This window comes from Ranitomeya imitator, chromosome 1 (assembly GCF_032444005.1).
Source record: "Ranitomeya imitator isolate aRanImi1 chromosome 1, aRanImi1.pri, whole genome shotgun sequence".
Classification (NCBI taxonomy): Eukaryota; Metazoa; Chordata; class Amphibia; order Anura; family Dendrobatidae; genus Ranitomeya; species Ranitomeya imitator.
The window spans coordinates 1,186,473,769-1,186,617,947 of NC_091282.1; the positions used below are offsets into that span (position 1 = coordinate 1,186,473,769).

At 44.9% G+C, this 144,179-nt stretch overlaps 2 protein-coding genes across 10 annotated transcripts; both read left to right on the top strand.

Moving 5' to 3' along the window:
- The first annotated feature begins 28,702 nt into the window (after nt 1–28,702).
- On the top strand, nt 28,703–107,399 carry LOC138657175 (nuclear body protein SP140-like protein). 9 transcript variants are annotated; one of them, XM_069744778.1, is made up of 21 exons: nt 28,703–28,940; nt 35,413–35,485; nt 36,707–36,882; nt 45,257–45,410; nt 47,395–47,564; nt 54,583–54,736; nt 55,362–55,543; nt 55,953–56,103; nt 62,119–62,163; nt 63,056–63,067; nt 63,588–63,623; nt 65,048–65,122; nt 68,899–68,958; nt 70,539–70,598; nt 71,091–71,141; nt 72,107–72,220; nt 81,847–81,960; nt 83,045–83,158; nt 87,010–87,152; nt 100,457–100,494; nt 106,412–107,399. In XM_069744778.1, exons 2-21 carry the CDS (start codon nt 35,464–35,466, stop codon nt 106,440–106,442), a joined length of 1,902 nt encoding a protein of 633 aa, XP_069600879.1. In that variant the 5' UTR covers nt 28,703–28,940; nt 35,413–35,463; the 3' UTR covers nt 106,443–107,399. The 9 variants fall into 9 exon arrangements, with proteins under 9 accessions (XP_069600879.1, XP_069600878.1, XP_069600885.1 ...); XM_069744777.1 differs by having other exon boundaries at nt 87,010–87,120; XM_069744784.1 differs by lacking the exon at nt 83,045–83,158.
- A 17,261-nt stretch (nt 107,400–124,660) lies between these two features.
- Nucleotides 124,661–131,037, top strand: GRPEL1 (GrpE like 1, mitochondrial). Its single transcript, XM_069744787.1, has 4 exons — nt 124,661–124,811; nt 129,340–129,487; nt 130,101–130,182; nt 130,312–131,037. The coding sequence occupies exons 1-4, from the start codon at nt 124,738–124,740 to the stop codon at nt 130,656–130,658; spliced, it is 651 nt and encodes a 216-aa protein (XP_069600888.1). The 5' UTR covers nt 124,661–124,737; the 3' UTR covers nt 130,659–131,037.
- The last annotated feature ends 13,142 nt before the right edge of the window (nt 131,038–144,179 follow it).

Here is a 144,179-nt window from a genome sequence, read left to right on the forward strand (position 1 = left end):
AGGGTGGGTGCCACACTTGACTTTCCCAGACCTCCAGGTAATTACTTCACTGGCCTTCCCACATGTTAGCTGGTTAGGGCGTTGCATGTTTAATTTTACAATGCTGTGCCATTCTATCCTAGCTCGTGACTTCTGCACAGTCATGTCATTTTTCACTTGGTGAGATGGCAGCATGATATGCTACCTCAGCTGAATCTGCTCTTGCTTGTGACATGTTATGACACTTCAATTGATTTTGCTCCTATTTACTTTTTCCCTTGCTGTCTCACATGCAACCATTGTTGGTATAATCGTGCTAGACTGTTCTACACTCACCCACTCCAACCCTGGCCTCTTCCTACTATATATGTACTTGTACATCCATTTTGGATGTACTCCATCTCAAAAGCCGCGTTCCCTTGGTCGAGTGGAGGGAGACGACCAGGGTGTGTATATTTCCTGCATCTTTTGATCTCAATGTGCCATTTCGGCTGAAGTGGTGGTTGGTGGGGTAACAGACTATTCCGATGCTTGTGGATAGTGGAGCTGGGGTCAATCTGGTGGATTCTCGCTTTGTTCGGACCCATTGTCTGATCGGTAGGTTGCTGGCGAGACCCATTACCAATCGGGCAATTGACTCTGTTCCTCTCAGCCAGGGGAGTGTGACCCAAGTTGTAGACAATATTAACTTGCCTGTAGGGACTCTTCATGAGGAGACCCTGTCGTGCTACGTCTTGGAGGGTATGCCAACTGCCATCGTCCTAAACCTTCTCTGGCTGAAGAGACATAACCCTGTCATAAATTGGCCGTCCAGAGAAGTAGTCAGTTGGGACAAGTCTTGTAAGGACAGCTGCCTGGCAGCTATGATCTCAACCGTCCTTCTCAAACCTACCCCTTCTTTTCCGGAGTAGGCAGTGGAGGTGCTGCCAGGGAGTAGGGGCAGGATTCAACCCTCACCATAAGTAAACCCTGAGTCTAGGAGTCCTCTTAAGAGGAGGGATCATGGGAGGGTGGTGGTTCCCTCTGTATATAGCGAGGGTAGGAGTCTGGTGACACAGTGGGACGCCTCTGTTATCGGTTCCTCAAAGAGTTCACCAGCTTTTGGCAAATGTATGCGTGGAAATAAACGTTCAGGTCCAGAACCGTGTGTGAATGAGTACATGTGGGAGTCCACTAAAAACATCAGGTGGAAGCATGCATCTGGGACCTCGAGTTCTAGGGTGATCGGGCCGTATCGGATGTCGGCCATTCTCAGACAGGGGAATTTCCATCTGGAGTTACCCTCAGTAATGCTCGTACACAACCTATTCCATAGGTGGGCACTCTGGAGCTTTGTTGTGCCTCCGGAGCCTACGTTATTGCCATCTCCATTGTGCTGCGTTTTCCGTAAACCTGAGGATCAGGTGACTGCAGAGGCGAATCCTAGTGGATCGAGGCATCCTCACCGTACGTCGTTTCTGGTGAGGTACGGTGTTAAGGTTCCAGAGGCCCCTTGTTGAAAGGGGGATACCGTCACTATCCATTTTTGGATGCGTGGAAGCTCTGGTGTCACTTAAATGTAGCTTTTTTTCATTTCAGGCCAGCAGGGGTTAATGTCAGTTTCCCTAGCAGGCAGCTTGCTGCAACTGCAGAGTTGCTAGGTCAGCTGATGTGGGGTTTTCACCACTCTCACCATCCTTTAAATGGTCACCTGATGCATTACCTGACTGTTGGTGATAGAGTTATTCTATTGGGCCCAACCTTGCCGTTGCAGCTCTCTGGTGTCAGCACTGTATCAGCTACTTCTGGAGCTTTCTGGAGCTCGGAGTCCTGTTTCCATGTCCTCTGCGGTGTGGAGCTCGGCAGCGGAGTCTGGAAGCTAAGTGTTGTGTTTTTTCCCTGACTGTCTCGTGCTTATCACCACCCCCCTTCCTCTGTTGTACCATCTGCAGTGGTGAGGCTAGCGCCCTTTCCGGCCAGTGCACTAGCCTGGGCAGTGCGAGATGACAGCAAGGGACCAAGTTCATGATGACAGCAGGGGGGAAGGATCCGCTTAGGACGTTAGGGGAATGAAGGGACAAGCTCAGGTTGGAGCTCAGAAGGTGTCCCAACCCTCATTCCCAACGGTGGGGCCTTCCTCTCGCCATTTCCATTTGCTGTCCACAGACCGACCCCCTGTCGGGGTATTTTGTGTCTTGATGAACATCTGCTTTATACCATCTGTGTGTTCTCATGGTCTTTATTTGTGCTTTATTTCCTTTTTTATATCCTGTATATAAACATGTACTGTACATGAACAATTGTCTTTTTATTGTTGTGTAGGCACCAATCTTCTACAGTGCCACCATTTAACCATATTTGTCAATAAAGATTTTATACTTTTGAGTTCTTTGTTCTGACCTTTTCTATGACCATCGATTTGATTTTCTTCTTTGGGCGTGTATATTTATTTCCGAGTGGTCTACCATTTATCCGCTATCTGATATACAGGTGCTTCTCACAAAATTAGAATGTCATCAAAAAGTGAATTTATTTCAGTTCTTCAATACAAAAAGTGAAACTCATATATTCTATAGAGTCATTACAAAGAGTGATCTATTTCATGTGTTTATTTCTGTTAATGTTGATGATTATGGCTTACAGCCAATGAGAACACAAGTGTCATTATCCCAGTAAATTAGAATACTTTATAACACCATCTTGAAAAATGATTTTAAAATACAAAATGTTGGCCTACTGAAATGTACGTTTAGTAAATGCACTCAATACTTGGTTGGGGCTCCTTTGGCATCAAGTAGTGCGTCAATGCGGTGTAGCATGGAGGCGATCAGCCTGTGGCACTGCTGAGGTGTTATGGAAGCCCAGGTTGCTCGTCTGCATTGTTGGGTTTGGTGTCTCTCATCTTCCTTTTCACAATACCCCATAGATTCTCTATGGGGTTAAGGTCAGGCGAGTTTGCTGCCAATCAAGCACAGTGATAATGTTGTTTTTAAACCAGGTATTGGTACTTTTGGCAGTGTGAACAGGGGCCAAGTCCTGCTGGAGAATGAAATTTTCATCTCCACAAAGCTTGTTGGCAGAGAGCTGCATGAAGTGTTCTAATATTTTCTGATAGACTTTGGTCTTGATAAAACACAGTGGACCTACACCAGCAGATGACATGGCTCCGCAAATCATCACTAATTGTGAAAACTTCACACTAGACCTCAAGCAGCTTGGATTGTGGTCTCTCCACTCTTCCTCCAGACTCTGGGACCTTTATTTCCAAATGAAATGCAAAATTTACTTTCATCTGAAAACACCTTGGACCACTGAGCAACAGTCCAGTTCTTTTTCTACTTGGCCCAGGTAAGATGCTTCTAGCGTTGTCTAATGGTCATGAGTGGCTTGACATAAGGAATGTGACACTTGTAGCCCATGTCCTGGATACGTCTGTGTGTGGTGGCTCTTGAAGCAATGACTCCAGCAGCACTCCACTCCTTGTGAATCTCCCCCAAATTTGAGTGGCCTTTTCTCAACAATCATTCAAGGCTGCGGTTATACCGGTTGCTTGTGCACCTTTTTCTATCACACTTTTTCTTTCCACTCAACTTTCCATTAATATGCTTCGATACAGCACTCTGAACAGCCAGCTTCTTTAGCAATGACCTTTTGTGGCTTACCCTCCTTGTGGAGTGTGTCAATGACTGCCTTCTGAACATCTCTCAAGTCAGCAGTCTTTCCCATGATTGTGGATCCTACTGAAACAGACTAATGGACATTTTGAAATGCTTAGGAAGCCTTTGCAGGTGTTTTTTGTTAATTATTCTAATTTACTGACATAATGACTTTTGGGTTTTCATGGGTTGTAAGCCATAATCATTATTAACAGAACTAAACACTTGAAATACATCACTCTGTTTGTAATGACTCTATGTAATATACAGCTCTGGCAAAAAATAAGAGATCACAGCACAGTTTTATAAAAATCAGCTCCTCTACACAGGGTCGGACTGGCCCACCGGAGAACCGGAGGATTCTCCGGTGGGCCCGGGCACTGACACCTGCTGGCATATTGGCCAGCAGCTGCCTAGGGCCCTCACTGCTCCAGGGGGGCCCCCAGCCAGTGGAGTGTCGCTAATAGCGGCACACCCAGCTGCTATGGGGCCCCTGAGTCAAGGGGGGCCTTCTGGTGCCAGAGAGCAGCAGATGGACAGGAGCCTGTCCCCGCTGCTAAAGAGAAATTAATATTCACGCTTCCCCACGCCCCCATGGGCGTGGAGAGGCGTGAATACCATTTCACTTTAATGGCGGACAGCGTTAGCTGCAGGCTGAGGCTAACACTGCCCGCCGCTGCTGCTGAATGGGGGGCTCCAGAGGTGGGCACCTTAATGGTGGCGAACCTTGATTGCAATCCCTGCAGCTTGGCACCACAGCGGAGTTGCAGGGATCCACGTCGTCCTCCTACCTGCCCGGCACTTCCTGTCTGAATCAGCGCAGCTGGATGACGTCATCATTCAGCGCGGCTGTTTCAGACAGAAAGTTGCTGGGATGTGCTGCGGCTGCTGGGAACGTGCGGAGAGGTGAATGGGTGCTGTGTGCGTGTGCGAGTGTGCGAGTGTGTGTGTGTCTGTGTGTGTACCTCCATGTGTGCAGCTGTGTGTGTGTAGGGGGAGGCAATGATGATGGTGGTGGGGGCAATGATGATGGTGCTGGAGGCAATGATGATGATGATAATGGTGCTGGAGGCAATGGTGATGGTTGTGGGGGCAATGATGATGGTGCTGGAGGCAATGATGATGATGATGGTGCTGGAGGCAATGATGACGGTACTGGAGGCAATGATGACGGTGCTGGAGGCAATGATGACGGTGCTGGAGGCAATGATGACGGTGCTGGAGGCAATGATGATGGTGCTGGAGGCAATGATGATGATGATGGTGGTGGGGGCAATGATGATGGTGCTGGAAGAAATGATGATGATGATGATGCTGGAGGCAATGATGATGGTGCTGGAGACAATGATGATGATGATGGTGGTGGGGGCAATGATGATGGTGCTGGAAGAAATGATGATGATGGTGCTGGAGGCAATGATGACGGTGCTGGAGGCAATGATGACGGTGCTGGAGGCAATGATGACGGTGCTGGAGGCAATGATGATGGTGGTGGAGGCAATGATGATGGTGCTGGAGACAATGATGATGGTGCTGGAGACAATGATGATGGTGCTGGAGGCAATGATGACGGTGCTGGAGGCAATGATGACGGTGGTGGAGGCAATGATGACGGTGGTGGAGGCAATGATGATGATGATGGTGGTGGGGGCAATGATGATGGTGCTGGAAGAAATGATGATGATGATGGTGCTGGAGGCAATGATGACGGTGCTGGAGGCAATGATAATGATGGTGCTGGAGGCAATGATGATGGTGCTGGAAGAAATGATGATGATGATGGTGCTGGAGGCAATGATGACGGTGCTGGAGGCAATGATGACGGTGCTGGAGGCAATGATGACAGTGCTGGAGGCAATGATGACGGTGCTGGAGGCAATGATGACGGTGCTGGAGACAATGATGATGGTTCTGGAGGCAATGATGACAGTGCTGGAGGCAATGATGACAGTGCTGGAGACAATGATGATGGTTCTGGAGGCAATGATGATGGTGCTGGAGGCAATGATGATGATGATGGTGGTGGGGGCAATGATGATGGTGCTGGAAGAAATGATGATGATGGTGCTGGAGGCAATGATGATGGTGCTGGAGGCAATGATGACGGTGCTGGAGGCAATGATGACGGTGCTGGAGGCAATGATGACGGTGCTGGAGGCAATGATGACGGTGCTGGAGGCAATGATGATGGTGCTGGAGGCAATGATGATGGTGGTGGAGGCAATGATGACGGTGCTGGAGGCAATGATAACGGTGCTGGAGGCAATGATAACGGTGCTGGAGGCAATGATAACGGTGCTGGAGGCAATGATGACCGTGCTGGAGGCAATGATGACGGTGCTGGAGGCAATGATGATGGTGCTGGAGACAATGATGATGGTGCTGGAGGCAATGATGACGGTGCTGGAGGCAATGATAATGATGATGGTGCTGGAGGCAATGATGATGGTGCTGGAAGAAATGATGATGATGGTGCTGGAGGCAATGATGACGGTGCTGGAGGCAATGATGACGGTGCTGGAGGCAATGATGACAGTGCTGGAGGCAATGATGATGGTGCTGGAGGCAATGATGACGGTGCTGGAGACAATGATGATGGTTCTGGAGGCAATGATGATGGTGCTGGAGGCAATGATGATGATGATGGTGGTGGGGGCAATGATGATGGTGCTGGAAGAAATGATGATGATGATGCTGGAGGCAATGATGATGGTGCTGGAGACAATGATGATGATGATGGTGGTGGGGGCAATGATGATGGTGCTGGAAGAAATGATGATGATGGTGCTGGAGGCAATGATGATGGTGCTGGAGGCAATGATGACGGTGCTGGAGGCAATGATGACGGTGGTGGAGGCAATGATGATGGTGCTGGAGACAATGTTGATGGTGCTGGAGGCAATGATGATGGTGCTGGAGGCAATGATGATGGTGCTGGAGGCAATGATGACGGTGCTGGAGGCAATGATGACGGTGGTGGAGGCAATGATGACGGTGGTGGAGGCAATGATGATGATGATGGTGGTGGGGGCAATGATGATGGTGCTGGAAGAAATGATGATGATGATGGTGCTGGAGGCAATGATGACGGTGCTGGAGGCAATGATAATGATGGTGCTGGAGGCAATGATGATGCTGCTGGAAGAAATGATGATGATGATGGTGCTGGAGGCAATGATGACGGTGCTGGAGGCAATGATGACGGTGCTGGAGGCAATGATGACAGTGCTGGAGGCAATGATGATGGTGCTGGAGGCAATGATGACGGTGCTGGAGACAATGATGATGGTTCTGGAGGCAATGATGACAGTGCTGGAGGCAATGATGACAGTGCTGGAGGCAATGATGATGGTGCTGGAGGCAATGATGATGATGATGGTGGTGGGGGCAATGATGATGGTGCTGGAAGAAATGATGATTATGATGCTGGAGGCAATGATGATGGTGCTGGAGACAATGATGATGATGATGGTGGTGGGGGCAATGATGATGGTGCTGGAAGAAATGATGATGATGGTGCTGGAGGCAATGATGACGGTGCTGGAGGCAATGATGACGGTGCTGGAGGCAATGATGATGGTGGTGGAGGCAATGATGATGGTGCTGGAGGCAATGATGATGATGATGGTGGTGAGGGCAATGATGACGGTGCTGGAGGCAATGATGACGGTGCTGGAGGCAATGATGGTGGTGCTGGAGGCAATGATGACGGTGCTGGAGGCAATGATGACGGTGCTGGAGGCAGTGATGATGGTGCTGGAGACAATGATGATGGTGCTGGAGGCAATGATGACGGTGCTGGAGGCAATGATGATGGTGCTGGAGGCAATGATGATGGTGGTGGGGGCAATGTTGATGGTGCTGGAGGCAATGATGATGATGATGATGGTGCTGGAGGCAATGATGATGGTGCTGGAAGAAATGATGATGATGATGGTGCTGGAGGCAATGATGATGGTGCTGGAGGCAATGATGATGGTGCTGGAGGCAGTGATGATGGTGCTCGAGGCAATGATGATGGTGCTGGAGGCAATGATGATGGTGGTGGGGGCAATGATGATGATGCTGGAGGCAATGATGATGATGATGGTGGTGGGGGCAATGATGATGGTGCTGGAAGAAATGATGATGATGGTGCTGGAGGCAATGATGATGGTGCTGGAAGAAATGATGATGATGGTGCTGGAGGCAATGATGACGGTGCTGGAGGCAATGATGACGGTGCTGGAGGCAATGATGATGGTGCTGGAGGCAATGATGACGATGATGGTGGGAGGGGCAATTATGATGGTACTGGAAGAAATGATGATGATGATGGTGCTGGAGGCAATGATGATGGTGCTGGAGGCAATGATGATGGTGCTGGAGGCAATGATGATGATGGTGGTGGGGCAATTATGATGGTGCTGGAAGAAATGATGATAATGATGGTGCTGGAGGCAATGATGAGGGTGCTGGAGGCAATGATGATGGTGCTGGAGGCAATGATGATGGTGGTGGGGGCAATGATGCTGATGCTGGAGGCAATGATGATGATGATGGTGCTGGAGGCAATGATGAGGGTGCCGGAGGCAATGATGACGGTGCTCGAGGCAATGATGATGATGATGGAGGCAATGATGACGGTGGTGGGGGCAATGATGATGATGATGATGGTGGTGGGGCAATGATGATGATGATGGTGGTGGGAGTAATGATGATGGTGGTGGTGGGGGCAATGATGATGGTGCTGGAGGCAATGATGATGATGATGGTGCTGGAGGCAATGATGATGGTGCTGGAGGCAATGATGGTGGTGGGGGCAATGATGATGGTGCTGGAGGCAATTATGATGGTGCTGGAGGCAATTATGATGGTGCTGGGGGCAATGATGGTGGTGCTGGAGGCAATTATGATGGTGGTGGGGCAATAATGATGGTGGTGGTGGCAATGATGATGGTGCTGGAGGCAATGATGATGGTGTTGGAGGCAATGATGATGATGATGGTGGTGGGGGCAATTATGATGGTGCTGGAAGAAATAATGATGATGATGGTGCTGGAGGCAATGATGATGGTGCTGAAGGCAATGATGATGGTGGTGGGGGCAATGATGATGGTGCTGGAGGCAATGATGATGATGATGATGGTGGTGGCGGCAATTATGATGGTGCTGGAAGAAATGATGATGATGATGGTGCTGGAGGCAATGATGATGGTGCTGGAGGCAATGATGACGGTGCTGGAGGCAATTATGATGGTGCTGGAGGCAATTATGATGGTGGTGGGGCAATGATGATGGTGCTGGAAGCAATTATGATGGTGGTGGGGCAATAATGATGGTGGTGGGGGCAATGATGATGGTGCTAGAGGCAATGATGATGGTGTTGGAGGCAATGCTGATGATGGTGGTGGGGGCAATTATGATGTGCTGGAAAAAATAATGATGATGATGGTGCTGGAGGCAATGATGATGGTGCTGGAGGCAATGATGATGGTGGTGGGGGCAATGATGATGGTGCTGGAGGCAATGATGATGATGATGATGGTGGTGGGGGCAATTATGATGGTGCTGGAAGAAATGATGATGATGATGGTGCTGGAGGCAATGATGATGATGATGGTGCTGGAGGCAATGATGATGGTGCTGGAGGCAATGATGATGGTGGGGCAATGATGATGGTGGTGGGGGCAATGATGATGGTGCTGGAGGCAATTATGATGGTGCTGGAGGCAATTATGATGGTGGTGAGGGCAATGATGATAGTGGTGGGGGCAATGATGATGGTGCTGGAGGCAATTATGATGGTGGTGGGGCAATAATGATGGTGGTGGGGGCAATGATGATGGTGCTGGAGGCAATGATGATGGTGTTGGAGGCAATGATGATGGTGCTGGAGGCAATGATGGTGGTGGGGCAATGATGATGATGATGATGGTGGTGGGGCAATGATAATGGTGGGGAAGAAAGCAATGATTGTTGTGGTGTAAAGGACAAAGATGGTAGTGGAGGAATGGACAATGGTGGGGGGAAGGAGGCAATGATGGAGGTGGTAATGAGTACAATGGTGGAGGGGGAGAAAAATGATGATGGTGGAGGGTGCTGCATTATACCCTTTCAGGGGGGCTGCATTATGCCCTATGAGGGGGCTACATTATAATTCTGTGGGGGCTGCATTATTCTCTGAGGGGGCTACATCATACTATATGATGGGAGCTGCATTATGCCCTATGAGGAGCTACAGTATATTCTATGGGGGGCTGCCTTATGAGGGGTTGGCATTATACTCTGAGGGGGCTACATTATATTCTGTGGAGGGGCTGCATTATTCTCTCAAGTGGCTACATCATACTATATGAGGGGTGCTGCATTATGCCCTATGAGGGGGCTACAGTATATTCTATGGGGGGTTGCATTATACTCTGAGGGGCTACATTATATTCTGTGGAGGAGCTGCATTATGCCATATGAGGGAGCTACATTATATTCTATGGGGGGCTGCATTATACCTTAAGAGGGGGTTGCATTATATTTTGTGGGGTGCTGTATTATATCCTATGAGGGGGGCTGCATTATATTCTGTGGGAGGCTACATTATATTCTATGAGGGGGGCTACTTTATATTCTATGAGGGGGCTACCCCAACTTCTGCTACATAATTAAGACATGCACTACATTATATTATGCCCTGATATTAGCGTGTTTTACCGCACAAGTGATGGTCTTGAATGTATTTCTATGTAGCTACATAGTGGGCCCCAAGAATGATTTTCTCTGGTGGGCCCAAGGTGCTCCAGTCTGACGCTGTCTCTACATGTCTGACAGCCATTCCATTCCAGTGTCAGTTGAATTCCCACCAGAGTACACCTCATTCTACTTAAAGGGAACCTGTCACCTCAATTTGGCAGGACAGGTTTGCGGTCATTTGGGCGGGGTTCTCTGGTGTTTGATTCACCCTTTCCTTACCCGCTGGCTGCATGCTGGCCGCAATATTGGGTTGAAGTTCATGCTGTGTCCTCCAAAGTACACGCCTGCGCAAGGCAAGGTGGGTACAGAAAGTATTCAGACCCCTTTAAATTTTTGTTTCATTCCAGCCATTTGGTAAATTCAAAAAAGTAAAAAATTTTTCTCATTAATGTACACTCTGCACCCCATCACGTATGTATATTTACCTTCAAGCCAGTGGAGCCTGAACAAAGTGTAGAGCCCGGCCTTAGAGGAGAGCAGGAACAGGAAATCAGAAGGAATAAGTAGTTTCTTTACTTTGCAGTACAGCCTTGGACACCATCTCTGAGAGATTCTTGAGTAATGAGTCCCATCCCAAAGTCTCCTTTGGGTGAGTTCGGTCTTCCACTGCTCAGTGTTCGCAGTTGCCAGCACTGCATAAAGACAAGTAAGTGGTTTGGACATCCTTAAACCCTCCGGGAGCTTCGGGCCCGTGCAGCCACCAAACCACTTATCTCATTCAGGCCCACAAACGGAAGGACCAGCCCAGAGGGCAAATATTCCCCAGTCTAAGCCTCCCCTGCTGGCCAGCGTCAGACATAGTGGCAGAACGGTATGCAGCGCTGAGCATTCGCACACGCACAAAGTGTGAGTGTGTAGAAGAGTTAAAGAGCAGGAGGCCCATTTTGTAGTTTAATGCAGCAGCCCAGCAAACGGATTGCCAATCTGATGTATTTAGCACCTAATGAGTTAACCTTTTTAAGTCTAAGTGGGTGTTATCAGGCAGTTTTCACTGGGGGCGGGCACTTCTTCTCCCTGTATGAAGCAGGAAGCTACACTCAAAGGAAAGAAGGACACACCCCACTATAGTTTAGAGCAGATTTGTGCTTAGAATTGGTCAGCATCATACAGGGAGAATTACACATCACTAGTGAAAACGGTCTGGTAACACCCACTTGGACTTAAAAATAGGAGTAGAAAATATTTTGTGAAAGTACCTCTTCACATGAATGTTAATGCGTAGAGAGCAGAGAGATGACTCCCCCCCAACTCCATAATTCCTGAGAAGGAGGAATCATGGAGCAATGAACACATGCAATGAAGTGAGTGAAAGTCGGGACATTGCCCTGACCTCCTAGGACAGCTCCTCCAAATTAGGACTGTCCTGCTAGATCTGGGACATTTGGCAGCTACACATTGATTTGCCTTCAGAAGGGCAGAGTGATGTGCGCTGTCATGGATGTAACGATAAAATCTATAAAGCCATCTCTAGAGATGGGAAGTGTTACTATCATATTGAATGTTGAAACATGGCTTAATTATAACTTGGGGAAGGAAAAAGCGCTAACACTTCATCTGACCCCAGTTGCTTTACAACCTCCTGCCATGAACAGGTAATTGAAGTGGGTTATCTGCAGCAGACTTTTTGGAGCCGGATTCCAGTATGAATAATGTTTTTTTTTGTGACAGTTTTAGGTGCTACAGTTTTGGGAGATACATTTTGGTGTTGTGGTGAACATAACACATGTACTCACATCACTGTCATGTCCGCGCATCAGCTCCAAATTAATATCCGACAGATGATTATTGATTTATACACCATGTTTCTTATCTATGGAAAGCTAAATTCATGATAGGAAATGTGGCATTAATATTTCCCACCTGGGACATCCACTTGGGCAGATATCCTGAAAATTTGGGAGCTCATAATTTGGCACTCTAGCCATATCCCATGGACCAGTCCCAATGTGAGGTCATCCAAGGAAGGCATGTGGTTGTGACTTTTATCTGAAAAATACAGATTTTGAAATAGAATAACTGTCAGTCCTGAAAGACACAGTTTGCTGCAGTTCTGTACCATTTTCAGGAGAGCTTTCCTCCACTAAAGGTACCGTCACACTGAAACGACGCTGCAGCGATACGACAACGATGTCGATCGCTGCAGCGTCGCTGTTTGGTCGCTGGAGAGCTGTCACACAGACAGCTCTCCAGCGACCAACGATCCCGAAGTCCCCGGTAACCAGGGTAAACATCGGGTTACTAAGCGCAGGGCCGCGCTTAGTAACCCGATGTTTACCCTGGTTACCAGCGTAAACGTAAAAAAACAAACACTACATACTTACATTCCGGTGTCTGTCCTCCGGCGCTGTGCTTTCCTCTGCACTGTCAGCGCCGGTCAGCCGTAAAGCACAGCGGTGACGTCACCGCTCTGCTTTCCGGCTGGCCGGCGCTCACAGCCAGTGCAGAGAAGCACAGCGCCGGAGGACAGACACCGGAATGTAAGTATGTAGTGTTTGTTTCTTTACGTTTACGCTGGTAACCAGGGTAAACATCTGGTTACTAAGCGCGGCCCTGCGCTTAGTAACCCGATGTTTACCCTGGTTACCAGTGAAGACATCGCTGAATCGGCGTCACACACGCCGATTCAGCGATGTCAGCGGGAGATCCAGCGACGAAATAAAGTTTCAAACGATCTGCTACGACGTACGATTCTCAGCGGGGTCCCTGATCGCAGTAGCGTGTCAGACACAGCGAGATCGTAACGATATCGCTGGAACATCACGGATCATGCCGTCCTAGCGATCAAAGTGCCACTGTGTGACGGTACCCTAAGATCTGCAAGATTCCCTGGCAGTTTTCCTGACACGCGCCTGCACAGTTTATTGATTCAACTAAATCCCCCCACAACACAGTATAATGGTCCCACAGTATGATGTCCCCATAGCCACCCACACAGCATAGACTTAAATAATTTCCCCACTCAATATAATGGCCGCATTGTCCCCCTCACACAGAGCATGTTTGCCCCCATAAAACCCCATTTATAGTTTGATTGCCCCCACAGCCCTACACACACATTACGATTGCCCCCCACACACAGCCCCAACACATGTATGATGGCCCTCATAACTCTTACACACAATGATGCCCCCACAGCTCTACATACATAGTATGATGGCCCCACAGCCCTACATACATAGTATGATGGCCCCACAGCCCTACATACATAGTATGATGGCCCCACAGCCCTACATACATAGTATGATGGCCCCACAGCCCTACATACATAGTATGATGGCCCCACAGCCCTACATACATAGTATGATGGCCCCACAGCCCTACATACATAGTATGATGGCCCCACAGCCCTACATACATAGTATGATGGCCCCACAGCCCTACATACATAGTATGATGGCCCCACAGCCCTACATACATAGTATGATGGCCTCACAGCCCTACATACATAGTATGATGGTCCCACGGCCCTACATACATAGTATGATGGTCCCACGGCCCTACATACATAGTATGATGGTCCCACGGCCATACATACATACTATGATGGCCCCACGGCCCTACATACATAGTATGATGGCCCCACAGCCCTACATACATAGTATGATGGCCCCACAGCCCTACATACATAGTATGATGGCCCCACAGCCCTACATACATAGTATGATGGCCCCACAGCCCTACATACATACTATGATGGCCCCACAGCCCTACATACATAGTATGATGGCCCCACAGCCCTACATACATAGTATGATGGCCCCACAGCCCTACATACATAGTATGATGCCCCCACAGCCCTACATACATAGTATGATGCCCCCACAGCCCTACATACATAGTATGATGCCCCCACAGCCCTACATACATACTATGATGGACCCACAGCCCTACATACATAGTATGATGCCCCCACAGCCCTACATACATAGTATGATGGCCCCACAGCCCTACATACATAGTATGATGGCCTCACAGCCCTACATACATAGTATGATGGTCCCACGGCCCTACATACATAGTATGATGGTCCCACGGCCCTACATACATAGTATGATGGTCCCACGGCCCTACATACATACTATGATGGCCCCACGGCCCTACATACATAGTATGATGGCCCCACAGCCCTACATACATAGTATGATGGCCCCACAGCCCTACATACATAGTATGATGGACCCACAGCCCTACATACATAGTATGATGGCCCCACAGCCCTACATACATAGTATGATGGCCCCACAGCCCTACATACATAGTATGATGGCCTCACAGCCCTACATACATAGTATGATGGTCCCACAGCCCTACATACATAGTATGATGCCCCCACAGCCCTACATACATACTATGATGGACCCACAGCCCTACATACATAGTATGATGGCCCCACAGCCCTACATACATAGTATGATGGCCTCACAGCCCTACATACATAGTATGATGGTCCCACGGCCCTACATACATAGTATGATGGCACTACAGCCCCCACACACAGCATTTTGACCCTTTAGTCCCCACGCACAGTATGATGGCCCCCACACACATTATGGTGATCCCATGGCCTTCACACACAGTATAATGGCTACACAGTAGCCCCCACCATACAGCATAAAGTCCTGGCCACCTCCGCCAAAATGGGCAGAGCTGGGTGGGGACGGGGATGTGGAAATTAACTACCAGACATGGCATACCTAAGATTTATGGCGAATCACACCAAGACACACATCAATTGTAAGATGTGTCCATGGACACTGCATAAAAATATATGATTTAATTTCACATCGCTATTGTTTTTAATTAAAAAAAATTTTGATTGATTGAAACTAAAATTAGAAGCGAGCGAGGGTCTAATAAATAAAGTATTAAACATATGTATCTTGTTCAGAGCCGCAGATCAAGGCTGCAGCTCTGTACAATTAGTGTGATCTATATGCCATGTATTCTGCTCACGGTGACCGGAGAGAGCGCCGACGACTCCCGAAATACTAAATGCGGCACCAGCATGGCAGCCATCATCTCTGACCCTTGTGTTGGCAACTCGGATGATTCATTTTTATTCATGAAATTCCTAGCATGGAGGGTGCAAGATAAACAGAACACGGCTCTGAATATTTTAACCGTAAGACTTTATCATATTGGAGTCGTTATCAGAAAAGCTACAAAGGGATTTCCGAAATTTACTGTGGCTGACATCAAACTCTTGGCATTCATTTACATGGAATCTTTACCTGTCCTCCATTACTGCACCGGATCAATGTCACTACATGTGCATGCTGGCATATGTCTTTAGGGACAAATTACACTGTGGTATTAGATTCAGTTTATAAAAAGAGAGAAAAAAATAGATTCTGTACGAATCAAGTAACACATTTTTTTTAAATTTGTCGAAATTTTTTAATTATGCACAATATATACCCAATGGGAGTAAACAAGCTAGAAGTAGGAGAAAACCACCAGGGCTAAATAGAGCTGTAAGGGCCACAATAAATGGCAAAAAGAAAGATTTTAGGCAACTAAAGAAAGAGGGTAGTGACCAGGCATTAAATTAAAAACTCTAAAGTAAAGAAATCACCGGAATTGGATGGCATACAACCCCGAGTATTGAAGAAATTATGTATCCTGATAGACAGACCATTATTTCTAATATTCAATGATCCCGTAATAACGGGGTCTCTACTACAGGACTGAAGTATGGCAAATGTGGTGACAATGTTAAAAAAAGGTATAGGTTGGTAAATTTAACCTATAGTGGGGTTAAAATCCTTGAGGATTTTCTAAGAGATGCTATCGTGGAGTATCACAATATGAATAACGCCATGACCCAGCATCAGCAAGGGTTTATGAGAGATTGGTCCTGTCAAACTAATCTGATCAACTTCTAACTTCTATCAGTAAGTAAGTTTGAGACTGAACCAGAGGAAAGCTGTGGATGTTGTCTCCCTGGACTTTTCAAGGGTGTTTGATATGGTGTCACACAAAAGGTTGGTACATAAAATGAGAGCTTCCCATTGTTTACCTAAGGGAAAACATGTGTAATTGGGATAACAGAGGGTGATTATTACTAGAATACACTCTGACTGGGTCACAGTTAATAGTGGGTACCACAGGGGTCAGTATTGGACCCTCTTCTTTTTAATATATTTGTTAATGACCTTGCAAAAGACATAAAGAGTAGAATTTCAATATAGGGAAAACGTGTAATTGGGATAACAGAGGGTGATTATTACTAGAATACACTGACTGGGTCACAGTTAATAGTGGGTACCACTGGGGTCAGTATTGGACCCTCTTCTTTTTAATATATTTGTTAATGACTTTGCAAAAGACATAAAGAGTAGAATTTCAATATTTGCAGATGATACTAAACTGTTCAAGGTAATCAACATTGTGAGAAAAATGTGATTTTTTTTTTTTTTTAAATTATTTTCACAACTCAACTTTATAAACGTCTATGAAGCACCTGGGGGTTCAAGGTACTCACCACACATCTAGATAAGTTCTTTGAGGGGGTCTAGTTTCCAAAATGGGGTACATGTGAAGCGTTTCCACAGTTTAGGCATATCAGGGGCACTCCAAAGGTGACATGACGTCAGCTAATGATTCCAGCAAATTTTGCATTCAAAAAGTCAAATGGTGCTCCTTCACTTCTCAGCCCTTCCTTGCGTCCAAACAGTCGTTTTCCCCTATGAGGTGAAATCACACAACAAAAATTTGGGGTTCATTTTCTCCTGTTACCCTTGTTAGGAGATTCCTGTATGTGTTGTGGCTGTCGACCAGTCTCGAGACATGCAGCCGCGGGGACCCGAACATATTTTTCGAGCACGCCGGAGACACTAGGTAAGCACCCAAGCATGCTCGGAAAAGACCTTATCTGGGCACATATGCTAATCACTAATGATTATATTTTAATAAATGTTGATATCTTGTTAAATAATAAATTTGGTTTGTTGTTCATGGAAAAATATAAGACATCCCCTGAAAATTGCTACTAGCTCATTTTTCAGACCAAAAAATAATATAAGACCCTATCTTATTTTCGGGGAAACATGTTAGTATAAGCAATCAAATGATAGTGGGTTCAATTCCCCTAAAAGGGATAATAAATAATGCAAAAAACAAAACAATCCAACAATTCGAATCACCCTCTTCTCCCCCCACCCCCCATTAAAAATAAAGAAAAATTAATTGGTGCCAAATTCATCAAAATGGCTCACTAGGTCAACTTGGCACAAAGTAAAAAATAGGCTCCCTGTCTTGAATTGTTTTTGAGACTTTGGTTGCTTTTTTAAAAAAAAAGTGATAATTAATAAATCAGGCCAAAACTACTGGAATTGCTAGACTCAGGTCACGAAAACAATTGGGAGCACTTATAAAATAGACTTAAAAGCACAGCAAAAAAAGGTGCAAAACTAGACAAAATAAAACAGGAGTAGAGGCAGCGATGAATCCGGCCCTATGTTTTGTGCCTGCTATCTCATACGTTACACCAGTTTCATCAGTAAAGTTTTATTTTTATGAAATGTGCTGCTTCCTTCCTTGTGACCGTAATACACCAGGGGGCTCCTGCACCATCTGAGGGTCTGTGGCCTGAACACAGAACATCTGAATGTACTAACTACACTCACAGGAAGCTGTTATACTGGCGCCTGGGGTCTCAGCGCTACACCTTGACTAGTGTGACCCACTTTGCACTGTGATCATATTTCCCTTGAGGATGCCGGCACATAGAAGTGGCTTATATCTGCACAGAGTGACGTATTTATGTTCTGCCATTTACACCTGATGTCTGCCTGTTTCTGGACTATTCGGTGCACTACACCAGAGGTCCCCAACTCCAGTCCTCAAGGCCCACCAACATGTCATGTTTTCAGGATTTCCTTAGTCTAGCCCAGGTAATAATTGCATCACCTGTGCAATGCAAAGGAAATTCTGAAAACATGACCTGTTGGTGGGCCTTGAGGACTGGAGTTGGGGACCTCTGCACTACACGACCATGTAACCAGGAACAGAAGTGTAGTGTGCCGTGGCATCACCGGCGTTTTTATGTCTGCCAAATAATTAGGTTCATGTACCCCCGGTCACCATTTCACTGTGTCGCAGGCTGTGCCGCCCTTTTGTTTCCGTCTGTGACAAGGATGTTAAAAAATAAGAGACACATGCTTCCTGTTGTGCCCTACTTTATTACAGCACCCATGTAATATTCTGTGCCCACACTGAACCTCTATGGGTCTCAGATTTTATATAAAAAGTAGAAAAACACTTCTAAAAAGGTGGGCACTACAGGTAAGAAACAATAATAACCAATGGCATAAGGAGAGTCCGATGGGCTCCAATGCAGAATTTGGACATGGGCCCCCACCTGTGTGTTGGTCAGAAGTATGAGAACTTGTAGAATTCTAGATCCTATGTGCTTGCCCCCTATGTACCTATGTCCACCATCCTGGCCCCTTTCTGTAAAAATGTCCCCAATCCTGGGCCCCTTCCTGGTATAATGTCTCACATTCCGGGCCTCCTGCTATAACAATGTCCCGCAACCTGGGGCATATCCTGGTATAATGCGCCCATCTTGGGCAACTCCCTGGTATAATGTTCCCAATCGTGTAATAATGCCCACCATCTGGGACCCTTCATTTGATAATGTCCCCCATCCTGGACCCATTCTTATAGTAATGTCCTCCATCCTGGGAAACTTCCAGTAATAATTTCCCATCTTAGCTCCTTCCAGTAATAATGTTCGCCGTCCTGTGCTCTTCCAGAAATAACGCCCCCATTCCTGGGTCCCATCCTTTAACAATGATCCCCTTCATGGTACAATGTCCCCCATCCTGGACTCCTCCATGATGTGTGACGTCCTCCTCTACAGCCGGCACAGAAGCCATCAGTTGACTTCAGTGTGCCGGCAAGGACGTCTGCTGCTGGTCACTGATTGGTCGGCAGCGTGTATTACAGTGCAGGGAGCCAATGGGTCTCTGCGCCACAATACATTTCACCAGGATGAGCATCCAAGAACGCACATCCAGGTGAAATTGGCATCAGCGGGCACCCCACCCACGGTACCGGTTGTGGTCGCATCTTCTGCTGCTATGATCATTACACCCCAGGTTATATCTTTCCAAAGGAGCAATTCTTTTTAAATGATACCAATTGAAAAAAAAATGATGTTTTGTATAATTAGAGAAATGGGATTTTCATTCTGTGATGACATTTTTCCTGTATATGTCTTATTTTTCTTTCCCTGTTCTACATTTGTTTCCCCCGGGCGTGGGTGTCACTAGGAATAAATCTAGTCTTAATTTCCTTTTTTACATGGTCGTTATTTGTCATTTTTAATTTATTTTTTTGTTTATCTTGTAATTGTTTACATATTGAACTTATTGTTCTCATTATACATGTAAATGATGTATGATCCGATATTATGCTGCTTCGGGGGTGTTATAGTATTTAACCAGTATTTGCTTGTAGCATTATATGTTTAATAATAATAATGGGGATAAAACCAAGAACTAAAGCATTCCTAACTTGTACACATTGAATAAGGATGCAAAGCAGTAAAGTCAAGACAACCTTTATTAGGAGTAGCCATATTCAAAGAATTGATACTAGTAGGTGGGCTTACATAGAAATTCAGGGGGTCTTATATCAAAGGTCCAAATTGGGGACCTCCCACCCATCGGCCCCTAGCTGAGATCTCAAGCTCACGGGCCCAGTAGTCGCCTGGCCTCCCGCCACTGCAGGTACACCACTGCTAGCAATGTTGTAGTAATTGCACCCAAAGGCCAAATCTTCTTTGTGAATTATTCCCGTGCGTTGATAAAATACGACTATTATTCTTGAGCTTTTACTTCACTTTGGTCGTTATTAGTGATGGTCGAACGTGCTCGAAAAAGGTGTTATATGAGCATGCTTGGCGTGCTCGAATAATATGTTCGAATCCTCGCGGATGCATGTGTCGTGGCTGTTAGGCAATCCTTGCATGTGTTGCAGCTGTCTAACAAACATGTATTTTTTTAGAACGCCAAAAACACTCGGATAACACCTTATCAGATATTACATAAAACTTCAACATCGAAAACTCACCAAATACTCATCGTAGGAATTCAGTCTAGGACCACGCGCAAACATTCAGTATTTGATCAGTATTTTATGTCAGTATTTGTAAGCCAAAACCAGGAGGAAAAGTATAAGGGTTCTTTCACATTGCAGTCTGGCACCGGTTCGCTGGTCCTGTCGGGGCATACGTCTGAACCCCCCACAAAATGAGATTTGGGCGTATGCACCGACAAGGCCATACACTATACTGGTGACGATAGAGTGAATTGCGCTCTGCCGTGCATCTTTTTCGAGCGTATATGTCTACTGGAGGAGGACACTCAGAAGCCGTCTACTATGGGGGGTTCAGATGCGAGACCCAACGGGACCAACAAACGTGGAGAAAAGCTCAATGTGAAAGTACTCTAATAAAAACACGTCACCACTTCTGCATTTATCACCCACTCCTGGTTTTGGCTACAAATACTGGGGTAAAAAACTGACCAAAAACCTTCATGTCTCTGATCTATGGAGGAGATAAAATAGAGAGGGCTTTTAATTAAAGGGCTTTTCTAGGCTTATTATATTGATAATCTATCCTAACGATAGATCATTGATATCATATCAGTTGGAGTCTGTCACCAGGTAGTTCAGTTTTGTATTCTCTTCAATAAGAGCTGATCTGCAGAACCCGAGAATGGCCATGGCACTGTGAACAGAGCTGAAAAGAAAATTTGCGCTCCCAGGAAGAAGCACAAGTGAAACGTGCGTCGGGGTTAGGAGGGACGGCGTGCCTTTTGGCATTTTACTCCCGGAGCAGTACAGACCCAGGTAATATGTATTACCCAAAATAAAAAAAATAAATCACAGAGCAGAGTACAATAAATAAAGTCACTTTAATGATGACTAATTTAAGAAAAAATAATCATTAAAATACATACAAAAAATAACAGGGATAGTGACATCTAGGTGCCATGTATGGCAGGGATGAAATACAAATGCAAAGACAAAAATGTCAGAAATTGTCCCAACAGTATTGTAGTGGGAATCCTCTAAATGCTAATACAGAGGTGGCTGAACAGTAGCTAGTTAAATGGCAAGGTTTGAAGCTAAATGATGGCTAGCACACATATGCAAGTGCAATGAAGAGTAATACAAGTAAATAAGTGAAAGTACAACCAATACAATAGAATACAGGGAGCCACAGCCAATTTAACCAATTCTTATGCAAAATCCATTGCTCCAAATTGCCACCTCTGGCACAAAGACATATGCATACCAAATAGGTAGAGAGGAAGAGACAGTAACTAAACAATAACAGCAGTACCAACCTATAAGCCGGATGTGGAAGGCAAGCCCCAATGTGCGTTTCGCTATAATGCTTCTTCAGGGGGCGTCTAATGTACATGTAATATGTACGTGGTGCGGTCTACCACAACTTTACTGTAAACATTGTAAATGTAACTATACTTACGGCAGTTGCCACTACTGTGCTCTATTCGGAGTTACCGTTCCACCAAGTGGAACTCACTTATCTCTGCACCTGCACTTTAATGGTTTATGCCACCACACCATCTATCTATCTGGCTATAGGGATATTTTTTCTTCATTTATGAGCACCCTTGTCTATTCACATTGCAGTGTGGGATCTGCTTGGCAATCGTGAGGATATGAGGGCATTATCTCTACATAATATACCTTGCGGATTATCCTCCTGGTGTATACCGTTCTCAGTAGATTTATGACTGCACACTAACCTAATTAGGAAACCTGTCCAATATGTGGACAAGGGTACATGTAGCCATGCCTGTGTATTGATGTATACTGCTTCAGCTGTCCTCCCTTATGTGGTATGAGGCACCTTTTTAATCTCTTTGTCTATACTAATGTGTATTTTAAACATTTGGTGAAAATGAAGTGTTTTTTTATTAAAATTTTCTTGCAATTGTAAACACTTCTTGATCCTTATGTGTTATATTTACCGCAGGATCAGTATGCTTATCTATCATGTGGAGTGTTGCCCATTCCTCGTGTGAGGAAGATGGGCTTGGGTAGTATGTTTATCGATAAGTCCTGGAGGCAGATTCTTGGGGAGATCTATGTCCCGCCCATAGATCCTAACAGCTCATTTACATATTAAGAAAAACATGGATTTCTCTGGAATAAGACATCAGATCACAGATATCAAGGTGTCATCAGCTTCCTATGAGCTATATGCCTGTATAGAGGCTCAGGAGGGACGATCCTACTTACAGATGCCCTTTAATGGTGTAGATCTTCCTTTCAACAAACTGGGTGTGTACCACTGAACTTACTTGTGGGTGTGGCTAAATTTGGATTGGCCAGTATCAAAGGTAGAATACTCTTAGTTGATATACGCCCATGTACTCAGGACATAGAGTTACTATGTCACACAGTGAGGTTATGTGCACACAATGAGTATTTGCAGCAGATTTTTCTACACAAAAAAAAAACAAAAACAAAGTGTTGCCTGAAAAAAACGCTGCATAAAATTCTTATGTTTTTTTAAATGCATTTTTGCCCCATTCATCAGGCATCAATTTAAAAAAAAAAAAAAACCAAACCAACATATTATGCAGTACATGTTTTTTATACGATACCTCTGCATAGAAAAACGTTGATGACTACACTTAAGGGATATTGATGACCTGTTCTTTGATACTCCCATTAATCAGCTGTTACAACTCCATTCAATATGTAGCAGCAACTGCAGAGTGCTGCCATACTCCTGAATAGGCGCTGTTCTGCAGTACCTGGCAGCGGCTGCTACATATTTACTGGATCTCAAACTGCAGTGAAGTGCAAGTGCTCGGCTAGTTTAGGACTCCTCATAAGGCTACTTTCACACTAACGTCGTTCGACGCACGTCACAATGCGTCGTTTTGAAAGAAAAAACGCATCCTGCAAAGTTGCCTGCAGGATGCGTTTTTTCTCCATAGACTTTCATTAGTGACGCATTGCAACGGACTGCCACACATTGCGTCCGTCGTGCGACGGAACGGATGCGACGTGTTTTTGCAGTCTGTCGGGACAAAAAAAACTTTCCTTGCAACGTTTTTTTGTCCGTCGGGTCCGCTTTTTCCAACTGCGCATGCGCGGCCGGAACTCCGCCCCCTCCTCCCCGGACCTTACAATGGGCCAGCGGATGCGTTGTAAAACAGCATCCACTGCCCCCGTTGTGATTTTACTTCACAGCATGCGTCGGTACATCGGCCCGACGCACTGCGACGGGCCCGTACCGACGCCAGTGTGAAAGTAGCCTAAAAAAGAACATTTCTGATGGTGTGGGATGGGGCTTGGTTCTTGAGATGGCTGCAGGTCCCAAGAGCAACAGGTGAACTAAGGCAAGCGCCAAGGACCACTATTGCCCGGGCTGCCCATTCAGCACTGCACATACTGCATATATTGAGCCTTCTCCAGATGGCAAAGGTGCCAGCTGTGTTATATTGCCAACGCCCAAGATTAACTGCTGCTATCTATCAGTGACATCGACATTTACAGGGTTGGAAATTGGGTGCTGATATCATTATCTTGGCAGCCAGGAGCCTACTGAAGGTCCCCCGTGTCTGCCATGATTCTACACCTACGAAGCTAGGAGAACAATAAATAAAAAATGCAAAAAATAAAAATAAAAAATTTTAAATTATTTTTTAAATATCCATATCATCCCCTTATATTGGAACATTAATAGACAGATATACAGTGTGAACATGTGCAAGCTGCCAGACTGCATTATATATATAAATAAATAAAAAAGAGCACAGTAGCACTATGTAAGTTTAGGCCATGTGAAAACACAGAAAAACATTAACACACTAGTGGTGGCCCGATTCTAACGCATCGGGTAGTCTAGAATATGCATGTCCACGCAGTATATTGTCCAGCCATGTAGTATATTGCCCAGCCACGTAGTATATTGCCCAGTTACGTAGTATATTGCCCAGTCACGTAGTATATTGCCCAGCCACGTAGTATATTGTCCAGCCACATAGTATATTGCCCAGTCACGTAGTATATTGCCCAATGACGTAGTATATTGTCCAGCCACATAGTATATTGCCCAGTCACGTAGTATATTGCTCAGTCACGTAGTATATTGCCCAGTGACGTAGTATATTGCCCAGCCACATAGTATATTGCCCAGTCACGTAGTATATTGCTCAGTCACGTAGTATATTGCTCAGTAACGTAGTATATTGCCCAGTCACGTAGTATATTGCCCAGTCACGTAGTATATTGCTCAGTCACGTAGTATATTGCTCAGTAACGTAGTATATTGCCCAGTGACGTAGTATATTGTCCAGCCACATAGTATATTGCCCAGTCACGTAGTATATTGCTCAGTCACGTAGTATATTGCTCAGTAACGTAGTATATTGCCCAGCCACATAGTATATTGCCCAGTAACGTAGTATATTGCCCAGTCACGTAGTATATTGCCCAGCCACGTAGTATATTGCCCAGTGACGTAGTATATTGCCCAGTCACGTAGTATATTGCCCAGTGACGTAGTATATTGCACAGCCACGTAGTATATTGCCCAGTCATGTAGTATATTGCCCAGTGACGTAGTATATTGTCCAGTAACGTAGTATATTGTCCAGCCACGTAGTATATTGCCCAGTCACGTAGTATATTGCCCAGCCACGTAGTATATTGCCCAGTCACGTAGTATATTGCCCAGCCACATAGTATATTGCCCAGCCACGTAGTATATTGCCCAGCCACGTAGTATATTGCCCAGCCACGTAGTATATTGCTCAGTCACGTAGTATATTGCCCAGTGACGTAGTATATTGCCCAGCCACATAGTATATTGCTCAGTAACGTAGTATATTGCCCAGCCACATAGTATATTGCCCAGTAACGTAGTATATTGCCCAGTCACGTAGTATATTGCCCAGCCACGTAGTATATTGCCCAGTGACGTAGTATATTGCCCAGTCACGTAGTATATTGCCCAGCCACGTAGTATATTGCCCAGCCACGTAGTATATTGCTCAGTCACGTAGTATATTGCCCAGTGACGTAGTATATTGCCCAGCCACATAGTATATTGCCCAGTAACGTAGTATATTGCCCAGTGACATAGTGTATTGCCCAGCCACATAGTATATTGCTCAGTAACGTAGTATATTGCCCAGCCACATAGTATATTGCCCAGTAACGTAGTATATTGCCCAGTCACGTAGTATATTGCCCAGTCACGTAGTATATTGCCCAGTGACGTAGTATATTGCACAGCCACGTAGTATATTGCCCAGTCATGTAGTATATTGCCCAGTGACGTAGTATATTGTCCAGTAACGTAGTATATTGTCCAGCCATGTAGTATATTGCCCAGTCACGTAGTATATTGCCCAGCCACGTAGTATATTGCCCAGTCACGTAGTATATTGCCCAGCCACATAGTATATTGCCCAGCCACGTAGTATATTGCCCAGCCACGTAGTATATTGCCCAGCCACGTAGTATATTGCTCAGTCACGTAGTATATTGCCCAGTGACGTAGTATATTGCCCAGCCACATAGTATATTGCTCAGTAACGTAGTATATTGCCCAGCCACATAGTATATTGCCCAGTAACGTAGTATATTGCCCAGTCACGTAGTATATTGCCCAGCCACGTAGTATATTGCCCAGTGACGTAGTATATTGCCCAGTCACGTAGTATATTGCCCAGTGACGTAGTATATTGCTCAGTCACGTAGTATATTGCCTGGCGACGTAGTATATTGCCCAGCCACGTAGTATATTGCCCAGCCACGTGGTATATTGCCCACCGACGTAGTATATTGCCCAGCCACGTAGTATATTGCCCGGCGACCTAGTATATTGCCCAGTAACGTAGTATATTGCCCAGTCACGTAGTATATTGCCCAGTCACGTAGTATATTGCCCAGTCACGTAGTATATTGCCCAGTAACGTAGTATATTGCCCAGCCACATAGTATATTGCCCAGTAACGTAGTATATTGCCCAGTCACGTAGTATATTGCCCAGTCACGTAGTATATTGCCCAGTCACGTAGTATATTGCCCAGTCACGTAGTATATTGCCCAGTCACGTAGTATATTGCCCAACCACGTAGTATATTGCCCAGTTACGTAGTATATTGCCCATTTATGTAGTATATTGCCCAGTAACGTAGTATATTGCCCAGTCACGTAGTATATTGCCCAGTCACGTAGTATATTGCCCAGTCACGTAGTATATTGCCCAACCACGTAGTATATTGCCCAGTTACGTAGTATATTGCCCATTTATGTAGTATATTGCCCAGTAACGTAGTATATTGCCCAGTCACGTAGTATATTGCCCAGTCACGTAGTATATTGCCCAGTCACGTAGTATATTGCCCAACCACGTAGTATATTGCCCAGTTACGTAGTATATTGCCCATTTATGTAGTATATTGCCCAGTAACGTAGTATATTGCCCAGTCACGTAGTATATTGCCCATTTATGTAGTATATTGCCCATTTATGTAGTATATTGCCCAGCCACATAGTATACAGCACAGAGCCACGTAGTATATTGCACAACGACGTAGTATACAGCAGAGCCACGTAGTATATTGGCCAGTCACGTAGTATATTGCCTAGTCACGTAGTATACAGCACAGAGCCATGTAGTATATTGCACAGCGACGTAGTATATTGCCCAGCCTTGTAGTATACAGCACAGAGCCACGTAGTATATTGCCCAGTGACGTAGTATATTGCCCAGCCACGTATGTCACAGGTTAAAAAAATAAAAAATAAACATATACTCACCTAACGATCCGAGGGCCCCTTGTAGTTGAACATACTCACCATTCTCATCGCTGCTCCTCAGCGTCCCGTCTCTCCACCTCCTGGGATCCAACGGCGCTGTGCAGATGGGCGCGCGGCTGCCGCCATCTTGCGTTCCCAGGATGCGTTGCGAAATTACCCATATGACTTAGCGGTCTCGCGAGACCGCTAGGTCTTGTGGGTAATTTCGCAAAGCATTGCTGGGAAAGGAAGATGGCGGCAGGAACGAGCGCCTCAGCAGACAACGGAGGGCAAGTATAGCAGGTTTTTTTACTATTTTTAACATTACTTTTTTTTACTATTGATGCCGCATAGGCAGCATCAATAGTAAAAGGTTGGGGACACACAGGGTTAATAGCGGCGGTAACGGAATGCGTTACCTGCGGCAACGCGGTCCGTTACCGCCGGCATTAACCCTGTGTTAGCAGTGACCGGCGGGGAGTATGGAGCGGGCGCCGGGGACACTGACTGCGGGGAGCAGAGTGCCGGGGACACTGACTGCGGGGAGCGGAGTGCCGGGGACACTGACAGCGGGGAGCCGGCACCGGCCACTGACTGCGGGGATTATGGAGCGGCCATTTTCTTCCAGACTGTGCCCGTCGCTGATTGGTCGTGCCTGTTTTGCGGCAACCAATCAGCGACTTGGATTTCCATAATAGACAGAGGCCACGACCAATGAATATCCGTGACAGAAGGACAGACAGACAGATGGAAGTACCCCTTAGACAATTATGTATATAGATAATCTGGATTTTACTACTTTTTCTAGATAGATAGATACGCATTTGGAATAATAATAATATATTGTAATCTATATCTCATACAGTAAATACCAGAACAGAAAAAAAAAATCAAAATGGCAGAATTTTTTTTTTTTTGTTGTTGTTGTTTGTTCATTTTGTCTCCCAAAAAATGGAATAAGAGATCAGAAAGCTACTGGATGTAATTGTTATAATTGTCCACCAGAGGGCGCCATTGCACAGAGTATGGAATATACTGACTTTTTTTTTCAATTTTTTTTTAATGCAAATTTTCAGCTGCCTTTTACAGTACCAGCAAAGTCTATGAGATGTCCGAAATCTCATGCACACAGCTTGTTTTTTTTTGTCCTCAGTATTTTGTGCAATACCTTGGTTTTTGCAGAATGCAGCATGTCAGCTTCAGTGCTTTTCACCCATTGAATGCAATGACTGGTGCAAAAAAAAAAAAAACGCAGATATCAGTTTTTGGTGCCATAACCTGATGAAGTAGAATCAGATTTTTTTTTTGTGCACTAAACTTTATCAGCATGCACAAGAGACAAATGTACGTTGACAAAAATGCAGCAAAACCTGCTATTTTTTTTTTTTTAAACAAATTTCTTTCTGCCAAGAGAGCAGGTTTTGTCTTCAGAAAAAAAAAAAACATCAAAAGATTCAAAATACCTCTGAAAATCAGTCTGAGAAAAATCCCTGAGGTCTGAATGAGCCCTTACTGCAGAGAAGCTGGGTTATTTGTGAAGGATTTTCTAGGGGCGGGGGAGGTGCACATTGTGGTAGGGAAGGAGGTCTTGATGTGGGGGCTGCTGTCTGTAATCCTCCCTATGTAGTCCTGTAAATAAGGCGGGCAGGACCCCCTCTGTATACACAGGCAGGCAGAGAAGAAACCGAAAGCTGCTCTGGAAGAGAAAAGCCCTAAAGTCTTTTTCCGAGGTCACAGATCTGCTCCTCCCTTCCTGGCTGCAGACACATGACGGCTCTGGGGTTCCCAGGAGTGAGTATACAGCTGTATACGCTGCTTTGTGGCCGGACGCTCAATGTAGCCCCCCCAGCCGAAGCTATGGGAGCTTAGATACAATGGTGTTCCCTCCTCAGCTGAGCGCAGTGTGGGGTGTACTTATATTACTGAATGTAAAGCGTGGTGTCGCTCACTGGCAGCGAACATGTGTCTTGGAAATAGTGAGGAATTGACACCTAAATTAGATGACAAATCTTGGGTTGTAACTATCTGTGTAGACTAGTACTGTCCATGTACTGTTACTGTATCTGTGTACCCGACTGTATCTGTGTAGTAAGGGGGATAGATACAATTCAACTCAACGAAATCGTCTTTCCGTTCCATACATTTAAAGCATTGATGAAAAAGCAAATCATCCATATTTTATTTTATTTTTTTTAATGGCCACGTTCCCACGATGAGTATTTGGTGACATTTTGATGCTGCAGCATTTCAGCACCCATCGGGCTATGTTCACACATTGCATTTTTGCGGTGCTTTTTTTTTTTTTTTTTTTTTTTTTTTTTTAGCAAAGCGTTTTGCTCATTTTTTAGCTATATTTTTATTGCTGTGTTTTTTTTCCATGGTACGTTTGTCTCTTATACATGCTGATAAAGTTTACTGCATAAAAAAAAGAAATAATCTGATTGAACTTCATCAGGTTTTGGCATAAAAAACGCAGCAAATCCATACAGGCAGTTTTGGGTGAAAAGCGCTGAAGGAAGTGACATACTGCATTTCTTTGCTTTTTTTTATGTGCCGTAAACTGACCTGCGGTGCATGTTCTAATTTGCAAAGTGTCCATTTTTCTGAGCAGATTTTTCCCATATTTGATGCAGAAAAATCCGCAGATAACAAATGCACAAGACACAAACACCCCAGCTTCAAAAACGAGCCAGACTCATCTTAAAAATAAAAAAACAACACTGAAAAACGCATGCAACCTTACATAACAGGTGCAGAAAATCTGCAAAAACTCACCAAGTACTCATCGCGGGAGCTTAGCTTTAGTTACAATGAAGTTATTTAGCTTTTATGTTTTGTTTTTTTTTTTGCTTTTTTTTACGTTTCTCAGTGCAATTTTTTTTTTCTTTTACATAACACGTGTTTTTATTGCGGCTTTTGTTATGTCATGTTTTACATTAAGTTGCTTTGTGTTTGATACCTCCCTTGTATGTGGCAAAATGTAATTGATTTAGTCATGCGGCTCCGGTCCTGGGAGGAGGTCGGGAGAGAGGTAAAGGTAAGCGGCGCTCTCTCCAAACAGCAGCGATGGGAGGCTCGGAGGTTTGTGCAGCAGAATATGGACATATTCACAGAACTCCCCGGCCGTCCATCTGTAATTTAACATGACCCCCCGGTAAGGGTACGAATGAAACTGTACCATTGTGCCGGAGGCGCGGAAGTGAGCCATCGTGGCAGAGGTGGAAAAAAAATGCTCTTAACTAGGAGTTATTGAGGAGTCCAGAAGTGAGTTGGCCTAGCCACAATGTACTGATTCCGAAGAGGGACGGATCGTTACAATTTTGTAAAGACTTCCGAAAATTGAATGTCCAAATTTGACCTTTATCCAATGCCTCGGGTTGACGAGCTGATTAAGAGACTGGGACAGGCCCAGTACTTCACGACACTCGATGTGACCAAGGGTTACTGGCAGGTGCCTCTTGCAAAGTCAGCAATTATAACGCCGAGGTCCCTATCACTATGTCATCTAGAGTTTTGGGTTTCATGGGGCTCTGCCACACTCCAGAGACCATGGACATAGCGTTAGAGCCCCCATCAGATGTATCCGTCAGCGAATTTGGATGATACTATCATATTTAGTACCGATTGGCATACCACGTTGTCCCAAGCAGTAGTGGATTTGCTCAGACCCGCGGGTATGACAGTGAACCCCCCCCCAAAAATGTGCGTTTGATTTCGAGGAAGCCCGGTACTTGGGGTACATGATTGGCCGTGGGGTTATTAAATCCCAAATAAACAAAATTGAGGCCATTCAATACTGGCCCTGGCCTCTTGCTACAAAACAGGTAAAAGTGTACCTCTGCATCGTTGGGTACTACCTACGGTTTGTACCTAATTTTGCTGGAAAATCGGCACCCTTTACCGATCTCTTAAGGGGAAGAAAATCAGTCATGGTTGGGTGGAACCCCCAGGCGGAGGAAGAATTCCATTCTATGAAGTTGGTGTTGTGCGGACAGTCTGTCCTCACGAGCCCCAACTTCAAGAAAGGTTTTATCATACAAACAGATGCCTCTGAGGTAGGCCTAGGAGCAGTTCTGTCACAAGAGGTGAACAGAGAACATCCAGTCTCCTACTTGAGTAGCAAACTTACCCCGATACCCTGTATGGTGACTGGTGTTCAACTCTATAAGTTTTAACAGAGGGGGGGGATATGTGAGACAGTGAGGGGGATCATATACGAGAGCCGGTATGTGTCCCCCAGTATGCACATAGAAGCATATTAAAGCCACTGGAGTTCATTATAATCACAGCCACAGCTGTGGTTGCAATGCAAATAAAAGAGAGTGTGGATTTTGTCGAACTATTTGACCAAATAAGATTTAAGAAACCCTGACATGGGTTATTTTTGGAGAGCTCTTCAGGATGGTAGTGGGATGGGTCTCTTCCCTCCTCTCCAGGTTTGGCGAGTGGCCCATGTCCACGATTCACAAAAAGGTGTGTATACTGACAGACATGTGACACTTACATTGCACACAGGTGGACTTCCTTTCACTAAGCATGAGACTTATAATGGGAATTGCTTGCATCTGAAATTTTTAGGGTCTTCATCGCAAAAGGGGTGAATACATAGGCACATGAAGATTTTTAGTTATTTGATCCCATAAATTTAATTTATGCTTATGTTCTTCTTCTCATTTCACCGATTTAGACTATTTGTTGATGATCGTTCTTATCGTAATTAGCCAGACAATTCGCTCCACCAACTAAGAACGGCCATGCACCACCACCCGCAGAATCGAGAAAGGGCTTTCAATCTGTCAATCTTATTTGTTGATGATGTATCACATACAAATCGGATTACAAAAATATTTAAACATCGGTTGTAATGTAACAAAACAAGTAAAAAGTCATGTAGAGGGAGGGGGTGAATACTTTTGCAAGCCTCTGTATGTACAGTAACATTTCTTGAATATAACATTAAGAGCTGAGGGTTCTGGGTTAATAGAAAGTAAAAACCCTTTTATGTGAACTTCATTAGGAAAGTGCATGATCTACTGTTAATTAGAATTAATTCCTTAGGCCACACTCAGACGTGCGTGTATCACAGTACGGGTATGAACCGTGAGGTTGACCTGCAGTTTTGGACAGGGCTGCCTATGGCCCACAGGTAGAATTGACTACGACTACATGTAAATGCCTGTTAGCCGAGATCCCTATTAGAGTGGAGCGTCCATGGTAAATTCAGGAGGCTCCTGCACATCTACACCATAACTGTGATGTACAATTACAGTGTGATGCATCTATTCTGCCACCGATGTATGTAGGTGAGATGTGTCTGAGGGATGTGAGCACAGATTTCTGTACAAGCAATGGAAGATAGTGTTACTCGCTATTCCCTCCTCTTTAGCCTGACCAGCTACATGTGGATGATCCAGGAAGGAAGATGATGTGGATGAATTTTTAGGTCGTTTATTCACAGTACCTTGACAAATGATAATGTTGAGATGTCAGACAAGATGAAGCGATGAGGATGAGATAGAAAATGGAGGTTTTTAAGGAAAGAGGTAACAGGAGATTCCTCTCTCCAGCTCTGATGCACACTTCTGCCAAGATGGCACTGACCAGAAAAAAAAAGATGTGAGGAAAAAAGTTAGGCGGAGTTACAGAGAGAAAGGCATAATGGGAGATTAGATCAGCAAAACATGAGAACATATAATAAGAATGGGCAGTAAATGGCAGGAAAGGACAACAAATACTGTACAACCATTACTTCAATATATAGTGATTGAATTAAAGGGGTTGTACAGTCCAAATCGATAAGTTTGGAGTCACTCTGTGTCTCTGTCTATGAATCCCCTCCCCCTCAGCGCACGCACTATGCGCTGTGAGGATTCATCGGTTTCTGAGCCAGGACCAGAGAATATGTATGAGTTATAGATACTCGCGGCCAGAGCCTGGCCAGTGGGCACGACCATACAAGTGTATAAAGCGAGGTCACACTCTCTGGATGGGAGTTTGTTTTTTTTCCACTTCACAATAAAATCATTCACAAGTTATGGTTGAAGATTTAGGAAAGAAGAAATGACATGACCAAACTTGTTACACCGGTCGCTCCTATTAGAACCGCGATGGTCTCAGTGAGGTTTACACTACCAACCAGTCTGTCACACATCAGCATAAAAATTGTGCCAGGAGCTTCATGGTTTGGGTTTCTATGGCCTAGCAGCTTTGTAATACCAACAGTGTCGGACTGGGGTGCCAAGGGCCCACCAGTAACATTGACTTTGGGTGGGCCTGCTTTTCACCTGCTTGCAAATATTACACTACCCTCGTTCACAAATTTACCTATATCTCTATATAATACACTGGGTAGTTTGGTTAATGAATGCTGAGATTCTTTTTTTTCTGTATAGCGTGAATCAAGTGAATTATGCCAAGTGCTGCCTATACAGTGGGGTTAGGAACCCAGATCTGCACAGGGGCCCACCAGGGGATTCCCCTGTTACCCTATGGGCCAGTCCGAGCCTGATTACCAAGCACAATGCCAAGTGTTGGATGGAGTGGTGTAAAGTTGAAAAAACAACCTCTAGAAAAATAAATGGGGTCTTGATATCAGAAAACAAACCAACTGGGAACTCAAGACTCCTAAAAAATAACTTTTATTGTTATATTAAAAGTATATAAAAAAGTGCTAGCGTCAACCAGGAACCACCTAATAAACAGTGTTCACACCCCAAAAAAGAGGTGTAATAACCAAAAATAATAAGGAAGGGGGGCTAATCTCCCCCTGTAAGGCCCTGAGAGAAGCCCTGCCTACCAGCGGAGGTTGACACCCTAGTTGTAGACGCAATGGCGCCCCTGTCGGTAGCCCTGTAAACCCTAAAACAAACCAAAAATGGGACACACACATAGAGACCGAAAAAATAAACCCCTAATGGGGAGACAGCAGAGTCTCCAGGGAAACTATCGATTATCTCTGAGTACTAATGTGCTGTATATGGCTGTTGTGAGGTAGAGCCAGAGTCCGCCATAGCCTGCGGGGTATGTCATTCACTCTATTCTCAATATTGTGCCTAAAAAAACAGTACATACATAAAGTAGTTGGGCAGATGAGAGGTTGAGTAACCATAGTATTGTGGACATGCCTCAACAAACACCCTAAATTCAGCATTGTGGATAAATATCCGCTAATCCAAAGTGACCATGTATGCAGAAGTAGGTAAGAAAGTACATTCAGCAACCATTTGGTAATTCACTCCTATGGTCATCTACTGAAGAAATATTATAGAGAGAGCCAATGGGGTCAGGGTATTAACGAGCCATGAACAGGTCAAATACCAAAATATTAAGATAGGAGTTTAGATAACAAAAAAGCCCATACCCAGTTACTCTAGTTTCCATACACAGTTGTGTAAATTTGCTATCACTGTACGAAACGTGTTCTGTGGAGCGAAGGATCACAATTTTTTATCTGGTGTCCCAATACATTTCTGTGGATTTGGAATGGGACGTCATCCTGAACTCGTATCTTGCAGGTGAACAAAACGATCAGTATTTGCATTATTATCGCTCGATTCTTATCTTATACCAGGGAGCAATGGGACTGAATAATAAATTGAACTCCATAATTAAATGGGTTGGGACTCAAGTCTGCAGTCGGTCTATGTGATTGCCGACTTGTGAATCCTCGCAGTGTGCGTTCTGTCGGCATCCTTCGGCTCCGGGTGCAGGCGAGTGCACGACTGCAAGTATGCGATATGTATACATGCGGTCACGTGCAAATTAGACATGCGCTGCCTCACTCAATACAAGTGAATTGAGTAGCACTGGACATGTCTAGTTGGAATGTGTCCAGAAGTATGCAAATCACATTCTTGCGGTCACATAACTTCCCAATCCTGGCACTGGAGAATCCTGACAGTGCACACACTGCACGCTGCGAGGATTCACAAGTCTGCAGTCACATAGAATGACTGCAGACTTGAGTCCCAAGCCTGGACAACCACTTTAATAGGTGTATCCAATACTTTTCTCCATATAGAGGATGTTTGTTATATACTATGGCACTGATCTTCTATGGTGGTCGTAACTCAGTTTTTCTGGAATCCTCACTGGTTATGCAGCAATTAGTAAAATAGATATACTGTAGAATGTATCAATGCATAATCAGGCTGATTGGGATTTTGGCTGAGAACCCATGTGTCTATTTTTTTTATTCAGAATGATGTAATTTATGTAATATAATAAGGTAATGGTATTATAGATCATAATATCTCTGTTTCAGATATGACCCTGCAGTCCAATAAATTATGAATACATCAGAGAACTTCCAAAGATGGACGCAGTAACTGTATATGGTAGGTGCTTATGTGCGTGTAACTAGTACATGTATAAGTGGTGGCATCATTCTTGAACCGCCCTGCTGTTGATTCTGAAGGTGAGCTCCAGAGACATTGGGGAAATATTTTTTCTTTTAATCTCTGAGTACGAAAGACATGATAGTAGCTAGTCTGCACCCACCAGCTCAGAGACAACTGACAATTGGAGACTAAGGGCCCAAGTCATCAAGATATTTTTAACAGAATTCTGGCAAGAAAATTTTTGAAATGTTGAACAAAAGTTTTGCGAAATTTTCTGTTTTTACACAAGCCATTGACAACTTTGCCAAAGTGGTTGGAGCTTGGATGTGGTATGGTGAAGCCCACCTAGCAAAATCATCAACATTTTCACTGCTTTGCTAAATTTATGCCAGAAGTTTGTTCTTTTTGGCAGAGTTGTAAGATGCACTTAATTCATTCAAGTGTCATGTGCCTTTTTAATGAATAACGAGCATCTTACTCCGGTAGTTATTTCCTTGAGACTTGTGTGCAAAAAGCTAGTCTTAAAGGGATTGTCCACTACTCGGACAACCCCTTTCTCAATCTGTATGTTTGCTCCCAGTAAAATAACAACACTTATACTCGCCTCTAGGGTCCGGCAATGTTCCAGCGGTGTCGACATTGTCTTTCCTAGGGCTCACGTGCTGCTTCACTGTCTCAGTCTTCGGACCAATTACATTCATCCAGAGGAAGTGAGAGCTGCTGCTTTCTCGCTTCACCTGATGTATGTGATACGCCTGAAGGAGGAGAGAGTGAAGCCAGCACTGATTGGCCGCAGGGATCACGTGATGTAATAATGTCACGCAAGCCCCAGGAGAGACCATGTATTTTACTGGTACAAACATGTGGATTGAGAAGGGGTTGTCCGAGTAGTGGACATCTCCTTAAATGAGCCTACACAGGGAAAAACAGGTGGAAAATGCCAGATGCAAGTCACATAATGGCCAGAAATAGTGTTATTCTTCATGTACATACACAGTACAGCTTATTCTGAAGAGTCTCCTGAAATGACAGGTGCACGTACAAAAAAAACCCCAAATAGTTGAACCTTTTTTTTTAATTTCTCCAACGCCTCTAAAATGAGACTTTGCAAGCATAGACAAGTGTGGGCAGGAACGGGACAGTGGGCGGACTGTCAGCTGAAAAAAAAAAAAAAAGGCTTGGCAAATAACTCTAATTTAATCACATTTATGTCCACAGATCCTAACATGGTCCTCTCCACAGAAAGCAGCCAGGTCCCGGACAATGTGGCCATGGCGGACATCCAGTGGTTTTATGCCAAGTCAAAGGTCCCCATTTGTCTAGCAATAACTGATAGCTTTCACTTCCTGAAGGAACTGAAGAACGCCAAAATCCTGAGCAGAGAGGAGTCGCTGGTAAGAATAATGATTTATTATCCACTAATATGATAGATAATAGAAGGCGTTTCCCCAGGGGCGGACATCCCACCATTGGTGCCTCCTGGGGCCACTTCTATCAATGTCGTATTGTGTTTTTTCACAAGGACCCTCTTATTCCGGTGTCCGTTCCACGCGTTTCCCAATACGTTCACAGTAAGATGCGGCCATAGCGTAGCGTTTCTTCAGCTTTATATTGTGTTTTATGTTTATATTGCTAACTGCTTTTAGGATTTCTGTTTACTGTCATTGAATGGAAGTAATTGTTTATTTTGAAATTCCTTTTTGAGCCTCATTAAACGTCCTTTTTCTTTTTTTTTTTAAATTTTCGTTCATGAAAAAAATGAACCGATCCATCTGTATACTGAATCAGATTTTTGTTAGTGTGTCTGTTTTTCTCACAAGCAAAAAAAATAAATATACTTAGCCATTTAACGGTTTATTTTTTTGCATGTAAAAGTGTATTTTTGAATAACACTGTAGTTTAACTTAAAATGTTCTGTAAAATGAGGAAAAAATTCCAAGTGTGGGAATAAAAGCAAACATTTCCGTCTTTGATTTTTGGGTTTTTATGGGGTGGTCACTGTGTGAAAAAATTCAGATGATTCTCCATGTTAATAAGATTACAGGCGAAAGCAAGCTTAACCTGTCATGTAAAAAATACATGTGAGGATTTTTTTTTTTTGCGGGACGAGTTTTACTTTTGAACGACACCATTGGTTTTAACATGTCGTGTACTGGAAAACTGTAAAAAAAATTCCAAGTTCAGTGAAATTGCAAAAAAAGTGCAATCCCACACTTGTTTTCTGTTTTGCAATTTTACTATGTACACTAAATGCTAAAACTGACCTGCCGATATGATTCTCCAGGTCATTATGAGTTCATAGACACCAAACATGTCTAGGTTCTTTTTTATCTAAGTGGTGAAAAAAAATTTTCAAACTTTATTTAAAGAAAAAAAAATTGGGCCATTTTCCGATACCCGTAGCGTCTCCATTTTTCGTGATCTTGTGTTGTGAGGGCTTATTTTTGCGTGCCGAGCTGACATTTTTAATGATACCATTTTGGTGCAGATACGTCAATTGATCGCCCGTTATTGCATTTTAATGCAATGTCACGTCAACCAAAAAAAAAGAAATTCTGTCGTTTTGACATTTTTTTTCTCGTTACGCCGTTTAGCGATCAGCTTAAACCTTTTTTTATTGATAGATCGGGCAATTGTGAATGTGGCGATACCAAATATGTGTAGGTTTGAATTTTTATTGCTTAATGTTTTATTTTGAATGGGGTGAAAGGGTGTGATTTGAACTTTTTTATATATATATTTTTTAATACTTTTAAAAACTTTTTTTTTTTTTTTAATTTTGGCTTGGTTTAGTAGTCTACATGGGAGACTAGAACCTGCCATAACCCGATCGGCTCTGCTACATACAGGTAATGATCAGATCACCTGTATATAGCAGAATTACTCACTTGCTATGAGTGCTGACTACCGGCAGCGAGAACCATAGAGGTCTGCAGGAGACCTCTGGTTGTCATGCCAACCCATCAGTGACCCGTGATCACGGTGTTCACGGATGGGCGGATTTCCGGTGCGATTGCCATAAGCACAGTTTGACAGCTGCATTTAAAGGGTTAATAGCCGCGGGTGGATCACAATTCCACTGCGGCTGTTCCGGGCACATGTCAGTTGTTCAAAACAGCTGACATGTGCCAGGAAAGATGTGGGCTTACTGCCAGAGCCCACATCAAAGAGAGGGAGTCCGACATTGGCGTACATTTACGCCCGATGTTGGAAAGGGCTTAATCTGCAGATATGGGGTTAATCTGCAGGTTAATAGTGTTGTGAAGCTGCTCAGTGCTGGCACTGAGAGCCCCACTGCCAGGAGGAAATGAACATTTTCTCTAGTAGCCTTCCACGACAGCCACCAGGAGGTTGTCTCCATTCCCTAATGGGGGACAGGAAGCACAAGAGGTTAAAAACCCCTCCCACCTCCCATTAACCAGTGTCTTTCCTGTCCCCCATGGGGCATGGAGAGGTTCCTGGTGCGCTGCTGCGGCGGCTCTAAGCAGAGTACCTGTGTTAAATTTCTTGCCGGGCACTTAAGGTCGGGCCCCCCGCGGCTTCCTCCTGCGCTGTGCCTCCGGTCTCCTCGGGATTCTGGGACCGCATTCCCCCGGCCTCCTGCGTCCTCTTGCGGGGATAAAGCTGGTCGGGGTGCCCGCCGGAGGCCTCCCTGAGCTCTCCGGCGTTTCCCCCTCCTAGCGCGCGCTGTTCGGCGACCCGGAAGTCAGGTGACGCTCCACTTCCGGGTCGGCGCTCCTGTGCAGGAGCGATACAGGCCAGAGAAGTGGATTACCGAACGGCGTGCGAGGCACGCTGCATCCTCGCACGCCTGCCTGGGACTCCGGAGGGGGAGGGGCGGCTAATTGCCACGCGCTGGTGCAGGCTTATTTTCTACATAAGCTGCGAAGACGTCTCAGGTAAGCTGCTGTAAGCATGGATGCGTCTTGCCCTGCAGCTGCAGAGCCCAGCGCTCCCCAAGCCCTAGTAAGTACGGCAGAGGGGGTCCCATTTAAAGGCACATTTTTCAATATACCTTTTCTTACACGGCTTCCTCTCTCATTGCAGGGAGTCAAGCGCAAATGTGCCACCTGTAATGTAAAAATGCCACCAGATTGGGAGAAAAAGTTATGCCAACCTTGCACGGATAAAATCATCAGAGCGGAACACCCTTCTTTGATTGATGAAATTCGCTCCTTGGTTAGGCAGGAGGTTCAAACCTCTTTGGCCACACTCGCCCCACCTCCACCGCCACCACCATCCTCACCTGGTCCATCACTCCCTAAAAAGAGGAAAATCCAGGAGTACTCTGAGTCAGAGTCTGAGGGGTCTTATACGTCTTCCTCTGTCAAATGGGAAGATGCGGTACCACGTAAATCTGCGGAAATTAGGAAATACCTTTTTTCCTCTGAATATATTGAGGAATTGGTATCTGCAGTGAGGAACACTATGGGGCTAAAAGAGGAATCAGTTCCTCAGTCTATACAAGACGAACTGTTCGGTATACATACTGAAAAACAACCCGGGTTCCCCGTCCATAAAAGCATAATTGATATGATTAATAATGAATGGGAATTGCCTGAGAAACGGCTAACAACGCCTCCAGACTTTAAGCATCGGTTCCCTCTTGAGGAGGACCTAATAAAATGGGACATTCCAAAAATTGATGTCCAGGTGGCTAGAGTGGCTAAAAAGACGGCTCTGCCGTTCGAGGATTCCTCCCAATTAAAAGACCCCTTGGATAGGAAGATTGAGAGCCTTCTCAAAAAATCCTGGGAAACGTCTACCTCAGCCCTCAGATACAATATAGCATCCACCTGCGTGGCCCGCTCTCTCTTTCGTTGGATACAAGAGTTAGAAAGCCACATCTCTCAGGGTACCCCAAGAGAGGAGGTACTGGACTCTTTGCCTATCTTACACAGGGCAACAGGTTTCCTTGCAGATGCCTCACTGGAATCTATCCGGGTGGCCGCCAGATCCTTGGTCCAGACAAATTCAGCCAGAAGAGCTCTCTGGTTAAAGATGTGGAGCGGAGACGTTACGTCAAAAATAAAACTGTGTTCTATTCCCTTTAAGGGTGACTACGTGTTTGGGCCCTCCTTAGATGACATCTTAGAGAAAGCCACAGACAGAAAGAAAACCCTTCCTGAGCAGAGACCTCCCAGGAAGCGTTTTTTTCGACCCTCCCAGCCCCAGCCCTCCCAGGGTAAAGGGAAAGGAAAAACCGGGAGGTGGAGTTATGCTAAGGGGAAGCCTAAAAACATCCTTATTCCCCAACAAACACAACAAGAAAAGCAATGACTCTGATCCGGTGGGGGGGAGGCTTTCGAACTTCGTTCACAGTTGGCAGAATATCTCCAACAGCCCCTGGGTGGTGAGTGTAATCCAACAGGGTCTACTGATAGAGTTCGATGCGCCTCCTCCCAGGATCTTAAGAGTCACCTCCCCGTCATCTCGGGAGACTCAAAAGTTGATGATGGCTGGAATACAGGACTTGCTAGACTCAAGAGCTATATCCATAGTCCCGGTGAACGAGCAAGGGGAAGGACACTATTCCCGTATCTTCATGATAAAAAAGCCTTCCGGGCAATCTCGTATTATAATAAATATGAAAGCTCTCAACAAATACATAACCTACCGCAAGTTCAAGATGGAATCAGTAAAAACAGCCATCCCTCTAATAGCTCCTCATTCATATATGGCAACAATAGACCTCAAGGATGCCTATTTCCATATTCCAATACATCCTCGGCACAGGAAATACCTGAGATTTGCGGTCCAATTCAACCAAAAAATCTTACATTTCCAGTACAATGTTCTCCCCTTCGGGATCTCCTCAGCCCCAAGGGTGTTTTCCAGAGTCATGGCGGAAGCAGTTGCCCATATCAGGAGCCAAGACATCGCTATAGTACCATACTTGGACGACCTGTTAATAATTGGTCCTTCCGCCGAAGTTCTCAATCAGAGAATTTCCAAAACTCTGAACATCTTACAGCTTTTGGGTTGGATTCCAAATCTAAAAAAGTCTCAGCTATCACCATCAAAGGTGAGGAAATTCCTCGGAGTCCTCTTGGATTCAGAAGGTCAAAAATCCTTCCTACCAGAGGAACATCGGATGAATCTAATTTCCAAGGTCTCACACTTCAGGAAACAACGTTCTCCGACCTTACGGGTTGCGATGTCTCTTCTGGGTTCGATGACGGCCTGTATACAATCAGTCCAGTGGGCTCAGAGCCACTCCAGAGTTTTGCAGGCGCACATCTTAGGGAACTGGAACGGGAATCCAAATTCCCTAAACAGAAGAGTTTACACTCCAGGGAAGGTAAAAGCCTCGTTAACCTGGTGGACGATCCAATCAAACCTACTGAAGGGGGTCGACTGGGTGCAAGATCCGCTAATTACAGTAACAACGGACGCCAGTCAAAAAGGTTGGGGAGCAGTGGTCTCGCAAATTCCATTCCAGGGTCTCTGGAATCAGAAGGAAAGCTCCAGTTCCTCCAACTCCAGAGAACTGTTGGCAGTGGAGAGGGCCCTTCTGGCAGCCAGCAGTCTCGTTATAGGTCAACATGTCAGAGTGTACTCGGACAATATGACGACTGTTGCGCATCTAAAACACCAGGGGAGTCCAAAGTTCAACCAACTGAAAGCAATTTCAAACAGAATATTTTGCTGGGCAGAGAAACATCTCCTCTCACTTTCAGCGATACACCTCAAGGGGTCGGTGAACGTTCAGGCAGATCGCCTAAGTCGTCACGTCTTACATCCAGGAGAGTGGAGCCTGAAGGCGGACGTTTTCAAAATGTTGACAGACAGGTGGGGTCTTCCCGATATAGACCTTCTAGCGTCCAGCCAGAATGCACAAGTCGAGAACTACTTCTCCCTAAACCCCAAGGACAGGTCTCAAGGAGTAGACGCCTTTGCTCATACTTGGAGGTTCCATCTAGCATACGGGTTCCCTCCAATACCGTTACTTGCGAAGACCCTCCGGAAGATCCGGGACGATCAGGTCCAGACTATCTTAGTAGCTCCAGCATGGCCGAAGAGGAGCTGGTACCACCTCATCGAAGAACTGAAGGTGGACGGTCCAGTCTTTCTTCAAGTATCAGAAGATCTCCTCTGCCAGGGCCCCTTTTATCATCCAGAACCACAGAAGTTCAAACTGGCAGCCTGGCTATTGAAGCCCAGGTACTAAGAGCTAGGGGCCTTTCAGAGTCGGTAATATCTACTCTACAGAAATCTAGAAAACCTATTACCAATGCCATATATGGCAAAATCTGGAATAGATTCTCCTCGTGGTGTCATCCTCATAAACCTGATCCTTTTCATCCTAATATTTCACAAATATTAGATTTTTTACAAAAAGGATTAGAGTTGGGGCTGAAGCCAAGTACCTTGAAAGTTCAAGTGTCAGCCTTAAGTTCCGTCTTTGATCGGGACCTTGCGGGTCATCGTTGGATAAAGAGGTTTATGGTCGCAGCATCAAGACATTGTCCAAGAAGACAAATTTTCGTGCCATCATGGGACTTAAACATAGTCCTAAAAGGTCTTACGGCTCCTCCATTTGAGCCATTATCATCTTGTTCCTCGCAACTTCTGTCCTACAAGACGGCCTTCTTGGTTGCAATTTCTACCGCAAGAAGAGTAGGGGAAATACAAGCCCTTTCAATAAGAGAACCTTATCTTACCATAAGAGATGATTCCATTGTGTTCCGTCCAGATCCTTGTTTCCTACCGAAAGTAGTGTCAGAATTTCATCGATCACAGGATATAGTCCTCCCATCGTTCTGTCACAATCCTTCAAATCCGGAAGAACACAGATTCCATACTTTGGATGTACGACGTATAGTGTTATATTACTTAGAACATACTAAATTATTTAGAATTGACAAAAATCTCTTCGTTCATCTTTCTGGCAGAAACAAAGGCAAGAAGGTAGCGAAGAGTACCATTGCCAACTGGATAAAAAAGGCCATTTCTGAAGCATACTCAACTCAGAATATTGCTGTTCCTGCGGGCCTAAAAGCCCATTCCACCAGATCTACTTCTGTCTCTTGGGCTGAAAGGGCTGGCGCTTCATCGGAGCAGATTTGCAGGGCAGCAACATGGTCTTCCCTACACACTTTTACTAAGCATTATAGATTGGACTTCTGGTCCAATCGGGATCTTGCTTTTAGCCGAAAGGTTCTTCAAGCTGTGGTCCCTCCCTAAATACAGAATTGGTTGGCATTCCTCCTGGTGGCTGTCGTGGAAGGCTACTAGAGAAAATAGAATTATTCTTACTGTTAATTCGGTTTCTAGGAGCCTTCCACGACAGCATTAATTCCCTCCCGATGTTCTTGGATATTTTTCTGAGAACCTAAAGGTAACCGGTGCTATGGGTTCTGTTGTAAGTCACTGGTTAATGGGAGGTGGGAGGGGTTTTTAACCTCTTGTGCTTCCTGTCCCCCATTAGGGAATGGAGACAACCTCCTGGTGGCTGTCGTGGAAGGCTCCTAGAAACCGAATTAACGGTAAGAATAATTCTATTTTTTCCCCCGGCAGCTTCAGGCTTAGGCCGGAATCACACACAGCGAGATACGGCCGAGTCTCGCAGGTTAAAACCCAGCTCTGCCACAGGCACTCCAGAGCGGAGCGTGTGGCCACATAGCAACACATGGAGCCGGAGTGCCGGCGCCAGAGCTAGTTTTTAACCTGCAAGACTCGGCCGTATCTCGCTGTAGTGTGACTCCGGCCTTTCAGTCATAGAGGCGTATCGGCGCGGCTCCCGTCATCGCTTAGTACATAGTGAGCTGCGTCTGTAACCAAACCCCAGCAATAACTGACAGCCAGCTCAGCAGCAGTGCATTGGTATAGAGCTAGCTGTCAGTCAGTGCCAGAACGCGATTACAGCTGCCGCTCACTATGTACTGAGCAAGGACTGAAGCTGCGCCGACCCATCCCTGTGACTGAAAATTGGGGGTGCTACAAAGTGGCGGGAAGAATAAAGCCAATTTCCTCCCGGCAGTGGGGCTCTCAGCAGCTTCAGAACATTATTAACCTGCAGATTAACCCCATATCTGAAGCTTAATAGCATTTTTCTTCCTCATGACAGGTTCCCTTTAAAAAATGAAATATAAATTTAAAAAAATCCCATTTGGTTTATGCCTGATGTTTTTACTGATACCATTTTGGAGCAGTTACGACCCTTTGATTGCTTTTTCTTGCATTTTTGTGGGGAAAATGTGGCAGCCATAAAAATACCAATGCTAGCGTTTTAATTAACTCTTGTTTCCATTTTGGCATTTGCTGTGTAGTATAAATATTTTTTTTATATTTTATTATTCCGGGCATTTTTCGCTTGTCGGAATAGCAAAAATGTTTTTATCCATGTTTTAATTCCGCTTGGGGACAGGGGAGAGGGGTGATTTTACACATAAACGTGCACCTCCAATCGACTGCAGGTCCAAGTACCTACGGGGACTAATAAAAAGTGAAATAAGCAGCCAAATATTTTTACGTTTTTGCACTTTTTATTAGTCTTTTTAGGTAACTTGGACCAGCGATCGATTGATCGTCTATACAATGCACTACAATACAACTGGACATCATAGAAATAACACCATGGCAGACATGGATCACTTGGTGCCATGAATTTCTCACTCCTTGAATGGCGCTATTATGATAAGATAACCAATGTTATTCATTTTACGTCAGTGGTTTTATTGTTTTGGCTGATCATTGCATAGATGTAGTAAGTTGGACCCATTTTTCCAGTTTAAAGTCGAATAATCTTTTCTTATTTTGCTGCAGGAGTTACAAGGAGACAGTAGGACTGACCATCGAGTGGTGTATGAGGGCCTCTGCTGTATAGAGGAAAAAACCATCAGTCCAGAAAATTTCTTTGATTTCTTGTTCCAAAAATCCTTCTTGAAAAAGTATCCAGATCTAAAGCCCGTTCATGCAGGTAGGTTACATCGTCCATAACTTCTGCACTCGACCATATAAAGTAAGGGGGTAATTCCATCATATGACGACTTGGCATTACACTACTTCATGATCCAACCTTTTCAGGGAAAATCTGGGAAGGATCCACAGAATTTAAAGGGGTCTCTTGAAACCAGGGTTGGCGTTAAGGGGGAGACAACTGGGCAATTGCTCATGGCCCCCCACTCCCTTGGGGGCCCACAGCGCCTACAGGATGAGCTACACTGATGATAATAGCATTAAAACATTTTTTTTTTTTAAATATACATATTTGGTATCGCTGTGTTCATAAAAGCCCGATATATCAAAATATAAAGTAAATAACCAGATTGGTAAATGGTGTAAGAACAAAATGGAAGCAAAACACCAGAGTTACTTTTTTTTGGTTGTCACAACATTGTATTAAAATGCAATAAGAGGTGGTCAAAAACGACAGCTCTGAGCGCAAAAAAATAAACCCTCACACAGCCCAAATCCCCATTTTGTCTAAAACCAGTCCTGCTTGTTTAAGCAAGTTCCTTGGATGCAACAGCGCGGACAATGAGGAGATAGTTGTATTTAACCAACACTATTTATTTAATTAACAAAAAAAGAAAAATCTAGAAAAGTGTCTGTAAAAACTTCTGATCGTTACACTGGCCCTCGTGGGGGTCAGTGGTATTTCTCGCTAGGCCACAAGTCCTAGATATGCAAGTCACTGGGTGTACAGTGTGCTTGTCGCACTGGCCATCTATGTTCCCTGAAGCACAGCCCCAGCAAACACCCTGTACCGTACATCTATGCTGGAAGTAACGGCCCACAAGAACGGTAATCTGCTACAGCCGGATCATCTCCCAAGCCTGGTTTGAATTTGGTCACGTTCTTCTACTGGCGCTGGTCATAGACTTCAACTGGCGCAGATATTCCTCACAGCTCAGGCCTTCTCTGATATCTGACCGGACTATTCAGCAGTGATGGTGGCTGTAAGCCCACTTAAGTCACACAACCTGTCCTGGTACAGGTTCTGGCACTAATAGTCTCTTCTCGGCCAGGCCTTTTATAATCCATAGCTGCGACACAGGCACAATCTGACCTGGTGTCCTCTTTAAACTCCTCCTGTGGGAACACGGGTTCCCACTATCAAGTTCTTACTACTGTAATTCTTTCTTTACTTTCACTTTCGCCTTTGACCAGCCAATGGCTGTGTTCGCTCTTCCAAATCAGGAGGTAAGTAATGCAGGTGATATAGCATCTATGAATACCTGCCATGATGGATTCCAAATCGTCAATCTACTTCAATAGGACAGGTGTATAATGCCTGCCGACTGTGCGCATCTGGGTAGACGTATCGGCAGGGATCGTACACCTGTCCTATTAGGATACAATGCCAATTGTGCATATGTCATGGCAGGTATTTGCAGACCCTGCGTCATCGACACTGCTCACATTCTGATGCAAAAGTGGTACCAGACAACCCCTTTACTTTGCATTGCCACTGCTGGGGTCCTGGCAATTAGAAGTCAAATGATCAAAAAGTAGCATGCCATTGTATTAGGGTGCATCTTTATAGAATTAAAATATTATGACTTTCGCTGCAAATTTGAAGACAATCTGCAGCAAAAAATGTGCATGGAAAATTTTGTTGTAGATTTTATCGCATGCATTACAAACGCCGACCTGAACACAAAAAATGAACATGCTGCCAATGTAAATTCTGCACCGCAGATCAGTTTGCAAAAAGCAAGTGCGCATGGCTGTGTTCGAAACTGGCATAGCAGTGACTAGAGGGAGAGCCTGCGCATACACTGCCACCTCGTCCTGTCACTGCGGCCAGGCACCAGTGGGAAAAGGTGACAGTAGACCTGTGTTCTGGAAATTGGTTCAGGTGCCAAAAGGCGAGACAACCCCCTTCAACATCTAAGAAGGTCTTAAAAGGGACACTGTGTAAAATTCATATTAACACTCGTTTGGGATCTTCCGCACAGAATACACAGAGGGAAAATACCGGTACGGCATCCACAGTACGGCTGATACTGAAAAAGATCCGCTGATATTTGCCCAAGAAAAAGTTCCGATCTGTTTAACTATTACAAATAAATTTCCATTTCTGCATGGATTGCAAGATCTTACAATTCTCTCGGAATCCGAGTCTCTGGTAAGATTTAATATTTCTGTGTTTTTGGGTTAGTTTTTAAGAATTAAAATGGTTAAGCAACCTCTAAAATAAAAATGTAAAAATAACTGATAATGTGATGAAGTAAACACTATTTCCCTGCTGATCCACCGGTGGTGCTCTAATGGTCCTCCCATTCCTCCCCTATATACAGTATGATGGCCCCACAACTCCCTATATACAGTATGATTGTCCCATAGCTCTCATATATGCAGAATGATGCTCCTTATACGCAGTATGATGGCCCCACAGATCATCTACATACAAATCGCCCAAAGTGACCAATAATAATAATAATCTTTATTTTCATATAGCGATAACATTCCGCAGCGCTTTTACAGTTTTGCAGACATTATCATCACTGTTTCCGATGGGGCTCACAATCTAAATTCCCTATCAGTATGTATTTGGAATGTGGGAGGAAACCGGAGACCCCGGAGGAAACCTACGCAAACACGGGGAGAACATACAAACTCCTTTCAGTATGGGAGCCCTACAGCCCCCTATTCACAGTATGTTTACCACAGTTCCCCAGTATACAGTATGATTCACCCACAGCTCCCTATATATAGGATGATGGCCCTAGAGTCCCCTTATTTAGCTACTATATGGTGGCCAGATTCTAACGCATCGGGTATTCTAGAATATGTATGTAGTTTATTTATGAAGTTTTCAGAATAATGCAATGAATACACCGGATTCGGCTGGCCGGGCGTGACCAATTAGCGAAGCGCGGTTAAAATTCCGTGCCAATTCGCGGCCGGACTGTGCCTGTCGCTGATTGTTCGCGGCCGCGAACAATCAGTGAAGCCAAGGCCGGCTCCAGGTTTTTGAGGGCCTCGGGCGAAAGAGTCTCAGTGGGCCCCCCTCTTTAACACATACCATGATTCATGATGCACAGATACAGCAGAGAAATATACCACAGCCCACATAGCATATAGCACAGCACGTAGCATATAGCACAGCACGTAGCATATAGCACAGGCCCCATAGTATATAGCACAGGCCACGTAGTATATAGCACAGCACATGTAGCATACAGCACAGCCCACGTAGCATATAACAGCCACGTAGCATATAGCACAGCCACATATTATATAGCACAGCCACGTAGTATATAGCACAGCCACGTAATAAATAGCACAGCCACGTAGTAAATAGCACAGCCCACATAGTGTATAGCACAGCCCACGCAGTGTATAGCACAGCCCATGCAGTATATAGCACAGCCCACGCAGTGTATAACACAGCCCATGTAGTATATAGCACAGCCCACGTAGTATATAACACAGCCCACACAGTGTATATCACAGCCCACGTAGTATATAACACAGCCACGTAGTATATAGCACAACGATGTAGTATATAGCACAGCCCATGTAGTATTTAACACAGAGACGTAGTATATAACACAACCCACGCAGTATATAACACAGCCCACGTAGTATATAGCAATGTGGGCACCATATCCCTGTTAAAAAAAAAAAAAAAATTAAAATAAAAAGTTATATACTCACCTTCCGGCGGCCCCCGGATCCAGGCGAGGCGTTTAGCGATGCTCCTCGCGACGCTCCAGTCCCAAGAATGCATTGCGGTCTCGCGAGATGATGACGTAGCGGTCTCGCGAGACCGCTACGTCATCATCTCGCGAGACCACAATGCATGGCCCGGAGCGTCGCGAGGAGCGGGAAAGGCGCCGAAAGATGAGTATATAATGATTTTTTTTAGTATCTTTTACATTAGATCTTTTTACTATTGATGCTGCATAGGCAGCATCAATAGTAAAAAGTTGGTCACACAGGGTTAATAGCAGCGTTAACGGACTGCGTTACACCGCGGCATAACGTGGTGTAACGCAGCCATTAACCCTGTGTGAGAGCTGACTGGAGGGGGCACTGACAAAGAGTAGGAAGGGGCGAATTCGCGGCCAGAATGAGCCAATCGCTGATTGGTCGTGGCCTGCCGGTCGCGACCAATCAGCGACGCGGGATTTCCGTGACAGACAGACAAACAGACGGAAGTGCCCCTTAGACGATTACACATATAGATAAATCACTTCAATGTCCTTGCCTGTAAGGCCCTTTTGATGCAAAACAATGATGACTTGATGACTGCACGTTTCCTTTGAGGTAACCATGATTAACAGAAGAAAGCAATGATTTCAAACACCAGCCTCATTTTAATGCAAACTGTCTGCTCTTATCACTCTGTCATTCAGAATGTATTATATCAGCTGCCTTGTCCCTGTTAACGCTTTCTCCTGAGCTAATGAAAAGATTATTGAAATGATGTAAATGGGCCATTTTGTGGAAGGGCTGAAATTCAGCGACAATAGGAGTTTTGTGATTTTTAAGTGAATTTTAATGTGTCGGGGTCTTGGGTTCAAATCCCACTAAGGACAACATCTGTCAGGATTTTTGTAAAGTTCTTTTGTGTAATTTTGGGTTTCCTCTGGGTTCTCCAGTTTCCTCCCAATCACATACTGATGGGGAATTTTAGATTGTGATCCTCAATGGGGACAGTGATGATAATGTCTGCAAAGTGCAGTGGAATTTAATAGAGCTATATAATAATCAATAATATCATATTTTTTAAATCAATAATATAATAGTAAAAATATATAATAATAATACCTATATGATCACTATTCATAACCATCTTAACCCTTTAACGACCGCCGATACGCCTTTTAACGGCGGCAGTTAAGGGTACTTAAACCACAGCGCCGTTAATTAACGGCGCTGTGAAAAAAGTGAATAGTGCCCCTCAGAGTCGGATTTTCTCTGGGGTCTCGGTTGCCGGGGGTAGCCGAGACCCCAGAGAACATGATTCAGTGTTTTTTTACCGACCGCCGAGTTGCGATCGCCGGTAATTAACCGTTTACCTGCAGTCGCAAAAAAAACCCCAAAACGCGATTTCCCATTTAATTTCTCTGTCCTCCGATGTGATCGCACTTCAGAGGACAGAGAAATGGGGTCCCCAGTAGCCCCCCGATACTCACCTGTCTCCCCCGGTGCTCCTCGTGGCTCCCGATGGGCGCCGCCATCTTGTTCCGGCCGAAAAATGGGCAGTGCGCCTGCCGGCCGGCACCTGTAGGATCTTTGGGGTCGCGGCTGCCAGGGGTAGCCGAGACCCCAGAGAACATGATTGGGGTCAGTTTTTACCGACCCCTGTTTTGCGATCGCCGGTAATTAACCGTTTATCGGCGGCCGCAAAAGAAAAAAAAAAAGTGGTGTGTTATTCTCTGTCCTCTGATGTGATCGCACATCAGAGGACAGAGAAAAAGGGGGATTCAGGGACCCTGTTATACTCACCGGTGTCCCTGGGTCCTCCTGTGTCCCCTCCTGCCCACCGGCTTCTTCATCCGGTAAGAAAAAGGCGGGCGCATGTGCAGTGCGCCAGCCATGATCTGCCGGCCGGCAGCTAGAGGAGTTGGGGCTAAATTTAGGGTTAGGGTTGGGGCTAAATTTAGGGTTAGGGCTAGGGTTGGGGCTAAATTTAGGGTTAGAGCTAAATTTAGGGTTAGGGTTGGGGCTAAATTTAGGGTGAGGGCTAGGGTTGGGGCTAAATTTAGGGTTAGGGTTGGGGCTAAATTTAGGGTTAGGGTTGGGGCTAAAGTTAGGGTTAGGGTTGGGGCTAAATTTAGGTTTAGGGCTGGGGCTAAATTTAGGGTTAGGGCTACATTTAGGGTTAGGGCTAGGGTTAGGCTTCTTTCACACTTGCGTCAGTATGGGGCCGTCGCAATGCGTTGGCCCGACATACCGACGCACGTTGTGAAAATTGTGCACAATGTGGGCAGCGGATGCAGTTTTTCAACGCATCCGCTGCCCAGTCTATGTCCTGGGGAGGAGGGGGCGGAGTTACGGCCACGCATGCGTGGTCGGAAATGGAAGACACAACGTGCAAAAAAAGTTACATTGAATGCTTTTTTGTGATGACGGTCCACCAAAACACAACGAATCCAGTGCACGACGGACGCGATATGTGGCCATCCGTCGCGATCCGTCGGCAATACAAGTCTATGGGCAAAAAAAACGCATCCTGTGGGCACATTTGCAAGATCCGTTTTTTTGTCCAAAACGACGGATTGCGACGGATGCCACAAGAAGCAAGTGTGAAAGTAGCCTTAGGGTTAGGGTTGGGGCTCAAGTTAGGGTTAGGTTTGGGGCTAAATTTAGGATTAGGGCTAGGGTTAGGGTTGGGGCTAAAGTTAGGGATAGGGTTGGGGCTAAAGTTAGGGCTAGGGTTGCGGCTAAAGTTAAGGTTAGAGTTGGGGTTAGGGTTTGGGTTGGTATTAGGGTTAGGGTTGGCATTAGGGTTACGTTTGGGATTAGGGTTAGGGTTCGGAATAGGGTTAGGGGTGTATTGGGATTAGGGTTAGGTTTGAGGTTAGGGTTGACATTAGGATTAGGGGTGTGTTGGATTTAGGGTTTTGATTAGGGTTATGGTTAGGGTTGAGATTAGGGTTGTTTTGGGGTTAGGGTTGTGATTATCGTTAGGGTTGTGATTAGGATTATGGATCGGGTTGGGATTAGGGTTAGGGGTGTGTTGGGGTTAGGGTTGGAGTTAGAATTGGGGGGTTTCCACTGCTTAGGTACATCAGGGGGTCTCCAAACACGACAGCCAATTTTTCGCTCAAAAAGCCAAATGGTGCTCCCTTCCTTCTGAGCTCTACCGTGCGCCCAAACAGTGGTTTATCCCCCACATATGGGGCATGAGCGTACCCGGGATAAATTGGAGAACAACTTTTGGGGTCCAATTTCTCTTGTTACCCTTGTGAAAATAAAAACTTGGGGGCTAAAAAATCTTTTTTGGTGGAAAAAAAATATTTGTTATTTTCACGACTGCATTATAAACTTCTGTGAAGCAGTTGGGGGTTCATAGTGCTCACCACACATCTAGATAAGCTCTTTGGGGGGTCTAGTTTCCAAAATGGGGTCACTTGTGGGGGGTTTCTACTGTTTAGGTACATCAGGAGCTCTGCAAATGCAACATGACGCCCGCAGACCATCCCATCAAAGTCTGCATTCAAAGCGGCGCTCCTTACCTTCCGAGCCCCGATGGGTGCCCAAACAGTGCCCCCCCACATGTGGGGTATCAGCATACTCAGGACAAACTGGTCAACAGATTTTGGGGTCCAATGTCTTCTGTTACCTTTGAGAAAATAAAAAATTGCAGGCTAAAAAATCATTTTTGAGGAAAAAAAAAGGATTTTTTATTTTCACGTCTCTACGTTATAAACTTCCGTGAAGCACCTGGGGGTTTAAAATGCTCACCACACATCTAGATAAGTTCCTTAAGGGGTCTAGTTTCCAAAATGGTGTCACTTGTGGGGGGTTTCCACTGTTTAGGCACACCAGGGGCTCTCCAAACGCGACATGGCGTCAGATCTCAATTCCAGCGAATTCTACATTGAAAAGTAAAATGGCGCTCCTTCACTTCCAAGCTCTGCGGTGCACCCAAACAGGGGTTTACCCCCACATATGGGGTATTGGCGTATTCAGGAGAAATTGCTTAACAAAATTTATAGTTAAATTTCTGTTTTTACACTTGTGAAAATAAAAAAAAATGGTTCTGAAGTAAAATGTTTGCAAAAAAAAGTTAAATGTTCATTTTTTCCTTCCACATTGTTTCAGTTCCTGTGAAGCACATAAAGGGTTAATAAACTTCTTGAATGTGGTTTTGAGAACCTTGAGGGGTGCAGTTTTTAGAATGGTGTCACACTTCGTTATTTTCTATCATATAGACCCCTCAAAATGACTTCAAATGTGATGTGGTCCCTAAAAAAATGGTGTTGTAAAAATGAGAAATTGCTGGTCAACTTTTAACCCTTATAACTCCCTAACAAAAAAATTTTGTTTCCAAAATTGTGCTGATGTAAAGTAGAAATGTGGGAAATGTTATTTATTAACTATTTTTTTGTGACATATCTCTCTGATTTAAGGGCATAAAAATACAAAGTTTGAAAATTGCAAAATGTTTAAACATTTTCGCCATATTTCCGTTTTTTTCATAAATAATCGCAAGTAATATCGAAGAAATTTTACCACTAACATGAAGTACAATATGTCACGAAAAAACAGTGTCTGAATCAGCGGGATCCGTTGAAGCGTTCCAGAGTTATAACCTCATAAAGTGACAGTGGTCAGAATTGTAAAAATTGGTTTGGTCATTAAGTACCAAATTGGCTCTGTCACGATGGCTAGGGTCACATTACGTTCTGTGACCGCGTTTAACGGACTACGTTACACTGCGGCATAACGCGGTGTAACGTAGTCCGTTAACGCCGCCATTGCCTGCAATGTCGAACGCATCGCTAGCGCACGCCCACATTGGGCGTGCGCTAGCGATGTGCCGTCATTTGAGTGACGGACAGCGATTGCTGCTTGCAGCATTCGCGGTCCGTTCCTCGCTAGCGCAGATCAGTGATCTGCGCTAGTGGGATCGGCTAACGCGATCCCTTTTGGGACATTGCGTTAGCGCAGTCCGTAGAGCTATGCGCTAAACGGACTGCCCTAACGCAATGTGACCCTAGCCTAAGGGGTTAAGTTAATGCAAATTGCCACTTTAAAAATTAAAGCAGCAAACTTTGTAAATAAATAAATAAATTTGTGTCAGTCTCAAAACATTTAGCCTTGACTATATACACCGCTCCGATGAATGCAGTGGTGCCACCTACTGGTGGCTGCAGAAAGCAAGAATATTTCTAATTTGCATCAGATAAAGGAAGCAGTATTTCTTTAAAAAAAAAAATCCACATACAAACAATTTTTTTTTTTTTTTGGGTGGCGGAGGAAAGATGAATGGCTGAGGGGCATTTTAAGTTTTGCTTTGGAGGCCTATGACTCCTATATATGCTGCTGGTATACAAAATATTAGTTCTACCTATTTCGTTGATAGAAGATACCATGGAGGAGATGTGTCGATGTAAATGATGTTGTACATAACAAGAAATGGTTTTAGCGGAGAATTGATTTTTAAGACTTGCTATCTTTTCCAGAAACTGCAGGCTGATGAGAGGCCGGTCAGTCGTGTCATATATGAATCGTTATCATTAATCGAGAAGAAAGACATGAAATTAAATATAGTGTTTGAGTACATATTCCAGCAGTGTTACCTGAAGCTGTATCCTGGTCTACAAGACATACTACAAGGTACGTAACGTCCATGTTCTGCCTATACCTGACATTGAGGAGGCGCTACAAGCACCGACAACCTCTATCTATCTATTCCATATATCTATAGATATATATACGGTGTATATATATATATATATATATATATATATCTATTAAATAAATAAATTATATATATATATATAATCAGTCTGGAAATGGCATCGGCCGCGCCTGCGCATTAGTAGCTGTCAGTGTATATAGAGGTGATACGATAGCTGCTACTGCGCAGGCAGCGCCATCTTGTTAGAGAAAAAATATTGCCTGCTCCAAGATGGCGCCGCCTGCGCAGTAGCATCTATTGGATTGCCGATAGATGCTACTGCACAGGCACGGCTGGCGCCGTCTTAGTGGAGATAATTTACGGCGCTTTGACGGCAGAAACGCGTCATGTTTTACATTAGACGGCAGAAACGCGTCAGGTTTTTATATCCTTGGAATCCATGTTTTTAAAGATTTTCCAATACATTTTTGATATAATTTATTCATTATTGGATGGATGTGCCAATATTTTTTTTCCTCCTCACAATTTCCTAATCGTTCAGATACGAAAACCCGGGTTCACTTTGATAAATCAATGACGACGTTGCATCTTTCCCCACAGAACCAAATGGAGAGTTTGGTGCACCATTCAATGGAGGACAGTACCCGTCCTTTAATATCGCCACGGATCTACTTGAATTCTTCGAGCACAATAAAATGTATATATGTGAAGCCGTAAACGAGCGTTTTCCTTTTCTACATGGATTACATGATTTAGAGCTGCTTTCTCACAAGCAGTTGTTGGTAAGTTGATATCTTCTCCTTAGGACTATTTGGGTATAGGGACAAATACAGGGACTGAAGAACACGATTTTATCCTCCCATCGGCTGAAAGGAGCCGTATGGATACGCTCAGGGTTTTCATGCGTAGCGTACATCACAAACCTCACGGGTCGATATCGGGCCATTCCGGGCCGATACCTGTGACTGTGATGGCCGTCAGTCCACACACCTCTAGAATAGTTTGCCATTTGTTTACACCCTTGGTTGGAGGGTGAGATCCCAGTTAGCTGCATGGCTTATGTACAGGCTCGGACTGTCCCATAGAGTAACCGGGCAATCCCCTGGTGGGCCCCCAATCCCTTTGTATGTGCAGTACTTGGGAATAAAACTTAAATCCTATCATTCTTACTATGAATCTGTGTCTTTGCAGAAACTTCTGGCAGATAGAAGGTTGACCACACAGGTGCTATATGACGCTCTGTGTGACATTCAGGATATAAAGGACGTTGAAAGCTTTTTTGCCTACCTCTTCCAAGAATTCTACCTCAAGCTGTACCCCAAGCTCCATACAATCCTGAAATGTAGGTCACCTGTTTAATGCAAAAGTATCTTGGAATTGTACAACTAGTTGCATGCTACAAACATTCGAGGTAGGAATTGAGCAACTTTGCAAACGGGCCTCAATTTGGTGTACGCAGCTCCTCCGCAGATCTATGTGTATCCACGGTTACAGACTACAAACCCTGTGTGTAGTCTGATGCTGCAGTGAAGTTATCTGCCTTTTCCACCATTGTCTAAGAGTTTGCAAGAAGCACCGAGCAGCCTGAGAACATGAACGCAGAATAAGACCACACAAAGGATCAAGCGTATTGGCTTGGTATATTTTTGCATCATTTCTTGTTGGTGTGCACCTAAACTAAAAAAATAATCAACTTTTTGTTTATTATTTTTTTTTTGTGTGTGTGTGTGTATACAGTTCCTACGCAGGCCTATATTTCTCCATAGTTACAGACTAAAAAAAAGTCTCTAATTATCCGATAGTATAATCATGAGTTCCTTCACTTCCTCTACCCAATCTTCATCTTAACACATGGTCAATCTCATAACAGCAAGGGTATTTTTTCAGGCCTTAACCATGGACACACACAGGCCAGTAAAGGAGCTGCATACACCAAATATCAGAAGCTTTTTTATGGCTTTATTGATTATTTTAGATTGTTGTAAAAGTATACGTACCCTTTAAAGGGAATCTGTCAGCTCCTTTAGACTTCCCGAACCACCACCATCATATATTTAATTGATTATAACCTTCTTTGCTAGTCATTTTATTGTCTTGCTGATTTCTGCATTTGCCAAAAATCAATGTCATACCTTTGGTCGCAATATTCTAATACTAGGTGACTAGTTGTGGGAGAGTTGTTTTCCCCAGACTAATCATGTTATTGTAAGGAGGTGAAGCACAAGAAGAGTCCGGGGGCGGTTACCTTCGTGCCTGGAACCATTGAGCTGTGCTACAGGTTACCCAGGGGGCAGTCTTAGAGACTGTGACAGGAAGGAAGCCAGGCAGAGAGCGAAAAAGGCGCGCACGCAAGGGTCAGAGCAGCGTGAGTGGCGGTCAGAGCAGCGGTCAGAGCAGGACGCAGCTGCACTCCGGGAAAGAGGGAGAGCTCCCGGTCAGAGGATAAATACAGGGAGATCGCCCAAAAAGACTGCATCTTGTGAGTACCTGAAAGCAGAATCTGCTGTGACTGGAGAGGGGCACCTTGACACCCGTGCGGAGACAGTGGCCCGTGCAGAGACTGTGACCCTTGGTACCCACGGTACCAGTGCAGAGCCCTTGATTCCTGTTGAGAGACTTATTAATAGACTGACCATCATTTTCCCGGGATAGGCTGTGCTGTAAAAGTTAAAGACTCAGAGCCGGTGTATATCACATTAACTCTCGAAACCCCAGGCAGCGGGTTCCTACAGACTACTCAGCCCACGGACAACAGAGGAATGACGGCACTAGGGAATGCCAGATATTTCTTCACATTAAACTTGGCCAGCGGCTACTGGCAGGTGCCCATGTCTGAGCAAGACCAAGCCAAGACTGCTTTCATCCTTCCGATGGGACTGTATGAGTTTGACCAGATGTCCTTCGGCCTAGCAAACGCCCCAGGAACATTTCAGCGACTCATGGAGAGATGTCTGGGAGACTTGAACTTTGAAGCCACTTTAATTTACTTGGATGATATCATCGTCTTTGCCCCCACCTTTGAGAAGCACCTGCAGAGACTAGAGCAAGTTCTGAGTCGGCTACAGAAGTACGGCTTGAAAGTGAATCCCCAGAAATGTCACCTCTTCTGTACCGAGATTGAATACTTGGGACACGTTGTCTCCGCTGAGGGGGTGAGGCCTTCCCAGGAGAAGATCGCTGCGGTACAAGAGTGGCCAACTCCAAAAACTGTGAAAGATGTACGTGCGTTCCTGGGACTCACAGGATACTTCAGACGCTTCGTAAAAGACTTTATGCGCCTTGCTAATCCACTCCAGGAGTTGTTGAGGGGGGTGCCCTCTTGCGCCAAAAGCAGGAACATACAGTGGGGGAAGCGTCAGGAAGAGGCATTCTTGGCTTTGAAGAAGGCTTTGACGGAGGCCCCCGTGCTGGCCTACGCCGACTTCTTGCACACTTATGGGAGCCTGCAGGGCCTCGGGGCCGTACTATCGCAGATGCAGGATGGTAAAGAGCGCGTCATGGCATACGCCAGTCGGGCTTTGCATGACTCGGAAAAGAATTCTGAAAACTACAGTTCCTTTAAGCTGGAGTTGTTGGCGCTGGTGTGGGCAATGACTGAGAAGTTCGCGGAATTCTGGCTGGCTCAGAAGTTCATGTACGCACCGATAACAATCCGTTGACCGATCTTGAGGATGCCAAGTTAGGGGCCCTAGAACAACATTGGTGGCCCAAATGGCCAAGTTCCGTTACAGAATTTCGTATAAAAGTGGAGCTGAGAATGTTCATGCGGATGCATCGCAAACCAGCACCCAGCCCGGATGAAGAACTGGAAGATGTGGAGGTTCCAGGTTTTGGAGAGACTGCCAGGACGGTGGCAGCGACGCAGGAAATTGAACAGGAAGAGGCCTGTGTGAATTTGCTGGAGCAGCCCCGCGATGAGTGGGTCCGAGTGCAGCAGGAGGATCCGGAGATAGCTTAGTTGAAAAGGTGGGTCGTGTCTGAACAAATGCCCAATCGGCATGAGAGAAAGTCCATGTCACCTGAAGTACTGAAGATGCTACGCCAGTGGGAGAGGCTCCAGTTGCGGGATGGTATCCTGTACCGGAAGGTATTCCTGCAAACAGAACTCAGTCTTGTATGGCAGACGGTGATTCCCTCGTCCTTGATAATCAGGTAGCTAAGGAAGCACATGAGAAAGGAGCACACTTTGGGCCAGAAAAAACTTTCCAGTGGTTACAGCGCCTATTTTATCATCCCCACTTAAGGAACGTTGTGGAGAAAGTATGTCAGCAATGCAGAAGTTGTGAGCTGGTCAAACCACCAGAACAACGAGCTCCCACAGAGACGGTGAGGTCTTCTGGCCCCATGGACCTACTGGCAATAGATTACAATTGGACCAGCACACCAAGGTTATGAGCATTTTTTAGTGATGATAGACCACTTTACTAAATTTGCCGTAGTGACGCCCACGCGGGACCAGACTGCCGAGTCTGCTGCTCATGCAATCTGCAAACACTTCATACAGGTGTATGGGTGTCCCAAGCGCATCCATTCTGATCAAGGGGCCTGCTTCCTCGGAAGAGTGATGGAGGAGCTGCACCAACTGTACAAAATCGATAAGTCCCGGACCACCCCTTATCATCCACAGGGGAATGGTGCTTGTGAAAGTTTTAACTGCACTCTAATTCAAATGCTGAGGACACTGGAAGAGGACCAGAAGGCGAAGTGGACTGAATTGGTCTGGGCATATAACAATCGGAAACACAGCACCACCGGATTCACCCCCTACTCTTTGTTCTTTGGCCAACCCGGGAAGGGGCTGGCAGAGCTGGAGCCGGAACCCGAGGAGGACTACCCACGGACGGGGGTGTACTTCTGGGTTCAAGAACATCGTCTTCGGCTGCGGACAATTCAACGTCTAGTGCAGAACCGGCTGCAAGAATTGGAGCATCCCCAGGTAGCTCCTCAAAAGGAGACAGCCCTGCGGCCTGGAGACCGAGTCTTAGTGAGGGAAAAATGCCCACACTACAAACTAGAGTACCAATGGGAGAAAAGGCTGTACCGAGTGAAGCAGCGGCTTGGCAACGGGGGTCCCGTTTATGAGGTCCAGCCCGAAACGGAAGGGGGACTCCCACCCGCACACTGCACAGGAATATGTTGCGTCCATGTTTGTCTCGAGATCCTGAATCGGTGGAATTGGCTCCAGCGCCCCCACCGGCTGCCCCAGTGATCAATGTTGATATGGAAGATGAGGAAGACTCCCAACCTCTCCCAGGGAACCCAGAAACAGGGCTGGTGCCTGAAACTACCAACATATCAGAGGAAACCTCGACTCCTCGCACAGCAGTTGACACCACCGCCCCTGCTGATTTGAGACACTCTCAACGTTCAACGGCTGTTGTACCCCCTGTTCGCTACAATCAGGACGAGTTCATTTGGCAGCAGATTGTGCAAGGACTGGAAGATTGCCAACAGGAACTCCTGAAAATCTCGCCCGTGGAATGGCGAGCAGAAGGAGGGAGGGAATGTAAGGAGGTGAAGCACAAGAAGAGTCCGGGGTGGTTACCTTCTCGGCTCCATGCCTGGAACCATTGAGCTGTGCTACAGGTTCCCCAGGGGGCAGACTTAGAGACCGGGACAGGAAGGAAGCTGGGCAGAGAGCGAAAAAGGCGCGCGCGCAAGGGTCAGAGCAGCGTGAGCGGCGGTCAGAGCAGCGTGAGCAGTGGTCAGAGCAGGACGCAGCTGCACTCCAGGAAAGAGGGAGAGCTCCCGGTCAGAGGATAAATACAGGGAGATTGCCCAAAAAGACTGCATCTTGTGAGTACATGAAAGTAGACTCTGCTGTGACTGGAGAGGGGTACCTTGACACTCGTGCGGAGACAGTGGCCCATGCAGAGACTGTGACCCCTGGTACCCACTGTACCAGTGCAGAGCCCTTGATTCCTGTTGAGAGACTTATTAATAGACTGACCATCATTTTCCCGGGATAAGCTGTGCTGTAAAAGTTAAAGACTCAGAGCCGGTGTATATCACATTAACTCTCGAAACCCCAGGCAGCGGGTTCCTACAGACTACTCAGATTCCTAAGAGCACAGTGGCCTCCATAATCCTTAAATGGAAGAAGTTTTGGACCACCAGAATTCTCCCTAGACCTGGCCGTCCAGCCAAACTGAGCAATCGTGGGAGAAGAGCCTTGGTGAGAGAGGTAAAGAAGAACCCCAAGATCACTGTGACTGAGCTCCAGAGATGCAGTAGGGAGATGGGAGAAAGCTCCACAAAGTCATCTATCACTGCAGCCCTCCACCAGTCAGTCCTTTATGGCAGAGTGGCCCGACGGAAGTTTCTCCTCAGTGCAAGACATATGAAAGCCCACATAGAGTTTGCTGAAAAACAAATGAAGGACTCCCAGACTATAAGAAATAAGATTCTCTGGTCTGATGAAATGAAGATAGACCTTTTTGGTGATAATTCTAAGCGGTATGTGTGGAGAAAACCAGGCACTGCTCATCACATCCCAACAGTGAAACATGGTGCTGGTGGCATCATGCTATGGGGGGTGTTTTTCAGCAGCAGGGGCAGGATGACTGGTTGCCATTGAAGGGAACATGAATGCGGCCAAGTACAGAGATATCCTGGATGAAAGCCTCTTCCAGAGTGCTCTGGACCTCAGACTTAGCCGAAGGTTCACCTTCCAACAAGACAATGACCCTAAGCATACAGCTAAAATAACAAAGGAGTGGCTTCAGAACAACTCTGTGACCATTCTTGACTGGCCCAACCAGAACCCTGACCTAAATACAATTGAGCATCTCTGGAGAAACATGAAAATGGCGTCCACCAACGTTCACGATCCAACCTGACGGAACTGGAGAGGATCTGCAAGGAAGAATGGCAGAGGATCCCCAAATCCAGGGGTGAAAAACTTGTTGTATCATTCCCAAGAAGACTCATGGCTGTACTAGCTCAAAAGAGTGCTTCTGCTCAATACTGAGCAAAGGGGCTGAATACTTATGACCATGTGATATTTCAGTTTTTCTTTTTTAATAAATTTGCAAAAATTTCTACATTTGTTTTTTTTTTAGTCAAGATGGGGTGCAGAGTGTACATTAATGAGAAAAAAAAGAACTTTTCTGAATTTACCAAATGGCTGCAATGAAACAAAGAGCGAAAAATTTAAAGGGGTCTGAATACTTTCCGTACCCACTGTATATTTTAGCATTTAATAGAAAAAAAAGTCTGCAAAGTCGGCTTACCGTAGTAATTAAAAGGAATGAATTGTTTTGTAATTATTTTTATTTTTGCATAAAGTAGAAAACATGCAAAATGCCTAAACATAAGTCACATATGTTTTCTTAAAATCAATTAATGTATTTTGTAGGTTTAAACGTAGCGTTGTCCTTGGATGTCTGTCCGCCTACTCCAGGTATTTACCCACAAATCACTTACCATCCCAAATTGATCTATCTCTGATCACAAACTTACAGATATTCAATGGATGCCAAACGCAAGGTCATTTCGATGTTCATTATGCAAAGGAAAATCATGACATATTACAGGTTCCATGGCTGTGAAAAACATATATACCAGTTACCAGTGCATTATTTTATGCTGCTCAGAAAGAGTGACGGCCGCCGTGATGGACTTGTGTGGACCGTTCATTCCTCAGCAGGAGAAAAGTGTCTCGAATAATTGCTGGAAATTTCCAATTTTTTTTTATAACCTATTCCCTTTTTAAAAGAGTATTCTTAAGTGTGAAAGTTATTCCCTCCATGGGATAAGAGACGGTCTCCGGATCGCTGAGGGTCTGACCGCTTGAACCCCCACCGATCCCAAGAACCGAATGGACCGGTGGTCAATCATGTGTGCTGTCGCTCCACTAATTCTTAATGGGGCCACCGGATATTGCCAAGTGTTGCGCTCGGCTGGTCTTCAGCACTCCTATAAGGATTAACGGAGCGCTTGTGTGCATAATTGACCACCACTCCATCCACGTAGGGCTCTTCAGAGCGCCTCTTCCTAGGGTTCCATTAGTGATCTGGAAGTTCTTCTGTATTTCATGAATAACTTCCAAATTTGAGAATACCCCACCCGCCTGCAATGACCCACAGTCAGGTGTCGTCTACATAAACTTTGCCCCTTGTTCTGTTCCATAGTAACTCGGAATTTGCCAAGATTGTGTCTGAAAAATTGGGATAGTCCCAGCAAATGTGGAACTGTTGGCAGCTGCCAAATCTTCTGATCATTTTGTATAAAACTTATATCTACCCTTATACTTTTCAAAGCTGTAATATTAACATTTTAATATTCTGTTTTAGTATCCCGTTCAGATAGTAACATAGTAACATAGTTAGTAAGGCCGAAAAAAGACATTTGTCCATCCAGTTCAGCCTATATTCCATCATAATAAATACCCAGATCTACGTCCTTCTACAGAACCTAATAATTGTATGATACAATATTGTTCTGCTCCAGGAAGACATCCAGGCCTCTCTTGAACCCCTCGACTGAGTTCGCCATCACCACCTCCTCAGGCAAGCAATTCCAGATTCTCACTGCCCTAACAGTAAAGAATCCTCTTCTATGTTGGTGGAAAAACCTTCTCTCCTCCAGACGCAAAGAATGCCCCCTTGTGCCCGTCACCTTCCTTGGTATAAACAGATCCTCAGCGAGATATTTGTATTGTCCCCTTATATACTTATACATGGTTATTAGATCGCCCCTCAGTCGTCTTTTTTCTAGACTAAATAATCCTAATTTCGCTAATCTATCTGGGTATTGTAGTTCTCCCATCCCCTTTATTAATTTTGTTGCCCTCCTTTGTACTCTCTCTAGTTCCATTATATCCTTATAAAAGCACTGAAGCATCCAAACGACCAATCGCAGGTTTTTATGTCACCTTACTTATTGCTGTAATATACTTATTTCCTTATATTTCGTTATCACCTTCACAGCAAACTCTACGTAAACATAGCGGACAGAGGAAATTCTTGCACAAGAACTTACATAAAGACTGAATTCCCACTGGATTTACCATATTCAAATCCATAGATCTCCATTCGCCAAACCAGAGGCCGAAAGAATGTCCTTTTGACCTCCGTTTTGGCGATGAAGAGTACTGACGTGCTGCCGTTGCCTTATTGAAGTATTGCATTATATTGTACAAATGATTTGAAATCTCCTGGAAAGACTTAAAAAAAAGAAAAGAAAAAAAAAAGTGAAAGAAAAAAAATACCGTAGTTTAAATTGCTCCCTTGTTACCAACTGAAGAATGAAAAACATATAAAAAATAAAAATATTTCATATCACCGTATCCATAATAGTCCAATCTATTAAAATATAAAATTATTTAACCAAAAAGGTAAGCACCATAAATCAAAATGATAACTGCTTGAATTGTCTTGTTTTTTGGGGTTGCTGTACCTCCCTCCAAACATTCAAACTCTGTACAGTTCCTTAAAATGGTGCTAATACACCTGGGCACATTAAAAAAAAAAAAAAAAAAGGAACTTTTACACAGCTCCATCAGAAAATAAAAATATAATGGGTCTCTGTAAATGGCAACACAAACCAAAAATATACAATTTATTTTGTTTTATTATTTTACAAAGGTCAGATTTTTTTACCGCACGATGAACGCCATAAATCATATAACCCAAACAATGGAATTGCCTTTCTTTTCACCAGTTCACCTCACTTGAATTTTTTTTATTCCCATTTTTAGTATCATATTATTGTTGTGGCACGTACACTTGTTAAATTGGACTAGTAAATAAGTTGTGCAAAAGAAAAGGTTATCTTTAAGTTGTTTTTTTATTAAAAAAAAAAATGTCTAAAAATAAATATAACATAACTCTATTTAATGAGCTGTGCGCTCTGACCTTCTATCCCTAAGCTGTAAAATTCTAAAATGGCCGCTGCATGCCCTGCCATCTTCTTTTATAGTGGCTCTGATAGTCACCTCTGATTGATGGCATTCAATCATGTGATGCGTTGGCTGCAAGGCATTATGGGTATGCCTTTGAGGCTGATGCAATCCACAGCAGTGTGTGAAACGGTGATGGGTATTTTTTATTTTTATTTTGTTTTTGATATTTAATCGAATCTAAAAGTTTTCAAATTCTGAGCGGAATAATTCAATTCTAATATATAGGAAATATATTATATCATCTCTTGTGTTTAACCTACACTAGACACTAGATTTTAATTTTTTAAAACCCTTCAAGACATGGCTGTTTTCTCTATAAATCAGATCTTATCATAATTTAATTTTGTATTGTAATTTAATATTATTTTTTTACCTTTTTAAGATTCTCGATTTTCAGAGATGGTGAAAAATGAAACTATGGAAGAATTTGAGGAGAGCTCCAATGAACCATCCACAGGTAAATTCCCATCAGTAAATGAATCTTCAAGGCTAACACAGGCTTCATCTCCGTTATATTCGTGTAACTCAACTCGTCTACAACCATACAGACGCGTATCCCAGGGCACAATTTACAATTTTTAACAGGACCCATCATCCAAAAATGACATTTTCTTTAAAAATGTTTTTTTCTGTTAACCCCTTCCCGACCTGTGACACAGCGTATGCGTCATGAAAGTCGGTGCCAATCCGACCTGTGACACACATGCTGCGTCACAGAATAATCGTGTCCTGCAAGTCAGGTGAAAGGGTTAACTGTAATTTCACCCGACCTGCAGGGACAGGGGGAGTGGTACTTCAGCCCAGGGGGGGTGGCTTCGCCCCCCCGTGGCTATGATCGCTCTGATTGGCTGTTGAAAGTGACACTTTCACTTTCAAGCAGAGCAATCATAATATTTCTCCAAAGAAAATTGGTGAAATATTACAATCCAGACATGGCCAATGCTGCAATATCATCGGCCATGGCTGGAGACCACGATCTGCCACCGCCACTGATCTCCTCCCCTCTGTCCTCCCATCCGCTCCCCCCGCAGTCCGATCTCACCCCCCCGTGGTCCGATCCCACCCCCTCATACTTACCAAGCTCCGGTGTCCCTCCCGGTGTCCGTCCGTCTTCTCCATGGGCGCCGCCATCTTCCAAAATGGCGGGCGCATGCGCAGTGCGCCTGCTAAATCTGCCGGCCGGCAGATTCATTCCATGTACATTTTGATCACTGTGATAGATTCTATCACAGTGATCAAAATATAAAAAAAATAGTACATAACCCCCTCTTATCACCCCCATAGGGAGGGAAAATAATGAAATAAAGAAAATATATTTACTTTTAGTTTTCCACTAGGGTTAGGGTTAGAACTAGGGTTAGGGTTGCAGTTAGGGTCAGGGTTGCAATTAGGGTTGGGGTTGCAATTAGGGTTAGAATTAGGGCTAGGGTTGCAATTAGGGTTAGAATTAGGGTTAGGGTTAGAATTAGGGTTAGGGTTGCAATTAGGCTATGTGCACACGGTGCGGATTTGGCGGCTGTGGATTCGTAGTAGTTTTCCATCACGTTTACAGTACCATGTAAACCTATGGAAAACCAAATTCGCTGTGCCCATGGTGCGGAAAATACAGCGCGGAAACGCTGCGTTGTATTTTCCGCAGCATGTCAATTCTTTGTGCGGATTCCGCAGCGTTTTACACCTGTTCCTCAATAGGAATCTGCAGGTGAAATCCGCAAAAAAAAAACACTGGAAATCCGTTCTAAATCCGCAGGTAAAACTCAGTGCGGATTTTTCAAAAACGGTGTGGAAAAATCCTCACACAAATCCGCAACGTGGGCACATAGCCTTAGGGTTAGGGTTGGAATTAGGGTTAAAGTTGGGGTTAGGCTTGTGGTTAAGGTTATGGTTAGGGTTGGGATTAGGGTTAGGGGTGTGTTGGGGTTAGGGTTGTGGTTAGGGGTGTGTTGGGGTTAGGGTTGTGATTAGGGTTAGGAGTGTGTTGGGGTTAGTGTTGGAGTTAGAATTGAGGGGTTTCCACTGTTTAGGCACATCAGGGGTCTCCAAACGCGACATGGCGCCACCATTGATTTCAGCCAATCTTTCGTTCAAAAAGTCAAATGGTGCTCCCTCCCTTCCGAGCCCCGACGTGTGCCCAAACAGTGGTTTACCCCCACATATGGGGTATCAGCGTACTCCGAACAAACTGAACAACCTTTGGGGTCCAATTTCTCCTGTTACCCTTGTGAAAATAAAAAATTGCTTGCTAAAAAATAATGTTTGAGGAAAGAAAAATGATTTTTTATCTTCACGGCTCTGCATTATAAACTTCTGTGAAGCACTTGGTGGTTCAAAGTGCTCACAGCACATCGAGACTAGTTCCTTGGGAGGTCTAGTTTCCAAAATGGGGTTACTTGTGGGGGAGCTCCAATGTTTAGGCACACAGGGGCTCTCCAAACACGACATGGTGTCCGCTAACGATTGGAGCTAATTTTCCATTCAAAAAGTCAAGTGGCGCTCCTTCCCTTCCGAGCCCTGCCGTGCGCCCAGATGTGAGGTATCGGTGTACTCAGGAGAAATTGCCCAACAAATTTTAGGATCCATTTTATCATGTTGCCCATGTGAAAATGAAAAAAATTGAGGCTAAAACAAATTTTTTGTGAAGAAAAAAAAAAAAAAAGTACTTTTTCATTTTTACGGATCAATTTGTGAAGCACCTGAGGGCTCAAAGTGCTCACTATGCATCTAGATAAGTTCCTTGGGGGTCTAGTTTCCAAAATGGGGTCACTTGTGGGGAGCTCCAATGTTTAGGCACACAGGGGCTCTCCAAACGCGACATGGTGTCCGCTAACGATTGGAGCTAATTTTTCATTCAAAAGTCAAATGGCGCTCCTTCATGTTATTTATTAACTATTTTGTGTCACATAACTCTCTAGTTTAACAGAATAAAAATTCAAAATGTGAAAATTGCAAAATTTTCAACATTTTCCCAAATTTGCATTTTTTTCACAAATAAATGCAAAAATTATCGACATAAATTTACCACTAACATGATGCCCAATATGTCACGTAAAAACAATCTCAGAACCGCTAGGATTCGTTGAAGCGTTCCTGAGTTATTACCTCATAAAGGGACACTGGTCAGAATTGCAAAAAATGGCCAGGTCATTTAGGTCAAAATAGGCTGGGTCATGAAGGGGTTAAATCTATTTTTTTTTTTGGGGGAGGCATGGATAGGGTGCAATTTTTTTCCCTCCATTTCATAATCTCTATTAAAAAATAAAAAACATAAATTTTACAATTTTCACATTAAGGCTTTTTTAGACTCTAAGGTCTCTTTTCGTTAAGACTGGCTTCTCATACACCAGTCTAAATGATGGTCGTGCAGGAATAAGCTGCGCACGCCACTTAATGAATTTGGTGTATCTTATCGGTGGTGTACGTCTCAATGCTCCTCATCAGAAATGTTACTCCAGGCAAGGACTTGAGTTCATTTATTTATTTTACTTATATAGCTCCATTAATTTCACAGCACTTTACAGACGTCAACATCTGTCCTCATTAGGGCTCACAATGCAAGTGCCCTTTCAGTTTGTCTTTGGAAGGTGAAGGAAACCAGAGGAAACTGACCCAAAGACGGGGAGAACATGCTAAAGCCGGCCGAACCTGCCAATATCGATGGGTTTGGTCGACCAAACAACATGGGAGATGTCAATTGGGAGAAAAGCCACCAAAAGATATCTCTGCTAGCGGCTTTCTCATGAATAACACAGGAATGTTCAGCCGAACGAGTGCTCCTTTGCAAAAAAAGAAAGTAGGCCAAGAAAGCTGCTGGCCGAATAATCGGTCAAAGCATTGTTCGACTGATGATCACTATCTAATGCGTATGACTGGCTTAGCTCTGACCTTTTATAATTTGGGCCCCCATGCAGGAGTGGGCTCTCTACTCCACTTATATGAGAAGTAGTTGGCACAATACATTTGTTTCACCATGTACAGAAAAAAAATCATCTCAACTTTCATTTAACAAACTAATGATCCATTTATTATTATACAGAAACATAGGAAAATTTGTGAATGAGGGTAATGTGATATTTGCATGTAGCTGAACAGTGGGCATTCCAGAGTCAATGTTACTGGTGGGCCCTTGGCTTCCCAGTCTGGAACTTCTCGGATTTCTACACATTCACAAATTATTCTATCTCCTCACTAGCTCGCAGAACTTATCTTGTGTCATTAGATTTTCTTCTGTTGCAGTGTTATATGAAGATGAAACCAATGACATTGAGGAGAATGATTACAATGAGCCTTCCAGAGGTGGATATCTTTTTTTTTTTTTTTTTTTTTAATGTGGTCATGGTTGTATGATTTTGGTTTTGCAGCAGTTAAAACTATGTAAAATTAATCATAAAATCATAGAATGTTAGAGTTGGAAGGGACCTCCAGGGTCATCATGTCCAACCCCTGCTCAGTGCAGGATTCACTAAACCATCTCAGACAGATGTCTGTCCAGCCTCTGTTTGAAGACTTCCATTGAAGGAGAACTCACCAATTCTTGTGGCCGCCTGTTCCACTCATTGATCACCCTCACTGTCAAAAAGTTTTTTCTATTATCTAATCTGTATCTTCTCCCTTTCAGTTTCATCCCATTGCTTCTTGTGCTTCCATGTGCAAATGAGAATAATGATGATCCCTCTACACTGTGACAGCCCTTCAGATATTTGTAGACCACTATTAAGTCTCCTCTTAGCCTTCTTTTTTGCAAGCTAAACATTCCCAGATCCAGATCCTTTAACCGTTTTTTTGGGGGACATCATACTTTGTAGTCCGCTCACCATTCTGGTAGCTCTTCTCTGAACTTGTTCCAGTTTATGAATGTCTTTTTTAAAATGTGGTGCCCAGAAATGGACACAGTATTCCAGATGAGGTCTGAACAAGGAGGAGTAGAGGGGGATAATTACTTCACGTGACCTAGACTCTATTCTTCTCTCAATACATCCTAGAACTATGTTTACCTTTATTGCTGCTGCATCACGCTGCGACACTTATTGTCTGTATTCATCTCTTTCTGTCATCTCACATATTTGGCCACCCATCTATTCAGATGAGGAATTTTAGAGCTCTCGGACCCTCATGGATCAGCAAATTATGATTTATCCTGTGGATATGTGATAATTTGCGATGTTGGGAACAACCCTTTAAGCTGCTGCCTCACAATTAAGACTCCTTTCCATATGTTCTGTTAAGACGTATGGACTTAATAGAGCATGATGCCCCACTTGGGACCTCCACACGCTGTACACGGCAGAACAGGAAGCCATTCTGTAAAGGTGACCATACATGTTATCTGGCAACCAATTTTGGTGTGATCCCTGATCATCTAATGCATATGGGGGACTTCTAACACTGACAGATGACAGAGGAAGGAAAGAAAGATTGGGTATGTTGGATTTCAACATGACCTGTCCTTCGTTTGCAAGGGAGATGAGCCACTGATAAAGATGCTATGCAGCAGTGTATTGCCATTTTCTCATAAAAAAATGATGTGCAGTGGTGTAACTTTCGCACCCATGCCCTGGAGATTAGGGGGCACCAAAAAGCTCCCTTTTGGCCCATATGAGAAGACCAGTTCTATTCATAACCTAGCCTTTTTGCAGATATTGCATTTTATTGGATATTGCTGGTTTCTTGGACCATCACTTATTTGAATCACCGGCATGTCATTCTATATTTGGATGCCTTGGCATTGCAACTTGGCTCATTATTTTTTTTACAAAACCGAATGAAATCCTGTATAATTCAGTATTTCACTAAATAACCTATCACTATATGTTTTGGACCTACGTGTGCTTATTTTATAATGTTTAAACTACTTTTTTTATTATCTGTTTTTAAAGTGTCTGCAAAAGAAAAAACTCTGGCCCTACCTGAACCGGACTTCATGGATCCTTCCCCCAGTTAGTACTACAACACTGTGGCTCTTGACTACCACAGGAATAGTGTTTTTTTGTCTCCATTTGGGTCATCGGGCTTCCCAACTCCATATTTAAGGTGTTGGTGGTTGTCTCCATCCATCTTCTTGTTAATTATCTAATTCTTCACTTTCCTTCCCAATTGCTTAGTTATCTACTTCTTCACTTTCCTTTCCAATTGCATTTTCTATTGATCTGGATCTTTTTATTACGAACGATCACGAGCGATCACATTTCCGAAAAACTTAATACATAACTTTGCTCAAAAGTCCTACCCCCTCCAGTGCTAAAAAACGGACTCCTGAAATGCCTACTTACAGTTTAGTGGTGGTTCCATTCATGGTCTTGATTTTTGAGACTCTGAGAGATGGCGGACGGTGCTCTTTTTTTTTTTTTTTCTCAAGCAGTAGCATAGACAAGGAAATAATTTGTGTTTTTTTATGTTTTGCATTAATTTTTCTGATACTTTATTTACAGTAACCCCAAATGATGAAACTCACAAGAAGAACTCTCATGTACCTCTCACAGGTACGGTATTTTATATTCACTTAAATCTTAAAGGGAACCTGTCACCCCCAAAATTGAAGATGAGCTAAGCCCATCAGCATCAGGGGCTTATCTACAGCATTCTGGAATGCTGTAGATAAGCCCCCGATGTATCCTGAAAGATGAGAAAAAGAGGTTAGATTATACTCACCCAGGGGCGGTCTGGTCCGATGGGCGTCGCGGTCCGGAGTTTCCCATCTTCTTATGATGACGTCCTCTTCTTGCATTCACGCTGCGGCTCCGGCACAGGCGTACTTAGTCTGCCCTGTTGAGAGCAGAGCAAAGTACTGCAGTGGGCAGGAAAAGGTCAGAGAGGCCCTGCGCCTGTGCACTGCAGTACTTTGCTCTGCCCTCAACAGGACAGACAAAGTAAACCTGCGCCAGAGCCGCAGCGTGAAGACAAAAAGAGGACGTCATCTGATGAAGATAGGAGGCACTGGACCGGACCGCAACGCCCATTGGACCGGACTGCAGCGGGACCGCCCCTGGGCGAGTATAATCTAACCTCTTTTTCTCATCTTTCAGGATACATTGGGGTCTTATCTACAGCGATTAAATACAAGCGATCAGTCGATCACAGCTTCTCCTCAGGAGATTATTAAAATTTTGTAAAAATTGAGGTTAAAATGTTTTTTCAAAAATATAATTATTTTTTTTAAAAACCAGTTCAAACCACTCTCAGAAAATGACAACAAAAGCAAAAAAAACATGTATTTTTTTTGTTTGTTTTTTACAAATTTCTGAATTTTTTTTTCACCCTAAAACAATCGTGGCATTGCACTTTTTTTTTTTACAATTTTGCTCCGCCTATTTTGGGGGTTTTGTGTGAAATTATGTCCAGTTCGTCTTCTATTCTCGTTTTTTTTTTGTGTGTTCTAGCTTGTATTTGTTAGAGGAATTTTGGTTCGATTTATTGACCCTCACACCTTCACTCTGCAATTCCACAGGTTCAGACGAAACGTTACCAACTCCAGTCAGAAAATGCAGATTGCAGCCTATTAATTATTATGAGCCACCTGATTTTGACGTGGAAGTCAAAGATGGAGAAAGGAAACGCAAAGGTTTGTATTCTATAACCTGTACATAAAGAGGATGACGACGAATTATTTTAATATTTTAAAGTTGAATATTGCTAAGTATTCTAGAAATCCTCTATTTTAACTATGTAAACTTTATTAGAAAAGCTTATTTTGAAGACAAAAATGCAATAAGTTACCGATTGAGGGTGTGTTATGGGGACATTGTGAACCATTCATATGCTCACATTGATCTCCTTGAGGCCTCCACCATTTATGGTCCAGAACAGCCAGAGACCTCTTGACCTGAACTCATATATAAATATGTTTGGGTCTGGAGACTTGTGGCGGTCAGCCCGGACTGTGCGTCTTAGACGTACGCCACCCATATCCGCAGGGTAACGTTCAAATGAATGTACATTTAGCATTTCTATATAAGATCATATGTTAAGTCTTTTACCCGCTTCAGGTTTCCAAAGACGCCAAATGGTTAAAAGGCATTTTCCAGTTTGAAGACGCGCCATACTTATACAATACGAAGTCGATGGGAAGGCTTAAAAGAAGGCCGGGCGTCTATTTCAGTGTTTTTTTTCCAGCACAGTTATTTGAAAAATTACTAGCGGTTTCTTCATTGTTAAATGTAGTTAAAAATAAAATTGGAGAAAAAAAGTGATCAGGAAACAAAAATTTAAAAAAATGCTTCAGGGAAAAAAATAAGACCTGAAGCTTCTTCCTCGTGAAAAACTCAGTGGGTTAAAAAATATCTGTTTAAATGGACTCTTACTTTGCATTTCGGAAAGACTGTGTTGGCGGGATCTAATAAAGCCAATGCATCTTGTATATCGAATGGCCAAAATTCCCATTTATGTCTAATAGAGGGATGACTAATATCACAGGCCAAAGTTCCCTATAGACGGGATAGTGGTAGATCTGTTTGGTAAGGTTCCGTTCACGTGTCCGTTTCTTTAATTTCCATTCTTATGAAAAATAAAATGTTACAGGATACAGTCATTTAGACGGGTATTTCTGTTTCCTAAAAAAAAAAAAAAGCATCTTTTCTGTTTTGCTGTCCATTATTGGATGGAAGAGTAAGGAGGGGGCGGGGACCCTCCTATGCTTTCCCCTCTTTGGTCTTCTAATTGTGTGCGTTTCCCTAATGTTCATTAATGTGAATGTAATTGATGCGTTATGTACTGTAATATAAATGTACTATGTGTTGTGTATAAGATTAGGGATAGGATATAAGGTAGTATAGAACAATAGTGGGGCTAGAATAGAGGGGGGCATATTAGAGATAGAGAATAGGAATGTTAGCTTAGGTACAGGCAGCATAGGAATTTTCCAGAGGGGAGGAGTTAACAGAGGAGTTTAGTGCAGAGCAATAGCACATAAGATAGAAACTTCCTGGTTAGGCAGCTTTGCATAGGGCAAGGAGTAAGAAGCAGCAGTGGGAGGAACAGTCTACCAGCTGTGGGGATAAAACTGCTACAGCAGGAAGGGGCCCCAGGCTGAGAGTCGTGCCATCAGCCATCAGCTTGGACAGGACCGTTCCAAGAGGGATACGGGGTCTATGACCGGGGCAGGTGAAGCTGAGACGGTGAATCTGGCACCTTTTCCTACTGAAACCGGACAAGGGAATGGTAGGAAGTTGGTTAGACTAAAGGCACAGAAGTGGCACAGAGATTGTCCAGAAGTCAGGCAGGGATTCCCGGAAGAGAAACAGAGTTGTCAGGAAGAACTGAGGCTGCCCAGAAGGCAGGGAAAGTGCAGGATATGTCGCTCTGTATACGTTGTGCTGCAAATGTGATGGATACCCTTCTGCTTAGTAAAGTTAAACCATTGGAAAAGAACTTTGTCTCTGGAATGGTTTGTGGAGCTCAGGAACTCTGACAGTAAATGTGAGTGTACTGTTGCGCACACTGAACATTCAGAACAAGGGACATTGTATTTCATCTGTGGGGCGCTAGGGTGTGGGAACACTACAGCCTGTCGCCACGACTACCACCCTGGCCTCCTTAAAGTACAAAAAAAAGTTTAAAAAAAAAAACCACATCAGCTCTTGTTTTTATTTTGTTTGTTTTTTTTCTTTAAAGTTAATCTGTAAGCAGGATTGGGCACAGTAACCTACATACAGTGTAAGGTCGGTGCCATTATACTGATTACAATGATACCTGGTGATGAAATCCGTCTTGTGGTTGTTGTTTAACGTTTATTTGTAGTTTTCAGTTAAGCTGTTGTCACACAGGTCGCCCAGGAACTCCAGAATCTCATTAAGGCTGAGGTCACACTTGCGAGTTCAATGCGAGAAACTTGCACGAGTCTTTCACATCAATATCCGGCACTGCCGCCGGCACTCAAGACCGGAGCGTTCAGCTGCATAGCAATACATGCAGCCGCACACTCCGGTCCCGAGTGCCGGCGCCTGGGCCGGGTATTGATGTGAGAGACTCGTGCAAGTTTCTCGCATTGCACTCGCAAGTGTGACCTCAGCCTTAATGAGATTCTGGAGCTCCTGGGTGACCTGTGGGTGGGGCTTTATGTGGTGCTCTACTTACATATGCTTCTTTATGGGCTTAATCAAAATGGTTCCGATAGATGCTACTACGCAGACGCCGTTGCCATTTCGGTAGAATAAAGAAATTATGATAAGGATAACAAAACTATATGTCTAAATCATATGAAAATGGTCATATTATCTATCGAATCTTGCTAGCTGGCGCCTGCCTGATGAATGTGATCTTTTTAAAAAAAAACATATTCTATGCAATATGTAAAATAGGTGGCAGGTCAGTGAAGGATCAGTGGCCTGTCATAAGCCATACAGATGCATATATAAGCAGAGCACCACATAAAGCCCACAGCAACACCCACAGGCCGCCCCCGGAGCACAAGAATCTCATTAACTGAAAACTGAAAATAAAGATTAAACAACAACCACAAGACGGATTTCATCACCCAGGTATCATTTTAATCAGTTTAATGGAGCCGACCTGACAGTAGGTTACTGAGAACAATCTTGCTGATCGATTCACTTTAAGTTATTAAGATCTTTTGGAAACGGATCATAATGTGAGTTCATCCATTATGTCATCATTTTAATGGATTTTTTTTTAGCACTAAACATAAAAGGTTGTCAAAACCAACACTAGTAATATGAATCCTTTCAAAAATAGAAAAAGTGATGCAAAATGGAAACCGAGGTTTTTGTTCTTAAAGGGATTAGTTTAAAAAAAAAATGGAAACTTTGAGTCAATTTGTAAAAAAAATAAATAAATAAATGATCTTGTTCACAGAGCCTCACTCTATAGATGTTTCCACTAAGGGATAACCTGCACAGCAGCAACTTGGGGGGGCTCATTCCCAGAGGTCTATGTTAGTTATTGCCATGGAGGCACTGTAGCGTTACATAGGGAGATGAATTAGGATTAGAGATGAGCAAACATGTTCGGAAAACTTTTGCCTATTTCAAATTCAGAACGAACGTAGTACATTTGGATTTGTGTTCGCGTTCACGAGCATTTTGAATGATGAATGATGAGGGAGAGGGTGTGGAGAGGCTAGAGGAGCGACGTGTTTTTTTTTTTTCTTTCTTTTTTTTTTCCCCTTAACTCAGAGGAGCCATTTTGAAGATCTGTTCACACATTCTATTCCATGGGCATCAGAGGTCTGGTACGAAGAATCACAGAATCCAGAAAAGTAAAGCCTCTGCATCGATGCCTAAATTTTTTTCAAGTTGGATCTGGGCCCGGACAAAGTAGAATCCCAGCAGAATCCGGACGCTCGTCACCAGACATTAACCACCAAGAGTGGAGGTGATCCTGATGAGACCAGAGGCGCACGCGGACTGAACTGTGGTGTCAGGGCAAGAAGAAGAGGAAGGTGACTCTCAGGGTGAGGAGTGTGAGAACAGAGAGGATGACAATGAGGTTGTAGATCCCACTTGGTGTGAACCCATAGGTACGAAGCTGAGTAGCTCAGCAGAGAAAGAGGAGTAAGATAAGGAGGTTACATTGCAGCTTCCCACATAGACACGAAATGATGCAACCATCACAACCACTGCATCCTCAGCCCCAACTTTGGCTGTGGCCATCACCGGTTGCAAGTGTGCAGTTCGCAGAGGCGGCAAGGGTTGCCTAACCTGGGCCTTTTTGAGACCGCAAAGTATGACTCAACACAAGTTATCTGTCAAATTTGCAAAAAAACTCAGTAGAGGCACAAATTGCAATAATTTCACGACTACATACTGTACATGAATCGGCACATTCACATGCGATCAACATCCCTTAGTGTGGGAATCTCACTGCACTAAAATGCAGACTAGCAGGACTCGCCAACCACCAGCCATCCCATCAACCTCATCTGCTGCTTCTTCCTCCTCCGTCACCATTTCAAGTCTTCTCAGGTCTCCGGCCGCAGAAACTACAATTGTTTACCTACCCCAGTCGGTGAGAGCCTGTCAGCTGTTACGGAAGTAGACATGACTGCTACTTTTGTATCACCTAGCGCAACACATCTTTCTCAATCCACCAGAACATCTCCGCCTGCACCTCACTCACAGTCCAGCAGGTTGTCCGGTTCTAAATACTCTGCCCTCTCTCAGCACAGCAGCCAGCCCTCGGTTCTGCAGTTGTTGTCTCCTAAAAGAATGTTTCCTCCTACACAAGCCAAAGCTGAGCTTGAACTCCACAATCTCCAATCTGTTGGCCATGGAAATACTGCCTTTCTGCCTGGTGGATACAAACTGTTTCAGAAAGTTGATGGCCATCTCAGTCTCCCTGTACCTGTTGCCCAGTCGCCATTACTTCTGTAAGAAAGCTGTGCCTACGCTACATGAGCATGTCGCTGACAACTCCACCCATTCCCTGAAAAACTGTCTGCCAGGGTACATTTCACCACTGATACCAGGACGAGCAAACATGGGCAGGAGCGTTACATCTCACTGACTGGGTACTGTGTGACTCTGGTGACTGTGGGGGCAAGCGGTCAAGGGGCTGCTCCACAAGTCTTGGAATACCCAAGGCTTGCGGGACAAACCTCTGTATCTAACAGTTACTCCCTTGCTTCTGCCTCCTCCACTTCCTCTAGGACCTGCACCTGTGCCTTAAACCTCTCCCTTAATCAGACACACCTTCCAACAGTGCAGATAGAATCTCCCCCACATCCATACTGCGCAGCCATGGCTCACCGCAAGCAGACAATGTTTAAATTAACATGCTTTGGAGATCGCAGTCACACAGCTCAAGAGTTGTGGACAGCTATCCAGGCTGAGTTAGAGCAATGGCTGTCTCCACTAAACCTGGAATCCGTGAAGGCCGTTTGTGATAACGGTGCAAACTTGGTGGCGGCCCTAAACCGTGGCAACCTCACACACTTACCTTGCATGGCTCACGTCCTCAACTTGATGGTACAGCAACTATCCCGGCCAGAATGCGCTGCAGAAAGCACGGTCGCTGTGTGCTAACTTCTGACGATCGCACCTTGCAGGTCATCGACTTGCATTGCTACAGAGGTCTTTCGGCCTACCAGTTAACAGTTTGATTAGCGATGTACCGACACTGTGGAATTCCACTCTGTACATGTTGCAGCAGTTGTGGCAGCAGCGACAAGCCCTGATTCAGTATGTCCTTTTGCATAGCCTGGACCAACACAGTCCAGATGTGGTGCACATCATGCTTGCAGAGTGAAGGACCCTGCACTCCTCTGCAGTTTTGAAATGGCTACTAAGATGGTAAGCTCTGACAATGCCATCATCAGCATCATTATTCCGGTCATCTACATGCTGGAGCACATTTTGAATAATGTGCGTGAGGAGGTGAAAGTCCCAAAGGAAGTGGTGGAAGCAGAGGAGGATGAAGAAAGGGTAACAATAACTGAAATTTCCGGACTGTCGTCACACAGGCGGGTGCCATGGGAGGAGACTTACAGTGATCAAAGAAGCTCATAGTACCAGACAAACTGTTGGTGAAGATGCAGGAGCCGAAGAACAAATTGAGGAGGACGATGTGATGGACGCGCAACGGACAAGAGATGAAGAGGATAATGATCCGCTCTCTGTTGTTCATGGTTGGCGATAGGGGACGGAGGAAGCAACCTTGAGTGTTACCCCGTCACCAACACACCATGGTCTTGGACCTCATGGAAGTGCCCTACACATGAGCACCTTCTTGCTGGACTATCTTCAACATGATGCCCATATTCTTAGGATTAGAAATAGTGATGGCTACTGGGTTGCCAATTTAGCTAGATGCTTCCCCCCCGGAAAGGGATGCGCGGATGCTGGGGTATCGAAATACACTTGTAGACAATCTTAAGAGTGATTTTCCCCAAGACAGCAGTGAGGCACACAGTGTGCATCCCACTTTTAGATGTTCAACCCTGGGAACATCATGGCGTCATCGCAAATACATTAGCAGCAGCAGTAGTATAAGGGGCATTAGCAATTTCTGTGAGTCGTTTAACTAATTTTTTACACAAGCTCATGCACCAGCAGAACAGAGTACAAGTATATCAATGCCATCAGGGGAGGTTTGGACCCTTTTGCATTTTGGTCTTCAAAAATGGAAGAGCGGCCAGAGCTCGCCTGTCATGCCTAGGAGGTTTTGTCATGCCCGGCAGCCAGTGTTCTCTCAGAATGTAATCCCAAGGATAAACAGTCGCACTCCGAAGTCCTTTAAGTTGCAAACAATTTATAATTTTATTTTCAAAACACCAAAATTAAATGATTCACCGCAGTTGAGACAAGAAGGTATAAGAGATAAGAAGGCTTACACCACTCCCTTATCCACAGCGTCTTAATTGAAACTTCAATTCAAAGCTCTAAATGCTGGCCCATACCCTAAAACCTCATTCATGGCACAAGGCTGACTTCTGCTGTGCCATTATCAAATTTCTACTGTAGGTAAATTGATGCCACGTTTCCTGTTGTCTGCCCCTAATTTTGTGACATATTTATACTCCAAGTTGTGTCTCCTTCATGTGTGATGCCTGTTGCAGTATGGCTCCCAGACCGGCAGGCCTGCCCTTACTTTTAGTCAACTACAAGTGTTACTATCCTTAAATTTTTCTAACATTAGTGCTCTATCTAGCTGATTTTTGTGCCACCTGAGTCTGGCTGTGAATAAAAAAATTGAGCTGTTGCCTGAGGTATCTGGGCTCCCAGCAAAGAAGGCTTACACCGCTTCATTAGCCACCACGTCTTAATTGAACCTTCAATTCAAAGCTGTAAGTGCTGTCCCAGACCCTGATACCTCATGCATGGCCCATGGATGACTGCTTCTGTGCCATTTTAAAAAAAGTTCTATTGTGGGTCAATTGATCAGTCAACTACCTGTGTTATTTTTCTTAAATTTTTCTACCAATAGTAGTCTATGAAACTGAGGCTTGTGCCATCTGAGTGTGGCTGGAATAAAAAAAAATTGGAGGTGTTGCATGAGGTATCAGGTCTCCCAGCTAAGAACGCTTACAACAGTCACTTAACCACCAGGTCCTCATTAAAACTTAAATTCCAAGCTTAAAATACTTGCCAGAGCCTGATACCTCATGCATGGGCCATGGCTGACTGCTTCGGTGCCAGTATAAAAGGTTCTACTGTTGGTCAATTGATCAGTCAACTACCTGTGTTACTATTTGTAGAGACACAGGGTTAGTGGGTGCTCTGGTCCTCTGTCCCAGCTGTCTGTAAAAGACTGCACGGAGAAAGGCTCATACCACTGAACGCTCGCACTCTCTCCCCATGGGCAGAACACTACTCAGACAACACAGGGTGAGGGAAAACAGTATGGGAATAATTTTATTTAACTACCAACACAATAGCATATAGAATAGCTACAGCAAATACCCAAGATTGTGCAAAATACAGAGTCTCACCCGTCCACTGACTCGCCGTAATTAGAGCTGCTTCCTGGACTGACTACCCCCACCACTGGCTCCCCAATTTTGGCCGGCCCCCACAGAGAGAAGATAACGACAAGCTTATGAAGCTGACATTGATGTACAAGGCCTGGTGACTTGATTGTCCCCACCTGAATTCTCTAAATGTCTTTGAGGGTTCAGTGATGGTCTATGAAGCAGCTCTGTATTTCTTCAGTTGGAGCTTTGAGGTTACTGTAATGTAGAGTCTCCCAAAACACAGGCAGATCCTCCTCTTTATAGGTCACAACTTCTCATTCATGTAATCCACCACAGACTTGGGGGAAGGAGGAGGGAGGCCATCCATCACAATACCAGAACAGATACAATAGCTAATCAGCAGCCAGTCAACAAATGGCAGCCATTGAACATTAATTAATTGACCATAAGGGTACCGTCACGCTATACGATTTGCCAACGATCACGACCAGCGATACGACCTGGCCGTAATCGTTGGTAAGTCGTAGTGTGGTCGCTGGAGAGCTGTCACACAGACAGCTCTCCAGCGACCAATGATGCCGAGGTCCCCGGGTAACCAGGGTAAACATCGGGTTACTAAGCGTAGGACCGCGCTTAGTAACCCGATGTTTACCCTGGTTACCAGCGTAAAAAAAAAAAAAACAGTACATACTTACATTCCAGTGTCGGTCCCTTGCCGTCTGCTTGGCGCACTCACTGACTGCCGGACGTAAAGTGAAAGCACAGCACAGCGGTGACGTCACCGCTGTGCTCTGCTTTCACTTTACGGCCGGTAGTCAGTGAGTGCGGGAAGCAGACGGCAAGGGACCTGACGGACACGGGAATGTAAGTATGTACTGTTTTTTTTTTTTTTACATTTACGCTGGTAACCAGGGTAAACATCGGGTTACTAAGCGCGGCCCTGCGCTTAGTAACCCGATGTTTACCCTGGTTACAAGCGAACGCATCGCTAGATCGGTGTCACACACACCGATCTAGCGATGACAGCGGGAGATCCAGCGACGAAAGAATGTTCCAAACGATCTGCTACGACGTACGATTCTCAGCAGGATCCCTGATCGCTGCTGCGTGTCAGACACAGCGATATCGCTGGAACGTCAAGAATCGTACCGTCGTAGCGACAAAAGTGCCACTGTGTGACGGTACCCTAAGAGTCAACATTCAGTCTTACATCACCTCTAGCTCATGTCCGAGGGCCTACTGAAATAATACGTCTGGATAATTCATATTAAATGCTGTTTCGCCACACTATTCTTACATTTTTCTACCAATAGTAGTCTATGAAGCTGATGTTTGTGCCACCTCAGCGTGGCTGGGAAACTAAAAAAAAATTGAACTGTTGCATGAGGTCTAACAGCTAAGAAGGCTTTCACCTCTCCCTTAACCCCCAGGTCCTCATTGAAACTTCAATTCCAAGCTGTAAATGCTGGGCCAGACCCTGGTACCTCATGCTTGGTCCATGGCTGACTGTTGCTGTGTCATGCCATTTTCTACTGTGGGTCAATTGATGCCAGTTTTCATGGTGTCTACCCTTAATTTCAGCTGTTTGGGAAACTTTTTGTCTCCCCTTAAGGTGTTGTGTATACGTTTGATTTGGCCTCCCATTAAATCTAATGGTGTTCGGGTACGTTCGTTGAACATATTCGTCGAACGTCTAATCGTTCGGCAAATCGAACCGATCCGAACCTTGAAAATTTCGCTCATCTCTAATCAGGATCCAGTGACTAATATTCTATCATATGTGCTAATATTGAAATATTTTATTCTTTATCTACATCTTAAAGTTCCAGAACACTCAAAAGGGCACAAACATGGAAGAAGCAAAACCCAGCAAACCAACATCGCTTTCTTTACAAAGAGCAGAATTCATCTAAACGACAAATATGAGGCAGTACAAGGTTTGTTCCTAATTTCTAACTACAGAATAAACATCAATTTAGAAAATATTACTCAATGTTACCTGTCACTTATGGGTTTTCCTTATCAAGACCTCCTATTATTAAATAGAATGTGTTGTCAGAAAATAAACTATTGTTAAATTAGGTTGTTATGTTTAAATGTTTTTTTTTATTTTTACAAATTTTGCCAAATTTTTTTAAGCTCAAGATTCGTATTAAAAATAAGAAAATTAGTAATATTTCAATTTTCACTTTGGCATTTGGGTTGTTTTTAGACTTTTACTTCCTGGAAGAGTTTTCAGTAGTCTCCTTATCATCACAGCCAGTATTACAATAATAATAATTTATTATTCTGCGGCACTTTTACAATGACTTCTACAATATAAGATCAACTATTCACAGTACTTGATGTCGCAGCTCACCTCCTCCCCCTCACGTCACAGTAACATTTGCACACACTCATTAGATGCTTCAATATAAAAGATAATGTTGTGGTCTGTTCATTGTGGTTAATGTGCATGTGAATTTCCTGAAAGAAAGTCAGAGTCTAAAAAAAAACAAAACGTTGCCAGTGCGAAAATTGCACGATTTCTATTTTTCATTTTTAATAATTATTTTTTCTAGTATCAAAATCTGTATTATTAGAAATAATAAAAAAAAATGTAACACAAAAACCTGATTTAAACAACTGTGTATTACAATCCCGATTGCCTTCTCCTGACATTATCAGCAATGATCGGCCAGTTTCCTAGTGTGCCCAGACACATCCGTCTGACAAAAAGTGTCATAACACCCAGTTGTATGAGAAAGAGGAAAAAAAAATGTTTTGACAAAAAGATAAGTTTGATTGGCGCCTCTCAGGAAAAGGGGGTTGCCTACTACACAAAATTAAATAAAAAAAAAGTAAAAAAAAAAATAAAAAAAATCTAGTTTGCAGAAGTCCAATCTTTCCAAATATAAAATTATTTACCCATAAGAAAATGATGAAAAAACACCCATCGGAGTATTCCGAGAGGTGCATGTAGGTAGCTCTTTCGGCACCAGCATGGAATCCTAAGTGATGGTGCGTTTTCTTATTGCCCAGTGATTAAACCTGTGTCGGTTAAGGTGGAGTTCCCCAAACAAGTTTTCAATGAAAAATTTCGAGTGCGGTGTGGTGAAAAGATGGGAATCTTCAAGAAGTCACTGTGGACTGGAGGTGAGTGTATACGCTATCCAACTACATTTTTTTTTCTACCAAGCCCGTATTCAGACATCCGATTTTCACATTTCTGATCAAGCACTGTATTCTATGGGCTTTTCACAATTTTCCATATGTGCATTGGTAATTCAGTACCAGCGAAGTAGGAGATATTTAAATTCTTATTTACCGTATATACTCGAGTATAAGCCGACCTGAGTATAAGCCGACCCCCCTAATTTTGCCACAAAAAACTGGGAAAACTTAATGACTCGAGTATAAGCCTAGGGTAGGAAATGCAGCAGCTACTGGTAAATGTCAAAAGTAAAAATAGATACCAATAAAAGTAAAATTAATTGAGACATCAGTAGGTTGTGTTTTTGAATATCCATATTGAATCAGGAGCCCCATATAATGCTCCATAAAGTTTAATAATGGCCCCATAAGATGCTCCATAGACACATTTGCCCAATATAATGCTGCACAAATGTTGATTATGGCCTCATAAGATGCTCTATAAAGATATTTGCCCCATATAGTGCTGCACAAACGTTGATTATGGCCCCATACAGACACTTTCCCCGTAAAGTACTGAACAAACGTTGATTATGGCCCTGTAAAGACACTTGCCCCATATAGTGCTACACAAACGTTATGGCCCATAGATGCTCCATACAGACACTTGCCCCATTTGCTGTTGCTGCGATAAAAAAAAAATCACATATTCACCTCGTCACTCAGGCCCCCGGCACTTTCAATATTCACCTGCTCCTCGTTCCGGAGCCGCTCCATCTTCAGCACTGACGTTCAGGCAGAGGGCGCGCACTAACCACGTCACCGCGCCCTCTGACCTGAGCGTCACTGCAGAAGACGCTGAAGACAGAGCGGCGGCTGGAATGGGGAACAGGTGAATATCGCGCAGCGCTGCACTCCCCTCCCTGTTATACTCACCTGCTCCTGGCGCTGTGCAGTCCCTGCTTCCCCGGCGCCGCAGCTTCATCCTTTACTGAGCGGTCACCGTTACCGCTCATTACAGTAATGAATATGCGGCTCCACCCTTATGGGAGGTGGAGCCGCATATTCATTACTGTAATGAGCGGTACCATGCGACAGCTCAGTACAGGAAGAAGCTGCCGGCACCGGGGAAAAGACGTGCAGGGACCGCGCCAGGTGAGTATAATTAGACAGCCCCCGCTCCCCCTCCCCTGCCGACCCCTGGGTATGACTCAAGTATAAGCTGAGAGGGGGACTTTCAGCCCCCAAAAATGGGCTGAAAATCTCGGCTTATACTCTAGTATATACGGTATATAGGGTAGAATTTTTCTGCATGGAAAATCCGCAGTGCCTGTGACTTCTTGGGTAGACTTCATCAACCCCTTCACAACATATGACACACACATACGTCACATCCCTGCCAAGCCCACATCTTTCTCTGCACATGATTTAATCGTCTGTTGTGTGAATCTTACAGCTGTGGGTGGAGCGGTGTTGTTAAATTCTGTTGTCAATCTCTGACAACGGCATTTACATGCAATCGTGGGGTGCTGATGGGTTTCCATGACAGTCCGAGGTCTGCTGAAGATCCCCGTGCCTGTCATTATGGTCCTCCTGTGAATGTCGGCTTGTGGCTGACGTTCATAGGAGATATTTGCTATATGTAGCAGTGCTGAAACCCTGCTATGTATAGCACAAGGGATCAGAGGATCACAGCTTCAAGTCCCCTAAGGGGACTATTAAATTCAGTAAAATAATAATTAAATATGAAAGGAAATTAGCACAAAAGTTCAAATCACCCTTTTGCCCCATTAAAATAAAATAATTAAAAAAATACACATATTTGGTAACACTGCATTCATAAAAGCTCAATCAAAAGAACGTTACCATATATACGAGAATTTCAGCCCATTTTTTGGGGCTGAAATTGCCCCTCTCGGCTAATACTCGAGTCATACCCAGGGTTTGGCAGGGGAGGGGGAGCAGCAGCTGTGTAATAATACTCACCTGCTCCTGGCGCGGTCCCTGGTTCCCCGGCGCCGGCAGCTTCTTCCTGTATTGAGCGCTCACATGGTACCGCTCATTAGAGTAATGAATATGGATCCCACTCCACTCCCATAGGGGTGGAGCTGCTTATTCATTACTGTAATGAGCAGTACCATGTGACCGCTCAATACAGGAAGAAGCTGCCGGGGAACCAGGGACCGCGCCAGGAGCAGGTGAGTATAATGCAGTGCGCAATATTCACCTGCTCCCCATTCCACCGCCGCTGCGTCTTCCCCATCCTCTGCACTGACGCTCAGGTCAGAGGGCGCGATGACGCGATTAGTGTGCGCGCTGCCCTCTGCCTGAACAGTCAGTGCAGGTAAATATAGCAAGTGTCGGGGGCCTGAGCGATGAGAGGTGAGTATGTGATTTTTGTTTTTTTATCGCAGCAACAGCATATGGGGCAAATGTCTACATGGAGCATCTTATGGGGCCATAATCAATGTTTGTGCAGCTTTATATGGGGCAAATATCTTTATGGAGCATCTTATGGGGCCATTATCAACGTTTGTGCAGCATTATATGGGGCAAATGTCTGTATGGAGCATCTTATGGGGCCATAATCCGCATTTGTGCAGCATTATATGGGGCATATTTTAATATGGAGCATCTTATGGGGCCATCATGAACTGTATGGAGCATTATATGGGGCTCCTGATTCAATATGGATATTCAAAAACACTTAACCTACTGATGTCTCAATTAATTTTATTTTTATTGGTATCTATTTGTATTTTTGACATTTATCAGTAGCTGCTGCATTTCCCACCCTAGGCTTATACTCTAGTCATTAAATTTTCCCAGTTTTTTGTGGCAAAATTAGGGGGGGTCGGCTTATAGTCGGGTCAGCTTATACTCGAGTATATACGGTAAATTAATCTTATCAGTAAATGGCGTAACGCGAAAAAAATCAAAATGCCAGAATTACAGGTTTTTGACCGCTGCAACATTGCAATAAAATGTAATAAGAGGCAATCAAAACATCATTTCTACCCCAAAATGGTATCAGTAAAAACATCAGACCGGAGCGCAAAAAATAAGCCTTCACCCAGCCCCAGATCCTCAAAAATGAAAACATTACAGTGGGTCTCGGAAAATGGCAATAAAAGCCCCGCAATTTTTTTTTTTTTTTTTACAAGTTCTTGAATTTTTTTTTCACCACTTAGATAACAAACATGTATAGTTTTTTGTTATTTGTGTACTCGAACTGACCTAAGGAATCATACTGTTTGGCCAGTTTTACCATATAGTGAACATGGTAAATAAGAAACTAAAAAAATATATATATTTTTGCAATTTCACTGCACTTGGAATTTTTTTTTCTCGTTTTCCAGTACACTGGCAGAATGAATGGTGTCATTCAAAAGTACAACTCGCTCTGCAAAAAAGCAAGCCCTCATATGACTACATTGACCAAAAAATTAAAAACTTAAGGCTCTGGGAAAAAGGCGCGGAAAAAAACAAAAATGAAAAAAAAAAAAAGGAAAATTGTCATGTCATGAAGGGGTTAAGGAGTAAAATCTGTAGCAAAATCCTTATGTTGGTAGTATATGTAAATATTGCAGCTGATTAGCCATGTTGTTGCTCTTTGTAATAAATGGGAAAACTTTTTTTTGTTAAAAGATCATACCACCGACGTTACCTGGATTTTGAAAGTGAGTACACCTGCCTCATTGGGTCTAAAACACGTATTTAATATAGCAGGCAGTTTTTAATTTGAAATCTGGTGATAGATCCTATTTAACTTCAGTATATGAAATTATTGCCGGACGTAGATGTCTATGTACATGATAGGATTTCATCCATCCTATGTCTCGTTATAATTGTAGACTCGTCCAAAGATCTGTGCATTCGTTGCGAAGAGAAGAAATTTTCAGTAATCACTTTTGAAAAATATGGAGGAAAAGCATCGAGCAAAAACTGGAAGAAATCTATTCAATGTGAGGAAATCAAATTGGAATGTTTATTTAAGGTATAAGTCATTTTACATTTTTGGAAAAAGCTGTTATAATGCTGCGTCCTATGAGGTCATCATAAGACCTCACTTTTACTGCAAGTATTATTACTACTATGCATGGCCGACTGTGATTGGTAAAGGAGTAAGCTGCTGCCAGAAAACTCTAGCATTAGCTCATCTTGAAAGGATGGGGCATATTGAAACCAACTGCCTGATCTCTCTTTTTAGACTTTCTCCCATATACTTTAGCCAGTCTAATATGTATGGCCAGCTTAAAGCGGTATTCCTAACTCAACCATTCATGGGTTTCCAGGCGATGTCCACAGGCATTTGGAGCCGCAGAAACAGTGTAGCTCCGCCGACTCTGCTAGAAGCTGCTGAGCATCTCGTGACACCAACATTAGCAGAGCTGCAGAGCTCAGCTGTCTGCAGCACCGTCGATGTGACGTGAGCGCTGCAAACAGCAGATACTAGGAGAGGTCACCATGACTTACGCTGGACCTGGGCAGGGTTCTAAAAGGGGACAGCCCCATTAACTCCAGTATTTACTGACTTGTTGTTCAGACCACTGGGGGTAAAGTTCCCCTTTAATTTTGAAAGTAATGTAATCTCTGACATAATATACAACGTGATGCTTCTTGTCAACGTGACAGGCACATTCCAGTTAGGGTGACCATATGACAAAAGGTGATGGCACAGCACACTGGACTTGCCAGATGCCACGTTGAACAGTGAGGACTAGGGTTGAGCGAAACGGATCGGTCGTTTTCATAAGTCGCCGACTTTCGGCAAAGTCGGGTTTCATGAAACCCGATCCGATCCCAGCGTGGGATCGGACATTCGGTACGCGACCTTCGCGCCAAAGTTGCGTTTCATATGACGCGTTCAGCGCCATTTCTCAGGTGGACGCAGAGTGTGGGCAGCGTCATAACATAGGTCTCAGCAGGGCTGCCACTAGAAATTTTGGGGCCCCTTGAGACTCCGCCCAGGCTCCACCCCAGCCCGCCTCCAGGCACCACCCCTCGAACTGTCCACAGTCCCACCGCTCTCTCTTGGAAAATCTCCACTTCTCACCTATCACACATTGACAGTTCCCATCACCAGATCACACATATAGCCAGCTTTTGTTTTGGCCAAAAGATTTTTTAAGCCGCCACCATAACACGGTAGACACTTTTGGCCGGGCCCTACTCTGCTGTAACCTATTAAATATTTGTTAAAATATGCAATACAATTTAGGTATATTTTTATTTATTTTTCAATTTTTAAAATGACCTATAATACTACATACAAGGAACAAATACCACAACACTATGACCAGATGACATATTACCACCACAGTGACCGAATAATATCAAACACAAGGAACAAATACCGCTACATCATGACCAGACCACATATTACCACCAATGACTGAATACTACAATACTGATCAGTAATAAAAAAAAACCCACAATACTATCACCATCAGTGCCATTATACACAGGAGATCTGTAATTAGTAAGCAGTGTCTGTGTACAGGTAATACAGTCATCACCGGTGACATTGTACACAGGAGCTCTGTATATAGTATACAGTGTATAGTGTCAGTGTATAGGTAACACTGACTCACCAGTGACGTCTCTAGGTGAAGTCCTTCATCTTTCATCCAGCACAGACCGCCATCACTTCATCCAGCCAGGACTCGTCTCTGCAGGAAATAACACAGTTATCTCGAGTTCCGCTTGTAGAACACATTACTTAATTTTCCCAGCCTCTACATTACACCACATGAAGAAGGCGACATAGTGTCACTCTGCACAGTAACAGGACCGCCCCCCCCATTTAAAACAGTATACTAAAAAAAAAAAAAAAATGCATCACTGCAATAATAATATCCCTTAATTAGCCCCTATGGTAATATTCGCCATCCTAGCCCCAGTGTGTCTCATTCCATGCTCCAGCCATATGTTCTCCCATCCTGCCCTCATGAGTATCCATTCTGCCCCATATGATCTCCCCATCCTGCCCCATCTGTCTCCATCGTATCCATCCTGCCCCATCTGTCTCCAATCCTGCCCCATCTGTCTCAATTCTGCCCCATCTGTTTCCAATCCTGCCCCATCTGTGTCCAGCACTCTGCCCCATCTGTGTCCAGCACTCTGCCCCATCTGTTTCCAATCCTGCCCCATCTGTTTCCAATCCTGCCCCATCTGTTTCCAATCCTGCCCCATCTGTCTCCATTCTGCCCCATGTGTTTCCAATCCTGCCCCATCTGTTTCCAATCCTGCTCCATCTGTTTCCAATCCTGCCCCATCTGTGTCCAGCACTCTGCCCCATCTGTTTCCAATCCTGCCCCATCTGTTTCCAATCCTGCCCCATCTGTGTCCAGCACTCTGCCCCATGTTTGTCCAATCCTGCCCCATCTCTGTCCAGCACTCTGCCCCATCTCTGTCCAGCACTCTGCCCCATCTCTGTCCAGCACTCTGCCCCATCTCTGTCCGGCACTCTGCCCCATCTCTGTCCAGCACTCTGCCCCATCTCTGTCCAGCACTCTGCCCCATCTCTGTCCAGCACTCTGCCCCATCTCTGTCCAGCACTTTGCCCCTGTGTCCAGCGTTCTTCCCTGGGCCCCCCGGCTCGCCGCTCTCAAGAAAAAAAAAAAAAAGAAGTTCTTCTTATCTGGCCGTGCTCCTGCAGCGGGCGAAGTCTCCGCGCAGCTGCAGCGTGCACTCGCCGGCGACTGACAATGACGTCAGACGCCGGCGACATGCACGCACGCTGCGGCTGACGTCAGCTGCCAGCCTCAGATTGGCTGGCGGCTGTTAACTATTGACGTGCGGGCCCCCGCTCGCACGTCAATAGTTTTAAACAGCTGCAGCGTCGGCGCTAAGGGCCCGGTTAGCCTGCGGCTGCCGGTAGGGGCCCGGTGAGCAGATGAGACGGGGCCCGATGCGGGCCCCCTCTGCCCACCGGGCCCCATACGCCAGTCACGGCCGTCATGCCCTGATGGCGGCCCTGGGTCTCAGTCCCCGCCATCTTAGAGAAGGGCATGGCAGTGATTGGCTTGCTTTCTGCGGCGTCACAGGGGCTATAAAGGGGCGTTCCCGCCGACCGCCATCTTACTGCTGCTGATCTGAGCATAGGGAGAGGTTGCTGCCGCTTCATCGGAAGCAGGGATAGCATTAGGAAGGGAATATAAACCCCCAAACTGCTTGTGCTGTAGCGATTTCTACTGTCCAACACCACCTTTTCCTTGCAGGGACAGTGGAGGCTAGATTTCTGTGCATCAGCTCTGTAGCTTATTAGGCTGCCTTATAAGGCTCCCTGATAGCTGCATTGCTGTGTGTACGCCGCTGTGCAAACCAACTGCTTTTTTCAAAGCACAAGTCCTGTTACTCCTTCCTTTCTGCACAGCTATCTTGTTTGTTTGTCCACACTTTTGTGTGCAGCAGTCCTTTTTATTACTGCCTGTCATACTTTTCTGAGATTACTGTAGGGAGATAGTAATTGTAGTACAGTATATATATATATATATATATATATATATATATATATATATATATATATATATATATATATATATATATATATATATAATATATAATCTATCTTCAAGCCACTTTCTGCCCCTGAAACTGTGTAGTGTGAAACAGTGGTCCTGTATTTTTCTGCACTGTCCCACACCTAAAAAGGGAGATTTATATTGCCAATCAGTGCATCTGTGCCAGTCCAGTCTGTTGCATCTGTCAGTCATTTTCTGCCACAGAAACAATACTGTAAAACAGTGGGCCAGATTTATTCACTAGTCTTCCATATAAAAACAAAAAGGGGAGATTAATGTTGGCAAATCTGTGCATCTGTGCCAGTCCAGTCTGTGGTATCTGTCAGTCATTTTCTGCCACAGAAACTATACTGTAAAACAGTGGGCCAGATTTATTCACTACTCTCCCATAAAAAAAAGAAGGGGAGATTAATATTGGCAAATCTGTGCATATGTGCCAGTCCAGTCTGTGGTATCTGTCTGTCAGTCATTCTCTGCCACAGAAACTATACTGTAAAACAGTGGGCCAGATTTATTCACTAGTCTCCCATAAAAAAAGAAGGGGAGATTAATATTGGCAAATCTGTGCCAGTCCAGTCTGTGTTATCTGTCAGTCATTTTCTGCCACAGAAACTATACTGTAAAACAGTGGGCCAGATTTCTTCACTAGTCTCCCATAAAAAAAAGAAGGGGAGATTAATATTGGCAAATCTGTGCCAGTCCAGTCAGTGTTATCTGTCAGTCATTTTCTGCCACAGAAACTATACTGTAAAACAGTGGGCCAGATTTCTTCACTAGTCTCCCATAAAAAAAGAAGGGGAGATTAATATTGGCAAATCTGTGCCAGTCCAGTCTGTGTTATCTGTCAGTCATTTTCTGCCACAGAAACTATACTGTAAAACAGTGGGCCAGATTTCTTCACTAGTCTCCCATAAAAAAAGAAGGGGAGATTAATATTGGCAAATCTGTGCCAGTCCAGTCTGTGTTATCTGTCAGTCATTTTCTGCCACAGAAACTATACTGTAAAACAGTGGGCCAGATTTCTTCACTAGTCTCCCATAAAAAAAAGGAAGGGGAGATTAATATTGGCAAATCTGTGCATGTGTGCCAGTCCAGTCTGTGGTATCTGTCTGTCAGTCATTCTCTGCCACAGAAACTATACTGTAAAACAGTGGGCCAGATTTATTCACTAGTCTCCCATAAAAAAAAGAAGGGGAGATTAATATTGGCAAATCTGTGCCAGTCCAGTCTGTGGTATGTCAGTCATTTTCTGCCACAGAAAATATACTGTAATACAGTGGGCCAGATTTATTCACTAGTCTTCCATATAAAAAAAAGGGGAGATTTTTATTTCCAGTGTGTTCATCTGCGTCAGTCCTGTTAGTGGCATATCTGTCAGCCACTGTCTGCCACTGAAGCTGTGTGGCCTGATTTTCCCTGCAGTCTCACACACCTATAAAGGGAGATTTAAATTCACAACAAGTTTGCGTCCACCTTTAACTGGTTTTACAGTACCAAATACCGTTTGTTAGTTTGGTTACATATTTCCAAGAATGAGGAAGTCTGGTAGAAGAGGTCGTGGCCGTGGGCGGTCATTGCCAGCTGGTAATGATGGTAGTGGAGCATCAGGTGATCGTGGGAAAAGCAATTTAGCACCTAAGTCTCGAGTTGTTCAGCCACTGCCATCGTCTGGCAACACAAGGCCTCGAACGCTCCCTTTTCTGGAAGTGGGAAAACCGCTTTTAAAGCCGGAGCAGCGGGAACAAGTTTTAGCTTTCCTTGCTGACTCTGCCTCTAGCTCTTTTGCCTCCTCTTCGGAAAGTGCAAAATGTAAAAGCAGCGCGTCGTTAGTGGATGTTCCCGGTCAGGGACAAGTCGCTTCCTTGTGTTCTTCTCCCAGAACAACAGAGAAGGATGCGTCAGGCGACACAACGGGTTACTCCATGGAGCTCGTTACACATACCGTTCCTGGGTTAGAAATGGAAATTGTTAACAGGCCATGCCCATTACAAAATGAATCGGACATGGAGTGCACAGATGCACAGCCACAGCCAGATTATTATGCTTTTCCTTTGACTCAGATCACAACATTGCCCTCGCAGTGTACTGATCCAGAATCTGACCCTGATGAGACTATGGAGCCCCGTCACGAACGCTATAGCATCGGCTTACACGGTGACACAGAGGAAGGTGCACAGGACATAGAGGAGGAGGTCATAGATGACCCAGTTGTTGACCCCGATTGGCAGCTATTGGGGGAACAGGGTGCAGCCGGCAGTAGCTCTGAAGCGGAGGAGGAGGAGCCGCAGCAGGCATCAACATCGCAACAGGTTCCATCTGGCAGGCCCGTATCTGGCCAAAAATGCGTGGCAAAACCAAAACCAGTTGTAGGACAGCATGGTCATCCGGTTAAAGTAGCTCAGTGTGCAATGCCTGAAAAGGTATCTGATAGTAGGAAGAGTGCAGTCTGGCATTTTTTTAACCAAGATCCAAATGATCAGTGCAAAGTCATCTGTAAGAAATGCTCAAGGACCTTCAGCAGAGGTCAGAATGTTAAAAATCTAAATACAAGTTGCATGCGTAGACATTTAACCACCATGCATTTGCAAGCCTGGACTAACTACCAAACGTCCCTTCACATTGTTGCACCCTCTCAAAATGAAGCTAGTCAGCTAGATCCCTTCCCTCACTGTAAGCCCACCGTTTACCACACCACCTGCAGCAAATGTGGAGGTTTCGTCGCAAGGCCAAAGCAGTCAGGGAATCACCAGGTTCGTGGTAGGAAACTGTTGTGAATTCCGCTCTTGGGCTCCCTCCGGTGGTTGTAAGTGGCACTTTTGTGAGTTCTGCTCTTGGGCTCCCTCCGGTGGTTTTAAGTGGAATGGCTGCTCCTTGGATTTAGCAGTCTGCAGCTGCTTCCACTGATTGTCTTTCTGCTCGGCTATTTATGCCTGGCTCTTCCCTTCAGCCAGTGCCACTTGTCAATGGTTCCTGGTTGGATTCACATCTTTGCTTGGATTTCCCTGATATCCTGACCAGTTCAGCAAAGATAAGTCCTTGCTTTGCTCTTTTCTGTCCACATGTTGTGGACTTATTCGTTCTGTGCATTCTATGTTTTGTCCAGCTTGTCAGTATGGATTAATTCAGTTAAGCTGGAAGCTCTGGGAAGCAGATTTACCCTCCACACCTTTAGTCAGATGTGGAGATTTTTGTAAACTCTGTGTGGATTTTTGTAGTTTTTAATACTGACCGCACAGTATTCTATCCTGTCCTATCTATCTAGCTAGACTGGCCTCCTGTGCTACATCCTGGTTTCATTCTGTGTATGTCTTTTCCCTCTCCACTCACAGTCATTACTTGTGGGGGGCTATCTATCCTTTGGGGATTTTTTCTGAGGCAAGATAGTTTTCCTGTTTCTATCTTTAGGGGTAGTTAATTCTCAGGCTGTGACGAGGTGCCTAGGGAGTGACAGGAGCATCCCACGGCTACTTCTAGTGTTGTGTTGAGCTTAGGGACTGCGGTCAGTACAGGTACCACCTCCTTCAGAGCTCGTCCCATGTTGCTCCTTAACCACCAGTTCATAACAGGAAACACTGTATGTAGGCCAACAGCAAGAATACCATCACCAACCCTCTCTGTCTGCCATGTCCACCGGCACCCCCGCTAGTTCCACCATATGCAGCTCTCCAGTCCAGCTCACCCTACAAGAGACTCTCGTTAGGAAAAGGAAGTACTCATCCGCATACACAGGGTTTGAACGCCCACATTGCTAGACTAATCTCATTAGAGATGATGCCCTACCGGTTAGTTGAAAGCGAAGCTTTCAAAGCCCTGATGGACTATGCTGTACCACGCTACGAGCTACCCAGTCGACACCGAGCCCTCCACCAGCATGTAAAAGACCGCATTGTCCATGCACTCAGGCAATCTGTGAGTAGAAAGGTGCACCTGACAATAGATGCATGGACCAGTAGGCATAGCCAGGGGCGTTACGTGTCCATCACGGCACACTGGGTTAATGTGGTGGATGCAGGGTCCACAGGGGACAGCAATATTGGGACAGTTCTGCCTAGCCCACGGTCTAGGAAACAGTTGGCTGTAGGCGTTCGCCCCCCTCCTCCTCCTCCTCCAGCAGAAGCTAGAGTTTGTCCACAGACCGCAGTCGCACGACCACTCCATCCGCAGCTGCCACTGTTGCACACGAGGTGTCCCATTATGGAACAGCTAGTGGCAAGCGTCAGCAGGCTGTATTGGCAATGAAGTGTTTGGGCGACAACAGACACACCGCGGAAGTTCTGTCCGAGTTCTTGCAGCAAGAAACTCAGTCATGGCTGAGCAGTGTACATCTTGAGGCAGGCAAGGTAGTGAGTGATAACGGAAGGAATTTTATGGCTGCCATAGCCCTTTCACAACTGAAACACATTCCTTGCCTGGCTCACACCTTAAACCTGGTGGTGCAGTGCTTCCTGAAAAGTTATCCGGGGTTACTCAACCTGCTCCTGAAGGTGTGCAGACTTTGCTCGCACATCCGCCGTTCGTCCGTACACTCCAGCCGTACGCAGAACCATCAGCGATCTTTGAACCTTCCCCAGCATCGCCTAATCATTGACGTTGCAACAAGGTGGAACTCCACACTGCACATGCTTCAGAGACTGTGCGAACATAGGCGTGCTGTTATGTATTTGTGGGAGGATACACATATACGGGCAGGCAGTTGGATGGCAGACATGGAGTTGTCAGGTGTGCAGTGGTCGAAGCTACAAGACCTGTGTCAAGTCCTTCGGTGTTTTGAGGAATGCACACGGCTGGTTAGTGCAGACAACGCCATAATAAGCATGAGCATCCCCTAATGCGTCTGCTGATGCAAAGTTTGATGCACATAAAGGAGCAGGCGTCTGCAGCCGAGGACGAGGGAAGCCTTGATGACAGTCAGCCATTGTCTGGTCAGGGAAGTCTACTGGACGAGGTGGCGGGCAAAGAGGAGGATGACGAGGAGGATGATGGGGATGAGTATTTTTTGGATGAGGAAGCTTCTCAGGGGGCAATAGAAACTGGTGGCGTTGCAAGGCCAGGTTCAGGGTTTTTGAGGGAGGCAAGTGACGTTGATTTGCCCGAAAGTGCTCCTCAACCCAGCACAAGCAGTGAATTGACAACTGGACCATTGGCCCACATAGCGGATTATGCCTTGCATATCCTAAAAAGGGACCCCCACATTATAAAAATGATGACCGATGACGATTACTGGTTGGCCTGCCTCCTGGATCCACGCTATAAGGGGAAACTGCAAAATATCATGCCACATGAGAACCTTGAAAAATATTGGCAACCAAACAAGCAACTCTTGTTGACCGTTTGATTCAGGCATTCACAGCACACAGCGCCGGTGATGGTTCTCACACGAGCTGCAGGGTGCAACAGGGCAGAGGTGTTAGAGGTGCACAAATCAGAAGTGGCGTTGGACAGAGAGGTTTTCTGACCAGGTTGTGGAGTGATTTCGCAATGACCGCAGACAGGACAGGTACTGCAGCATCAATTCAAAGTGACAGGAGACAACATTTGTCCAGTATGGTTACTAACTATTTTTCCTCCCCTATCGATGTTCTCCCTCACCCGTCATTCCCATTTGATTACTGAGCATCCAAAATAGACACCTGGCCTGAATTGTCCGAATATGCATTGCAGGAGCTCGCTTGCCCAGCAGCTAGTGTGCTATCAGAAAGAGTATTCAGTGCTGCTGGTTCAATACTGACCAAAAAAAGGACTCGTCTGGCTACCCAAAATGTTGATGATCTAACCTTCATTAAAATGAACCACTCATGGATTTCTAATTATTTTGCCCCACCTTTCCCGGCTGACACCTAGCTTTCCTGTAAAAAGGTCTTGCTTTTGGACTTGTCTTACTGACTGTTCCAATCTCTTAATTTGCAGCTGCTGTATGTCCAGCATACTACATGTTTACACCTCCCTAAATGAGCTGACTCCTCCCACGGGGCCGTGGTTTTGCCACTTGGCGCAAGCACCCGTGAGAGTGCTGTTTGTCTGAAGAGGTGGGTGTGCCCGTTTTTGGTCGACGGCACTGCCACTGGGTCCCTCATAGTACAATAAAGTGTCTCTGGCGGTGGTGGCGCGCACCCAACGTCAGACACACCGTTGTAACATGAGGGGCCCAGGGCCAGTACCGCCGGTCACGAGACAGTGTCCCCCCCCAGCTCAAACTGTGCTCTACCACTTGCAAAATTATCTCTCACTGCTCCACCGCTGTTTAGTCTATGTGGTGAAATCCTTCAATGCCTGGCACTGACAATACCAATTTGTTGACATGTATGATGCTAGTTAAAATATTCAGTGGCCCTGTCCTACACTTACACCAGTAAATAGTTTGCGCCAAATAACAATGTCTGAAAGTCAGCAGAGGAGCCCACCCCTGTACCTAAGTATGCACCCCTTTTTTTTGTTTGTTTTTTTGCGAGACATTAACATCTAGGTATTATTTTGGAGTACTAACTGTGTCAGACACTCCTTAATATTGTCCTCCGCTGACCACACCAATGCTGCCTGTGTACCCCTGCAAGATAATTGAAACTGCATTGAGCCTATTTTTTTATTTTAGGCCTACTAAGTCTGTCTGCGGTCCCTCCTTCCAATTGTCCTCCGCTGACCACACCAATGCTGCCTGTGTACCCCTGGAACCTATTTAAAAGTGCATAGAGCCTACTTTTTTATTTTAGGCATAGTAAGTCTGTCTGCGGTCCCTCCTTCCAATTGTCCTCCACTGACCACACCAATGCTGACCGTGTACCCATGTAACCTTTTTTTAAACCTGCATCGAGCCAACTTTGTGGTGTAAGACCTACTAGCTGTCTGTCTGCGCCACTCAATACAGCTGTCCTCTTAAAAAAAATGACCTGCAATTGTCAGGTTTTCAGCCTATCGGAATTTTAAAACTGCAGTGGGGCTACTAGTTTGGTTGGGGACTACTAACAGTGTCTGCCGCTCCAAGGTGTTCTCCAGGTTGCCTTTTCTGACCTTCTACCTTCTATCTTCAGGCTCTTGTTAAATAGTTGTTAAATGGAACAAATGCAGTGGGGCTACTAGTTTGGTTGGGGCTTACTAACAGTGTCTGCCGCTCCAAGGTGTTCTCCTGGTTGCCTTTCCTGAGCTTCTATCTTCAGGCTCTTGTTAAATAGTCGTTAAATGGAACAAATGCAGTGGGGCTACTGGTTGGGTTGGGGCTTACTAACGGTGTCTGCCATTCCAAGGTGTTCTCCTGGTTTCCTGTCCTGAGCTTCGATCTTCAGGCTCTCATTAAGTAGTTGTTATTATAACACTGCTGTTGGCCTATTAGTTTGGTTGGGGCCTACTAACGGTGTCTGCCGCTCCTTGCTGTTCTCCTGGTTTCCTGTCCTGAGCTATGATCTTCAGGCTCTCATTAAGTAGTTATTATAACACTGCTGTTGGCCTACTAGTTTGGTTGGGGCCTACTAACGGTGTCTGCCGCTTCTTGCTGTTCTCCACTGAACAAAGCAGTGCCGCCGGTTTACGACTGTTACCAATTTTGAACTGCATTTAGACTACTTACTGATTTGGGCCTACTCTCTGTGTCAGCCTCTCATTACAGTTGTCCTCCACTGAACAAAGCAATGCCGCCTGGTTAGTCCTGTTACCAATTTTGAAATGCATTTAGCCCACTTTATTATTTGGGCCTATATCTGTGTTTCCTCCTCATCCTGCCCATTGCCCAGCCAGTGCTAGATGACTCTGCTGGTACATTGACCCAGACCGCTACATTCCCCTTGCACGCTACACAGCCAGAATGTGACCCTGCTGAAAGTCAGGTTCCCCTTCCCGCATACCATACCACCTTACAAGGGGACAAAGAGGAAGGTGCAGATGAAAGTGCAGGTTCTTTCATCAGGTGGGGGGGGAATACTCGTTGGCGACGTCACTGGCACAGGGCCCCTCATAGTACGCAAAAGTGTCTCTGCCGGTGGGAGGCGCCCCCGCCGTGCAAATACACCGCCGTACTTTGAGGGGCCCTGTGCCAGTGCCAATGCGAACGAGTGGGCCACCCCTGCTTGCTCAGGATCACAGCACTTGCAAAGCAGAAATACTTACCTCTCCCTACTCCACTGCCGTGACGTGGTCCACGTTTCCTGAACCCACTAAATACTTGAACCAGCTCTACCCCCCACAACTTTAGCCAAATGACCCCCAATGTCCAATGCCTAACTATTATTATAAGGTAAATTAAGATTGACAAGCTTCAGTACCAAGATTGGATGTTTTTGCCATAAAAATGGGCACTGTAGGTGTTTTCCTGGCCTCCACTCACTGCCGACTATGCTTCCCCATTGACTTGCATTGGGTTTCGTGTTTCGGTCAATCCCCGACTTTTTGCGATAATCGGCCGATTTCACTCGACTCGACTTTTGAGATAGTCGGGTTTCGCGAAACCCGACTCGACCCTAAAAAAGTAAAAGTCGCTCAACCCTAGTGAGGACCTGGACAGCTGGCTAGTAAATTAGTGGAAGCCACAGAGCCAGGAGTAAAGACAAACACAAGAGAGCAGATGAAGCGTTAAACAGCAGGTCTAAATCAGTGGAGGCTGAGGAAACCACAGGAGTTTCCAGAGATAAGTGAAGCAAGGCTCCAAACAACAGTTCATAAGGCCTCATTCAGATGTCCGACCGATTTTTGCAGATGAGAAAATAATCAGTGTTTTTGATTAGATTCAGCAGATTTTTTTACAATAATAATTGCATCAGTTTTTCTTATTTTGAAAAAAAAAGAGTTTTTTCAAGCTTCTCCAATCAAACAGTCCTTGAAAAAAGGACAGCACACACATGGTAGCTGACTGCTGATATTTTTTTTCCTTTACCGACCCATGGACTTGCATTGCAGAGATTGATGCGAAACTTGTACCAAAATCGGACATGTCTCTGAGATCTTGTGCGGACCACTCTGCTCGCAAAAATACAAAAACATGTGAACAGCACCCTAGACTATAACGAGTTCAAGTTATATCCATGAAGAACACAAATAAAACTTGTACATGAAAAACTGATGTAAGGAGATGGACATGTTGCCCACGTTTCCCCCTTGGTCAACAAGTGTGTTTCCGTAATGTGTAATGTGAACTTTGCTATACGTTAATGGTGTTAATAATGTGTGTTGTTTGACAGTAGGGAAAGTGAGAGTTAATGATTTGGACTAGCCCAGAGTGGGAATGGCTAAGCTGAAGGGACAGATTCCATTTCGGACATCAGAAAAGGCCCAGAGTGTGCAGGTATGTTGTGAGCAGTGCCGCATGATGATGGTGTCCGTGATGAGAGCGGAGAGCCTAGCGGAGAGTAAGGCTGGGATCACACATGAGCGAGATACGTCCGAGTCTCTCATGGTAATCCTCGGCCCTGCCACCTGCACTCCGGAGCAGAGCATACGGCTCCATGTATTGCTATGCGGCCGCACGCTCCGATCCCGAGTGCAGGCGGCAGGGCCTGGGATTACCATGCGAGACTTGGACGTATCTCGCTCATGTGTGATCCCGGCCTAAGAGAGAGAGGCGATCGATAGGAGATTGGTCTTGGGTCAGGAATCCTAGCAGTACATCTCACAGGTAACAGGCAGATGAAGAGAGTGCCCCTGGAGGAAGTTCCGGAATGTCAGAGACCGTGGAGATAAGTATTGGCCATACTGGCACAAGTCTTGTTCTCGCACCTTTTTAGCCCACTGGGCAATACTTTGTGCCAAACTTTTACTGAAGAAGATAATCAGCCTTGTCACTTTTCATTAACAGGCTGGAATCCTAAAACCTCCCTCTTGGACAAGAAAAATGTAAGTGAACCTTAAGTGATTTGCTCCAGTTTTTAACCCAATAAAATTAACAAATGATGTACAGAATGCAATCCTAGGCTTGTCAGAATATGTTGTAATTGGGGGAAGGGGATTCATGAGAATCACTATAGCGAAGGTTATTCCAGGTGCGTGTCTGCAGATCTCCCAATAAGATGTGAATGGTGCTCATATACCAAGACTTTAAAAGGAGCTGTGATGCCTATGGGGCCACACACCTATCTTGTGGCATTGAGTATCCAGGGTCTAATTGCGTGTGCATCCCCTATAGCTACACCCCCAGGCCACACTGATGTAATCATCTTACATGTCTGCAGAATTAGTAACATAGTAACATAGTTAGTAAGGCCGAAAAAAGACATTTGTCCATCCAGTTCAGCCTATATTCCATCATAATAAATACCCAGATCTACGTCCTTCTACAGAACCTAATAATTGTATGATACAATATTGTTCTGCTCCAGGAAGACATCCAGGCCTCTCTTGAACCCCTCGACTGAGTTCGCCATCACCACCTCCTCAGGCAAGCAATTCCAGATTCTCACTGCCCTAACAGTAAAGAATCCTCTTCTATGTTGGTGGAAAAACCTTCTCTCCTCCAGACGCAAAGAATGCCCCCTTGTGCCCGTCACCTTCCTTGGTATAAACAGATCCTCAGCGAGATATTTGTATTGTCCCCTTATATACTTATACATGGTTATTAGATCGCCCCTCAGTCGTCTTTTTTCTAGACTAAATAATCCTAATTTCGCTAATCTATCTGGGTATTGTAGTTCTCCCATCCCCGTTATTAATTTTGTTGCCCTCCTTTGTACTCTCTCTAGTTCCATTATATCCTTCCTGAGCACCGGTGCCCAAAACTGGACACAGTACTCCATGTGCGGTCTAACTAGGGATTTGTACAGAGGCAGTATAATGCTCTCATCATGTGTATCCAGACCTCTTTTAATGCACCCCATGATCCTGTTTGCCTTGGCAGCTGCTGCCTGGCACTGGCTGCTCCAGGTAAGTTTATCATTAACTAGGATCCCCAAGTCCTTCTCCCTGTCAGATTTACCCAGTGGTTTCCCGTTCAGTGTGTAATGGTGATATTGATTCCCTCTTCCCATGTGTATAACCTTACATTTATCATTGTTAAACCTCATCTGCCACCTTTCAGCCCAAGTTTCCAACTTATCCAGATCCATCTGTAGCAGAATACTATCTTCTCTTGTATTAACTGCTTTACATAGTTTTGTATCATCTGCAAATATCGATATTTTACTGTGTAAACCTTCTACCAGATCATTAATGAATATGTTGAAGAGAACAGGTCCCAATACTGACCCCTGCGGTACCCCACTGGTCACAGCGACCCAGTTAGAGACTATACCATTTATAACCACCCTCTGCTTTCTATCACTAAGCCAGTTACTAACCCATTTACACACATTTTCCCCCAGACCAAGCATTCTCATTTTGTGTACCAACCTCTTGTGCGGCACGGTATCAAACGCTTTGGAAAAATCGAGATATACCACGTCCAATGACTCACCGTGGTCCAGTCTATAGCTTACCTCTTCATAAAAACTGATTAGATTGGTTTGACAGGAGCGATTTCTCATAAACCCATGCTGATATGGAGTTAAACAGTTATTCTCATTGAGATAATCCAGAATAACATCCCTCAGAAACCCTTCAAATATTTTACCAACAATAGAGGTTAGACTTACTGGCCTATAATTTCCAGGTTCACTTTTAGAGCCCTTTTTGAATATTGGCACCACATTTGCTATGCGCCAGTCCTGCGGAACAGACCCTGTCGCTATAGAGTCACTAAAAATAAGAAATAATGGTTTATCTATTACATTACTTAGTTCTCTTAGTACTCGTGGGTGTATGCCATCCGGACCCGGAGATTTATCTATTTTAATCTTATTTAGCCGGTTTCGCACCTCTTCTTGGGTTAGATTGGTGACCCTTAATCTAGGGTTTTCATTGTTTCTTGGGATTTCACCTAGCATTTCATTTTCCACCGTGAATACCGTGGAGAAGAAGGTGTTTAATATGTTAGCTTTTTCCTCGTCATCTACAACCATTCTTTCCTCACTATTTTTTAAGGGGCCTACATTTTCAGTTTTTATTCTTTTACTATTGATATAGTTGAAGAACAGTTTGGGATTAGTTTTACTCTCCTTAGCAATGTGCTTCTCTGTTTCCTTTTTGGCAGCTTTAATTAGTTTTTTAGATAAAGTATTTTTCTCCCTATAGTTTTTTAGAGCTTCAATGGTGCCATCCTGCTTTAGTAGTGCAAATGCTTTCTTTTTACTGTTAATTGCCTGTCTTACTTCTTTGTTTAGCCACATTGGGTTTTTCCTATTTCTAGTCCTTTTATTCCCACAAGGTATAAACCGCTTACACTGCCTATTTAGGATGTTCTTAAACATTTCCCATTTATTATCTGTATTCTCATTTCTGAGGATATTGTCCCAGTCTACCAGATTAAGGGCATCTCTAAGCTGTTCAAACTTTGCCTTCCTAAAGTTCAATGTTTTTGTGACTCCCTGACAAGTCCCCCTAGTGAAAGACAGGTGAAACTGCACAATATTGTGGTCGCTATTTCCTAAATGCCCAACCACCTGCAGATTTGTTATTCTGTCAGGTCTATTAGATAGTATTAGGTCTAAAAGTGCTGCTCCTCTGGTTGGATTCTGCACCAATTGTGAAAGATAATTTTTCTTGGTTATTAGCAGAAACCTGTTGCCTTTATGCGTTTCACAGGTTTCTGTTTCCCAGTTAATATCCGGGTAGTTAAAGTCCCCCATAACCAGGACCTCATTATGGGTTGCAGCTTCATCTATCTGCTTTAGAAGTAGACTTTCCATGCTTTCTGTTATATTTGGGGGTTTGTAACAGACCCCAATGAGAATTTTGTTACCATTTTTCCCTCCATGAATTTCAACCCATATGGACTCGACATCCTCATTCCCTTCGCTAATATCCTCCCTTAAAGTGGACTTTAGACAAGACTTTACATAGAGACAAACCCCTCCTCCTCTCCGATTTTTACGATCCTTTCTAAACAGACTGTAACCCTGTAAGTTAACTGCCCAGTCATAGCTTTCATCTAACCATGTCTCGGTTATTCCCACTATGTCAAAGTTACCTGTAGATATTTCTGCTTCTAGTTCTTCCATCTTGTTTGTCAGGCTTCTGGCGTTTGCGAGCATGCAGTTTAGAGGATTTTGTTTTGTTCCAATCTCCTCACTGTGGATTGTTTTAGAAATGTTCTTACCTCCCTTCTGAGTATGTTTTCCTGGGTCGTCTTTGTTCGAGTCTAATGTTTTTCTATTATATATTATATATCTATTCTATTATATATTGTTGGGATTCGATTCCGGGGTAGCTGCATGGGTTTTTGTTATTCTCCGTATCTCTTCTTTAATATCTCACATTTCCTGCCTTAAGTCACTCTGGAGCATGGGATTCGATTCCAGGGTAGCACCAGGGGCTTCTTTTATGCTCCATAGTTCTCCTCTAACTTCTCGCTTTTTCTGCTGTAATTCATGGGCCCAGTCTGGTTCAGCATCGAGCGCCCCAGAGGCGGTTACTTCTTGACTTTGGACCATACCAGCCACAGTCGGGGCCTCTTGTTCTTGGACATTAGCTTCTGCTCCGACCTCGAGGAAGCTCATGTTGGGATTGTAGTGTAAACGTTCTTTCAGGGCCTGCCTCATGTAAGTGTCTCTCAGGCCTGAAACCAACTGACCTCTCAAAGCTTCATTAAGGACGCCTTGGCCGCCATATTGTTTCTTGGTGATCTGGGCCGTTACCTCCTGCAGAGTGTTCACGAATTGAGTAACGGTCTCTCCCTCTCTCTGAACCCAAAGAAACGGGAGAGTGTGTAAATTATTTAAAATCGGTCATGTGTCAGTGCATGTCTTCTAAAAGTTGATCACTTTATCTACCGTATCACGCTCTAGTGGTTGCCTAACATGACTGTCTGTCAGGCTCTCCATCCAAAGTCAACAAGGCTAACTCTGTCTGTAAGGCAGGTGTCTTAGGGTACATACCTAACATACTTCTCAGACCTTCAACCCAGATCCCAGATGTTCATCATTACATTATCACCTGTAAATGTTTGTATATTGCTAAGCATAGATTTGAAGGGAATGCCTTCCGGTATCAGATTGATCAACTCTTTCTGCACTAGATTGTTGCATCCTTTGATTACACCAAATGTAATGCAAGGCATCTGAATACAACAGTGGAGACAAGAGGCGGGATCAACAGTCTACTTTATTTAGGAACAATATTCACAGTATCATTTACAGGCAATTACATGCATAGAGATATGTTGGTTAGTACATGACAAGAGATATCTCCTCGATTAGACCAGTTCATAGTTTACAATCCAACCTTGGTCTAACCAGGAAGAGAACAAACGCTGTATTTAGCGGAAACAGTCTCTATAACACCTTTGCAACTTTCCGGGCTCTGATAAAGTCTAATAACGCTTTCTGGGGCACTTCAGCGTCAGTCAGACCCCATTTCATCTGCAGGCTCTCCCCTGCCCACACCCGAAACAATGTGTCTGCTCAAAATAGCGGCCCGTCCCACACGTCTCCTTGTCCTCCCGCCCAGGCTCGGGTCTCTGGCCAGTTATCCTCAGGACTTCTTCGGTACTTGACCACCGTCGAATGTCCCCTCAGTCAGTATTGATGGTGGCTAGTCCTCGGCTGTTGACCAACGTCATCTGTCAGCCTTGACCAGTGTAATTCGGGTCTTTGGTGCTTGACCACCGTCGTCTAAGTCTGGGCTTTACTGGTACACACGGCTGCTGGAGCTGCAGTAGGACCAACTGTCGATTCACTTGGCGCCCTCTTCTTGGCCAGGCCTTTTATATTTAATCACCGCGACACAGGTGTCAGCTGACCTTAGTGCCGTCCTTTAAACTCTTCCCCTAGGGACCATGTATTTCCTTCTTGGTTCCTGCTAACAGAATTCTCTTTTTTTGCCATTGTGGTTAAACTATAAAGAGCAAGTCATTGGTCTAAGTATTTCAGTATATATAGCAAGAAATTCTGCAGGTTCAATGCCCCTATAGGGGAAAAAAAATAAAAATAAATTTGAATTGCCCCCTTTTCCTCATCCAAAAATAAAGGAATGATAGAAGCATCTTATCCGTATCTTGTTCTATCACCATATCCGCAAAAGCCTGAACTATCAAAGTATACAATAATTGAACTAGTAAGTTAAAAACTAAGCAGAAAAAAAAAACTATAATGCCAGAATTGACGTTTATTTGGGTTGCTGTCCTTAAAAAGGCAATAAAAATATTGCAGGAACCTAAAAATGGTGCCAATAAAAGCTGCAGCTCCTCACATAGCTCCATCAACGGAAAAATAAAAATTCTATGAATTCTAGAAAATGCCGACACAAGACAATTTATTTATTTTTTACAACTTTTTAAATTGAAGGCACCAAAATAATAATGATAAAATAAGTTTGGTATTGCTGGAATTGTACTGACCTGGGGAATAGTGTCGTTTTTTTCATTTTTGGCTGTGCCATTTCATTTTTTGAGTTTTGTTTTTTTGGAATTCATTATGCAATTTTATTTATTTTTTCTACCGCTTTGCCCCACTGGAATTTTTTTTTTCCAATACATTATATGGTAACGTGAATGGTGTTATTCAAATCTAGAAATCGTCCAACATAAAAAAAAAAAGAAAAAAATCCCATGCCTTGACTTGACTATGTCAATGGAAAATTTAATAAGTTGTGGCTTTTGGAAGAAGAAGAGGAGGAAAAAAAATTAAAAGTGAAGACTAAGAAATGTCAGAACAATTGTTACATTAGCCGCATCGCGTGATACTGACTGATTTATATATTATATATATGTTTTGTATCTATCCAGGAAACCTGTCAAGAGCAAGAATGCAACATAAAAAGATGGCGGACCACAGTCTTGGTGCAACCACGTGGGATGTTTTGAGATGAGAAAAGTGATAACCAGCAACTACTTAATAGAGATTTTATGTCTAAAATAATAAAATACATAGAATTTCTAAAAAGATATTTTTAATAACTGAAAAGATGCATATGCAGAGTATTTCTTTTGAATATTGAAAGAGATTTTTATAGTCCATGTCTTGTTTCTTTTATATTTCTGTCTGCAGCACCTTTACTGTGAGCATGTCCTGTTTCTTTTATATTTTTGTCTGCAGCACCTTTACTGTGAGCAGATCCTGTTTCTTTTATATTTTTGTCTGCAGCACCTTTATTGTTTCACGGCAGCATTGAAGGGTTTTGTTCGGAGCCCCTCATTTCCGCCATTGGGGGATGTCTTATCTATGATGCATGCGCACTACTGATTGTGCCCCCATTCTTGCAGGCATCTGTAGACGCGACATCCTTGGCACTGTTCACACTTTCTGATGCCGAGATGAGGAACCCCGCACAACCTGGACCATTTGGAACACTCTCTAAATTTTTTTTTAAGTTTCCTGTATTTTTATTTCTATGTTACAAAGCACTGTTTTTCCTAGCACTAGGGGGCGATATGTAAAAAATAAAAATAAACACTTCTTTGTCAATAATAATAATAATATATATGGCCAGTTCTGGTAAAAGAAAGCAGATATTTTTTTTTAATTATATTTGTGCAGGGGAAAAAATAATTGTATATAGGCTGTAAATGTGGAACAGGGATTTTTTTTTTTTTTAGTACATTTTTGTACGCTTGTTAAATCTGTATAACACCTCATTTATCATGCTGTGCTTCGTAGTATGAATTTCTTCTGTTTTGCAGGTCGCTTTGGAATACATTACTGTCTTGCAATTTTTATCTGTGTTGTTTAGTATTCCATTTTTTTGTGTAATTTATAAAGTTTTTTTTATTATAAGCCATTGGTGTGCGGAATTTTATTTCAGATTTTGAGTCCACTTTGCATTAAAGGTGTTTTATGCTTTAAAAAAATATAATTAATTATGCTCTATCAACAAGTTAGATGAGAAAGGAATAATAGCTGTGGAGCTGACAACTGGAACCCCCCTTCATCATGAAAATCGGGACTCAAAGTTCCCTGTGTGAATGGAGCTGGTAGTGAGCATGTGTGACCACTTACAGTTGAAGTTTACATACACTATATAAAAAGACACATCTGCATGTTTTTCTCAATATCTGATATGAAATTAGAATAATCCTTTCCCGTTTTAGGTCAATTAGGATTACCATAATTATTAATATTTGCCAAATACCAAAATAATGAGAGAGAGAATGTTTTAAGGCATTTTTATTACTTATTGCAAAGTCAAAAGTTTACATACACTAAAATTACTATGCCTTTAAACAATTCTGGACTGCCCATATGATGATGTCATGTGTTTGGAAGCTTCTGTTTTTTTTTTTTGTTTTTTTTGCAACATCTGTGTTAATTAGACACATCTGTGGATGAATATTAATGCACACCTGAAACATACTGTTTCTTTATGTAGCATCATGGGAAAATCTAAAGAAATCAGCCAAGATATCAGAAAGAGAATTGTGGACTTGCACAATCCTTGGGTACACATTCAAGATGCCTGAAGGTGCCTCGTTCATCTGCACAAACAATTATATGCAAGTACAAACAAGATGGGAATGTCCAGTCAACATACCGGTCAGGAAGGAGAAGGGTTCTGTGTCCCAGAGATGAAGATTCTTCAGTCCGACATGTGCATATCAACCCGAGGACCAAAGCAAAAGACCTTGTGTAGATGATTGCGAAAGCTAGTATGATTGTTTCAACATCCACAGTGAAACCAGTACTGTATCAACATGTGCTGAAAGGCCACTCTGCCAGGAAGAAGCCATTACTCCAAAAGAAACATAAAAAACAAGACTAATGTTTGCAAATGCACACAGGAATAAAGACCTTAATTTTTGGATATGTCCTGTGGAGTGATGAAACTAAAATTGAACATTTTGGGCATAATGACCATCGTTATGTTTGGAGGGAAAAGGGAGAAGCTTGAAAGCCTAAAGGTACCGTCACACTAAGCGACGCTGCAGCGATACCGACAACGATCCGGATCGCTGCAGCGTCGCTGTTTGGTCGCTGGAGAGCTGTCACACAGACAGCTCTCCAGCGACCAACGATGCCGGTAACCAGGGTAAACATCGGGTTACTAAGCGCAGGGCCGCGCTTAGTAACCCGATGTTTACCCTGGTTACCATCGTTAAAGTAAAAAAAACAACCACTACATACTTACCTACCGCTGTCTGTCCTCGGCGCTCTGCTTCTCTGCTCTGGCTGTGAGCGCCGGTCAGCCGGAAAGCAGAGCGGTGACGTCACCGCTCTGCTTTCCGGCCGCTGTGCTCACAGCCAGTGCAGGAGGAGTGCAGAGAAGCAGAGCGCCGGGGACAGACAGCGGTAGGTAAGTATGTAGTGGTTGGTTTTTTTACTTTAACGATGGTAACCAGGGTAAACATCGGGTTACTAAGAGCGGCCCTGCACTTAGTAACCCGATGTTTACCCTGGTTACCAGCGAAGACATCGCTGAATCGGCGTCACACACACCGATTCAGCGATGTCAGCGGGAGATCCAGCGACGAAATAAAGTTCTGGACTTTCTTCCCCGACCAGCGACATCACAGCAGGGGCCTGATCGCTGCTGCCTGTCACACTGGACGATATCGCTAGCCAGGACGCTGCAACGTCACGGATCGCTAGCGATATCGTCTAGTGTGACGGTACCTTTAGAACATCATAACAACTGTGAAACACAGGTTGGCAGCATCATGTTGTGGGGTTGTTTTGCTGCAGGAGGGACTAGAGCACTTCACAAAATAGATGGCATCATGAGAAAAAAAGATTATGTGGCAATACTGAAGCAACATCTCAAGACAACAGCCAAGAAGCTAAAGCTTAGGCGGAAATGGACAATGACCCAAAGCATACTATAAAAATGGTAACAAAGTAGCTTAAGGATAACAAAGTCAATGTTTTGGAGCGGCCATCACAAAGACCTGATTTTAGTCCTATTGAAAATTTATGTGCAAAGCTGAAAAGGCCAGCGCGAGCAAGGCGACCTACAAATCTGGATCAGTTACACCAGTTTTGTCAGGAGGAATGGGCCCAAATTCTGACCAACTACTGTGAGAAACTTGTGGAAGGAAATCACAAACGTTTGACCGAAGTCATTCAGGTCAAGGGCAATGGTACCAAATACTAATGAAATGTATGTAAACTTTTGACTTTGCAGTAATAAAAATGCCTTAACACATTCTCTCTCTGTCTCATTATTCTGGCATTTGGCAAATATTGATAATTACGGTAATCCTAATTGATCTAAAACGGGAAAGGTTTATTCTGATTTAATGTCAAATATTGAGAAAAACCTGCAGATATGTCTTTTTATATAGTGGATGGAAACTTCTGGTTTCAACTGTATTTATAGTTTATAGCGAGTGGTGGTTGTATGGGACGCCTGCCAGGGCAATGGGGTACTCTGTACCGGGTCTGGTCGCACTTAAAGGGGATGTCATGGTGGCTGCGACCCGATCCGTGGCCCTGGGCGCCCAATTAACGGGAAAGGTCTTTTAAGGGGATTTGTATTAAAGTTTGTGTTTGTGATGCCACCTGTGGTTCTCAGTCAAAAGGGACTGACGCTGCTTAAAGTGTTCCTCTGGGGTGAAGTTACTACAGCAAGGATGGTGACGCTTCCCACAGGTGAACGGGGTCCCCAGGGCTCCCGGTGTGCTGGGCCGAGATGGTGTATGCCGGCAAATAAATGGAGGACACAGAGTTGTAACATCTTTACCTAGTTTACTGATGGTAGCAGTCTACAGTCTAGGGTAACAGAGGCAGGTGATGATCTAGTCTGGCTGGCCTGGAGGAAAAGGCGATCCCTCTCCCAAGTGAGGTCCGTAAGCCTTCCTAATCCCGCTCGTATGCGGGGTCCTTGCTGCCTGTAGCTTGCTGGCAAAGTCCTCTCTCTCCTGTCCTGGGACAGTTACCTGTATGATGATCAGTGTAAGCCTTTTTATAGGGTTTCTATCACGACCCGGGCTCCTAGTATACTGTTGCACCTTCAGGTGTGGGTGCGGGCAAATTACATAAAGTCCTATGCCCTCTGGTGTTGCCGTGTGCCCTGAGTACAACAGAGCCTCGGGCTCCCGGTTCCCGCTTTTCGGGTGCTGGGTCACAGTTCCCCTCTGAGCCCCTTTCCTTCTTCTGTTGCTTCTTTCCTCTGATGCTTCACTACATTCAACCCCTCGGGTTCACTTCCTTTCCTGGAGCTGCAGCTCAGTCCTGGCTGCACTGCTCCGCTGTCTGCTCTCCACTCCTCCCTTCACTGTCTGCTCCAGACTGAACTAACTCCTCCTCCAGACCAGAACACTTAAAGCTGGGGAAGCTCCCCTGAATCCGGGTTCAGAGCTTCCCCTTCTGGCCTGGATTCAGAATGTGTTGCATGTAGGTGCGTTACCTGGTAAAGGGAATTCTCCTTGCCTCCAAATATGATATCGCCCTCCCGGAAAGGAAGGCAACATCACTGTAACAACCGGTTACCTGGGGTGTTCCATGTAGATGCTCCCTTCCACATGATTCACAAAAGTGACTTTCTGTCTCCATATTCATGATCAGTGGGGCTACCAGCAGCTGGTCCCTCACCAATCATCTATTCTGTGGATAGGTGATAAATATTGTGTACGGAACAACCCCCTAAATATGGTTCACCAGAAATGTAATAAAATGGCACCCGTCACATGATTCAAACGGCAGTTGTCCTAGTCACATTTCAGGATAGGCTGTAGTCTGAAGTAACCCAGCTCCTGAGACATATGTCTCCACTGACAGAGAAGCAGTATAATAAGCACATAAGTACGTGTGCTTACGATAGATCTAGCTCCTGACAGGGAACCTAATGGATTCCTAAAGGGAACCTGAAAGTGGATACATGCTGCCCAAACAACGACCATAAATTTCAGCCAATTTCGGAATGTTTGCTGTGATATTTCCGAGAAAAACATATTGTAAAAGCCGCCGGGGACCAAGCAGGACAGGAGACTGGATAGACAGACAGGTTCCCGGTGGCTTCTCTCCTCACACTGCCCTTTTAGTGTTGAGTGTATAGGGAGAAACCACTGTGGACCGAGATACACGGGAGACTTCTCAGACAGCTGGATCTGCACAACTAATATTATGAGGGGTTTTTCTAAATTCATCACAAAATGCCACCTTCACTAACTACTGAAGTCTCAGCACTAGCTTCGATCACGGCTGCTAACCATGTAGATGCTGCTGTCAACCACTGACGGGCCTTTAAATGGTCTCCGTGCCAGGGTAATAGAACCAATGAGTTATCATGGAAGCTGGGGGCCTGCTAAAGGGTCTATGTTGCTGCCATCTCATGTACCTGACTGGGCTTCATACGAGAACATTAGTTACACTATATACTGCAATACTATAGTACTGCAGTGTGTATATATATATATATATGTATATATATATATCTATATATATATATATATATATATATATATATATATATATATATATATATATATAGATATATATATAGATATAGATATATATATATATATATATCTATATATATATATCTATATATATATATATATATATATATATTTATTGTGTCCTGTCAAATGATCCGAGGTTCAGGTACTAGCCTAGGGAGACAAAAAAATATACTGTAAAAAATAAAAAATAAAGTTTTAAGTATATCAAATTTTAAATTATTCTCACTTTCCAAATTAAAAAATAAATTGAGAAATGAAAAAAAAAAAAGTTTGCATCATAGAATCCATGAATGTCTGCGCTATCAAAATTTCATATTTTTACCATCCTGGAAAAAAAAGTAGTTTTTCAGTTGCCACACTCCCAATCCCCTCCCCCACAAAAGCATTCAAAAGCTATTGAAATTTCATATGTACCCAAAAAGGTATTAATAAAAAAATACATTTTTTTCCACTTTTAGAGACCTGGTGCCCAAATATTTCTTTGAGCTCAGTGATTGGTTGCAGCGTTTGTGTGAGCGGTCAATGAAATGTCATCACTGCAGCCAAAATACTGCGATCGAGGTAGTGCGGAGATCGGACGCTGGAACCAGGAAGGCAAGACCGATCTAATTTTATATTCCATTATAGGAAACTCTTGAGGTCCACATTTAGGAGGGGGTCCCGCTGTGCTGTTTTTATGGCCGAGTCCTCCTTCTTCTATGGCTGTCAGAAAGTCCAATGCTGGCTGAAGACGAGAGTATGAAAAATTGTCCGCTTTTCATAAAAAAAAATTGGACAATTTTCATCCCAAAAAATTGGACGATTTTCATCCAAAAAAATTGGATGATTTTCAACTAATTTTAATCAGATTTTCATCCATGTGACAACTGTGTGTCCATTTTAGAATGTGCGTGTGATGCTGTGTGCGATCCATTTTCATACATCTACATTGAAAAATGTAAGTGATAAAATATGGTTTCCTAGGTTTATAATAGAAATCTATCTGTAGAAATCGGATTCTACACGCATGTTCTGTGTGGGATCTGATTTTTTTTTTATAACCCACCCATAGAGCAGAAGCTATTTTCAGGAAAGCTGGACTTGCTGAAAAAGAAGGAATGAAAATTGCTGGATTAATCAACAACCATCTTAAATACGCAGATGATACAACATTGATCGTCAGTCCTTCATTCTATCTACACTTGTTGCTGAGTGCCAAGATGGAGAGCTTGAACATGGGACTGCTACTCATTACAAAGGGGACAAAGATACTGCCAGGTACAACGGGGACACATTTGGGATGGACGGCGACGAACTGGATGTTGTAGAGGACTTTTGCCTATTCGGATCAATGACCACTCACGATTCAACGACGACACCGGAAGTCAATAGGAGAATAGCTATGGGCAAATCCACAAAGAAGTCAATGGACAAGGTCTACAAATCGAGGAACATTTCACTGGCGATGAAGACGTTGCTCATACATAGTCTGGTCTTTTCTATGGTAACATACAGATGCAAACCCTGGATGACAGAGATGCCTGCTCTGTTTGGAAGTTAGAGGGGCTGCAGTAGTCAGCTGACTAAAAAAGCGTGTAATCCGAGAAACATCCGATGACGTGTTTTTCTTGTCACCGACCGTCATCGCAAGCAATGATGATGGAGGAGATAGCAACAGCACACACTTCCACCCTCACCATTCTTCCTCTGTCTGACGTGTCAGAGCAGCGGGCGTGATGTCATTACAGAGCGCCCGCTGTTATACGATGTGCAGAGCTTCACGCACAGCGTTCCAGAGCATCGGGTGGGACGAGGAGAGCTGAGTATTGTATTTATATTTCTTAATCAATGACTGGTGTCCATAATAGAGTATGGAGGACTATGGGGGTGCAGTATATTGTATGGAGGGGCGCATAATACTATATGGAAGATTATGATGTGCATATTATATTACGTGGAAGGTTATTTGGATATTATACTGTATGCAAGCAATTATACAGTGTGAAGGTTTTTATGGGGTCCATGATACTGTGGTGAGGGCCATTATACTATTTTGAGGGCTAGTGCTGGCTTTTATACGGTGTGGGGCTATTATACTACAGGAAGGGCTGTGGGGCTTACAATTGGGGGATTATACGGTGTTCAGGTCACAATACTTTGCCTTGGGAGTTGAGGTGGGGTACAGTAGGGTCATTATACTGTGCATGTAGAAGCCAATGTGGAGGACTTCACCATAGGGGTATCATACTGTGGCAATGAAAGGGGAATCTAGGACTTCAGCAGGATGAAAATTACTATGTAAAGGCTATACATACATGCTAGCCACCTTAGGGAGACACCCAAGTTGGGCAATGTAGCGGGATTAGACTGGGGTGGAAAGAGATGATTTGCATAGCTCCGCCTACTGCAAAGGATTCTGGGTAAACCTGCTATTCTTTGTATTATGCTGCTTGCAAGTACTTTCCGTTTCAGGAAAGCATCCACTATGTAAAGGCTAGAAAGTTGTGAGATATGCCCTTCTGTGACCCTGACAATTTTTGGGGGAGGGGTGGGGCCATGATTTCTATGTACATCCCTGCTTACATGGCCATATTGACTGAAAAATAAAGAAGTTATGGCTCTGGAAAGAAGGGGAGCAAAAAACGGAAATGTAAAAATGGAAAGTTCCAAGGTGATGGAGGGGTTAAAAATGTGCACCTTTTGTCTTTTACAGGCTCTTTGTGTTCCCGCACATTCAATAGTAATGTTGTCTGTGGTCATAAATCAGCTGAGAGAACAGAAAAAGACAGATACAAGAGTCAGGCCGGCCACACACATTAGATAGCTGTCCGACTCTGAGGAATGATACTTTGGCTGACAGCCATCACAGCCAACTCTCCTGTACATAGGTGCGCTCCTGTGTTCTGTGCAAGAAAACTGCCGGAACAGACACACCGGCAGCCGTCTTATCTCATGGAGAATGATGCAATCGACAGCCCGAAATCAGACATGGGCGATCGATAGGGTCGGACAGGCCCATCGGAGAACCAGAGGATTCTCCGGAGGGCAAAGGCAATGACACCTGGTGGCATACTGGCCAGCAGCTGTATAGGGCCCCCACTACTCCAGGGGCCCCCAGCCAGTGGAATGTCGCTAATAGCGGCACATCCAGCAGCTAGGGGGCGCCTGAGTCAAAGGGTCACGCCCAGAGCCTGTCCCCAATGCTTAACAGAAATGAATATTCACGCTTCCCCACACCCCCATAGGCATGGAGAGGAGCGAACATTCATTTCACATTAATAGTGGGCAGTGCCCGCTGCCCGGCGCTTCCTGTCTGACACAGCGCGGCTGGATGACATCATCTTTAAGCAGGCGTCTGTTTCAGACAGAAAGCTGCCGGCGACGAAGATGTTTCTGGGATGTGCTGCGGCAGCGGGGAACAATTGGAGAGGTGAGTGTTGCTGTGTGTCTGTTTGTGTGCATGTGTATGTGGTGCGGTGCTTTGTGTGTGTATGCGGTGCGGTGCTTTGTGTGTGTATGCGGTGTGGTGCGGTGCTTTGTGTGCATATGCGGTGCAGTACTTTGTGTGTGTATGCGGTGTGGTGCTTTGTGTGTGTATGCGGTGCGGTGCTTTGTGTGTGTATGCGGTGTGGTGCGGTGCTTTGTGTGTGTGACAGAGCGGTGCGTTGCTGTGTGTGCGGTGCCGTGTGTGTATTGGAGATTGGCAATGATGTGGGTGATGGAGAGAGCAGTGATGGGGTGGTGGGGGAGGCTATATTGATGGTGGTGGAAAGAACGATGGGGGAGGCAATGATGGAGGTGTTGAAATGGGCAATGATGGGGGTGGTGGGGAGAAAGCAATGATGGTGGGGGAAGGCAATGGTGGAGGTGTTAAAATGGGCAATGATGGGGGTGGTGGGGAAGAAAGCAATGATGGTAGTGGTGGAAACGACAATGGTGGTGGTGGGGTAGTGTTGTGAATTCTGTGGCCAAGCTCCCTCCTGTGGTCGTGAGTGGTACTGCGGCTTCTGAGTTTCCTTCCTCAGGTGATGAGGTTAAGTCGTTAGGTGCTGCTCTATTTAACTCCACCTGGTGCTTTGATCCTGGCCTCCAGTCAATGTTCTAGTATTGGTCTTGCTTCCTCCTGGATCGTTCCTGTGGCCTGTCTATCCTGCATAAGCTAAGTTCTGCTTATGTTATTTTTGTTTGCTATATTTCCTGTCCAGCTTGCTATATTGGTTTTTCTTGCTTGCTGGAAGCTCTGAGACGCAGAGGGAGCACCTCCGTACCGTTAGTCGGTACGGAGGGTCTTTTTGCCCCCTCTGCGTGGTTGTTTGTAGGTTTTTGTGTTGACCGCAAAGCTATCTTTCCTATCCTCGGTCTATTCAGTAAGTCAGGCCTCACTTTGCTAAATCTATTTCCTCTCTGTGTTTGTATTTCATCTTTACTCACAGTCATTATATGTGGGGGGCTGCCTTTTCCTTTGGGGAATTTCTCTGAGGCAAGGTAGGCTTATTTTTCTATCTTCAGGGCTAGTTAGTTTCTCAGGCTGTGCCGAGTTGCATAGGGAGCGTTAGGCGCAATCCACGGCTACCTCTAGTGTGGTGTGATAGGATTAGGGATTGCGGTCAGCAGAGTTTCCCCGTCTCAGAGCTCGTCATATGTTTTTGGTAAATGTCAGGTCACTTAGTGTGCTCTGAACTTCAAGGTCCATTGTGGTTCTGAATTACCTGTTCATAACAGTACTGGAGGCCTAAAGTACTAATGCTTCTCAATAGAGGGAAAAGAGAAGTTCTGAGACCATTTTTTTTTCTTTGCACTGTGTTCTGTCTTTCTTTTCCCCTTTACATCAGGGTGGTTCAGAACACAGGTGTGGACATGGACATTCAGGGTCTGTCCTCTGTGATGGATAATCTCACTATAAGAGTACAGAGCATTCAAGATTTAGTGGTTCAGAATCCTATGTTAGAACCTAAAATTCCTATTCCTGAGTTATTTTCTGGAGATAGAGCTAAGTTCTTGAATGTTAAAAATAATTGTAAACTATTTCTGGCTTTGAAACCCCGCTCCTCTGGTGACCCAGTTCAACAAGTTAAAATCATTATTTCTTTATTACGTGGCGACCCTCAAGACTGGGCATTTTCCCTTGCACCAGGAGATCCTGCATTATGTAATATTGATGCGTTTTTTCTGGCGCTCGGATTGCTGTACGACGAACCTAATTCAGTGGATCAGGCGGAGAAAAATTTGCTGGCTCTGTGTCAGGGTCAGGATGAGATAGAGATTTATTGTCAGAAGTTTAGAAAGTGGTCCGTGCTCACTCAATGGAATGAATGTGCGCTGGCAGCTATTTTCAGAAAGGGTCTCTCTGAAGCCCTTACGGATGTCATGGTGGGATTTCCTATGCCTGCTGGTCTGAATGAGTCTATGTCTTTGGCCATTCAGATCGGTCGACGCTTGCGCGAGCGTAAATCTGTGCACCATTTGGCGGTATTATCTGAGCATAAACCTGAGCCTATGCAGTGCGATAGGACTTTAACCAGAGCTGAAAGGCAAGAACACAGACGTCAGAATGGGCTGTGTTTCTACTGTGGTGATTCCACTCATGCTATCTCCGATTGTCCTAAGCGCACTAAGCGGTTCGCTAGGTCTGCCACCATTGGTACGGTACAGTCAAAATTTCTTTTGTCCGTTACTTTGATCTGCTCTTTGTCTTCCTATTCTGTCATGGCATTTGTGGATTCAGGCGCTGCCCTGAATTTGATGGACTTGGAGTTTGCTAGGCGCTGTGGGTTTGTCTTGGAGCCCTTGCAGTGTCCTATTCCATTGAGAGGAATTGATGCTACGCCTTTGGCCAAGAATAAGCCTCAGTATTGGACCCAGCTGACCATGTGCATGGCTCCTGCGCACCAGGAGGATATTCGCTTTCTGGTGTTGCATAATCTGCATGATGTGGTCGTGTTGGGGTTGCCATGGCTACAAGTCCATAACCCAGTATTAGATTGGAAATCAATGTCTGTGTCCAGCTGGGGTTGTCAGGGGGTACATGGTGATGTTCCATCTCTGTCTATCTCATCATCCACCCCTTCTGAGGTCCCAGAGTTCTTGTCTGATTACCGGGATGTATTCGATGAGCCCAAGTCCAATGCCCTACCTCCGCATAGGGATTGTGATTGTGCTATCGATTTGATTCCTGGTAGTAAGTTTCCTAAGGGTCGACTGTTTAATTTATCTGTACCTGAGCACGCCGCTATGCGGAGTTACGTGAAGGAGTCTTTGGAGAAGGGTCATATTCGCCCGTCATCGTCGCCATTGGGAGCGGGGTTCTTTTTTGTGGCCAAGAATGATGGTTCGCTGAGACCTTGTATTGATTACCGCCTTCTAAATAAAATTACGGTCAAATTTCAGTACCCCTTGCCGCTGCTGTCTGATTTGTTTGCTCGGATTAAGGGGGCTAGTTGGTTCACCAAGATAGATCTTCGTGGTGCGTATAATCTTGTGCGTATTAAACGGGGCGATGAATGGAAAACAGCATTTAATATGCCCGAAGGCCATTTTGAGTACCTGGTTATGCCATTCGGACTTTCTAATGCTCCATCAGTGTTTCAGTCCTTTATGCATGACATCTTCCGAGAGTACCTGGATAAATTCCTGATTGTATACTTGGACGATATTTTGGTCTTCTCGGATGATTGGGAGTCTCACGTGAAGCAGGTCAGAATGGTGTTCCAGGTCCTGCGTGCTAATTCTTTGTTTGTGAAGGGGTCAAAGTGTCTCTTTGGTGTTCAGAAGATTTCATTTTTGGGGTTCATTTTTTCTCCTTCTACTATCGAGATGGACCCTGTTAAAGTTCAGGCCATTTATGATTGGACTCAGCCAACATCTCTGAAGAGTCTGCAGAAGTTCCTGGGCTTTGCTAATTTTTATCGTCGCTTCATCGCTAATTTTTCTAGCATTGCTAAACCGTTGACTGATTTAACCAAGAAGGGTGCTGATGTGGTCAATTGGTCTTCTGCTGCTGTGGAAGCTTTTCAGGAGTTGAAGCGTCGGTTTTCTTCTGCCCCTGTGTTGTGCCAACCAGATGTTTCGCTTCCGTTCCAGGTCGAGGTTGATGCTTCAGAAATTGGAGCAGGGGCTGTTTTGTCGCAGAGAAGTTCTGATGGCTCGGTGATGAAACCATGCGCCTTCTTTTCCAGGAAGTTTTCACCTGCTGAGCGTAATTATGATGTTGGCAATCGAGAGTTGCTGGCCATGAAGTGGGCATTCGAGGAGTGGCGTCATTGGCTTGAAGGAGCTAAGCATCGCGTGGTGGTCTTGACTGATCACAAAAACTTGACTTATCTCGAGTCTGCCAAACGGTTGAATCCTAGACAGGCTCGTTGGTCGCTGTTTTTCTCCCGTTTTGACTTTGTGGTTTCGTACCTTCCGGGCTCTGATGAAGGCGGATGCCCTGTCTAGGAGTTTTGTGCCCGATTCTCCAGGTTTGTCAGAGCCGGCGGGTATTCTCAAAGAGGGGGTAATTTTGTCTGCCATCTCCCCTGATTTGCGGCGGGTGCTGCAAAAATTTCAGGCTAATAGACCTGACCGTTGCCCAGCGGAGAAACTGTTTGTCCCTGATAAATGGACGAGTAGAGTTATCTCTGAGGTTCATTGTTCGGTGTTGGCTGGTCATCCTGGAATCTTTGGTACCAGAGATTTGGTGGCTAGATCCTTTTGGTGGCCGTCTCTGTCGCGGGATGTGCGTTCTTTTGTGCAGTCCTGTGGGATTTGTGCTCGGGCTAAGCCCTGCTGTTCTCGTGCCAGTGGGTTGCTTTTGCCCTTGCCGGTCCCGAAGAGGCCTTGGGCACATATCTCTATGGATTTTATTTCGGATCTCCCCGTCTCTCAAAGAATGTCGGTCATTTGGGTAGTTTGTGATCGCTTCTCTAAGATGGTCCATTTGGTGCCCTTGTCTAAATTGCCTTCCTCCTCTGATTTGGTGCCGTTGTTTTTCCAGCATGTGGTTTGTTTACATGGCATTCCAGAGAACATCGTTTCTGACAGAGGTTCCCAGTTTGTTTCGAGGTTTTGGCGAGCCTTTTGTGCTAGGATGGGCATTGATTTGTCTTTTTCCTCGGCTTTCCATCCTCAGACTAATGGCCAGACTGAACGAACCAATCAGACCTTGGAAACATATCTCAGATGTTTTGTTTCTGCTGATCAGGATGATTGGGTGTCCTTTTTGCCTTTGGCTGAGTTCGCCCATAATAATTGGGCCAGCTCGGCTACTTTGGTTTCGCCGTTTTTCTGCAATTCTGGCTTCCACCCTCGTTTCTCTTCAGGGCAGGTTGAGTCTTCGGACTGTCCTGGTGTGGATACTGTGGTGGATAGGTTGCAGCAGATTTGGACTCATGTAGTGGACAATCTGACTTTGTCCCAGGAGAAGGCTCAACGTTTCGCTAACCGCAGGCGCTGTGTGGGTCCCCGACTTCGTGTTGGGGATTTGGTTTGGTTGTCATCTCGTTATATTCCTATGAAAGTTTTCTCTCCTAAATTTAAGCCTCGTTTCATTGGTCCATATAGGATTTCTGAGGTTCTTAATCCTGTGTCTTTTCGTTTGACTCTTCCAGCTTCTTTTTCCATCCATAACGTGTTCCATAGGTCATTGTTGCGGAGATACGTGGCACCTGTGGTTCCATCTATTGATCCTCCTGCTCCGGTTTTGGTTGAAGGGGAATTGGAGTATATTGTGGAGAAGATTTTGGATTCTCGTGTTTCGAGACGGAAACTCCAGTATTTGGTTAAGTGGAAGGGTTATGGTCAGGAAGATAATTCCTGGGTCTTTGCCTCTGATGTCCATGCTGCCGATCTGGTTCGTGCCTTTCATGTGGCTCATCCTGGTCGGCCTGGGGGCTCTGGTGAGGGTTCGGTGACCCCTCCTCAAGGGGGGGGTACTGTTGTGAATTCTGTGGCCAAGCTCCCTCCTGTGGTCGTGAGTGGTACTGCGGCTTCTGAGTTTCCTTCCTCAGGTGATGAGGTTAAGTCGTTAGGTGCTGCTCTATTTAACTCCACCTGGTGCTTTGATCCTGGCCTCCAGTCAATGTTCTAGTATTGGTCTTGCTTCCTCCTGGATCGTTCCTGTGGCCTGTCTATCCTGCATAAGCTAAGTTCTGCTTATGTTATTTTTGTTTGCTATATTTTCTGTCCAGCTTGCTATATTGTTTTTTCTTGCTTGCTGGAAGCTCTGAGACGCAGGGGGAGCACCTCCGTACCGTTAGTCGGTGCGGAGGGTCTTTTTGCCCCTCTGCGTGGTTGTTTGTAGGTTTTTGTGTTGACCGCAAAGCTACCTTTCCTATCCTCGGTCTATTCAGTAAGTCGGGCCTCACTTTGCTAAATCTATTTCATCTCTGTTTGTATTTCATCTTTACTCACAGTCATTATATGTGGGGGGCTGCCTTTTCCTTTGGGGAATTTCTCTGAGGCAAGGTAGGCTTATTTTTCTATCTTCAGGGCTAGTTAGTTTCTCAGGCTGTGCCGAGTTGCATAGGGAGCGTTAGGCGCAATCCACGGCTACCTCTAGTGTGGTGTGATAGGATTAGGGATTGCGGTCAGCAGAGTTTCCACGTCTCAGAGCTCGTCATATGTTTTTGGTAAATGTCAGGTCACTTAGTGTGCTCTGAACTTCAAGGTCCATTGTGGTTCTGAATTACCTGTTCATAACAGGGTAGGAGGCAATGATTGAGGTGGTGGAATGGGCAATGATGGGGTAGTGGAGGAGAAAGCAATGACGGAGGTGGTGGAAAAGGCAATGATGGGGGTGGAGGGGGAGAACAATGATGTAGGTGGAGGGGGGCTGCATTATTCTCTCAGGGGCTACGACATACTATATAAAGGGGGCCGCATTATGCCTTATGGGGGACTGCATTATACCTTATGAGGGGGTTGCATTATACTCTGAGGAAGCTACATTATATTCTGTGGTGGGCTGCATTATACTATATGAGGGGGCTGCATTATACCCTATGTGGGTGCTACATTATATTCTATGTGGGAGGCTGCATTATACCTTATGAGGGGGTTGCATTATATTTTGTAGGGTGCTGCATTATACCCAATGGGGAAGGGGCTGCTTTATATTCTATGAAGGAGGCTGCATTATATTCCATGAGGGGGGCTACATTATATTTTATGAAGGGGGCTACAGTATATTTAGCGAGGGGGTTTCATTATATTCAATGAAGGGGGCTACAGTATATTCTATGAGGGGGTTACATTATATTCTATGAGGGGGCTACCCCAACTCCTGCTACATAATTAAGACGTGTGCTAACTTATATTATACCCTGATATTAGCGCGTTTTACCGCACAATTGGTGGTCTTGTGTTTATTTCTATGTAACTACATAGTGGGCCCCAAGAATGATTTTCTCTGGTGGGCCCAAGGTGCTCCAGTCCGACGCTGGCGATCAACATCTCTCCTGATAACCATAGAGGTAGTAAGAAGATTTGCACTCAATTCAATGAGGGTAGGTGCCCAGAGGGAAAAAGAATATATAGTAGTAGAAAACACCTTCGGCACTCAAAAAAGGGGATAATTCTTGAGAATATTCTGTGACAGACATCCTTGATAAAGAAAGGCCTGAGAGCTGAAACGTCGGACATTTTGTCTTGTCATATATCGGCTGTAAATAAAGATTCTCTTGTTACACAGAATATTCTCAAGAATTATCCCCTTCTCCTGATAATCAGTCAGCCCGCCTGTACATACACACTGTTCACTGAACCCCTCAATATCGGACTTTAGAAACTCGCCAAAATGAGCTCACTGATAGATTCTCAGTTAACCCATTCTGCAGCCAGCAATACGTGGTACAAAATAAGTAGAAATTGTATTTTAGCCCAAAATACATGCATTAAAGTGAAAAAAAAAAAGTCCCCATTGGTTGACATCCCCTTTAAGGCTAAAGCCAGTACTCTCGACTTTAGCAGTGAAGCCAGTAGTGTGGAGAAAGATCTCTCTTTGTGCAGCAGCTACATTGTATGTAATGCAGATCTTGGGGAGAAAAACTAAGATGCACTGGAAAAAAATAATATGAAAAAGATTCTGGAATACAGAGATAAGAAAATGAAATGGAGACAAAAAGCTGCTCAGACAGTGAGGATAAGGACTGAGGAGGGAGCGCTGCAGACGGTGAGGATAAGGACTGAGGGGGGAGCGCTGCAGATGGTGAGGATAAGGACCGAGGAGGGAGCGCTGCAGACGGTGAGGATAAGGACTGAGGAGGGAGCGCTGCAGACGGTGAGGATAAGGACTGAGGGGGGAGCGCTGCAGATGGTGAGGATAAGGACTGAGGAGGGAGCGCTGCAGACGGTGAGGATAAGGACCGAGGAGGGAGCGCTGCAGACGGTGAGGATAAGGACTGAGGAGGGAACGCTGCAGACGGTGAGGATAAGGACCGAGGAGGGAGCGCTGCAGACCGGGAGGATAAGGACCGAGGAGGGAGCGCTGCAGACGGTGAGGATAAGGACCGAGGAGGGAGCGCTGCAGACGGTGAGGATAAGGACCGAGGAGGGAGCGCTGCAGACGGTGAGGATAAGGACCGAGGAGGGAGCGCTGCAGACGGTGAGGATAAGGACCGAGGAGGGAGCGCTGCAGACCGGGAGGATAAGGACCGAGGAGGGAGCGCTGCAGACGGTGAGGATAAGGACCGAGGAGGGAGCGCTGCAGACGGTGAGGATAAGGACCGAGGAGGGAGCGCTGCAGACGGGGAGGATAAGGACCGAGGAGGGAGCGCTGCAGACCGGGAGGATAAGGACCGAGGAGGGAGCGCTGCAGACGGTGAGGATAAGGACCGAGGAGGGAGCGCTGCAGACGGTGAGGATAAGGACCGAGGAGGGAGCGCTGCAGACGGGGAGGATAAGGACCGAGGAGGGAGCGCTGCAGACGGGGAGGATAAGGACCGAGGAGGGAGCGCTGCAGACGGTGAGGATAAGGACCGAGGAGGGAGCGCTGCAGACGGTGAGGATAAGGACCGAGGAGGGAGCGCTGCAGACCGGGAGGATAAGGACCGAGGAGGGAGCGCTGCAGACGGGGAGGATAAGGACCGAGGAGGGAGCGCTGCAGACGGTGAGGATAAGGACCGAGGAGGGAGCGCTGCAGACGGGGAGGATAAGGACCGAGGAGGGAGCGCTGCAGACGGTGAGGATAAGGACCGAGGAGGGAGCGCTGCAGACGGTGAGGATAAGGACCGAGGAGGGAGCGCTGCAGACGGTGAGGATAAGGACCGAGGAGGGAGCGCTGCAGACGGTGAGGATAAGGACCGAGGAGGGAGCGCTGCAGACGGGGAGGATAAGGACCGAGGAGGGAGCGCTGCAGACGGGGAGGATAAGGACCGAGGAGGGAGCGCTGCAGACGGTGAGGATAAGGACTGAGGAGGGAGCGCTGCAGACTAATGATGGGCAGTCCGGTCTAAGGACTGCGTACGGCCAAGGTTGTAGCCAGCTTTTATATTGCATAATTGCAGGGAATTACATGAGTGTCATCTAAGGCCCCGCCCACTCTCCAGCCTATCACTGCGCATCCTCCCTCTCAACTTCATATCTGACATTTCAACTCCTTTACAACCTCTCTTGACTAGGTTGGCAGCATGACCTTGTTCCTTGTGCGCACGCGTAACACCATGGTCCTGACGTCTCATTGGCTGAAGTATAATTTTGCAAGTTAGGTTGTGATCCGGCTTGTCCTCTGCGTTCAGTGCGCGTGAGTGCTAAGAGGGTCAGACATGGCGTCCAGGGGTCTGCGGATACTGGGGCACAACCTGAGCACAGCGCTGCGGACACACAGGGCGCCGCTCCGGTAAGAAGGAAGAGACATTGCCCGCTGTAGTCGCCTTACTAACGTGCTTACTCTTTCTCCGCTGTGCTTGTAGTGCATGGAGGCATGCTGGGAATCGTAGTTCTCCGGGGCCAAGTCACATATAACTGTGCTGCTCACCTGTTGTTTTCTTTTTAGTCTTACATAGGACTGCGGTGTACAGAAGAGTGAAGGGCGATGACAAGCTCAGCTCTGCTACATCTGCACCGCAATTGTAGAGCAATGACCCATTTATTTGTAAAATATAAATATATATATATATATAAACTTTTTTTAACAGTTAGTAAAATGTTAAAGAAATTTGCATCCCCCCTTTTCCCCGACCGTGCGCCCACCCCACGTCCCCCCGCCGAGTCCCCGACCGTGCGTCCCCCCAGCCGAGTCCCCGACCGTGCGTCCCCCCCGCCGAGTCCCCGACCGTGCGTCCCCCCCGCCGAGTCCCCGACCGTGCGTCCCCCCCGCCGAGTCCCCGACCGTGCGTCCCCCCCGCCGAGTCCCCGACCGTGCGTCCCCCCCCGCCGAGTCCCCGACCGTGCGTCCCCCCCGCCGAGTCCCCGACCGTGCGTCCCCCCCGCCGAGTCCCCGACCGTGCGTCCCCCCCGCCGAGTCCCCGACCGTGCGTCCCCCCCCGCCGAGTCCCCGACCGTGCGTCCCCCCCCGCCGAGTCCCCGACCGTGCGTCCCCCCCCGCCGAGTCCCCGACCGTGCGTCCCCCCCGCCGAGTCCCCGACCGTGCGTCCCCCCCGCCGAGTCCCCGACCGTGCGTCCCCCCCGCCGAGTCCCCGACCGTGCGTCCCCCCCGCCGAGTCCCCGACCGTGCGTCCCCCCCGCCGAGTCCCCGACCGTGCGTCCCCCCCGCCGAGTCCCCGACCGTGCGTCCCCCCCGCCGAGTCCCCGACCGTGCGTCCCCCCCGCCGAGTCCCCGACCGTGCGTCCCCCCCGCCGAGTCCCCGACCGTGCGTCCCCCCCCGCCGAGTCCCCGACCGTGCGTCCCCCCCCGCCGAGTCCCCGACCGTGCGTCCCCCCCGCCGAGTCCCCGACCGTGCGTCCCCCCCGCCGAGTCCCCGACCGTGCGTCCCCCCCGCCGAGTCCCCGACCGTGCGTCCCCCCCGCCGAGTCCCCGACCGTGCGTCCCCCCCGCCGAGTCCCCGACCGTGCGTCCCCCCCCGCCGAGTCCCCGACCGTGCGTCCCCCCCGCCGAGTCCCCGACCGTGCGTCCCCCCCGCCGAGTCCCCGACCGTGCGTCCCCCCCGCCGAGTCCCCGACCGTGCGTCCCCCCCGCCGAGTCCCCGACCGTGCGTCCCCCCCGCCGAGTCCCCGACCGTGCGTCCCCCCCGCCGAGTCCCCGACCGTGCGTCCCCCCCCCCCCGAGTCAAGGTAAGTTATGTGAGAAGATAACGGAAATCATAAAGTTCTAAACACACAGACTTTTATTACTTCAACCAGAAAACCGTCAATCAGTGAACATATTAGACCGTGGCCCCCGGTGCTGGGCTGTTACGTAGTCTCGGTTCCATCGGTGGTCTCCACTGCCCGACCTTCGGTATGATGGCGGCTGTATAGTATAGGCGCCTATGACGGCTCGCTCAGCTGCGTAGCCGCCTCCGTTCATCATGTGACCCCTCGTCCTTGGACGCTGCCGGTATCTGCTAGTAGTCTCTGCTTGTACAGGGTTGCATCACCCCTCTGTTTTGGCCGTTTCCTCACTTTTCTGTGAGCTCCAAGGATACAAACATTTGTGTAATATCCCAGTGAATTATAGCTTTATGGCCGGGGACTCACGGACATCACTATTAAATTCTATTTAACCAATAACTGGAGAGCTAGGCCCATAATAAACTATGGCTACATTTTATATAGCTAATTTCTGGAGGTACCAAAGTATCCAATAAATAATCCTATAATAACCACCAAATTAAATAATTATACTACAAAAGAGTATATCAACTTATATCCAACCTTTATTATAAACAATCGCTTTACACAAAGACAAAAAAACTAATTAAACCCCATAAAAGGAAAAAATTGGGCAGTGTGGACAAGATAATATACATATATCAGTAAAATGGGGGCAAAGGGAAACATACAATGATCACAAAGACTAGGTATTACATAACCATATATAACTAGTGAGTGTACAGATTACTAGAGCTATAAGTAACCAACCATGTGCTTAATTTGAACAGTAAGAAATCTAAACCCCCTGCAATAGAGCCACCGTATGCCGTTGTAAGTAGAAACCACACTACCCAGTAGCCCCGGCTCATGTTTCGCATGCATATATAATAAAGGTTAGATATAATTTGATATACTCTGTTTTGGGGGTATACTGTCCTTTGGGAATCATTCCTGACTAATGATGGGTGAACACGAACAGTAAAGTTCGGGGTCTGTACCAGATACCTAGTGTCAATGCAAGGACCCTGAACATGGACTCCGTATTCCTGTTCGCGTTCGTCAGCCCAAACAAAACTTGCAGTACAGCCAATCAACAAGCTTTTCTGGTGTGGGCACTTCCTGGCCCATCACTGCTATGTCAAGTATTGGCATGGCTACGATTGGCCAGAGCATAGTGTAAAAGTAAATAAGAGATGTATGGTTCCCTCTTTTTTTTTTTTTTTTTTAATAACAAGCGCAGGTAAAGCCGACAGTTGTAGGCAGCAGCCCTCAGCTGTCAGCTTTATCTTGGCTGGTTATCAAAAAATAGGTGTCCTCATGCCATTTAAAAAGGAAAAAAAAATTATAATAATTTTGAAAAACACGTCGTGAGGTCTCCCCCATTTTTGATAATCAGCCAAGCTAAAGCAGACAGATGGGGGCCTGAAACTAATAGGCTGGGAATGGGCCATGGATATTGGCCCCCTTTTAGACTAATAACATCAGCCCTCAGCCCCCCCAGAAATTTCACATCTATTAGATGCACTGATTCTGGCGCTTTGCCCGGCTCTTCCCATTTGACCTGGTACAGTGGCAAGTGGGTTAATAGTTGTGGGATTGATGTCAGCTTTGTAGTGTCAGCTGACTTCCAGCCCAGGGGTTAGTAATGGAGAGGCATCTATCAGACGCCTCCATTATTAATCCCGTAATCAAAAGAAAAAAGGCACAATCACATAGAAAAGTCCTTTAATTGAACACTCCCTGACAAATCCCCTCTTTTACGCATTTATTAGCATAAAATAAAAAATATGAAAGCCAACTAATCCAGTGTCCGCAGATAATCCATAATAATGAGGTCCCGCGACGATCACCCCAGCTGTCTGCTTTCCCTCAGCTGGTTAGTAAAAATAAAGGGGATCCCATGCCGATTTTTACTTTTATGTATTACGGTAGTTAAATACATGTACTGTACAATACAATAAGTATGCACTAATTATCTCACTGACATATTTCTTACTATGCCCGGGCATTGGCTTGAGACTACTCTCATCAGCGTACGCTTCCACTCACTGCAATCAGCAAGAGCACCCTTACCTTGATGAGAGTAGTAGTCATCATCAACCGACACCTGAACAGCGGTAACCTTTTCACCGCCGATCACAACTGCTGCTGTGTGACCGCATGGGAACTGCAGCGTTGTGACTGGCGGTAAGTCAGTAAGTTTACTGACGATCAGAGCGCTGTCACACAGATGGCAGCGTGGGAACTGCTGGATGTTCGGGCCCCCCAATCATTTCATTGGGGTTTGGGCACTGTTCTGGTACCTGAACCTAACCTTTTTTTTTTTATTAAGTTCGGCCGAACCCGATGGACTCGAACATGCACATTGTTACCAATAATTAGGAACATTACATACCTAAAAGGCGTAAGCAGTGCTCTATATGAGATGAGCGGCTCAAACTCCGGCCTGATACATTCTATCTGCACCGATACACTGTGCCAAACTAACAGAACAAGACAGCAATGTGTGCAGCTGAAGTATGCGCCCTCTAGATGATTGCCGTCCGGCCTTGGGGTACAAGTGTGCAGTCACTCTATGTGACTGTAGACTTGTGAATCCACACAGGATTCTCCAGTGCTGGCGCTGATTTGCATACTTTCTGCCACTTTCCCACTAGACGTGTACTTTTGTATTGAGCGAGGCTGCCCACTTCTAGTCGGCACATGCTCCCATGCAGGTTCTGGGCCTCTCCGACCTTTCCCGGCGCCTGCACACTGCAGTACTTTGCTCTGTCCTCAACAGGACAGACAAAGTACGCCTGCCTCGGAGCGTGAAGACAAGAAGAGGACGTCATCCTAGGAAGATGGGAGGCCCCGGACCGCGACGCCCATTGGATCGGACCGCCCCTGGGTGAGTATAATCTAACCTCTTTTTCTCATCTTTCAGGATACATCGGGGGCTTATCTACAGCATTACAGAATGCTGTAGATAAGCCCCTGATGCCAGTGGCCGCATCTTCGATTTTGGGGGTGACAGGTTCCCTTTAAATACAAGCATTTTTTGCAACAATGGCCATTAACACTATAATGAGGGGGTCGGTCAATAACCCAGATTCTGCCTTTTTGTACATTAGGGCGTGTCCACAGCTGATGTGCACAGCGGCTCAGCAGCCAAATAACCCGGAGAGTGAGGAGGAGAAGGGTAAAAAGCGAGGGGAGGAGAGCGCAGAACAGCTGAGCGCAGAGAAGGCGAAGCTGGAAGATCAAGTGAAAGAGGTTACGGTGAGTAAATAAAAAGATCTGCAGAACCCTGGACCCTCCGCCATGTCTTTGGCCACCAGATCAGAGCCATGCAATCCTCCCAACTACCTGCATGATGTTGAATCTCCGCCACCTCTTCTGATTTGTAGGCCCTGCGCGATGTTTTGGGCGCTCCTACTAATCACAAGAGGTTCCAGGGAAGCCAGCAGGTAGGAGAAAGTTAAGAGCTCTGGTCAATTTTGATCATCTCCATCATCAAGCTATGGCTTTTTTGGCTGTTTTGAAACTACATATCCCAGCAGGCCCTGACAGGGGAGTGCACCAGCTTTCTAACCCCTGTGTGTATTTTCTGTCTCTAGTGCCACCTATAGCTTAATTTTTGTAATATCAAACGAGCCATGACTTGTCGTCATTCTTGGGCGAAACAAGGATTAGACTTTGGATTTACAGATGACCGATCCTTTGTATGACACATACCCGGATGAGATCGCAGAGGCGGTGGGTACAGTGATGGGCGATCACTGTTGAATCCAAGCCTACATGTTCCCTTTCGAGGCCGACAGTATGGCTGCCATGGTCACTCTTCTTTTACCCCTGGTGTGAAGTTTCCTAATAATTGTCTTTGTGTCTCCAGGATAAATACAAGCGGGCCTTAGCAGATACAGAGAACCTGAGGCAAAGGAGCCAAAAAATGTTGGAAGATGCAAAATTGTACGGTGAGTAGCTACCATCGTCTGTCACCCACACGGCCGGCCTTCGCTCACTTCCCACTCTTGACATTTATGGTACATCCTGTAGATACAATGGAGACCGATTATTATATTTTTATTTCCTTATATCTGAAGGAATACAAGGATTCTGCAAGGATTTACTGGAAGTGGCCGACATCTTGGAGAAAGCGACTCAGAGCGTCCCCAAGGAAGAAATCAAGGATCAAAACCCTCATCTGAAGAACCTCTACGAAGGGCTGGTGATGACTGAAGTCCAGATGCAAAAAGTTTTTAAGAAGCATGGAATAGTCAAGCTCAATCCAGTGGGTGCAAAGTTTGATCCGTACGAGCACGAAGCCTTATTCCACAGCCCGGTGGAGGGCAAGGAGCCTGGCACAGTAGCCTTAGTCACTAAAGTGGGCTACAAGCTGCATGAACGTACATTGAGGCCGGCCCTGGTAGGAGTTGTGAAAGGAACATAAGTCCGTTTTTAATATCCACGTTGTACCGTCGCTAAGCAGAGGAATATTTTATTACATCATTTGACCAATTCCATTCTAGAAATATTAACGCCTCTTCAAATTAGGCAGGAAATGGTTGATGTCCCAGGAGAAATGCTGATGAGTATCATATACCAGAACTGGGCTCTGCCAGCGGCGACTTTTACTGAGACTTGCATTCCAATATTGTGCTCCTATCGCACAGCGTATGATGCTGACGGACTGAATGTTGCATATAATTATGATAATGTCTGGTCAGTACGCTGCAGGGTTACCGCCTGTCTGTTCTCCTGCAGCATGTGTTTCTTGGATATATTACCCGGAATAAATATTTTTCACAATATATAATTTATGAACAAGATGCTTACTCTGCCGTTCTCTAAAGTCCAATATCTACATAATTACGGGTGTAGACAGACGGCCGTATTTCTCGTGTGAGGAACGCAGTGCACTGCACGGACTGGCCCGGCACCTCTCCTGACCTAAGTGTGAGATATTTCTATGCAGCTGTCATGCTCAGATCAGGAGGGCCGACGGGGAGTCCGAGGATTGTGAAGTGATCCTCACATGAGAAATACGCTCGTCTGCTTACCTCAGGTTACAATTTTGCATTGAGAAATTGAGATCAATGCACAGAAGTAGATAAAGACATAATAGGCACATTCAGGGCAATTTTTGTTTTTTTTTTTACTTAAAGGGGGTGTCTGTCACTAGGTCAAAAGTGACCTGGTTTTGCTCTCATTTTATTCCTGCTGCTCCCCCGAGTATTCTATTTTAGGGAGCATGGCTAACTGTTTAGTAATGCAGAGCAGCCTAAAGACACGCTCATGAGGATCCTGTGAGCCACACCCCAATGTTATTTTTTTTTAAACCGTAAATAAAAAGGCCCATTTATACAGTGCACTGGAAAACAGGAGAAAAATTGTGTTGAAATTACAAAAAAAATGCAATTCCACAATTTCTTTTTTTATTTACCATGTTCACTATATGGTAAAACTGACTTAGGAGTAGGAGAAAAGTGGGGCGTGCAATATTATTCGGCCCCTTTAACTTAATATTTTGTTGCGCCACCTTTCGCTGCGATTACAGCTGCAAGTCGCTTGGGGTTTGTCTCCTTTGCAGACTCCAACAGGTTTTCTTCAAGAATGGTCCTGTATTTGGCTCCATCCATCGTCCCATCAATTTTAACCATCTTCCCTGTCCCTGCTGAAGAAAAGCAGGTCCAAACCATGATGCTGCCACCACCATGTTTGACAGTGGGAATGATGTGTTCAGGGTAATGAGCTGTGTTGCCTTTACACCAAACATATCGTTTGGCGTAAAGGCAATTTGATTTTGGTTTCATCTGACCAGAGCACCTTCTTCCACATGTTTGGTGTGTCTCCCAGGTGGCTTGTTGCAAACTTTAAATTACACTTTTTATGGATATCTTTGAGAAATGGCTTTCTTCTTGCCACTCTTCCATAAAGGCCAGATTTGTGCAGTGTACGACTGATTGTTGTCCTATGTGTTAGGTGTCGAGTTCCCACCTCTGCATAGGGGGAATCTCGAACCATCTCTGCTGCGGTCTCCCATTCTTCTCCAGCCGCAGTGGAGTCTGCTCAGTGGAGACGTCGGTCCCAGCGTCTTGCTCAGTCTCACTCTGTGCATAGGGTTGCTGCTGCTTTTCCAGCTTCTGCCATTGAAGCCAGTGCTGGGCAGCGGCGAGCAGACGCTTCTGGGACTAAGTCCTACTTTGCACACACTGAGCATGCCCAGGGCAAGATCTCTCAGTGGAGATCTAGGGTCACATGCTCAGGTACTGCAGCGACTTCCATTGGTCCTTCTCACGGAAGGTCCTGTAGGTACTAGGACTAAGTTCTGCTTTGCACACTGAGCATGCCCAGGGCAAGATCTCTCAGTGGAGATCTAGGGTCACATGCTCAGGTACTGCAGCAATTCCATTGGTCCTTCTTTGAAGGGTCCTATACGTGCTGCAGCTATTTAAGGCTCACATGGCCGCACGGCCATGCGCTAGTGTACATTTGTAAACGTGTGTGTGTTGTGAGTGAAAGTCGTTCTTGGAAATCCCCTCCCTATTGGATGACTGTTCGCGGAAGGTGGATGATTGCTATCTAGCGCCCGACTTAGCCACCAGCACGTTACACACCATACAGCGTCTAATTGCTGTGACCGCCAGTAAGCCTGGGTGGTTAGTGGCGTCCCCCAGTGCGGCACCGCATGCATTCTCGTGCATCTTTAATTATTATTTTGGTTACGCTGACACCCCATTAGCGGTGTCGAGCGCAAGTAGTCTAGACGGACTCTGATCCCAAGTCTTGGGACTGAGCTCGGTGACTCCTTGCTTGCGTTCTTGTGTGCGGTACCGCCGCCCTGTGACTTAACAGGGTTCGCTTCCTTCACACAGGGTGAAGTTAACCCGTGTGTGTATTCACATTGTACCGCCATATAGTCCGTCATTACTTGGCAGCAGGTTCCATCTCTGCACGGTGGACCCCGGGCTGCGAACGCTCCTTATTCTACCTATCTTATTATTTGGTGCGTTCCGCTAGCCCTAACACTATGGACAGACTGTCCCACCTCAGCTGTAGATCTCTGCAGTTCATCCAGAGTGATCATGGGCCTCTTGGCTGCATCTCTGATCAGCTTTCTCCTTGTTTGAGATGAAAGTTTAGAGGGACGGCCAAGGCTTGGTAGATTTCCAGTGGTGTGATACTCCTTGCATTTCAATACGATCGCTTGCACAGTGCTCCTTGGGATGTTTAAAGTTTTGGAAATAATTTTGTATCCAAATCCGGCTTTAAACTTCTCCACAACAGTATCACGGACCTGCCTGTTGTGTTCCTTGGTCTTCATGATGCTCTCTGTGCTTCAAACAGAACCCTGAGACTATCACAGAGCAGGTGCATTTATACAGAGACTTGATTACACACAGGTGGATTATATTTATCATCATTAGGCATTTAGGACAACATTGGATCATTCAGAGATCCACAATGAACTTCAGGAGTGAGTTTGCTGCACTGAAAGTAAAGGGGCCAAATAATATTGCACGCCCCACTTTTCAGTTTTTGATTTTCCACAAAAATTTAAAATAACCAATAAATTTCGTTCAACTTCACAATTGTGTTCCACTTGTTGATTCTTAACCAAAAATTTTCATTTGGTATCTTTGTTTGAAGCACAATATGTGGGAAAAGGTTGAAAAGTTCCAGGGAGCTGAATACTTTCGCAAGGCACTGTATATTACAAACAGAGTGATCTATTTCAAGTGTTTATTTCTGTTAATGTTGATGATTAAGGCTTACAGCCAATGAAAACAGTCATCTCAGTAAATTAGAATACCATATATGCTCGAGTATAAGCCGACCCCCCCCCCCTAATTTTGCTACAAAAAACTGGGAAAACTTAATGACTCGAGTATAAGCCTAGGGTGGGAAATGCAGCAGTTACCGGTAAATGTCAAAAGTAAAAATAAGAATAAAATTGAGACAGCAGTAGGTTGTGTTTTTTGAATATCCATATTGAATCAGGAGCCCCATATAATGCTCCATACAGTTCATGATGGGCTCTATATTAAAATATGCCCCATATAATCCTGCATAAAGGTTAACCCCTTAATCCCATATGACGTACTATCCCGTCAAGGTGGGGTGGGCCTTAATTCCCACCGACGGGATAGTACGTCATAGCGATCGGCCGCGCTCACGGGGGGAGCACGGCCGGGTGTCAGCTGCCTATCGCAGCTGACATCCGGCACTATGTGCCAGGAGCGGTCACGGACCGCTCCCGGCACATTAACCCCCGGCACACCGCGATCAAAGATGATCGCGATGTGCCGGCGGTACAGAGAAGCATCGCGCAGGGAGGGGGCTCCCTGCGGGCTTCCCTGAGACGATCGGTACACGGTGATGTACTCACCGTGTACCGAGCGTCTTCTCCCTGCAGTCCCCGGATCCAAAATGGCCGCGGGGCTGCATCCGGGTCCTGCAGGGAGTACTTCCGGGTCAGGAGCAGGCTGCAGCTGCAGCTCTAATCCTGCCCGGCTGTTTGTCAGATCACCGATCTGACAGAGTGCTGTGCACACTGTCAGATCAGTGATCTGTGATGTCCCCCCTGGGACAAAGTAAAAGAGTAAAAAAAAAAAATTTCCACATGTGTTAAAAAAAAAAAAATCCTAAATAAAGAAGAAAAAAAAAATAATATTCCCATAAATACATTTCTTTATCAAAACAAACAAACAATAAAAGTACACATATTTAGTATCGCCGCGTCCGTAACGACCCAACCTATAAAATTGTCCCACTAGTTAACCCCTTCAGTGAACACCGTAAGAGGAAAAAAAGCCAAAAAACGCTTTATTATCATACCGCTGAACAAAAAGTGGAATAGCACGTGATCAAAAAGACGGATATAAATAACCATGGTACCGCTGAAAACTTCATCTTGTCCCACAAAAAATGAGCCGCCATATAGCATCATAACCAAAAAAATAAAAAAGTTATAGTCCTCAGAATAAAGTGATGCCAAAATAATTTTTTTTAATAAAATAGCTTTTATCGTATAAAAGCGCCAAAACATAAAAAAATGATATAAATGAGGTGTCGCTGTAATCATACTGACCTGAAGAATAAAACTGCTTTATAAATTTTACCAAACGTAGAACGGTATAAACGCCTCCCCCAAAAGAAATTCATGAATAGCTGGTTGTTGGTCATTCTGCCTCACAAAAATCGGAATAAAAAGCGATAAAAAACTGTCACATGTCCGAAAATGATACCAATAAAAACGTCAACTCGTCTCGCAAAAAACAAGACCTCACATGACTCTGTGGACCTAAATATGGAAAAATTATAGGTCTGAAAATGTGGAGACGCAAAAACTTTTTTGCTATAAAAAGCGTCTTTTAGTGTGTGACGGCTGCCAATCATAAAAATCCGATATAAAAAATGCTATAAAAGTAAATCAAACCCCCCTTCATCACCCCCTTAGTTAGGCTAGGTTCACATTGCGTTAATGGGTTAATGCTAATGGACGGCGAAAATGTTGCAATTAACGCCGTGCAACGGGTCCGTTAGCGCACCCATTGACAGCAATGTGATTTTCGGGTGTAGCGCATCGCTAGCGCATGCCATTTTCGGCTTGCGCTAGCAAGGTGCCGTTATTTTGTGGCGCGCCTCGGACGCTGCTTGCCCGTGGTCCAATCCCCGATCTGCCAGAGCGGGGATGTTAACATGACCCCTAAACGCGACGCCTAAAAAGACATTGCGTTAGCGCAATCCGCTAGCGCTAAATGGATTGCCCTAACGCAATGTGAACCTAGCCTTAGGGAAAAATAATAAAATTAAAAAAAATGTATTTATTTCCATTTTCCCATTAGGGTTAGGGCTAGGGTTAGGGTTTGGATTACATTTACGGTTGGGATTAGGGTTGGGATTAGAATTAGGGGTGTGTCAGGGTTAGGTGTGTGGTCAGGGTTACCATTGGAATTAGGGTTAGGGGTGTGTTTGGATTAGGGTTTCAGTTATAATTGGGGGTTTCCACTGTTTAGGCACATCAGGGGCTCTCCAAACGCGACATGGCGTCCGATCTCAATTCCAGCAAATTCTGCATTGAAAAAGTAAAACAGTGCTTCTTCCCTTCCGAGCTCTCCCGTGTGCCCAAACAGGGGTTTATCCCAACATATGGGGTATCAGCGTACTCAAAACAAATAGGACAACAACTTTTGGGGTCCAATTTCTCCTGTTACCCTTGGGAAAATACAAAACTGGGGGCTAAAAAATAATTTTTGTGGGGGGAAAATTTTTTTTTTTCATTTTTACGGCTTTGCATTATAAACTTCTGTGAAGCCCTTGGTGGGTCAAAGCGCTCAAAACACATCTAGATAAGTTCCTTAAGGGGTCTACTTTCCAAAATGGTGTCACTTGTGGGGGGTTTCCACTGTTTAGGCACATCAGGGGCTCTCCAAACGCGACATGGCGTCCGATCTCAATTCCAGCCAATTCTGCATTGAAAAAGTAAAACAGTGCTCCTTCACTTCCGAGCTCTCCCGTGCGCCCAAACAGGGGTTTACCCCAACATATGGGGTATCAGCGTACTAGAGACAAATTGGACAACAACTTTTTGTGTCCAAGTTCTCTTGTTATCCTTGGGAAAATAAAAATTTGGGGGGCTGAAAATCATTTTTGTGGGAAAAAAAAGGATTTTTTATGTACACGGCTCTGCGATGTAAACTGTAGTGAAACACTTGGGGGTTCAAAGTTCTCACAACACATCTAGATAAGTTCCTTGGGAGGTCTAGTTTCCAATATGAGGTCACTTGTGGGGGGTTTGTACTGTTTGGGTACATCAGGGGTTCTGCAAATGCAACGTGACGCCTGCAGACCAATGCATCTAAGTCTGCATTCCAAATGGCGCTCCTTCCCTTCCGAGCTCTGCCATGCACCCAAACAGTGGTTCCCCCCCACATATGGGGTATCAGCGTACTCAGGACAAATTGGACAACAACTTTTGGGGTCCAATTTATCATGTTACCCTTGTGAAAATACAAAACTGGGGGCTAAAAAATAATTTTTGTGAAAATTTTTTATTTTTGATTTTCACGGCTCTGCGTTATAAACTGTAGTGAAACACTTGGGGGTTCAAAGCTCTCAAAACACATCTAGATAAGTTCCTTAGGGGGTCTAGTTTCCAAAATGGTGTCACTTGTGGGGGGTTTTAATGTTTAGGCACATCAGTGGCTCTCCAAACCAACATGGCGTCCCATCTTAATTCCAGTCACTTTTGCATTGAAAAGTCAAATGGCGCTCCTTCCCTTCCGAGCTCTGCTATGCGCCCAAAAAGTCGTTTACCCCCACATATGGGGTATCGTCGCACTCAGGACAAATTGCACAACAACTTTTGTGGTCTAATTTGTTCTCTTACCCTTGGGAAAATAAAAAATTGGGGGCGAAAAGATCATTTTTGTGAAAAAATATGATTTTTTATTTTTACGGCTCTGCATTATAAACTTCTGTGAAGCAGTTGGTGGGTCAAAGGGGTCACCACACATCTAGATAAGTTCCTTAGGGTGTCTACTTTTCAAAATGGTGTCACTTGTGGGGGGTTTCGATGTTTAGGCACATCAGGGGCTCTCCAAACGCAACATGGCGTCCCATCTCAATTCCAGTCAATTTTGCATTGAAAAGTCAAATGGCACTCCTTTCCTTCCGAGCTCTGCCATGCGCCCAAACAGTGGTTTACCCCCACATATGGGGTATCAGCGTACTCAGGACAGATTGTACAACAACTTTTGACGTCCATTTTATCCTGTTACCCTTGGTAAAATAAAACAAATTGGAGCTGAAATAAATTTTGTGTGAAAAAAAGTTAAATATTCATTTTTATTTAAACATTCTAAAAATTCCTGTGAAACACCTGAAGGGTTAATAAACTTCTTGAATGTGGTTTTGAGCACCTTGAGGGGTGCAGTTTTTAGAATGGTGTCACACTTGGTTATTTTCTATCATATAGACCCCTCAAAATGACTTCAAATGAGATGTGGTCCCAAAAAAAAAACGGTGTTGTAAAAATGAGAAATTGCTGGTCAACTTTTAACCCTTATAACTCCCTAACAAAAAAAATTTTGGTTCCAAAATTGTGCTGATGTAAAGTAGACATGTGGGAAATGTTACTTATTAAGTATTTTGCGTGACATATCTCTGTGATTTAAGGGCATAAAAATTCAAAGTTGGAAAATTGCGAAATTTTCAAAATTTTCGCCAAATTTAAATTTTTTTCACAAATAAACGCAAGTTATATCGAATAAATTTTACCACTAACATGAAGTACAATATGTCACGAGAAAACAATGTCAGAATCACCGGGATCCGTTGAAGCGTTCCAGAGTTATAACCTCATAAAGGGACAGTGGTCAGAATTGTAAAAATTGGCCCGGTCATTAACGTGCAAACCACCCTCGGGGCTTATGGGGTTAATAATGGCTCCATAAAGATATTTGCCCCATATAGTGCTGCACAAACCTTGATTATGGCCCCATAAGATACTCTATACAGACACTTGCCCCATATACCGTAATGCTCCACAAACGTTAATTATGGCCCCATACAGACACTTGCCCCATATAGTGCTGCACAAATGTTATGGCCCCATAGATGCTCCATACAGACATTTGCCCCATTGGCTGTGGCTGCGATAAAAAAAAAAAAATCACATACTCACCTTTCCGTCGCTCAGGCCCCTGGCACTTTCAATATTCACCTGACTTCGTTCCGGTGCCGCTCCATTTTCAGCGTCTTCTGCACTGACGTTCAGGCAGAGGGCAGGCACTGCCACGTCACCGCGCCCTCTGACCTGAGTGTCACTGCAGAAGACGCTGAAGATGGAGCGGCGCCGGAATGAAGAGCAGGTGAATATCGCGCAGCGCTCCCCTCCCCGTTATACTCACCTGCTCCTGGCATGGTGTAGTCCCTGCTTCCTCGGCGCTGCTGCTTCTTCCTCTACTGAGCGGTCACCATCATCGCTCATTACAGTAATGAATATGCGACTCCAACTCCCATAGAGGTGGAGACGCATATTCATTACTGTAGTGAGCGGTACCATGTGATTGCTCAGTACAGGAAGAAGCTAGGGAGGCGGGGAAAAGACGTGCAGGGAATGCGCCAGGAGCAGGTAATTAGAAATCCCCCGCTCCCCCTCCCCTGCCGACCCCTGGGTTCGAGTATAAGCCGAGAGGGGGACTTTCAGCCCCCCAAAAATGGGCTGAAAATCTCGGCTTATACTCGAGTATATGCGGTACTTTATAACACCAGCTTGAAAATTGATTTTAATATCCAAAATGTTGGCCTACTGAAATGTACGTTCAGTAAATGCACTCGGTACTTGGTCAGGGCTCCTTTTGCATCAATTACTTCATCAATGCGGCGTGGTATGGAGGTGATCAGCCTGTGGCACTGCTGAGGTGTTATGGAAGCCCAGGTTGCTTTGATATCAGCCTTCAGCTCATCTGCATTGTTGGGTCTGGTGCCTCTCATCTTCCTCTTGACAATACTCCATAGATTCTCTATGGGGTTAAGGTCAGGAGAGTTTGCCGGCCAATCAAGCACGGTGATACTGTTGTTTGTACACCAGGTATTGGTACTTTGGCAGTGTGGACAGGGGCCAAGTCCTGCTGGAGAATGACATTTCCATCTCCAAAAAGCTTGTCAGCAGAGAGAAGCATGAAGTGCTCTAAAATTTCCTTGTAGTCGGCTGCACTGACTTTGGTCCTGATATAACACAGTGGATCTACACCAGCAGATGACATGGCTCCCCAAACCATCACTGATTGTGGGGACTTCACACTAGACCTCCAGCTTCTTGGATTGTGGCCTCTCCACTCTTCCTTCAGACTCTGGGACCTTGATTTCCAAATGAAATGCAAAATTTACTTTCATCTGAAAACAAAACCTTGGACCACTGACAACGGTCCAGTCCTTTTTCTCCTTGGCCCAGGTAAGACGCTTCTGGCGTTGCCTGTTGGTCATGAGTGGCTGACACAAGGAATCCGACACTTGTAGCCCATGTCCTGGATACGTCTGTGTGTGGTGGCTCTTGAAGCAATCCTTGTGAATCTCCACCACGTTTTTGAATGGCCTTTTTTAACAATCCTGCGGTTATCCCGGGTGTTTGTGCACCTTTTTCTACCACACTTTTTCCTTCCACTCAACTTTCCATTAATATGCTTGGATACAGCACTCTGTGAACAGCCAGCTTCTTTAGCAATGACCTTTTGTGGTTTACTCTTTTTGAGTGTGTCAATGACTGCCTTCTGGACATCTGTCACGTCAGCAGTCTTCCTCATGATAGTGGATTCTACTGACACTGACTTAGGAAGCCTTTGCAGGTGTTTTTTTGGTAAGTATTCTAATTTACTGAGATAACGACTTTTGGGTTTTCATTTGCTGTAAGCCATAATCATCAACATTAACAGAAATAAACACGTGAAACAGATCACTCTTTGTAATGACTCTATATAATGAGTTTTAACTTTTTTTATTGAAGAACTGAAATAAATTAACTTTTTGATGATTATTCTTTTTTTTTTTTTTTGTAAAGTCCCGGATATACTCTTTATTTGGTTTAAATGTAGTGACTGAGATTAAATATTTGACCAATATTAATTACTATTTATAATTTGCTCCTCTTAAGGCCGGCGTCACACTGGCGAGTTTTCCGGACGTATGAGCACAGAAAATACGCATAACACACGGCCCAATGATTCTCTATGGCCCAGCTCCTATCAGCCGTATTTAATGCATCCGTATTATACGGTCTTCTACGGCCATAGAAAATCGCAGCATGCTGCGTTTGTCACATTATTGCGCAAAAAAATTGCCAATGAAAGTCTATGGGGGCGAGAAAAATATGGATTACACACAGACCAGCAGTGTGACTTGTGAGAAATACGCAGCGGTGTTAGAGAGAAAAGCCGGTAATTCAGTGCGGTGTACAGTAAAATCACAGACAGCTTACAATAGAATAGGTAGAATAAATGTGTACACATAGAATAGGTATATATATATATATAGGTATATATATATATATATATATATATATGTGTGTATATATATATATATATATATATATATATATATATATATATATATACAGTTAGGGCCAGAAATATTTGGACAGTGACACAAGTTTTGTTATTTTAGCTGTTTACAAAAACATGTTCAGAAATACAATTATATACAGTTAGGTCCATATATATTTGGACAGAGACAACATTTCTCTAATTTTGGTTATAGACATTACCACAATGAATTTTAAACAAAACAATTCAGATGCAGTTGAAGTTCAGACTATCAGATTTCATTTGAGGGTATCCACATTAAAATTGGCTGAAGGGTTTGGGAGTTTCAGCTCCTTAACATGTGCCACCCTGTTTTTAAAGGGACCAAAAGTAATTGGACAGATTCAATAATTTTAAATAAAATGTTCATTTTTAGTACTTGGTTGAAACCCCTTTGTTGGCAATGACTGCCTGAAGTCCTGAACTCATGGACATCACCAGACGCTGTGTTTCCTCCTTTTGATGCTCTGCCAGGCCTTCACTGAGGTGGTTTTCAGTTGCTGTTTGTTTTTGGGCCTTTCTGTCTGAAGTTTAGTCTTTAACAAGTGAAATGCATGCTCAATTGGGTTGAGATCAGGTGACTGACTTGGCCATTCAAGAATATTCCACTTCTTTGCTTTAATAAACTCCTGGGTTGCTTTGGCTTTATGTTTTGGGTCATTGTCCATCTGTAGTATGAAATGACGACCAATCAGTTTGGCTGCATTTGGCTGGATCTGGGCACACAGTATGGCGGCTCTGAATACCTCAGAATTCATTCGGCTGCTTCTGTCCTGTGTCACATCATCAATAAACACTAGTGACCCAGTGCCACCGGCAGCCATGCATGCCCAAGCCATCACACTGCCTCCGCCGTGTTTTACAGATGATGTGGTATGCTTTGGATCATGAGCTGTACCACGCCTTCACCATACTTTTCTCTTTCCATCATTCTGGTAGAGGTTGATCTTGGTTTCATCTGTCCAAAGAATGTTCTTCCAGAACTGTGCTGGCTTTTTTAGATGTTTTTTTCAGTAAAGTCCAGTCTAGCCTTTTTATTCTTGATGTTTATGAGTGGCTTGCACTGTGCAGTGAACCCTCTGTATTTACCTTCATGCAGTCTTCTCTTTATGGTAGATTTGGATATTGATACGCCGACCTCCTGGAGTGTGTTGTTCACTTGGTTGGCTGTTGTGAAGGGATTTCTCTTCACCATGGAGATTATTCTGCGATCATCCACCACTGTTGTCTTCCATGGGCGCTTAGGTCTTTTTGCATTGTTGAGTTCACCAGTGCTTTCTTTCTTTCTCAGGATGTACCAAACTATAGATTTTGCCACTCCTAATATTGTAGCAATTTCTCAGATAGGTTTTTTCTGTTTTCGCAGCTTAAGGATGGCTTGTTTCACCTGCATGGAGAGCTCCTTTCACCGCATGTTTACTTCACAGCAAAACCTTCCAAATGCAGCACCACACCTCAAATCAACTCCAGGCCTTTTATCTGCTTAATTGAGAATGATATAACGAAGGGATAGCCCACACCTGTCCATGAAATAGCCTTGGAGTCAATTGTCCAATTACTTTTGGTCCCTTTAAAAACAGGATGGCACATGTTAAGGAGCTGAAACTACTAAACCCTTCAGCCAATTTTAGTGTGGATACCCTCAAATGAAAGCTGAAAGTCTGAACTTCAACTGCATCTAAATTGTTTTGTTTAAAATTCATTGTGGTAATGTCTATAACCAAAATTAATACAATTTTGTCTCTGTCCAAATATATATGGACCTAACTGTATATAACTAGCTGAAGAGCCCGGTGTTGCCTGGGCATAGTAAATATCTGTGGTTAGTTATAGCACGTCACTTCTCTTATTTTCCCATCACTCCTCTCATTTTCCCAATCACATCTTTAATTTTCCCCCTCACATCTCTCATTTTCTCCCTCATACCTCTCATTCCCGCCTAACACTTGTCATTTCGACCTCACATCTGTCATTTTCCGATCACTACACTATTTTCCCTCACTCCTCTCATTTTGCACTCACACCTTTTCATTTTCACCTCACACCTCTCATTTTCACCTCAGTATATACATGTTTGTCATCTCCCTTATATATAGTATACACCTGTATGTCATCTCCTGTATATAGTATATACCTGTATGTCATCTCCCCTGTATATAGTGTATATACCTGCTGTGTGTCATCTCCCCTGTATATAGTATATACCTGTATGTCATCTCCTCCTATATATAGTAAATACCTGTATGTCATCTCCTATATATAGTATATACCTGTATGTCCTCTCCTCCTATATATAGTATATACCTGTATGTCATCTCCTTCTATATATAGTATATACCTGTATGTCATCTCCTCCTGTATATAGTATATACCTGTGTCATCTCCCCTGTATATAGTATATATCTGTGTGTCATCTCCTGTATATAGTATATACCTGTATGTCATCTTCTATATATAGCATATACCTGTATGTCATCTCCTCCTGTATATAGTATATACCTGTAGGTAATCTGCTCCTGTATATAGTATATACCTGTGTGTCATCTCCTCCTGTATATAGTATATACCTGTATGTCATCTCCTGTATATAGTATGTACCTGTATGTCATCTCCTCTATATAGTATATACCTGTGTGTCATCTCTGCTGTATATAGTATATACCTGTGTGATCTCCTGTATTAGACCTCGTTAACACGTTATTTGCTCAGTATTTTTACCTCAGTATTTGTAAGATAAATTGGCAGCCTGATAAATCCCCAGCCAACAGGAAGCCCTCCCCCTGGCAGTATATATGAGCTCACACATACACATAATAGACAGGTCATGTGACTGACAGCTGCCGTATTTCCTATATGGTACATTTGTTGTAGTTTGTCTGCTTATTAAT

Bases quoted from the DNA above. Each gene is read 5' to 3' on its own strand.
- LOC138657175 (XM_069744777.1), top strand. From the start codon at position 35,464: ATGGACGCAGTAACTGTATATG. The intron at 55,544-55,952 runs GTAAGTTGATAT...GTGTCTTTGCAG, and splicing joins TTTCTCACAAGCAGTTGTTG to AAACTTCTGGCAGATAGAAG. The intron at 56,104-62,118 runs GTAGGTCACCTG...TGTATTTTGTAG, and splicing joins GCTCCATACAATCCTGAAAT to GTTTAAACGTAGCGTTGTCC.
- GRPEL1 (XM_069744787.1), top strand. From the start codon at position 124,738: ATGGCGTCCAGGGGTCTGCGGATACTGGGGCACAACCTGAGCACAGCG. The intron at 129,488-130,100 runs GTGAGTAAATAA...TTGTGTCTCCAG, and splicing joins ATCAAGTGAAAGAGGTTACG to GATAAATACAAGCGGGCCTT. The intron at 130,183-130,311 runs GTGAGTAGCTAC...TTATATCTGAAG, and splicing joins GGAAGATGCAAAATTGTACG to GAATACAAGGATTCTGCAAG.